This window comes from Coregonus lavaretus, assembly GCF_964263955.1.
Source record: "Coregonus lavaretus genome assembly, chromosome: 40".
NCBI classification, from domain to species: Eukaryota; Metazoa; Chordata; class Actinopteri; order Salmoniformes; family Salmonidae; genus Coregonus; species Coregonus lavaretus.
In genome coordinates, this window is record NC_140027.1 from 14091893 (window position 1) to 14197946 (window position 106054).

General features: G+C 42.8%; 1 protein-coding gene across 2 annotated transcripts; it reads left to right on the forward strand.

The window, feature by feature from the left end:
• Positions 1–7538: 7538 nt before the first annotated feature.
• LOC311113768 (plectin-like) lies at positions 7539–103177 on the forward strand. 2 transcript variants are annotated; one of them, XM_084157078.1, is made up of 32 exons: positions 7539–7549; positions 37177–37238; positions 45247–45336; positions 50426–50503; positions 50952–51044; positions 53059–53225; positions 63053–63168; positions 63301–63407; positions 63913–64032; positions 64384–64479; positions 64646–64773; positions 65880–65973; positions 66233–66387; positions 69622–69949; positions 70100–70177; positions 70290–70451; positions 70722–70826; positions 71405–71500; positions 71589–71714; positions 71848–72000; positions 72257–72411; positions 72797–72923; positions 73255–73438; positions 74164–74321; positions 80416–80594; positions 80732–80870; positions 81145–81501; positions 83322–83405; positions 83504–83608; positions 84332–84430; positions 89920–93270; positions 95288–103177. In XM_084157078.1, exons 2-32 carry the CDS (start codon positions 37233–37235, stop codon positions 101651–101653), a joined length of 13602 nt encoding a protein of 4533 aa, XP_084013204.1. In that variant the 5' UTR covers positions 7539–7549; positions 37177–37232; the 3' UTR covers positions 101654–103177. The 2 variants fall into 2 exon arrangements, with proteins under 2 accessions (XP_084013204.1, XP_084013203.1); XM_084157077.1 differs by lacking the exon at positions 7539–7549 and adding an exon at positions 32276–32498.
• Positions 103178–106054: the final 2877 nt, after the last annotated feature.

Here is a 106054-nt window from a genome sequence, read left to right on the forward strand (position 1 = left end):
TACACAAAACACAGTTTTTGAATGCACTGGGCTTTTAAATAAATCTCTAATCTCAACTGAGATCTGCTCAGCAAGCGAAAAATGATTTTTCATAATTAGCAAAAGCAAGATTCACAAAATGAGGAAACAGGACAATATGAGCATTTTTTTCATAGAAAATAAACAATAGGCTAATTTGTCTTTGAGTTATTAGATGTTTGTTTCTTACAACCACAGTTCCTTCTCACCACCAGTCACCATTTTAACCTCCATCAAAACACATGAAACCACATGGCCTTTTTCAGACCCCCCCCCCCCCCCCCCCCCCCCTCAATTCTACATGATCGAGCTCAGATGAGAACATGTGACAGTTGCCACCTTAAATCTGGCCTTTACTCCCTGTTTCAGCTCAGGCTGTTGCTGCTGGAAATATTAAAATAGAGTAAATGCATACAGAGACTAGATTCTAGTAGCTAGTGGTAGTGGCTACATTTTTTCTATTATGCGGTATTGTGAATAGGGTAAAAAAAAAAAATGAAATTATGGAGGGTGATAATGGTAGATCCTTCATGGAAGATCTGATTCAACAGGGCCAAGGTAGGACATTTTAACTACTGGTACAGTACAGTGTTCTTACCAAGAGGTGGCAGCATTAGATTTGCATTGATAAAGCTGGGATCTAATGCTGCCAGTGTATCAGATAACAGCAGTGACATTCCATCTCTATGTGATAAACCTGTGACATATGGTTCACATTGATAATGATTATGTGGTAAACTAGTGGTCACTGGTGGAAGTTCTGCTTTATGGTCAATAAATTGTTAGCCAACAATCCATAGCCTACATTCTATCTATTTGGATTTGCTGATTTATCTTGACAATAAGACTGTGAAGCAGAGTTGTAGCTCAAACTTTATAGTCAAGACCAATAGTTGTAGGGCAGGCTCCCTCCAACTCACACAGTCAGGTCCTGCCTGGGATCAGGTTCCCCAGAGCTAGGCTAAATCCAGGGGGTGTGAGCCGGGTGAACTCCTCTGAGTGGCTGCTCCCCGACCCCTCTCTTCCAATGGGAGTCAGCGGCTCTACAGTGTTATGGGACAGTGTACTGTACAATGTACAGTGTTCTTGTATGACAAACACTTGCAGTACATTGTCATTTGCTTTTGTTGACATATGAATATTGTCACAGAGTTGTATTGTACAAGAGATCCATTGTGCTGGTGATAATTTATGAAGTACTGTATTTCGACGTGGGTTCATAATCATAGCATTGCTCGAGATTCCCACCTCCAACAGAGAGACCTTTGTTGGGGTAGCTGGCTGGCAAAAATTGTGTTTTCCATGCTTTGTTTCCCCAACCTTTAAGAAAATAAATGGCCAACGTCCCAGATCAACCGCCACACTAGGGATGCTGTGTTTCCACTGCGGAAAGCCACTCAAATTAAATAAAACTTGTGGCTCACTTGTTTTTTTTTATTTTTTTTATTGTTTCCCGCTATTCTTTTCCTTTTTGGGGCAAATGCAGCACATCCCTCTGGTTTTGATCAGCATACACTGACTTGGGGTCATAAAGTGCTACATTGCAGCAGGTGTTAGGCAGTATTCTGTCTAAAAGACGGGCCACAGTGAATTGAGATGAATCTATGGTGTCTGTGTGTTGGTCGATCTGACGGTAGGTTGGAAAATTATTTTGTAGAGTATGTTGAATGAAGGATGCTGATTGGTAGTGAAGCACTGGTAGCTCTTTTGAGAGGGATAAACTTTTACTCTAGGAATGTGTTATCCCATTCCCCTGGTGATGCATGATGCTATCTTTGGCCTTTGCCCTCCCAACTGTAAGAAGTAGTGATGATTTAGGTGATTAAAGGTAGCTGAAATATTTTGTTTAGTTGGTTAAGCAATTGTATGTTTTAGAAAGATGTCAAGTTCAATAAGGTATTGATATAGTCTAGGAAGTGACATATAAGCAGGTAGTCTATGTCAATATAAGCTAAAGTAACTATAACATGATATGATTTATGAGATTACTTTCTCACTTACTTTCATTGTTCTATTTGTGCTATAAATACAAAGTATAAGCAATAATATTTGAGGCCTGTTGTGCCATATTTCTTGCTAATCACTCTGGTCCATGCTGTTTAAATGTAATAATAAACAATAATTTATTAAACTTCTACTGCGCTTTTCATAACAGAAATACATCTCAAAGCGCTTCAAAAGCTAGCTAGGTCAACCAATATAGTCTTTGAGTGCATGCATCCTCCAAAGATGGAGAAGGTCAGTACATGGCTTGATCAGATGAAGGTGGTCAGGGAGATGGTGGATGGAAAGGGAGTCTGGTGATGATCTTGTAGAGGGCTACTCTGGGAACCAGCCTAAGTGATGGAGCCACTGGAGTTATCGTCTTTCACAATGTGTGGCACCCGCTTGGGTGATGCCTCAGCAGCTCTAGGCGCCAGAAAGCTCACCACACACAGTTCAGAGTAATAGCTAGTCAGTCGTCCTCACAACAAGCCCTCTGCCTGTGCACTGCATCTCCTCTCAAGCTTAAGATGACTCCTCAATTAATGTTTTCGAAAGATGAGGCACCAGCAGCAAAAAAGTTGGGTACAGTTTCCAGCTAGCTAGAGTAAATGTATTAAAGATGGGGGCAGACTCCACCCATATGGAGGAGTGGTGATGTGACATCAGAAAGCTAGACAGCTCTTTTGCTCTGTCAGATTCTAACCCTGTCATCATGACCGTATTGCCTATTCAGTGTCCACTTTTAACTGTAATGCATAAGCCTACTCCATATCCCCTTGACAATTGTTTTTACCAGCAGGGGTAAAATAGGCAGCCCTCAAAATAGCGTAAAAGGGACACCCCTCATAATAGAGCTATCAGACAGATATGAGAGAAACCACCTCTCTGTCTCTTCAGACCAGAGCTGTGTTCAAATACCCATACTAACATACTGTATACTACATATTTAATGAGTATATACTACATACTATATACTATTAGTTCATTTTAATATATTGTAAACGAACGGTATCCTTTCAGGCATACTAACGCTTCGCCTGTCTACCGGAAGTTAATGCTGTTGCTATGCAGCTTCTTGCTAGCCTGTTAGCATAACAAATTACTAGCTAGACATCTTACGACTTCATTAACAATGTCCATTAAGAACGCACAATGACTATACCACTTAGCTAAGCTAAGAATGACGTGTATAATCAAATCAATAGGTTGCATTCGTAAATTCACTCTGGCTATCTACTCCGATATCAGAGCACTCTCATCTGAGTGTGCCGGGGTGCAGAATAAGTGACGAATTTCCGAATGCTCAACACCCGTTGAATATGGCCGGTGTCAGTAAACATCAGCAAAAAAGCGTAATAAATGATTTGCCAGCAGCACAGTTACAGTCACCAATGCTCTGGATAACCTGAAATCAGCCTAACCAGCTCTGATAGGGCGAGTAAAATGGTCAGAGTGAGGTGTTCTCTTATTTGTGTCTGCAAGTAGCTAGCAAGCTAGCCAACGTTAGCCAGTTAGCTTGGGTGCTTGACTGTCGTTGTGAGGTCAGAACGCTCGGATCAACCCTACTCCTTGTCCAGAGTGCCCAGTGTGCGGTCTGAACGCTCAGAGAGTGAAACGCTCTGAATTTACGAATGGACAATCTGACAACGCTCTTAATTTACGAACGCCCAGCGTGCACTCTAGCACTCCAGATTTAATTTACGAACAAACAGTTGGGTAGTTAGTTAGATAGCATATAATATACTGGCAAGTTCAACGTATTAGGAGCCAACTAACTTTAGGTAGCTAGCTAACATACGGTACATAATGCTGTAATGATATGCTATGCGGTTCATAAGGGTAGCGTAGCAAACAAACTGTCAGCCAATATAACATGTAACGTAACTTATTTAAAAGTAATTTCTTTATTAAATTGCTCAACATTTTCTTAACATTTGTCATAATTAGTTAAAGCAATGAATTTGTATCTGCTCGTCGGATTTCGGCTGCATATTTTTCGCCATTGTCTTCAAATCTGAAAACGTTGTGAAGCCACGCCAATTTTCTGAAGAATTGCATTATGGGCCCTAAAAGCACAGAAATAGTGTCCACTGCTTGTATACTTTGTATTTTGGCAAATGTACATTTTAGTCATTTAGCAGACGCTCTTATCCAGAGCGACTTACAGTTATTTTTCATACTGGCACCCCGTGGGAATCGAACCCACAACCCTGGCGTTGCAAACACCACGCTCTAGCAACTGAGCTACATCCCTGCCGGCCATTCCCTCCCCTACCCTGGGCCAATTGTGCTCCGCCCCATGGGTCTCCCGGTCACGTCCGGCTACGACAGAGCCTGGATTTGAACCAGGATCTCTAGTGGCACAGCTAGCACTGCGATGCAGTGCCTCAGACCACTGCACCACTCGGGAGTGACATCCGGGAACTTTTTGCATACTAACTATATTCATACTATGACCAATAAACATACTACATACTCAATTTACATCACAAATAGTACGGTTAGAGCGGTTAGTATGAGTATTCGAATACAGCTTTAGTCCCTTCTTTGCCATCCTGAAGATCTTCTTCTCTTAGAATAAATATCCCTCTTACAATCTTCTATAGATGAAGATCATACCTGGTAGGTTGATAGAAGTGTGTCTGTGTGTTGCTTCGTTCCTGTGGCAGCGGCTACTTGGCAACTGACCGGAAGGCTTACTAATTCGGTTAGAGCATACTGTATGTAGTTCAGCTTGTAGTCTACATACCACTGTAGATTCTCTACCATATATAAATTGTCATTGACTGTGCCATAGGACATACTGTAGGCGACTTCGAGTCTGTCTCAATGTCTATTTTGGTCTCTTCTTTATGGGCCGGTGCGTTTGGCATGGTCCTTCTTCCTCTATGGGAGCAGTGCCATTGGTCATGGTGTTGGGTTACCATGTGGCATTTGAGTTGTAAGTGAAACTCTCTGCCCCATCTAAAGGTCACCACACTGCGTTTTGCTTACAGAAAGCACTGGAAGCAACACTCGCGCCTGTTTTGGCCACAGGACAAAGCTTTTTGGTGCGTGTCTGTATGTTTCATGTGTGTTTTGTGGCTTTGGGAAGTGTGACGAGTCATGGTATGTTTAGTGATGGGGGATACACACTGATGTCAAGGACTTATGCATTGTGGGGCTCTGCAAATACAGCATCATCACATGATCTGAACTTTCAATGTGTGCAAACGTAAAGGAGCATCAACTAAATCCCAAAATGGAGGAAAAGTTATACTTATTGCATATCAGAGAGAGACTGCTGTTTGACATCCATGAAAACTGGATCCGTGTTTAAGTAACATTCCCACTCTAGGCGTTCCTTATCTCTACAATACACTACATGACAAAATATATGTGGACACCTGCTCATCGAACATCTCTTTCCAAAATCATGGGCATTAATATGGAGTTGGTCCCTCTTTTGCTGCTATAAACAGCATCCACTCTTCTGGGAAGACTTTCCACTAGATGTTGGAACATTGCTGCGTGGACATGCTTCCATTCAGCCACAAGAGCGTTAGTGAGGTTGAGCACTGATGTGGGCGATTAGGTCAGGGCTCTGTGCAGACCAGTCAAATTCTTCCACACCGATCTCGACAAACCATCTCTGTATGGACCTCGCTTTGTTCATGGGGGCATTGTCATGCTGAAACAGGAAAGGACCTTCCCCAAACTGTTGCCACAAAGTTGGAAGCACAGAATTGTCTAGAATGTCATTGTGTGCTGTAACATTAAGATTTCCCTTCACTGGAACTAAGGGGCCTAGCCTGAACCATGAAAAACAGCCCCAGACCATTATTCCTTAACAGTTGGCACTATGCATTCGGGCAGGTAGTGTTCTCCTGGCATCCGCCAAACCCAGATTCGTCTTTTGGACTGCCAGATGGTGAAGCGTGATTTATCACTCCAGAGAACGTGTTTCCACTGCTCCAGAGTCCAATGGCGGCGAGCTTTACACCACTCCCGCCGACGCTTGGCATTGCGCATGGTGATCTTAGGCTTGTGTGCGGCTGCTTGGCCATGGAAACCCATTTCATGAAGCTCCCGACAAACAGTTATTGTGCTGACGTTGCTTCCAGAGGCAGTTTGGAACTCTGTAGGGACTGTTGCAACCGAGGATAGACGATTTTGCGCGCTTCAGCACTCGGCGGTCCCGTTCTGTGAGCTTGTGTGGCTTACTACTTCACGGCTGAGCTGTTGTTACTCCCAGACGTTTCCACTTCACAATAACAGCACGTACAGTTGACCGGGGCATCCTATGACGGTGCCACGTTGAAAGTCACTGAGCTCTTCAGTAAGGCCATTCTACTGCCAATGTTTGTCTATGAAGATTGCGTGTGCTCGATTTTATACACCTGTCAGCAACATGTCTCGCTGAAATAGCCGAATCCACTCAATTGAAGAGGTGTCCACATACTTTTGTATGTATAGTGTATTTCATCTACAGGTGATTTTGCAAGTTATTTTAATGACAGGGTGTGTCCAGAGAAGAATGGGGTGGGTGTTCAGATTTACAGGCAGAAGGTTTAAACAGACTTTCGGTATTTGGAGGTTGGAAGGGTTTTATTGGTTTATTGGTCAAACAATACCCAGTTCTACAGGTGTTCTGGAAGGCCTATGGGCATGAGTATGGAGTTTGGACATCAGGAAACAATGAGCATTTCGAGAAACGCAGTCAAGTTACATGAGGCGGTGGCCAAAAAAGCTTCTAGGAAAATGAAATGGGAAGCTTGGTGAATAGGAACGTAAATATTTGTAGAACATTTTGTAGAAAATGTGTAGAAAATGTTTATGACTCATGGGGAGGGTGGGAAATAATGAGTAGCTTACTACTAGAGGTTTGTGAGGAAAAACCTGTATTGAATGTATATGAGCGTTTCCTTATCAGGGCTGGCCTAAGTGTGTGCGTTACAAAAAAAGGTCTCATGTATTATTAACTGCTGCTAGATAGGCTGTGGTGAGCCTGCCAATGACTGGAAATGAAGCTTTTCCGTATGGAGCAAACCAGCTGGTGTATCAACAGCAAACAGAAGATGAGGAAACTACACTAACTATATTAGGAGTTTTTACTTTGTTTCCTGAAAGCTAAAGTGAGTAGACTTAAATGAACCAGGCTAAATGAAGAAGAGAAGAATGCAGGAATGAGAAGCGGAGAGAGAGAGAGATTGTGAAGGAAGGAATGGCGTGAGGGAAAGAGCGAGAGAGAGAGGGAGCTCACTTTTGCCAGCAGTCTGAATCAGACAAAAAAAAGGTGGGAGGGGTGCTCTCTCGTAAATTGGCTACCTCTTTGGTTTAAAGTCTGTAACGGCGGCACCACACCCCTCACTGGCCACCCCTTCCTACACTCCCCCATCACATTTTACCCACTTGGCTCTGGAGACTTTGATTCCCCACTCTGTCCCAGGCCTGATGCCGGCAAGCGCCCCTGGAAACGTATTCCCAACCCTGGTGGTTGTAGGACATATTGTCAATTTGATCATTGTTTGGCAGTGGAGGCAACATAGGAGGCAGTTAAGAGAAGGTAAGACCAGCTGGGAAACAATCTTGTTATGAGGCTTACTGTCTTTCAGGAAAGGTGATGCTACTGTACGTCTTTAGGGCACATGAGGAGAGATCAGAAGTTTGCTGCTGTGTGAACGGGTCGGGTCTCTAGTCTTCACCATTCGTCTTAAATGGTTTGCTCTCTCTTCCCTCCGTGCTTTTGTGTTGCACACTGCTCACTCTTTTTTTGCCCTCTCCAGCTAGATTTCCTGATGTGTTGAGAAGGTGGGGTTAACCCTGTAAATGCTGGTTCGAATATGACGTAGGAGCTGTGGTGTTCACATACACGTGTTTAGCAGATGTTATTGCGGGTGTAGCGAAATGCTTGTGCTTCTAGCCCCGACAGTGCAGTAATATCTAACAAATAATATCTAACAATTTCACAACATATAGCCAATACACACAAATCTCAGTAAGGAATGGAATTTAAGAATATATACATATATGGACAAGCAATGACAGAGCGGCATGAACTAAATACAGTATATACATATGAGATGAGTAGTGCAAGATATGTAAACATTATTAAAGTGACTAGTGTTCCATTTCTTAAAGTGGCCAGTGATTTCAATAGGCAGCAGCAGCCTCTAATGTGCTAGTGATGGCTATTTAACAGTCTGATGTCCTTGAGATAGAAGCTGTTTTTCATTCTCTCGATCCCAGCTTTGATGCACCTGTACTTCGCCTTCTGGATAATAGCGGGGTGAACAGGCAGTGGCTCGGGTGGTTGATGTCCTTGATGATCTTTTTGGCCTTCCTGTGACCTCAGGTGCTGTAGGTGTCCTGGTAGTTTGCCCCCCGGTAATGCGTTTGGCAAACCACACCACCCTCTGGATAGTCCTGCGGTTGTGGGTGGTGCAGTTGCCGTACCAGGCAGTGATACAGCCCGACAGGATGCTCTCAATTGTTCATGTGTAAAAGTTTGTGAGGGTTTTAGGTGCCAATACAAATTTCTTCAGCCTCCTGAGGTTGAAGAGGCTCTGTTGCGCCTTCTTCACCACACTGTCTGCGTCGGTATAACATTTCAGTTTGTCAGTGATGTGTATGTCAAGGAACTTGAAGCTTTCCACCTTCTCCACTGTGGTCCCGTCGATGTGGATAGGGGGGTGCACCCTCTGCTGTTTCCTGAAGTCCACGATCATCTCCTTTGTTTTGTTGATGTTGAGTGAGAGGTTATTTTCCTGGCACCACACTCCCAGAGCCCTCACCTCCTCCCTGTAGGCTGTCTCATCATTGTTGGTAATCAAGCCTACTACTGTTGTGTCGTCTGCAAACTTGATGATTGAGTTGGAGGCATGCTTGGCCACGCAGTCATGGGTGAACAGGGAGTACAGGAGTGGGCTAAGCACGTGTTGAGGATCAGCGAAGTGGAGATGTTGTTTTCTACCTTCACCACCTGGGGGCGGCCCGTCAGGAAGACCAGGACCCAGTTGCACAGGGCGGGGTTCAGGCCCAGGGCCTCGAGCTTAATGATGAGCTTGGAGGGTCCTATGGTGTTGAATGCTGAGCTACAGTGAGGGAAAAAAGTATTTGATCCCCTGCTGATTTTGTACGTTTGCCCACTGACAAAGACATGATCAGTCTATACATTTAATGGTAGGTTTATTTGAACAGTGAGAGACAGAATAACAAAAAAAAAATCCAGAAAGACGCATGTCAAAAATGTTATAAATTGATTTGCATTTTAATGAGGGAAATAAGTATTTGACCCCTCTGCAAAACATGACTTAGTACTTGGTGGCAAAACCCTTGTTGGCAATCACAGAGGTCAGACGTTTCTTGTAGTTGCCCACCAGGTTTGCACACATCTCAGGAGGGATTTTGTTCCACTCCGATTTGCAGATCTTCTCCAAGTCATTAAGGTTTCGAGGCTGACGTTTGGCAACTCAAACCTTCAGCTCCCTCCACAGATTTTCTATGGGATTAAGGTCTAGAGACTGGCTAGGCCACTCCAGGACCTTAATGTGCTTCTTCTTGAGCCACTCCTTTGTTGCCTTGGCCATGTGTTTTGGGTCATTGTCATGCTGGAATACCCATCCGCGACCCATTTTTAATGCCCTGGCTGAGGGAAGGAGGTTCTCACCCAAGATTTGACGGTACATGGCCCTGTCCATCGTCTCTTTGATGCGGTGAAGTTGTCCTGTCCCCTTAGCAGAAAAACACCCCCAAAGCATAATGTTTCCACCTCCATGTTTGACGGTGGGGATGGTGTTCTTGGGGTCATAGGCAGCATTCCTCCTCCTCCAAACATGGCGAGTTGAGTTGATGCCAAAGAGCTCGATTTTGGTCTCATCTGACCACAACACTTTCACCCAGTTCTCCTCTGAATCATTCAGATGTTCATTGACAAACTTCAGACGGCCTGTATATGTGCTTTCTTGAGCAGGGGGACCTTGCGGGTGCTGCAGGATTTCAGTCCTTCACGGCGTAGTGTGTTACCAATTGTTTTCTTGGTGACTATGGTCCCAGCTGCCTTGAGATCATTGACAAGATGCTCCCGTGTAGTTCTGGGCTGATTCCTCACCATTCTCATGATCATTGCAACTCCACGAGGTGAGATCTTGCATGGAGCCCCAGGCCGAGGGAGATTGACAGTTATTTTGTGTTTCTTCTATTTGCGAATAATCGCACCAACTGTTGTCACCTTCTCACCAAGCTGCTTGGCGAAGGTCTTGTAGCCCATTCCAGCCTTGTGTAGGTTTACAATCTTGTCCCTGACATCCTTGGAGAGCTCTTTGGTCTTGGCCATGGTGGAGAGTTTGGAATCTGATTGATTGATTGCTTCTGTGGACGGGTGTCTTTTATACAGGTAACACGCTGAGATTAGGAGCATTCCCTTTAAGAGTGTGCTCCTAATCTCAGCTCGTTACCTGTATAAAAGACACCTGGGAGCCAGAAATCATTCTGATTGAGAGGGGGTCAAATACTTATTTCCCTCATTAAAATGCAAATCAATTTATAACATTTTTGACATGCATTTTCTGGATTTGTTTGTTGTTATTCTGTCTCTCACTGTTCAAATAAACCTACCATTACAATTATAGACTGATCATTTCTTTGTCAGTGGGCAAACGTACAAAATCAGCAGGGGATCAAATACTTTTTTCCCACACTGTATAATCAATTAACATAATTCTTACATGGGTATTTCTCTTGTCCAGATGGGATAGGGCAGTGTGCAATGTGATGGTGATTGCATTGTCTGTGGATCTATTGGGGCGGTAAGCAAATTGAAGTGGGTCTAGGGTGACAGGTAAGGTAGAGGTGATATGATCCTTGACTAGTCTCTCAAAGTACTTCATGATGACAGAGGTGAGTGCTACGGGGCGATAGTCATTTAGTTCCGTTACCTTTGCTTTCTTGGGTACAGGAACAGTGCCACGTTGAAAGTCACTGAGCTCTTCAGTAAGGCCAGTCTACTGCCATTGTTTATTTATGGAGATTACATGGCTGTGTGCTCGATTTGATACACCTTTCAGCAATGGGTGTGGCTGAAATAGCAGAATCCACTAATTTAAAGGGGTGTCCACATACTTTTGTATATATAGTGTATCAGGAGTCTATATAAAGGCATCACCATGCGGTAAATTGGTTAATAGACCAATAACAAAGAGAGTTCCAAACCTCTCTGCTAATAACAGTTAGTTTTCCGCTTTCCCCTCCCCACAGACCACTACCAGACAGGTCTAGCAAAACTCTTGCTTGAGAAATAGCTATTTTTGCCAATTGTAGCCCATTCCACTCACAGCCCCTGTCATCCTATATACAGGTTGAAAATGGCAGCTTATATCATGGATAAGCACCTAAATTGGTGCAATATATAATTGAACGTTTTTGGATCGCGTAAACAACAACAGTAATTGTGTTATGGTGGGAACACAGGGCTGTGTTCCAAACAAAAAACTACAAGTGTGCTTGCTTTAGTTCCTCAATGGCAAAGCTAGGAGAGAAACAAAAGCACCTTGTGGTTAATGGCTCTTTCTTTGAGTCATAAAATTACTTTGAAACTGTGCACAGTTTGGAGAGATGTATGGCCACTTGGAGACCCCAGTTAGACCTCTCACTCAAACCCTTGTAATCATTTTTTCTTATCTTGCACCTACTCCCAAATTTTAATGAATGTTATTATTATGTTAGTGAATGAATCCAGAGTATTTTCAGATTTCGTTATTGACAAATGCTGTGAAAAGTACAGTAAATGTAAAATGCACATAAAATCAACAGTGTAATGTTTGGATTCAACTGTTGTGTTCTCACCTTTTGTCTGATAATTTCCCCATAATCTCCAAAGTGTTCTCTTTCAATTGCTACCATGGTCATACATATGCTTTTTATAGTTATTCTGTTAGAAACATTTCAATTTGTCCCTAGCCATATACAGTGCATTTGGAAAGTATTCAGACCCCTTGACTTTTTCCACATATTGTTACGTTACAGCCTTATTCTAAAATTGATGAAATTGTGTTTTTTACACACAATACCCCATAATGACAAAGCAAAAACAGGTTGTTAGACATTTTTGCAAGTTTATACATTTAAAAAATGCAAAATATAACATTTACATAAGTATTCAGACCCTTTACTCAGAACTTTGTTGAAACACATTTGGCAGAGATTACAGCCTCGAGTCTTCTTGGGTATAAAGCTACAAGCTTGGTACACCTGTATTTGGGGAGTTTGTCAGGCTGGATGGGGAGCGTCGCTGCACAGCTATTTTCAGGTCTCTCCAGAGATGTTCGATCAGGCTGGGCCACACAAGGACATTCAGAGACTTGTCCAGAAGCCACTCCTGCGTTGTGTTGGCTGTGTGCTTAGGGTCGTTCTCCTGTTGGAAGGTGAACCTTCGCCCCAGTCTGAGGTCCTGAGCGCTCTGGAGCAGGTTTTCATCAAGGTTCTCTCTGTACTTTGCTCCGTTCATCTTTCCCTCGATCCTGACTAGTCTCCCAGTCCCTGCCAATGAAAAACATCCCCACAGCATGATGCTGCCACCACCATGCTTCACCATAGGGATGGTGCCAGGTTTACTCCAGACGTGACGCTTGGCATTCAGGCCAAAGAGTTCAATCTTGATTTCATCAGACCAGAGAATCTTGTTTCTCATGGTTAGGTGCCTTTTGGCAAACTCCAAGCAGGCTGTCATGTGCCTTTTACTGAAGAGTGGCTTCCGTCTGGCCACTCTACCATAAAGGCCTGATTGGTGGAGTGCTGCAGAGATGGTTGTACTTCTGGAAGGTTCTTCCATCTCCACAGAGGAACTCTGGAGCTCTTTCAGACTGATCAAGGCCTTTATCCCCCGATTGCTCAGTTTGGCCGGGCGGCCAGCTCTAGGAAGAGTCTTGCTTGTTCCAAACTTCTTTCATTTAAGAAGGAGGCCACTGTGTTCTTGGGGAACTTCAATGCTGCAGAAATGTTTTGGTACCCTTCCCCAGATCTGTGCCTCGACACAATCCTGTCTCGGAGATCTATGGACAATTCCTTCGACCTCATGGCTTGGTTTTTGCTCTGACATGCACTGTCAACTGTGGGACCTTATAAGACAGGTGTGTGCCTTTCCAAATCATGTCCAATCAATTGAATTTACCACAGGTGGACTCCAATCAAGTTGTAGAAACATCTCAAGGATGATCAATGGAAACTGGATGCACCTGAGCTTAATTTCGAGTCTAATAGCAAAGGGTCTGAATACAAATGTTTTGGTTCACTTTGTCATTATGGGGTATTGTGTGTAGATTGTTGAGGACATTTCTTTCTTTAATCAATTTCCACGAGTGTAAGGGGTTAATGGAAATCTATTACAGTAAGGTACTTAATTGTTACCCAGAAATGATTTAATATTGATATAAAAGCAACTGCATTGGACCTTAAGACAGATATTATCATTTTGATTCATGTGAAGATCTTTTTTTTTTTGTGATAGTGGAGCAGTTGTGAGTTTTAGTGGGTAGTGGGTTAGAGAACTCTGTGATAATATAATAACGTTTAATCTATAACATGGTAAATCAGAATTATCTTGTGTAGTATAGACTTGCATACAAGGTGAACACAAAAAAATGGTGGAAAATCCTCCTTAGATTTTTTCCCCCTTCTTGGCTTTCTCCTTCTAAACATAACCGAGTTGCAACAAGTCTCCTATTGTTTATGAGCCTGTTCAATAGGCTTTCACAGTGCTCCTACAGTTGAAGTCGAAGGTTTACATACACCTTAGCCAAATACATTTATGCTCCGTTTTTGACAATTCCTGACATTTAATCCTAGTAAAAATTCCCTGTCTTAGGTCAGTTAGGATCACCACTTTATTTTAAGAATGTGAAATGTCAGAATAATAGTATAGAGAATTATTTATTTAAGCTTTTATTTATTTCATCACATTCCCAGTGGGTCAGATGTTGACATACACTCATTTAGTATTTGGTAGAATTGCCTTTAAATTGTTTAACTTGGGTCAAATGTTTTGGGTAGCCTTCCACAAGCTTCCCACAATAAGTTGGGTAAATTTTGGCCCATCCCTCCTGACAGAGCTGGTGTAACTGAGTCAGGTTTGTAGGCCTCTTTGCTCGCACATACTCTTTCAGTTCTGCCCACATATTTTCAATAGGATTGAGGTCAGGGCTTTGTGATGGCCACTCCAATACCTTGACATTGTTGTCCTTAAGCCATTTTGCCACAACTTTGGAAGTATGCTTGGGGTCATTGTCCATTTGGAAAACCCATTTGTGACCAAGCTTTAACTTCCTGACTGATGTTTTGAGATGTTGCTTCAATATATCCACATAATTTTCCTTCGTCATGATGCCATCTATTTTGTGAAGTGCACCAGTCCCTCCTGCAGCAAAACACCCCCACAGCATGATGCTGCCACCCCTGTGCTTCACGGTTGGGATGGTGTTCTTCGGCGATCAAGCATCCCCCTTTTTCCTCCAAACATAACGATGGTCATTATGGCCAAACAGTTCTATTTTTGTTTCATCAGACCAGAGGACATTTCTCCAAAAAGTACGATCTTTGTCCCCATGTGCAGTTGCAAACCGTAGTCTGGCTTTTTTTATGGCAGTTTTGGAGCAGTGGCTTCTTCCTTGCTGAGTGGCCTTTCAGGTTATGTACTGTGGATATAGATACTTTTGTACCTGTTTTCTCCAGCATCTTCACAAGGTCCTTTGCTGTTGTTCTGGGATTGATTTGCACTTTTCGCACCAAAATACGTTAATCTCTAGGAGACAGAACGCGTCTCCTTCCTGAGCGGTATGATGGCTGCGTGGTCCCATGGTGTTTATACTTGCGTACTATTGTTTGTACAGATGAACGTGTTCAGGCGTTTGGAAATTTCTCCCATGGATGAACCAGACTTGTGGAGGTCTACAATTTTCTTTCTGAGGTCTTGGCTTGATTTTCCCATGATGTCAAGCAAAGAGGCACTGAGTTTGAAGGAAGGCATTGAAATACATCCACAGGTACACCTCGAATTGACTCAAATTATGTCAATTATCTTATCAGAAGCTTCTAAAGCCATGACATCATTTTCTGGAATTTTCCAAGCTTTTTAAAGGCACAGTCAACTTAGTGTATGTAAACTTCTGACCCACTGGAATTGTGATACAGTGAATTATAAGTGAAAAAATCTGTCTGTAAACAATTGTTGGAAAAATTGCTTGTGTCTTGCTCAAAGTAGATGTCCTAACCGACTTGCCAAAACTATATTTTGTTAACAAGAAATTTGAGGAGTGGTTGAAAAACAAGTTTTAATGACTCCAACCTAAGTGTATGTAAACTTCCAACTTCAACTGTATATGGAATGTTCACAATGTTAATAGTTATACATGGGCTATACTCAGGCCTTCTGGTTTCTGGAGAATAGATCACACACTATTCTACTCTGTTAACCTCATAAAGGTTAGCTAGCTTCCGCTCTATAGATGTGGCTCTTACTCTGACACACCTCTTTGTTTCAAATGTAATTTCCTGTTGACACAGCGTGTTACAGTGAACCTGTCAGGCTGTCCTCTGCAGACAGTGGGACAGCCACACTCCGAGGCAAATTACAGGATGCCTGAGTGAAAGGCTGCAGGTGTGAAGAGAGAGAGAGGGGGGATTATATTATTTTACCTTTTAGCCTTGCTCACTCACCCATATGACCCCCTACTTTAAATCAATGAGTCTGATGGACAGGACAATGATAAAGTAAAGCTGTAATGCATCCAGCTAGCCATAATAGGATGACACCTTGGTTAAAATCGCAGCCAGTCTGAGTAGCTCCTTATCTGATATGCATGCTTTTTTTAAAATAGATTATCGAGTCGAATTAGTTGTTTTCCTGAACGTTGGCCAGATACCGTACCGTACCATGGTCGGTAATGACTCTTGGTTCTTAGCGGCTCTCTGTCCAGACTGATGAAAGGTCTATCCATATCTCTCCCAGTGTTCTCGCTGATAGACTGCAGACTGGGTCAGTCTCACAGGAAGTCACCAGAAGAACCGCCTATTCAGATAAGGGGATTTCTAAAGCTTTCTACTGTATTTATTCTTTATTTAACCAGGGAAGTCACATTGACATTGATATCCCTTTTTCAAGTGAGCCCTACTTGTTTTGTTAAGTAATATCCTTACTGCATGAACCAAATCTTTATTTAAGATGACACATATGCTACTGTATTTGATTGAATCCACCACTAGACATACTAACCGATAATGTTGGTTTGACTTTGAAATGGCAAACATTGCTTTGAAAAACTAGGCAGTGGGTTATCGCTACCTCTGCGTGTTAATATTCAGCTGCTTTGCATTTTACCTGGTCTCCTTTCAGCACTGCAGATGTTGCACTACAAACAATACATAAGGAAGGGCAGAAGTCTATCACGCTTGTGGTTTCATGGCCAATGTTACCTTATGTTAGTGCACTGTTTTCACTGTTGTCATAGCGTATTGGACTTCTTTTAGCAGAGTATTGGATGGCTTTTATGTTTGATTAACATATATTACACATTCAAAGAAAATACTTATATAGGTCACATGTTGGATGACGAGGTGAGGTACAACCATGGCCTGGCAGAGAGCACTTGTATAAGGCAGTACTTTGATTGACAAGGAGATCTTTGACCTAGTTCAGTTATAGGGGAGGTTTCCCCCCCGAACAGTTTAAATAAAGAACTGACTACCACACACACACGCGGAGGTTGGGCGATGATGGTTTACTTTACCCTGTGCACATGGTGTGACGTGTGTGTATCCTAGATACCACCATAACATACTGGAAGTTCCCCTTGACTTCTCCTCAGGGTCCCATACTGGCTCAGTGGATTTGAAGGCATGTGTGCTATTCATTGGTTGCATCCCAAATGGCACCCTATTCACTTCATAGGGCACTACTTTTGACCAGAGCCCTATTGGCCCTGGTCAAAAGTAGTGTACAATATAGGGAATAGGATGCCATTTGGTGTGCACATCAATAATCAAAGAACCATTAGCACAGCGCAAGGTTTTAATGTCTCTGTGTGTATTTGTATAGCTTTTATGCTACGTTGCCCAGGCCAGAAATTAAAAACAAATTAAGAGCTTTGGCATGTGCTTTAAGTTGATGTTGGCAATGGCTTCTCCTAATAGCAATAGTGGGTAATAAAGCAATCCGTTCATGCAGCCAAAACAGTTTCTGTCTCATAGACTGTCTATGTTATGTCTGAGTTTCATTGAGAAGTGAGGAGAAACACTTCCTGTTGTGTTCTATTATTTAACGACACGTTTAACCTTGAGATTACTGTCCACATATTTTTATGATTGCTCTCTGAAGTCTTAAGACATCAGCAGATAGTAATGTGCTTTTATATGTTGCAGTTCTTGATTGTATCTTTATCTAATCCAATTCATGACACACGCTGACAATATTTAATGCTATTAGAGGACACTGGGTCAATAAGAATACACACAATTCTACCAATACACAGTACTCCACCAATTCACCACACTCCAATTCCAATTCTAATATGCCCTCCAGAGTTTCATATGTCTACATATTTATTCCTCTCCAGTATCTTGGCATGTCCTCGACCTCTTTCATTTGACGCATGTCTTCGTCGATGGGACTGTTTCATGTCCAAGTGACTGAAACCTCTTCTCTGAGCACTGTACAATTATGTTTCGTAGGATGAAGATCCAGCCGCGCGTCCACCACGGCCCTTTCCGAACAAAACTGTCTCTCTCTTTTCAGGGAAATTACATCAAGCACCTCTGCTAAACGCTGGACTTACATCTTCCAACAACTTACATCTTCCAAAAAAGTTTAGAAAGATGTAAAGGGAGTATGCCAAATAAATTGATTAATACATTTGTAGCCAGCATTGACAATGAATGTCTACATTAGGAATTAGGATTTCTTTGACATGTGAAACGTATTATATCATAGCCCTAAACATAGTTTGTAGTTTCTATTAAAGTTAGTGTGCTATAAAATTGTATTCAATCTCTTAATCATATTAGACATCCATACCTAGCACAATCAGATACAGTTGAAGTCAGAAGTTTACATACACCTTAGCAAAATACATTTAAACTCAGTTTTTCACAATTCCTGACATTTAATCCTAGTAACGATTCCGTCTTAGGTCAGTTAGGATCACCACTTTATTTTAAGAATGTGAAATGTGAGAATAATAGTAGAGAGAATGATTTATTTAAGCTTTTATTTATTTCCTCACATTCCCAGTGGGTCAGAAGTTTACATACACTCAATTAGTATTTGGTAGCATTGCCTTTAAATTGTTTAACTTGGGTCAAACGTTTCGGGTAGCCTTCCACAAGCTTCCCACAATAAGTTTGGTGAATTTTGGCCCATTCCTCCTGACAGTACTGAGTCAGGATTGTAGGCCTCTTTGCTCGCACACGCTTTTTCAGTTCTGCCCACACATTTTCTATAGGATTGAGGTCAGGGCTTTGTGATGGCCACTCCAATACCTTGACTTTGTTGTCCTTAAGCCATTTTGCTACAACTTTGGAAGTATGCTTGGGGTCATTGTCTATTTGGAAGACCCATTTGCGACCAAGCTTTAACTTCCTGACTGATATCTTGAGATGTTGCTTCAATATATCCACATAATTTTCCTTCCTCATGATGCCATCTATTTTGTGAAGTGAACCAGTCCCTCCTGCAGCAAAGCACCCCCACAGCATGATGCTGCCACCCCCGTGCTTCACGGTTGGGATGGTGTTCTTCGGCTTGCAAACCCCCCTTTTTCCTCCAAACATAATGATGGTCATTATGGCCAAACAGTTCTATTTTTGTTTCATCAGACCAGAGGACATTTCTCCAAAAAGTACGATCTTTGTCCCCATGTGCAGTTGCAAACCGTAGTCTGGCTTTTTACATTTACATTTTAGTCATTTAGCAGACGCTCTTATCCAGAGCGACTTACAGTTAGTGAGTGCATACATTTTTTATTTTTTTATTTTTCATACTGCCCCCCCGTGGGAATCAAACCCACAACCCTGGCGTTGCAAACGCCATGTTCTACCAAATGAGCTACATCCCTGCCGGCCATTCCCTCCCCTACCCTGGACGACGCTGGGCCAATTGTGCGCCGCCCCATGGGTCTCCCGATCGCGGCCGGCTACGACAGAGCCTGGATTCGAACCAGGATCTCTAGTGGCACAGCTAGCACTGTGATGCAGTGCCTTAGACCACTGAGCCACTCGGGCGGTTTTGGAGCAGTGGCTTCTTCCTTGCTGAGCGGCCTCTCAAGTTATGTTGATACATGACTCGTTTTACTGTAGATATAGATACTTTTGTACCTGTTTTCTCCAGCATCTTCACAAGGTTCTTTGCAGTTGTTCTGGGATTGATTTGCACTTTTCGCACCAAAGTACGTTCATCTCTAGGAGACAGAACGCGTCCTTCCTGAGCGGTATGACGGCTGCATGGTCCCATGGTGTTTATACTTGCATACTATTGTTTGTACAGATGAACGTGGTAACTTCAGGCATTTGGAAATTGCTCCCAAGGATAAACCAGACTTGTGGAGGTCTACAATGTTTTTTCTGAGGTCTTGGCTGATTCTTTTGATTTTTCCATGATGTCAAGCAAAGAGGCACTGAGCTTGAAGGTAGGCCCTGAAATACATCCACAGGTACACCTCCAATTGACTCAAATGATGTCAATTAGCCTATCAGAAGCTTCTAAAGCCATGACATCATTTTCTGCAATTTTCCAAGCTGTTTAAAGGCACAGTCAACTTAGTGTATGTACATTTCTGACCCACTGGAATTGTTATACAGTGAATTATAAGTGAAATAATCTGTCTGTAAACAATTGTTGGAAAAATGACTTGTGTCATGCACAAAGTAGATGTCTTAACCGACTTGCCAAAACTATAGTTTGTTAACAAGAAATTTGTGGAATGGTTGAAAAACAAGTTTTAATGACTCCAACCTAAGTGTATGTTAACTTCCGACTTCAACTGTAAGTTCAAGGGAGGTGACCTGAAAGGGTAGATTCTTATCAATCTTCCAACATCCTTTACTTCCTTCTCTCTATGCGTAAATGGTTTAGTGTTATTATTTTCATAATTGAATGCAGCCGAAAACATTATTCATGGCTCAAAATGTGTTTATTTTTCTCGAACTGAAATGTGCAATTTGTTATCACCCTTTCCTTTCTTTTTCATGTTCTCTGTTAGTTCATTTATTAGTTAAAAAAGCTATTAAATAGTTTTATGACATGGATGATGAAACTATAAAAGGGAAAAAGAGCCAAAAAACCTACATGTATTGAAAATGTAGTGCAACCATAATCTAATCCTGGCTGATTTAGCTGCTGAGTCTAAAACCAACCACCAACTCACAATGCAGCTGTAGGCCTATGTACACTACCGGTCAAAAGTTTTAGAACACCTACTCATTCAAGGGTTTTTCTTTATTTTGTACTATTTTCTATATTGTAGAATAATAAAAACTATGAAATAACACATATGGAATCATGTATACCAAAAAAGTGTTAAACAAATTCTTCAAATAGCCACCCTTTGCCTTGATGACAGCTTTGCACACTCTTGGCATTCTCTCAACCAGCTTCACCTGGAATGCTTTTCCAATAGTCTTGGAGGAGTTCCCACATATGCTGAGCACTTGTCTGCTAAATGACTAAAAATGTAAAAAAAATGTAAATGTTGGGGGATTGTGGAGGCAAGGTCATCTGATGCAGCACTCCATCACTCTCCTTCTTCGTAAAATAGCCCTTACACAGCCTGGAGGTGTGTTGTGTCATTGTCCTGTTGAAAAACAAATGATAGTCCCACATTCAACATCATAGCGCTTCATGGTTTTTGCGACTGCACTTGAAAAACCTTTCAAAGTTCTTCAAATTTTCCGTGTTGACTGACCTGCATGTCTTAAAGTAATGATGGGCTGTCGTTTCGCTTTGCTTATTTGAGTTGTTCTTGCCATAATATGGACTTGGTCTTTTACCAAATAGCGCTATCTTCTGATTACCCCCACTACCATGTCACAAATCAACTGATTGGCTCAAACGCATTAAGAAGGAAAGAAATTCCACAAATTAACTTTTAAGAAGTCACATGAATTCCAGGTGACTACCTCATGAAGCTGGTTGAGAGAATACCAAGAGTGTGAAAAGCTGTCATCAAGGCAAAGGGTGGCTATTTGAAGAATCTCAAATATATAATATATTTTGATTTGTTTAACACTTTTTTGGTTACTACATGATTCCATATGTGTTATTTCATAGGTTTGATGCCTTCAGTATTATTCTACATTGTAAAAAATAGAAAAATAAAGAAAAACCCTTGAATGAGTAGGTGGTCTAAAACTTTTGACCGGTACTGTATGTACACCCAATGCGTCATTTAGGGAATATTACATTGAATGCATTGAGGCACTAATTAAGCATAAGCAAGTTTGGAAAAATTTACTGAATCCTAATGCATTTTATCCTTATCATCCATTTAAAATGGTTTTGAATGATTTACCGGTGTTTGGGAATGGCTTCTTCTCACAGGAAATGTACCCCTTTGTTCATCTTATTTTTAACAACATTAAAAGACACTTTGGAGAATAAAAACGTACGACTGTTTTCCTTTGAATAACCAACCAGGCAAGGCAGAAATGGATACATCTCACCTTTTATTAACTGTCAAAAAATGTCAACATGAGATGAAAATCTGGTGGAGAGTAATATTGTACATGAAAGACACTCCTGCCAGTGGAAGCTACCGATATGTAGAGGTATAATATTATATGTGACCAGTAATGAACACTGAATTGACTCTGATCATTTTAAGAATATGAAAGAGAAAACAATTTTGTGTGGTAACTGTCGATCACTTGAGGATTCCGTGCCATGGCAATGAAAACCAGTTGGTTATGTTCAAATAATTTATGACTAACAGATGGAATAGCCTATAATGCATGGGTAAAGGATATCATCAGAACTCCCAACAACTCCTCAGAACTCTGAATAGAAACTTCAGTGTCATTCTCAATCTATCTCAGAAGTGGAAGCCTGTCTAATAATATATAATTAGATAATATAAGTGAAAAAGGTGCTGTGTGGCTCAACTGGTAGAGCTTGGCCCTTGCAATGCCAGGGTTGTGGGTTCGATTCCCACGGGGGACCAGAATGAAAAGGTACAAAGATGAATGCACTCATTACTGGATAAATGACTCAAATGTAAACATTGATATAGTAAATAAAAAAAGTGCCAAAGGGCAGTTTAAAATGTGAGACCTTTAACACATCTCACCTGTAACACCTTTGTTATGTGCGTCTCTTATAACCAAAAAGAGCTTCTGGATATCAGGACAGCGATTACTCACCTCGTATTGGACGAAGATTTTTTCTTCAACGAGGCGGCCGTGAAGGATATCCTACAGACACCCGACAAGGCCCAAATCCCCGTCATTCGCGTGAGGAAGAGACTGAGATATCGTGGACGTAGGTCGGGGTGCCTTGTAAGGATCCGAAGGCGAGCGAGTAAACTGCTTCTTCCATCAATCCTATTAGCCAATCTTCAATCATTGGATAACAAATTGGATGACCTAAGATTACGGTTATCCTACCAACGGGACATTAGAAACTGTAATATCTTATGTTTCACCGAGTCGTGGCTGAACGACGACATGGATAACATACAGCTAGCGGGCTACACGCTACATCGGCAGGATAGAACGGCTGACTCCGGTAAGACAAGGGGTGGCGGTCTGTGTATATTTGTAAACAACAGCTGGTGCACAAAATCAAATACTAAGGAAGTCTCGAGGTTTTGCTCGCCTGAGGTAGAGTATCTTATGATAAGCTGTAGACCACACTATTTACCAAGAGAGTTTTCATCTATATTTTTCATAGCTGTCTATTTACCACCACAAACCAATGCTGGCATTAAGATTGCATTGAATGAGCTGTACAAGGCCATAAATCAACAGGAAAACGCTCATCCAGATGCAGCGCTCCTAGTGGCCGGGGACATTAATGCAGGGAAACTTAAATCCGTTCTACCTAATTTCTACCAGCATGTTAAATGTGCAACCAGAGGAAAAAAAACTCTAGACCACCTTTACTCCACACACAGAGACGCATACAAAGCTCTCCCTCACCCTCCATTTGGCAAATCTGACCATAACTCTATCCTCCTGATTCCCGCTTATAAGCAAAAACTAAAGCAGGAAGCACCAGTGACTCGGTTAATAAAAAAGTGGTCAGATGACACAGATGCTAAGCTACAGGACTGTTTTGCTAGCACAGACTGGAACATGTTCCGGGATTCTTCAGATAGCATTGAGGAGTACACCACATCAGTCACTGGCTTCATCAATAAGTGCATCGATGATGTCGTCCCCACAGTGACCGTACTTACATACCCCAACCAGAAGCCATGGATTACAGGAAACATCCGCACTGAGCTAAAGGGTAGAGCTGCCGCTTTCAAGGAGTGGGACTCTAACCCGGACACTTATATGAAATCCCGCTATGCCCTCCGACGAACCATCAAACAGGCAAAGAGTCAATACAGGACTAAGATTGAATCATACTACACTGGCTCTGACGCTCGTCGGATGTGGCAGGGCTTGAAAACTATTACAGACTACAAAGGGAAGCACAGCCGCGAGCTGCCCAGTGACACAAGACTTCCAGACGAGCTAAACCACTTCTATGCTTGCTTCGAGGCAAGCAACACTGAAGCATGCATGAGAGCACCAGCTGTTCCGGATGACTATGTGATCACGCTCTCCGTAGCTGATGTGAGTAAGACTTTTAAGCAGGTCAACATTCACAAGGCCGCAGGGCCAGACGGATTACCAGGACGTGTACTCCGAGCATGTGCTGACCAACTGGCAAGTGTCTTCACTGATATTTTCAACATGTCCCTGACTGAGTCTGTAATACCAACATGTTTCAAGCAGACCACCATAGTCCCCGTGCCCAAGGACTCTAAGATAACCTGCCTAAATGACTACCGACCCGTAGCACTGACGTCTGTAGCCATGAAGTGCTTCGAAAGGCTGTTCATGGCTCACATCAACAGCATTATCCCAGAAACCCTAGACTCACTCCAATTTGCATACCGCACCAACAGATCCACAGATGATGCAATCTCTATTGCAATCCACACTGCCCTTTCCCACCTGGACAAGAGGAACACCTACGTGAGAATGCTATTCATTGACTACAGCTCAGCATTCAACACCATAGTGCCCTCAAAGCTCATCACTAAGCTAAGGATCCTGGGACTAAACACCTCCCTCTGCAACTGGATCCTGGACTTCCTGACAGGCCGCCCCCAAGTGGTAAGGGTAGGTAACAACACATCTGCCACACTGATCCTCAACACGGGTGAACCTCAGGGGTGCGTGCTCAGTCCCCTCCTGTACTCCCTGTTCACCCATGACTGCATGGCCAGGCACGACTCCAACACCATCATTAAGTTTGCCGACGACACAACAGTGGTAGGCCTGATCACCGACAACGATGAGACAGCCTATAGGGAGGAGGTCAGAGACCTGGCCGTGTGGTGCCAGGACAACAACCTCTCCCTCAACGTGACCAAGACAAAGGAGATGATTGTGGACTACAGGAAAATAAAGAGGACTGAGCACGCCCCCATTCTCATCGAAGGGGCTGTAGTGGAACAGGTTGAGAGCTTCAAGTTCCTTGGTGTCCACATCACCAACGAACTATCATGGTCCAAACACACCAAGACAGTCATGAAGAGGGCACGACAAAGCCTATTCCCCCTCAGGAGACTGAAAAGATTTGGCATGGGTCCTCAGATCCTCAAAAAATTCTACAGCTGCACCATCGAGAGCATCCTGACTGGTTGCATCACCGCCTGGTATGGCAACTGCTTGGCCTCCGACCGCAAGGCACTACAGAGGGTAGTGCGTACGGCCCAGTACATCACTGGGGCCAAGCTTCCTGCCATCCAGGACCTCTATACCAGGCGGTGTCAGAGGAAAGCCCTCAAAATTGTCAAAGACTCCAGCCACCCTAGTCATAGACTGTTCTCTCTGCTACCGCACGGCAAGCGGTACCGGAGTGCCAAGTCTAGGTCCAAAATACTTCTCAACAGCTTCTACTCCCAAGCCATAAGACTCCTGAACAGCTAATCATGGCTACCCGGACTATTTGCACTGCCCCCCCCACCCCATCCTTTTACGCTGCTGCTACTCTGTTAATTATTTATGCATAGTCACTTTAACTCTGCCCACATGTACATATTACTTCAACTACCTCAACTAGCCGGTGCCCCCGCACATTGACTCTGCACCAGTACCCCCCTGTATATATAGCCTCCCTACTGTTATTTTATTTTACTTCTGCTCTTTCTTTCTCAACACTTTTTTTGTTGTTGTTTTATTTTTACTTTTTTGTTAAAAATAAATGCACTGTTGGTTAAGGGTTGTAAGTAAGCATTTCACTGTAATGTCTGCACCTGTTGTATTCTGCGCGTGTGGCCAATAAAATTTGATTTGATTTGATTTGGTGACTAGTGCTGTTGACACATTCCAAGGTGCATTATGTAGCCTAATGGTTGGAAGAAACACAGTACACATTAGGCCTTCACCCTCTAGCAAAAAAACGAGACATCACCTGTTGTGCTGAAACAGTCCAGACAGACTGCTATATTGGGGATGTCCTTTAGAATTGCATTTCAATAAGAACGCAATGTCCCGCTGCTGCGGGGCATGTAGAATGCAGCTACGGAAGACTGCGCTCGCCAGGCAATTTCCCTGAACAAAATAATGTGTGAGCTGGGCTTGAGAACGTGAAGATTGGACTCCTTGAAACTTGATACGACAGCCACTTGTTTTTTGATAGTCTGTTAGAGATAGAGAAGAAAGGGAACTTTTGTTTCGAGTGCCGTGCCCTCTCGACAAAGAGGAGTTCGAGCGGAACAACTTTGTGCATTGGGGACTCTGTTTGGGTATGGCAGACGCTACAGATATTCCCGCCGCTTATATGTCTTCCCGGTATGGCGGCTCCGAACAGGAAATTATTTATGGACGTGCAAATTACATCCATGAAATGAGCTGCGGAAAGGTGGGGTCCCATTTGTACAACAGAATGTGTTGCGCAGGTAAGCACTGCAGTGTCCAACACTCCGTCCATATAACACTGCTGGACTGGAGAGGATGAGTTCTCGCAGGGAGGCAGGCGTTGGTGTGGGCAGATAACATTAACGTATTCCATGCCAGCACTAGTAAACAAGACTGTAAAGAACTGTTGGTTCATGGTAGCAAAACTGTAAAATGAGACATCTCAGAATAACCTTTTATAAGTAACTTGTAAGTGATCTCTGCAGTAATATTAAAATACAAGTGATATAGAGTGTACTGTTATCATTGTGGTGTTAGCATACTATGGTTAAGAATGTGTGCTATATTATTTTGAGAACAACAAAAAAAACTGTCAACCTCTTATCAAGACCTACTGTGTGTGTGTGGTTTATTGTATGTGACTTTCACTAGTGTGTCTGAAATAGTAGGTTGATTATTTGATTTCCATCCAAGTAGACCAACGCATAACAGTACTGTAATTGTAGCCAAACACGGCGTGATGGATGTAGTGGATCCTGTGGAAATACTGGGCAGCCCTAGCTGACAGAACTGCTCCACTTCCCAGAAATTCTTCAGGATGTCAATGAACATTTCTAATCAACAGTGGCATATTTCTGTAGTGCCTTGTTTTCAAGAGAAGAGGGAGACAACGACTAACTTATGCCTGGGATACATTTGGCCCAATCTTCAGTGTTCAAATATACTGTACCTCTTCCAAACCAATGTACAGGTATTTGAGATCTGTTCCTTGCAGTATTATTTGAGAAGGTAGTGATTGCATTTTGAAAGTGTGCAGTTTTTACACTTGTTTATGATTAAACATTAAGAGATGCAATATGCATCCCATCTGATTTATGTATACAGCATACAACCATGGTATATGTGTGTGGGCTAATCAATGTCATATGTGGCTTTTTTGAGTCACAGGATTGTGTGGTAATTTTGGATGCAACAACACATGCATAATATATGACATGAGATTATAATTTGGGCCTCTGGAAAAACCAGGGGCACATACACTGCCTTTAGAAAGTATACACACCCCTTGACTTTTTCCACATTTTGTTGTGTTACAGCCTACATTTAAAATTGATTAAATATAGATTTTTTTTGTCACCATAATGTCAAAGTGGAATTATGTTTTTCGAAATTGTTACAAATTAATAAAAAATGAAAAGCTGAAATGTCTTGAGTCAATAAGTATTCAACCCCTTTGTTATGGCAAGCCTAAATAACTTACTAAGATTTTTCAGAATAAATAACTTCCCGTGGCTATGGACCATTGGTGACTTTAAAACAGTTACAGAGTTTAATGGCTGTGATGAAAACTGAGGATGGACCTAATTGACAGAGTGAAAAGAAGGAAGCCTGTACAGAATAAAAAATATTCCAAAACATGGAATAAACTAAAGTAAAACTTCCAAGATATGTGGCAAAGAAATATACTTTATGTCCTGAATACAAACTATTATGTTTGGGGCAAATCCAACACAATACATCACTGAGTACCACTCTTCATATTTTCAAGCATGGTGGTGGCAGCATCATGCTGTGGGGATGTTTTTCATCGGCAAGGACTGGGAAACTGGTCAGAATTGAAGGAATGATGGATGGCGCTAAATACAGGGAAATTCTTGAGGGAAACCTGTTTCAGTCTTCCAGAGATTTGAGACTTGGACGGAGGTTCACCTTCCAGCAGGACAAGGACCCTAAGCATACTGCTAAAGCAACACTCGAGTGGTTTAGTCAAAGCCCAGACCTCAATCCAATTGAGAATCTGTGGTATGACTTAAAGATTGCTGTACACCAGTGGAACCCATCCAACTTGAAGGAGCTGGAGCAGTTTTGCCTTGAAGAATGGGCAAAAATCCCAGTGGCTAGATGTGCCAAGCTTATAGAGACATACCCCAAGAGACTTGCAGCTGTAATTGCTGCAAAAGGTGGCTCTACAAAGTATTGACTTTGGGGCGGGTGAATATTTATGTACGCTCAAGTTTTCTGTTTTTTTGTCTTATTTCTTGTTTGTTTCACAATAACAAATATTTTGCATCTTCAAAGTGGTAGGCATGTTGTGTAAATCAAATGATACAAACCCCCCACAAATCCATTTTAATTCCAGGTTGTAAGGGAACAAAATAGGAAAAATGCCAAGGGGGGTGAATACTTTCACAAGCCACAGTATTTGTCAATGATTGACAGTGGTTGTTGTTAATTGACTTAGTGCCTCCAAGCACAGATTTCTCTATCAGTTCTGCATAAGGTTACATTTCCTCTTTGAATTATCATATATATGGCCTTTTCATGCTCTCTAAGTTTACCTGCCTTGCCGAGATACAGGGCCTGGCAGAAGAGCAGTGTCATCCCCCACTGCTCAAGCCCAAACAAGCCCTAAGCAGGCATCCAAAGTATTCTTTCTGCTCTTCTTCATGATCATATGTGAATGTCCGCTTTGAAAGTGAAAGATGTATGATCTCGAGGGTTAAAGGTGTAAGAGGTATTTGGGTGCTATGTAACACACCTGTGGAGACCTTTGAAGGGACTTGTGCTATGACCTTGACCCCCCCCCCACATTTTTTTATGGACATATGGAATGTTTTTTACCAAGTGAGACACACTCACAGCACCATATCAGTCTTGTTTTGTTGTCCTCCATTAAGTTCAGACACAATGGATTCCCTGTTTTTTTACAACAGTGTGGTTAGTTTGGCAAGCCAAATTATTTTGGCCTCTGTCTCTCTCTCTTCTTCATCCTTTCATAGACCAGGCTCTGCAACACCAAACAAAGCTCTTCTAAATGTACTAGATGTGAAATCATTTTGGAAAAACATATCAAAACAATAACCACTCCAATTGATATCCAATTGATATCCACGAGTTCATCTGACTCTGGGGAAGTAGATCATCCCGAAGTATCCCTTTAAAGTGGAACTGACAGCATTTTAGCATATAAACCCCCAGGAAGAATGACACTTAAAAAAAAAAAGTGAGCACTTAGATATGGTAATTTTCACGTTTTCATAAATTAATAGAATGTTTGGGAATGATGTACAGTATAGTAAGGCATTTGTGAAAATTCTATAGTAATATAGAGTGGGAAAGCGGCCATGCGTTTGGATAATTAATAGACACTGCAGCAAATAAAACCTAAATAAACATCTTTCTTGTCCAAGACCGGAGTCTATGCAGACCGGTGCTCCATAGCCAATCAGAGCTGCATTAGGCCTATATGCAAATAAGCCATTTGCCACATGGGCATTCCATCATTCGCTTTGAACTGGACTGTGTGTTTACAGGCAGTAGCTACAGTGCGACTTTAGATCGTTAGAACTCATTCGCCAAAAGCCACAAAATACACCTGAATGGATTTCTGCAAATATTTAAATACCACGGGAGTCCTCTTACATTTGGGAACTTCACAGTCCTATTATAATATAATATGCCATTTAGCAGACGCTTTTATCCAAAGCGACTTACAATCATGCGTGCATACATTTTTACGTTGATCAAACAACCATGAAAAGGTAGGCTATCTTTTCCTCGGTTGCCTATGCACATCAACAACAACAAGATCAATAACTAATGCTAGCACGAGATGAGCTCAAATCTAACGAGGGAACATTAGAATAACGAACATGGAGAGTTACAAAACAAGAGAAGCGTCTGGAAATGAAAACAGAACCAATACTGCCTGATGACTGAGATTGGTGAGGGCTATATGAAGGTAGAGTAATCAGGGTGGTGATGAAGTCCAGGTGTGCTTAACGATGGGCAGCAGGTGTGTGCAATGATGGTTGCCATGTGTGCGCAATGTGGGTTGCCAGGACCAGTGGTTAGTAGACCGGCGACGGCGAGCGCCGGAGGGAGCAGGAGTAGGGCAGGGCAGGCAGAACGGGAGGTTCCTGGTGGAAGGCCAGACGGGATCACCAGGATGGAACATGTGAGCCTCACTGCGGTGGCGGTCCGCCTGATCCTTCTGATGGAGGACGGTGCGCTGGAGCCTCACGTAGGCAACAATCCACACCTCCTCTGCGCGCCGGACCGCTCGTCAACTGCAGGGGCCTCGGTCTGGCACAGAGTCCAGGGAGCCAAGGCCGGTTGATATCCCAGGACGCATTGGAAGGGAGTCAGCCCGGTGGAGGAGTGACGAAGTGAGTTCTGAGCATATTCTGTCCAGGGAAGGAACCGGGCCCACTCCCCCTGCCGGTCCAGGCAGTGACTCCTTAGGAACCTCCCCAGCTCTTGGTCCTCTCCACCAGCCCGTTGGACTGAGGCCGGTACCCGGATGTGAAGCTGACCGTGGCCCCCAGCTTCTCCATAAATGTTTTCCAGACCTGACGTGAATTGGGGACCACGGTCGGAAACGATGTCCTCCGGAAGGCCATAGTGCCTGGAAGACCTGCTGGAATAGTGCCTCAGCAACCTGGAGAGCGGTAGATAGACCAGAGAGAGGAATAAAACAGCAGGATTTTGAGAATCTGTCAACAACCAGAATAGTGGTAAAACCATCAGAAAGGGGGAGATCCGTTACAAAGTCTATGGACAGATGTGACCAAGGCTGCTGAGGCATGGGAAGGGGAAGTAGTTTACCTGCTGGAGCGTGCCGGGGAGATTTGGATTGAGTACATACCGAACATGAGTTGACATAGTGGGCGACGTCCTTCGCCAAGGTGGGCCACCAGTATTTATCGGAGAGGGATTAGATGGTGCGGGTGATACCTGGGTGTCCAGCGGCGAGGGGATGTGTACCCAGGTCAACAGCCGATCTCTCACCCCCGTGGGGACTTAGATGTCCACATCTACGTCCCAAAACACCGGGCCAACGAGGACCGCTTGATGGGCTAGAGGACACTCACAGGACCCTCCACCGACGTGGAACAACAGGGAGTCAGGAAGCAGGCGCAGATGGTGAGTTTAATAATAACAAACATGGCACGTTACAAAACAAGCGATGCATCTGGAAATGAAAACAGAACCAATACTGCCTGATGACTGAGGTTGGTGAGGGCTATATGAAGGGAGAGTAATCAGGGTGGTGATGAAGTCCAGGTGTGCTTAACGATGGGAACAGGTGTGGGCAATCATGTTTGCCAGGTGTGCACAATGTGGGTTGCCAGGACCGGGGGTTAGTAGACTGGCGACGTCGAGCGCCGGAGGGAGGAAGCAGGAGTAGGCGTGACACACTTTTTCTCATGAAAATTGTGTATGGATACGAAACCTTTTCAATTATTTCTATGGCACTTTTAATAACAACATTTCTTCCAAGGTAAAACCTTCTGTGGTTCTGTATTTTTCCCTAGTAAACCTGTCTAGCTGTCAGCCTCCTTATCTGTTCCACCATCTCTCCCCCTCAGGAAGGGGCTAGGCTGAGGTTTGGCCAGGGTGGGCTTGGCTGGAAGGAGATGGGATGTTCACTTGCGGTGCACACAACACAGAGCAGTAAATGACAGGCCCTGACATTGTAGCCTGCAGCAGTGGTGTAAAGTACTTAAGTAAAACATTCTTTAAAGTACTAATTAAGTAGTTTTTTGTAGTATCTGTACTTGACTTTACTATTTATATTTTTGAAAACTTTTATTTTACTTCATTACATTCCTAAAGAAAATAATGTACTTTTTACTCCATACATTTTCCCTGACACCCAAAAGTACTCATTACATTTTGAATGCTTAGCAGGACAGGAAAATGGTCAAATTCACACACTTATCAAGAGAACATCCCTGGTCATCCCTACTGCCTCTGATCTGGTGGATTCACTAAACACAAATGCTTCATTTGTAAATTATATCTGTGTTGGAGTGTGCCCCTGGCTATCCATAAATAAAAAAACAAGAACATTGTGCCGTCTGGTTTTGATACTTAAGTATATTTGAGCAATTACATTTACTTTTGATACTTAAGTATATTTAAAACCAAATACTTATACACTTTTACTCAAGTAGTATTTTACTGGGTGACTTTCACTTTTACTTAGGTCATTTTCTATTAAGGTATCTTTACTTTTATTGGGTACTTTTTCCACCACTGGCCTGCAGGCAGGCATTTTGCAAGAGCAAGAGAGGGAAAAAGGGGAGAGAAGGCTTGTGCAGTAATAGCATCACAGACTTGATCGGAAACACACCCACTTGACTACATGCTCTCGCTGCGCTCTTCATGAAGCAGTGTTTTGAGCAATAAGGAGAAGCAGAAGTCTTAGAGACTAGGCAGACTAACCTTACAAACTGCATCGGTTACTGTTATTTCTCTGCGTTAACTGCACCTAACTGACAGTGGGATGTCAATGGAGCCAGTGTACAGAACCTACTCCAATGACATTGTGGGAAGTGACTTCACTGAGGGATACTACTACCAGGGGATGCTCAAGGCCACCGATGGAAGGAAAGGTAGAGTTATCATGGTGTCCTATGGTTTTCACTAGTCTAGTTGGAGTTTTCAATGTTCTCAAAAAGAGTCTGATAGAAAGACCTTTGCTTGGTTTCATCTGTCTAACTTTTATTTAGCTTTTATTTGATTGAGTAACTGATGTATTTTCCATAGTTATGATTTCCTCTATAAAGTATGACTCAATATTTAGCTTCCTCTTGTTAGTTTGAATTTGCAAGCGATTACCTACGATAACTGTCGGTGGATATGACCGTTTATGTCTATGTAATTATGAACAACTTGGCCAAGTTAGTTTGTTTCATGTAATTCAAATATACAAACCAGACATGGTCCATTACTGTCACAGCACTGCCATGCTATGGCTAGCAAAGGGCCACACCCCTTCATGCTTCACTGGTTTTGTCCAGCCTTATTGGCTCAAGTTTACTTTAGCTCAGGGATGGGCAACTGAAGGCCCTCGGATAAAAAAAAATTGGAGGGGGGATGGGACTCAGTCGGGGTCTCAACTTACTGTTGAGAGTTAGAATAGTAGACTACACAAGGTGCAACCAGCCGGCGGCCCCCATTAATTCTGTTAGTCAGTCTCCCTAAGATATCATATTAAAAATTGCAAACATTTCTCTCGACCCCATTGCAAAATGAGTAGAATTGCATGAAATTAGTTATAAAATGGCAAAATCCTCTCTAAGCCCCATGTCAAAATGTGTAGAATTGCAGCAAACTTTCTTTAAAACTGCAACATTTGCACTACACCCCATGGCAAAATGTGTATAACTTCATGAAATTAACTTTGAAACGTTAAATGTTTTTATCTCCGCTGTTAAGAGGGGGGCCACTAAGATGTTTTGCTCGCAATGTGGGGTATGGATGTGGGTATGCTGACCCGCGTGCAACTGCGTCCCCTCATGATGAGTTCAGATTTTTTGTGGCCCCCACCCCATCAAAGTTGCCCATCCCTGCTTTTGCAGATTACTTTAGGACAGCCAATTAAAACATAAGGTTGTGGACCATAACTAAATACATGTTTGCTGAGAGAATAGACCAGTAAAAAACAGTCTTTCTGTCTTTGAGAGCCCTATATATATATATTACTGTGGGAGTAGACTATGAAGGTTTTTGTAGGAGACCGGATACCTTGAGAGAAGCTGCTTTTAGTTTTTTTGCGCCCTTTATGTGGAACAATTTACAGAGCTCTCTGAAATTAGATGTTCTGGTCCCCTTAGGTCAGTTCAGAGTAATGATCGGAGACCTCTATGTTGATAAATATGTCTGTTTTTCTTAATATGTTTTGTCATTTTGTATATTGTATGTGTTTGATGTATTTATGCAGGGCTCATCAGTAAAAGACACCCTAGTCTCAGTATGACTTCCATGTCAAAATAAAGAAAAACATTCCAATTCACCTCAACCTCTGTCTCAGTATCTCAGACTATGAAAGGCTAACCCTTAACTCTAACCCTTATCTCAGTATCTCAGACTATGAAAGGCTAACCCTTAACTCTAGCCCTTGTCTCAGTATCTCAGACTATGAAAGGCTAACCCTTAACTCTAATCCTTGTCTCAGTATCTCAGCCGATGAAAGGCTAACCCTTAACTCTAATCCTTGTCTCAGTATCTCAGCCTATGAAAGGCTAACCCTTAACTCTAATCATTGTCTCAGTATCTCAGACTATGAAAGGCTAACCCTTAACTCTAACCCTTGTCTCAGTATCTCAGACTATGAAAGGCTAACCCTTAACTCTAATCCTTGTCTCAGTATCTCAGACTATGAAAGGCTAACCCTTAACTCTAATCCTTGTCTCAGTATCTCAGCCGATGAAAGGCTAACCCTTAACTCTAACCCTTGTCTCAGTATCTCAGACTATGAAAGGCTAACCCTTAACTCTAATCATTGTCTCAGTATCTCAGACTATGAAAGGCTAACCCTTAACTCTAATCATTGTCTCAGTATCTCAGCCGATGAAAGGCTAACCCTTAACTCTAATCCTTGTCTCAGTATCTCAGACTATGAAAGGCTAACCCTTAACTCTAATCCTTGTCTCAGTATCTCAGCCGATGAAAGGCTATAGCCATGGCTTGGAGTAAAGTGTTCCAGACTGTATAGCTTAACAACCAAAAAAAACACAATCAGGATAAATGGATTTAAGTTCCCATTATGATGTTTTGAACTGGAACGTCTTTGGGGTTTGAATGTTAAGTGTTTGTCTCAGGTACCCCTTGACTTTTGCTTCTGTAGATCATGGTCAGTGACACAGCAGGGGGACTGTTAGGCTCTGTCGCAAATGGCACCCTATTCCCTATATAGTGCACTATACAGTCCTATGGGGTCCTGGTCAAAAGTAGTGCACTATAGGGAATAGAGTGCCATTTGGGATGCATCCTTACTGTTGAAAACATATCTGAGGGGGATTTGACTCAGCTGCCTACCATGAGGTTGCTGCATTGGCACGACAGGAAAGGTTGTGTGTGGCACCACACATTGCCACTTCTGCGTTGGTACAGTTTTTCAGACACCATGCGTGTGTGAGTCACAGGCAGTACCAGTAAAGGGATTTGGCACATCCTCTCCTCTGTTGCCCTGCCCCATTACTCCCCTGACATTGTTCTGTTCTTTCTCATTGTCGCACGAGATCTGCTTTGATCTAAGAGCTTCTCCTGAGGATGAAATCAAACTCTATTTCTCAAGTCACAGACGGCTTATTAATTAATCACAGCTTCAACTCCCATGCTAGGCTTTGCTTTGATACAGATTAACTGTACTCAATTCTCACTCTCTTAAACCGTCTCTATATTTCAAGCTTTGATAATACAGTAGCCGGCTATATGTTGTTATCTTAATGCTTCGTTAAACTACTGTACAGAATGAGACTGAATAGGGAAGTGAGAATTGGGTTGCCTTGGTGTTGGTCTTGCCAGGCTTGGATCAGGTTCCTGGTTGTTAGACTGTGTGGAAAACATTGCACAACTCACACCTGCTGCTGGTAGATGTGGAGTGTGATAGCAGGACAGTTTTCACTGTTCCCCATAATCAGACATGCGTTGACAGACCTCTAGACTTAGTAGTCACACGGTGGAATCAAAAACAGACCTGAGAACAGTATTACAAGGTGGAACATGTTCATTTATGCTGATTGCTCTTCCCCAGTTGAGCAACAAATGGTAACACTGTAAGGTACTCCCCCTCACTCCTCATACATTACATGACCAAAAGTATGTGGAAACCTGCTCGTCAAACATATAATTTCAGAATTATAGGCATTAAAATGGAGTTGGTCCCCCCTTTGCTGCTATAACTGTAGCTCAGTTGGCCTCCTGTAGCTCAGTTGGTAGAGCATGGTGCTTGCAACGCCAGGGTTTTGGGTTCGATTCCCACGGGGGGCCAGTATGAAAAATGTATGCACTCACTAAAACTGTAAGTCGCTCTGGATAAGAGCGTCTGCTAAATGACTAAAATGTAAATGTAAATAACATCCTCCACTCTTCTGGGAAGGCTTTCCACTAGATGTTGGAACGTTGCTATGGGGACTTGCTTCCATTCAGCCACAAGCGCATTAGTGAGATCGGGCAGTGATGTTGGGCGATTAGGCCTGGCTCGCAATCGGTGTTCCAATTAATCCCAATGGTGTCGAAGGGGTTGAGGTCAGGGCTCTGTGCATGCCAGTCAAGTTCTTCTACACCGATCTCGACAAACCATTTCTGTATGGACCTCGCTTTGTGCACGGGGGCATTGTCATGCTGAAACAGAAAAGGGCCTTCCCCAAACTGTTGCCACAAAGTTGGAAGCACAGAATCGTCTAGAATGTCATTGTATGCTGTAGAGTTAAGATTTCCCTTCACTGAAAGGGGCCTAGCCCGAACCATGAAAAACAGCCCCAGACCATTATTCCTCCTCCACCAAACTTTACAGTTGGCACTATGCATTGGGGTAGGTAGCGTTCTCCTGGCATCCGCCAAACCCAGATTCGTCCATCGGACTGCCAGATGATGAAGCGTGATTCATCACTCCAGATAACACGTTTCCATTGCTCCAGAGTCCAATGGCGGCAAGCTTTACACTACTCCAGCCGACGCTTAGCATTGCGCATGGTGATCTTAGGCTTGCGCTTCAGCACTCGGCGGCCCGTTCTGTGAGCTTGTGTGGCCTACCACTTCGCGGCTGAGCCGTTGTTGCTCCTAAACGTTTCCACTTTACAATAACAGCACTTACAGTTGGACAGAAATTTGATGAACTGACTTGTTGGAATGGTGGCGTCCTATGACGGTGCCACGTTGAAAGTCACTGAGCTCTTCAGTAAGGCCATTCTACTGCCAATGTTTGTCTAAGGAGATTGCATGGCCGTGTGCTAAATATTATACACCTGTCAGCAACAGGTGTGGCTGAAATAGCCAAATCCACTAATTTGAAGGGGTATCCACAAACTTTTGTATATACAGTGTGTGTGTTGCCAAGGCACTGTCAGATTAAAAAAATAACAAAATAACATTATTACCCTCTCTGATCCAGCACTTGGGACAAATGTTTTATGGACTGTATGAACTATTCACACGTTTGTGATCCCCATAGACATTACCTCAAACACCCCAGAATTCTATATCTATATAACTCTTGGTCTCTTAGTTGAAGTTGAGTGTCTGCATGCTGTTGATATTGACCATCACTTTCTCTCTATCCCATAGATGAACGGGACCGGGTACAGAAAAAGACCTTCACAAAATGGGTCAACAAACACTTGATGAAGGTAAGATGAGGGCATATACCTTGAGCTCATCCCTCAGCTCCTCTGAACCACTCAATGTGATCATCTCATCCGTGTATTTTATAGGGGTCCACAATTCACCTAGTTTTACAGAAAAGCAGCTGCAAGGAAGTTATAACATTGCAGTACACATACTGTACATATCTATGTGATTCACAGGACAATGTACCAGTTTAGAGTCTCATTGAGGAAACAACTCAGAATTAAGCCATTATCTGTGCTCTATGGGTCTGATCTGGATAGATACATTAGATGGTCAACTGGAATTGGTTATACTGATAAAACATTAGAGAAGGTTTATTCATTACATGGTAAAGATAGTGGGTGCATCCCAAACGGCACCCTATTCCCTATATAGTGGAATAGGGCCCTGGTTAAAAGTAGTGCACTATGTAGGAAATAGGGTGCCACTTGAGGGCATGTGGTGCAAAGATTCTTGATGATGCATGCTCTCTGCCTCTTGGCAAACTGTTGACCAAAAGCTTTTAAAAAGGCTTCAATTGATCATGTGAGCAGTAAATAGGTTTTTTATTTCATTACTGCAATTACAGCATGTTTCTTGGGTCATCTTGGTTCACTCAACCCAGAACAGACAGTACCATAATGATATAACGATGCCAATGGCCTAATTGCTGCAGCCATTTCTCTGTGGTACTGCCTGTTGTTGAAGTTCAAGTGTCAATGGTAAGAAAAGGAAAACACAGGCCTGTGGTGTTGCCTTAGTAGTATGAATCATCTGATATTACTCAACGGAAGCTTGGTTTGCATAAAAAGGACTTGGAAAACCACTGTACTTTTACTGGCAAATATGGATTTGCACCGTATAGTTCCATTGTGACTCACATAGTCTCCCAAATATGATTACGACTACTTGTGCTGAAAACATATATTTTTATACCAGTTTTGATTTCATTCTCAGCACAATGGCAGTACACACATGCTATTTCTGTGCTTTGTGTGAGAGTAAGTCACAAGCATCTGGTCTCGCTTTAGTTTTATAAAGGAGAGCGAGGAGGGCTGGAGTTTTGGGCAATGGTCATGTTCCACAGACACCTGGCCCACAGACAGTCTGGCTTTCTGGGGCTCTAATGTAAGATTTGCAGTGTTGGGTAGTAATTTAACTACATTTGGCAGTAGCTTGGTGGTAGTTGAACTAAATTCAAATCAAGGTAGTGTTTTCAGTAGCTGATTACTTTTTTTCCCCATGTAGCGGGGTAGCCTATGGAGCGATTTCAGTGCCAACAGAAATTGTATTTGAATTCCATAATTATACATTTTGTATTAGGATATTGAAATGAAATTGAATCTTTTTGAATTTGTAATGCACAAATTGAATAATTTAATTCATAAATTGAACTTGTATTTCATGATTTGAAACTGAATTGAGTGAATATTGCATTACGTTTTAATATTCAATTTCAAATTATTTGAATATTAAAATGCAATATTTATACAGTATATTCAATTTCAATATGGTAGATCACAATTGATCACAATTGCCACAGTAAAGGGAAACGTTGATAGTGTTAACTAACAGGAAAAACTCTAGAAGTTGAGTGAAGTTCAATCTCATGTTTTTCTCTGTGGGCTGATATTTATTCTGCGCTCGATGCAGTAGTCCCGGGGAGCTGCTTGGCAGTCTTGGGCTAATGCGCTTGCAGTTTAGAGGGAACATTGGTTCTAACCCAGGTGTCCTGTATACCGGTCTGCCAGACAATGCAACTTTTCAGGTCTCAGACAAGTTTCTCATCACACGAGCATGGTTACCGAACCACCTGTGTTACACTTCACCCCCCTTTGACCTCCTCCTTGAAGAGACCCATCCAAGTCACAGGACCAATGCCTAGGCTTTAGCTCAACAGGCTAACACAGTCTTAAACCTGTCAGACACATGTTAACCTTATAATGACTACCCTTCCCAGAGACTAATACGTCTAACACACGTGTGTTTTCGAGGCAGAAGTCCTGAGTTTGAGTCTCAATATGAGCTGAATCAGGGTGAAGCAGTACTTGCTAAGCAGGCAGCGTGACATCCTTTACAATGGTGCCACTGGACTCCGATCTACAGTTGCGCTGGTTCAACAATTGCCTGAATTGATGCGATAACAATAAATATGACGATAAGTTAATAACATTCATGTGCACCACTGTTTTATTTATTATCCTTTAAACTACTACTACTAGTTTGATGGCTGTAGCCATCAATTGTCCCATTAACAATCAGCCATATTAGAAAACTGATTTCATTTCAAACTAAACATTTCTCTAGTATAGGCTACTTATCGTAATGAAGATATCAGCAAAATGCCTGCGATAAGTGAACAATATGGTCTGTGTCAATAATCTTCCCAGCTCTACTAACACATTCTTGTGACAGGAATCAGATATCTACTTCGAACCCAGTCAGTCACAAGAGCAATATTAAATAGAGAGTGGAATGGCTAACCTTAGAAGGGCTATGACAAGGCTATTTGTGACACTCCATTCTAACGTGGCCTGTGATCATCGTAGTGGGGAACAGAATGCACAACCATATTCCAGAGCGTCTTAGCTTTCAGGAATGGGGTCATAATAGCTTATAGCCAAAACGGTTCAAATGCTAAAGCCAAATTCATAAGAAGAAAATAAATTAAACATGCCACATTGGCTTCAGAAACCGCCATAAGCTTCTCTTGACAAAAGTGATTCTATCTGTTCTCATCTACCGTTTTGTCTGGCTGGCAAAGTATCATGATGTTGTCTCTGGTTTTGAATCTGAATTTAGAGAACTGAATTTGAAAACTGATTCTGGATGCATCTGAGAAGTTGAATATATGAAACTTTGATAAACTTGAAATTATAGTTTGTAAACTTGATACACAGACAATGTATGCAATATCTACCATATTGAAACTGAATATATAAATATTGAACTTGAATATTCAATTCAATTCAATTAGAAAATTGAATGCAAAATTCACTCAATTCAGTTTCAAATCATGAAATACAAGTTAAGTTTATGAATTCAATGATTAAATGTGTGCATTACAAATTCAAAAATATTATATTCAAATTCAATATCCTAATAGAAATTTAAAATTGTGGAATTCAAATACAATTTCTGTTGGCACTGAAATCGCTCCATTCCTAGCTAACTACTGGAACTACACACAACTTTTTTAGCAAAAAGAAGAAAAAGCTGACATATGGAATTGTTTAAAGATGGTCATACTATGGATCATTTAGCTATTTGATTTAGAATTATAGGAAGAAAAAAAAAGAATATATATTTGATAAAATATTGAATTTGACATTTAATACTGAAGCCCAGAGAAACACACTAAATAACACATTCATAAATGGCAAAAAAAAAGACAGTCAAAAAATAAATCATAAGAAACAAGGTTTTTAAGTGTTTGTCCTACATTTATGAGATATAAGAAAGCTCAGGAAATATATAGTATTTTTTGTACACATATTTAACCCCTTTTTTGGGTAGGCACAAATCTACCTTCATACTTCCATTCATTTTTTAAAACCGGTACCGGTTACCTTCAGACAAGTCACGTGACACTTGTGGGGGTCGTAGAGCAAAGCGGAGAACACCATCGTGTTCCATCTCCTCTTTCCACATTGGGGTCATATTAGTTTGTAGGTCAAACATTCGGACGCTACAGACGTTTTCATGAGAAGACCGATTTTCATGATATCTCATGGTCTGACAAACACCGCTCTAGCTCTGCCACTTTTCACCGCAGATGTTGAAGTGCGACATCGGCGGATGCGGTGGATTAAGATGGATCCAATGCAAAAAGATATCTCTAGCTTAAACTGATGGATTTTGTTTGGGCTTTTTTTATTATGTTACTTAGATTGAGGCACCGGTGCGTCAATAAACTCTATGGGGTTAAGTAAACTATATTTTTCATAGAGGTAGCTTTAGTGTAGCTTAACTTCTTCCAGTGTGAAGTAATTGGTATATTTTCAGAGTAGCTTCCCTAACACTGGCCATTTGGGACCTAGCCCTGGAGTGGCCAGACTGAGAGAGAGAGCACCAGGGTGAAGGTGATGACCAAGAAAGTCGTGAAGAGGGCACGACAATGCCTTTTCCCCCTCAGGAGACTGAAAAGATTTGGCATGAGTCCCCAGATCCTCAAAAAGTTATACAGCTGCACCATCGAGGGCATCCAGACTGGTTGTCACACCGCCTGGTATGGTAACTGCTCGGCATCCAACCGTAAGGCGCTACAGAGGGTAATGCGTACAGCCCAGTACATCACTGGGGCCAAACTTCCTGCCATCCAGGACCTACAGTACCAGTCAAAAGTTTGGACACACCAACTCATTCAAGGGTTTTTCTTTATTTTTACTATTTTCTGCATTGTAGAATGATAGTGAAGACATCAAAACTATGAAATAACACATATGGAATCATGTAGTAACCAAAAAAGTGTGTGACTCAGGTTTTGTCTTGAGTTGGTACTCCATTGTAAAGGAAATCCCTCACATGTGGATCTAGTGGGCATGTGTGGGTCAGGGCTTTGTATTTGTATTTATTATGGATCCCCATTAGCTGCTGCCAAGGCAGCAGCTACTCTTCCTGGGGTCCAGCAAAATCCAGTGGGACATTTCACTGCTCCTATGGTCTTTTTCACTATGGAGAAGTATAGATGTACTGTTTGTTCAGTACATTAATTTAAATCTGACAAAGCATTCAGCAATGCAAGACAGTGATGTTTATTTTACCCAAACAGTCTCACAGTCTTTTTTACAAACTGTCAGTCAAATAAATGCCCACCTTTTTGTTTTTCTGTCCTTTCTCTTGCTTCACCCCTCACAAAAAGGCATAGGGGTGTATGTACTTATCATGCTCGTTCTTCTTTCCTCTCTGCCATTCCTCATCCTGTCTTTCCATCCTTCCATCAGCATTGGAGAGCAGAGGTAGGTGCAGACAGTCTGTGAGCAGGCCTGTGCAGAGTGCTGAGTGGACACGCATTCATTTCTGCATGGGTTTCTTTTGCTGCTCCTCTCCTCAGGCGTTCTAGCCGGGCACCTACATTTCTAACCTCTGTCCTGTCTGAGTCTCTTTGTCATGCCCTGACTCTGGGGAATCTTATTTATTGAGTCAGGGTGTGATTTTCTATGTTGTGATTGTCCATGTTGTATATTCTAGTTTGTCTAGATCTATGTTGGCCGGTGTGGTTCCCAATCAGAGGCAGCTGTCGCTCGTTGTCTCTGATTGGGGACCATACTTAGGCAGCCTATTGGCACTAGTGGGTTGTGGGATCTTGTTCCGTGTTAGGTATGTTGTTTGTGTACCTTGGACTTCACGTTTCGTTTCTTGTTTTGTTGTTGTGTTTATAAGTCTAATGAACATGTATGCATATCACGCTGCGCCTTGGTCTGACCCGTTCATGAACGAACGTGACAGAAGATCCCACCAAACAAGGACCAAGCAGCGTGCCCAGGAAGAGCGAATTGCCATGTCACAGATGGGCAAATTGTGGTCATGGGAGGAGATATTCGCGGGGAAAGGGCCATGGGCGAAGGTAGATGCCCAGGCAGGAGAGGAGCAACGGCAACACAGAGGACGCCGGTCGAGGAGGAAGCCCGAGAGACAGCACCAATCATTATTTTTGGGGGGGCTAAAAGGGTGGTTGGCGGAGCCTAGCGTTAGAGCAGAGCCATCTCCCCGTACTCCTGTGCTAGCACCACGTGCCGTGCGAAGATGGGCATCCAGCCAGGATTGGGTGTGCCGGCTCAATGCTCCTGGTCTCCAGTACGCCTCCTCGGTCCCGCATATCCTACGCCGGTTTACGTACTGTATCGCCAGTACGCGTATACAGCCCAGTGTGTCCTGTGCCACCGCCCCGCACGTGTAGTGCGAATGTGGGTAGCCAGCCAGGACGGGTTGTGCCAGCTCTCCGCTCCAGACCTCCAGTCCGCCTTCGCAGTCCGGTCCGGCCCGTTCCTGCTCCTTGCACCAAGCCAGTGGTGCGCGTCGCCAGCCCGGCCCGGCCTGTTCCTGCCCCTCGCACCAAGCCAGTGGTGCGCGTTGCCAGCCCGGTCCGGCCTGTTCCTGTCCCTCGCACCAAGCCAGTGGTGCGCGTCGCCATCCCGGCCCGTTCCTGCCCCTCGCACCAAGCCAGTGGTGCGAGTCGCCAGCCCGGCCCGGCCTGTTCCTGCCCCTCGCACCAAGCCAGTGGTGCGCGTCGCCAGCCCGGTCCGGCCTGTTCCTGTCCCTCGCAGCAAGCCAGTGGTGCGTGTCGCCAGTCCGGCCTGGCCTGTTCCTGCTCCTCGCACCAAGCCAGTGGTGCATGTTCCTAGTCCGGTTCGGCCCGTGCCTGCTCCTCGCACCAGACCAGTGGTGAGTGTGTCCAGTCCGGCACGGCCCATGCCCGTTCCACCGGTGCCTGGTCCGGCACCAGTCAGCAGCTCCAGTCCGGAGCCAGAGCAGTCCGCTCCACCAGTGCCTGATCCAGCTCCGGTAAGCTGCTCCAGTCCGGAGCCAGAGCAGTCCGCTCCACCGGTGCCCGGTCCAGCTCCGGTCAGCGGCTCCAGTCCAGACCCAGACGTCAGCCCCTTTCCAGGTTCGGGGTCTCCCACACCAGGGTCCAGACAGGGCTTGGAGTATAGTGGGAGGAAGGAGAGGGGAAGCAGAGCGCCGAGGTCCAGACCAGACCAGGGGCGCAACAGGGAGGCGGAGAATAGGTGGTGGAACCGCCCAGAGCCGGAATGCCCACTCGGCCCCTACCCTGTTAAGTAAAGGTTGTGCGGTCGGAGTCCGCACCTTTGGGGGGGGTACTGTCACGCCCTGACACTGGGGACTCTTATTTGTTGAGTCAGGGTGTGATTTTCTATGTTGTGATTGTCTATGTTGTATATTCTAGTTTGTCTAGATCTATGTTGGCCGGTGTGGTTCCCAATCAGAGGCAGCTGTCGCTCGTTGTCTCTGATTGGGGACAATACTTGGGCAGCCTATTGGCACTAGTGGGTTGTGGGATCTTGTTCCGTGTTAGGTATGTTGTTTGTGTACCTTGGACTTCACGTTTCTTTTCTTGTTTTGTCGTTGTGTTTATAAGTCTAATAAACATGTATGCATATCACGCTGCGCCTTGGTCTGACCCGTTCATGAACGAACGTGACACTCTTTCCATCCTCTCTTAATGTTCTAAGGTAATCGCTGCTTCAGCCTCTCTGCAGAGAAAAGTGTCCGATCAGAGCATGTCCCATCAAACCAATCTGTAAATTGCTTAGGCTATTTAATTTGGAGCCATATGAAATATATCCTATTATCAAATTAACTCTCAAGAGACATTGAAACGTTTGACGTTGAACAAAGTCACTGTAATTGCTACTGCAGGAGGCATGGGACAGTCATATATCACTCATTGTGTGACCCTTTTTATAAATTGCTTTGCTATTGTTTTATATCAAAGTGGGATAAGAGGATCGACTTTGTGTACAAGTAGTTTTACAAATCTGTAATTCAAAATTATTGAAGTAAACCATTCAGGTCACTCATCTAAGCAATGCATCTTAAGATTCTCAGACAAACACTTTGTTGTTTGGTTTTTTGGTTTGATGATTTTGCTGTGTGTGAGTAGTGAAGTATGAATACAATCAAGAGATACTGACAGAGATACTATTGCATTAGAGGTTTCTTTAGTTTCAAATACAATGGTGACTCCAGTCTGTCAAAATAGTGATTGCAAGGGTGATTTAGCCAGAAGGATTGTTAGAAATAGCAAAAGGCTTGTTATTATCAAAAATTGACCCCTAATCCCAGATTATATTGTCAAGAACAGTGTTGTTCCTTCACAAACATAGCTTTTCTAAGCACTGGTCTTGTTAGATCATGAGTATTTACAGTACATAAATATAATTCATTCCTCACAGCTGATCAGTTTATAGAAAACAGAGAAAACACCTTAACTTCAAGTGCATTGAGTCATAATGAATCCATTGTGTATCTCTGTGAATCATCTCTCTTGACCTCTCCCCTCCCCAGGCCCAGCGGCATATCACTGACCTGTACGAGGACCTCCGAGATGGACACAACCTCATCTCCCTGCTGGAAGTGCTCTCTGGAGAGACACTGGTGAGTCCCTATGACCTTTGCCCTCTGACTGGAAGGAGAAGGACCTCTGCTTCTGCTACAACCTATCCAACCTTCCTTCCCGACCTCTCCTTTCCTTCTGTCCCTTTTCCCATCCTAATTTTCAGTCCATTATACTATCATCATTTATCAGTCATGATGATGTATATAAAAACATTATGATGCATTAAATATTTTATAATCTTTCCTATACTTGAAGTCACATGTAATACACAACCTGGGCTGATAGGTTTTGTTTTTACCACCTTCTTGCATGTGTTGAAACCTGCGGAGATACAGTATGTGGTCCACAAACAATACACTACATGCTTAAGAATGTCTCACGATTTGACTTAACCTATCCATAGCACTGATTTGAAGCTGTTTTTGGAAATAATGCACTTTCTAAGTAATATCTTGTAGCATTAATTTAACACTAATTTCATAATTTGCTTCTCTTTCTCTCTCTCTCTCTCTCTCTCTCTCTCTCTCTCTCTCTCTCTCTCTCTCTCTCTCTCTCTCTCTCTTTCGCTCTCTCTCTCTATTTCTCTCTCTTTGCACTTGTTTGACCCCTATTTTTCCTTTTCTAATTCCTGTCTTGCCCTGACCTTTGCCCCCTTTGCCTATGCCTCTTCTCGTGCGATGCTCTTGCTGTGATAGCCGAGGGAGCGTGGCGTTGTCAGGAACTCGCGGTTGGTGAGTGGGCCTGGACTGTGTAGTGCCTCCTCAGGCGTGGCATGTGTCACTCCCCCAGGTGGCTGCTGGGTTGTGCATGTTGATGTCACCTCCTTGTCTTGTCGTCTCTGTGTCCGCAACGTCGTCCTCCTCTTCCATTGGTCGAAGAGCTTCTAGAGACTAGGGCCCAAATGGCGTCCTATTCCCTACATACAGTGCATTTGGAAAGTATTCAGAGCCCTTTACCTTTTCCACATTGTGTTATGTTAGAGCCTTATTCTAAAAAGGAATACATTGTTTTTTCCCCCCTCATCAATCTACACACAATACCCCATAATGACAAAGCAAAAACAGGTTTTTAGACATTTTTGCAAAAATAATACTCAGTACTTTGTTGAAGCACCTTTGGCAGCGATTACAGCCTTGAGTCTTCTTGGATATGATGCTACAAGCTTGGCACACCTGTATTTGGGGAGTTTCTCTCATTCTTCTCTGCAGATCCTCTCAAGCTCTGTCATGTTGGATGGGGAGAGTTGCTGCACAGTTATTTTCATGTTCGATGTTCAGGCTCTGGCTTAGCCACTCAAGGACATTCAGAGACTTGTCCCGAAGCCACTCCTGCATTGTCTTGGCTGTGTGCTTAGGGTCGTTGTCCTGTTGGAAGGTGACATTTTGCCCCAGTCTAAGTTCCTGAGCACTCCAGAGCAGGTTTTCATCAAAGATCCCTCGATCCTGGCTTGTCTCCCAGTCCCTGCCGCTGAAAAACATCCCCACAGCATGATGCTGCCACCACCATGCTTCACCTAAGGGATGGTGCCAGGTTTCCTACAGAAGTGACGCTTGGCATTCAGGCAAAATAGTTCAATCTTGGTTTTATCAGACCAGAGAATCTTGTTTCTTGTGGTCTAAGAGTCCTTTATGTGTATTTTGGCAAACTCCAAGCAGGCTCTCATGTGCCTTTTACTAAGGAGTGTCTTCCATCTGGACACTCTACCATAAAGGCCTGATTGGTGGAGTGCTGCAGAGATGGTTGTCCTTCTGGAAGGTTCTTCCATCTCCACAGAGGAACTCTGGAGCTCTGTTAGAGTGACCATCGGCCTTCTCCCCCAATTGTTCAGTTTGGCTGGGCGGCCAGCTCTAGGAAGAGTTGGTGGTTCCAAACTACTTCCATTTAAGAACGATGGAGGCCATTGTGTTCTTGGGGACCTTCAAATCTGCAGAAATGTTTTGGTACCCTTCCCCAGATCTGTGCCTCGACACAACCTTGTCTCAGAGCTCTAAGGACAATTCTAAAACAGTTTTTGCTCTGACATGCACTGTCAACTTTGGGACCTTGTATAGACAGGTGTGTGCCTTTCCAAATCATGTCCAATCAATTAAATTTACCACAGGCGGACTCCAATCAAGTTGTAGAAACATCTCAAGGATGATCAATGGAAAAAGGATGCACCTGAGCTCAATTTTGAGTATCATAGCAAAGGGTCTGAATACTTATGTAAATAAGGTATTTTTGTTTCTCATTTGTGTTAAATTTGTAAAAATTTGTAAAAACCTATTTTCGCTTTGTCATTATGGGGTATTGTGTGTAGATTGATGAGGAACATTTTTTATTTAATTCCTTTTAGAATAGGCTGTTATGTAACAAAATGTGGAAAAAGTCAAGGGGTCTGAATACTTTCCAAATGCACTGCAATGCACTAGATTTAACCAGAGCCTTATGGCCCTTGTTTAAAGTAGTACACTATGTAGGGAATAGGGTTGCATTTGGGATGTAGCATAGAAACCCAACTCTACAAGAATAAACCCAACCCATCTCTGCAAGAACCTTGAGCTGAGGGTCATTGAGTAGGGAATGAAGATGTAAAATTATCCTTTTTGTGTTGGATTTGGGGATATTGTGTGGTAAATGACTGGTAGTCCCTAGTCATTGTGCTGTGATAAGCTATGTGGGTGTAGTAGGTCCCTTTGTTACTTATTTAAGTAATAATGCCCAAGAAGGGTGTTGTTAGGCCCGAGACGAAGTCAATATATCCTCCAAACACCAGCTTCGAGGAAATTATCACTTTTATACAACAGGATACCAATATATTCAAATAATGATTGATATATTTTCATTAAAAACGTTATTTAGATTAATTTATCCATACTATTTCATCCTTCCACTAGATATAGTCCCGACACAAATCTAGGGTTGCTACCCAAGCCAGCTGGTTGTTCGTTCTATCGGTTCAGTTGCCAGAGACGCGACCCAGTCGTTCAGTCTTTTTGTTCTGTATCTATGTCGTTTGTTCTACATTTAAATTTAAATTTACGTCATTTAGCAGACGCTCTTATCCAGAGCGACTTACAAATAGGTGCATTCACCTTATAGCCACCTTATAGCCTTTTTTTTTTGGGGGGGGGGGGGGGGTAGAAGGATTACTTTATCCTATCCCAGGTATTCCTTAAAGAGGTGGGGTTTCAAATGTCTTCTAAATGTTCCATTGCTATACTGGCTGGCAACGTTCTTATCCCTAGCCAACTACGGCTAACTTACAGTCAAGTCAAAAAGTGCAGCCAGAACAACAGCAAAGTAGTTTCATTTGCATAAGCTGTTTTCTAGTGACATTTATTTGGATACATCCATAACAATGAGCTAATGAGGTGTGATTTCACCTGGCATAGAAAATGTGCTCTCTCGTCAGGACACTGTTGTTCAGAGGAGCTAGCCAACAATTCAGCTAACACAATCACTTCAAACGGAAGCTGGAAAGACTGCAAACTAGCTGCACTTCGTTTAGTTTGACCTTTTTCAATTTACATTTCTTTGTATATATCCATAAAAATGATGCCAGCTGATTAATGATTTAGACTGGATGAGAACGCTGCCTGCCTGTCTGCCTTGACCCTACTCCTGACACGTTCATTACTATGCGACAGCTGAAGATCGAATTTGAATATTGAAACAATGTTGCAAATTTCTGAGAGACATACAGCAAGGTTTATACAAATCTCCGCTGTTGAAAACTAAATGTTAGTCTACAAGAAATGTGAGATAATGTCTAGATGCTTTTTATAGTGGAGATCAAGTTTATAAATTGCCTGGCTGGGCTGATGAGACAGTGAATTGCGCAGTCAGATGGAACAGAGTAAATAGGCAATTTAAGATTTAGCCGGTGGTAACTTGTGGAATAGACACCGTCTGGAATGCGTTTTTCACCAATCAGCATTCAGGATTAGACCCACCCATTGTATAAAAAAACATAATGAATAAAGCTGGGATTTTTCCTTCACTTTCAGCCCTAGATCATTTCATGTTCAGTCTGCTAGTTCCATCTGTGCCCTCCCTCCAAGTCATAGCATATTAGTCTGAGTTCTGAGAAAGAGATACAGGCATCCGTTCATTTGACCCAAATTACTGTAAACAGAAGCCAGAGTGATACTGCAAGCCAATAAGAGATCGACCTGCACGCTAGTTGAGCTTGTGGTTCACTGAGAGCTTGTGACTTGCTGCACCGATGCATGAAATGGTGGACCAGATATGCAGGTCTCCTGCACACTTGACCATTATCTAGAGATTGAGAAGCATAAAGTCTCTAAGCACTGCTGCTTGGCTTCATGTACAGTGGGGAGAACAAGTATTTGATACACTGCCGATTTTGCAGGTTTTCCTACTTACAAAGCATGTAGAGGTCTGTAATTTTTATCATAGGTACACTTCAACTGTGAGAGACGGAATCTAAAACAAAAATCCAGAAAATCACATTGTATGATTTTAAAGTAATTCATTTGCATTTTATTGCATATGTAATGTTTAGATCGATGCATTGAACATGGATGTAGTTAGTTTCTTAGAGCAAGCAATGGAAGTGATTGATGATTGGAAGAATCCAGTAGCTAGTGGTCCAGGTTTAACATTCTCACCTTCACCCATTATCCTTAGAATGTTCATGCCTCTGGATCTCATTCCAATGCTTTTCAATAGGGCCATGCAAAATGAATGGGGTGACTGGACAGTCATGAGATACTGTGTTCAGCTCTGACCACAACTCAACCAAATTTGGAGTCAAATCTCAAATTCAATGTCCATCACAGGAAGTTGGTGGTACCTTAATTGGGAAGAACGGGCTTGTGGTGATGACTGGAGCGGAGTAGGTGGAATGGTATCAAACACATGGTTTCCAGGTGTTTGATGCCATTCCATTTGCTCCGTTCCAGCCATTATTATGTGCTGTTCTCCCCTCAGCAGCCTCCTGTGATGTCCATTCAATGTGGTTGATTATATAGGACTATGACTGCTGCTTGTAATCCAATAAAATGTGTTCTCAATCTGAAATACTTTGCCTGCAGTCATGGGGCCTGCTCTTCCCTGTCATATTGTTACTGTATGTGTGTTCTCCTCTCCCTCTAAAGTTCAATCTCTTCTCACATCTCACAGCCCAGGGAGAAGGGGCGTATGCGCTTCCACAAACTGCAGAATGTACAGATCGCACTGGACTTCCTCAAACATAGACAGGTACAGTGTGATGATTCATTGAGTCTAAAAAACACTAGGAACACCTTCCTAACACTGAGTTGCACCCCATTTTGCCCCCAGAACAGCCTCTGTTCTTCAGGGCATGGACTCTACAAGGTGTCGACAGTGTTCCTTCTTTAACCTGTGTCCTTCCCTTCATCGACACTGATTGAAGTGGATTTAACAGGTGACATAGCTTTGACCTGAATTGACCTGGTCAGTCTATGTCATGGAAAGAGTAGGTATTCCTAATGTTTTGTACATTCAGTGTGTCTATGTTTTTTAAGTAACATATTTTTCTCAGTTTGAACTGACACTCATGTACACTAATGCAATCTAACAGTCCCAATACCTTATAATTCATTAGATAACCATTTAGATATAGCTGAATCTAGAGGGCCAATTTTCTTTAAGATGGTTGTACATACTTGTGTCCCCTTTGTGACAGGTCAAACTGGTCAACATCAGGAATGATGACATCGCCGATGGAAACCCCAAGCTGACCCTGGGCCTGATATGGACCATCATCCTTCACTTCCAGGTATGTCATGCTACACTCATAGCATAACAACAACCAATATGTTTATTATCATTCAAATGATAAGCCTAGGCCAGGGTGATGGGATCCAGGTACAACATCCTATAACCTGTTTGGTATATTTCACCTGGAAGGATAATTTTCTATTGTTGCCTGTAGCAGTAGGGAAAGCTACAGTAGTACAGTAGGACTTGTCTGGGCCAACTAATCAATTCCAAGCCCACCGCTTCTGTTGACAGAGCAGATATGAGTCCAATTCAATTATTCCAAATCGGCCTCTTTTAGTATTTGGCACCCACTGTCTATACACAACTCTACTACTCATGATTCCCATATGTCTGAGGGATTTCAGACTGAACATTAAGAAAAACATATTGAAACACTAATTTGAAGACCATGTGAGGTTTCCATCCTCAATATAACTCAGTGAATGATGGAACTTATTTCTCCCCAAAATGGAAGATGCCAGGAGCGTTTAGTTATTCGTTTAGCAGTTGAGCATATTTAGAAATATGGAAAAAGAAGGGCACAAGGAGATTTTTTGATGCTATGAATGGGCATACTGGTTATACTGAGATTAACGTAATGTGGGATTCCGTCCACTCCAGGGTGACTCAGGGTTTCCCGTGGACAGGCAGGAAAGTGAGGTGGGTGTGGCAGGTCATTGCTCTAAACATTTCAACGAGTCCCACCATTGGCCATACTTATTTTTTGATGAGAGGACCCCATAGGGCTCTGATCAAAAGTAATGCACCCTATAGGGAACAGGGGGCTATTTGAGATGCAGACTCTATGTTCTTTTAGCCCTTTGAGTGCTCTCATCAAAACATGATGCCTTGATGAAGTGGAAGGAAGCAGGAAGCTCTCTAGATTCTCATAAAGGCGAACTGAGAGGGCGGAGGGCCTCTTTCCATGTGGTGTGTGTGAGTCACATCGTGAGTACATACATAGCAGTGGGGATCCCACACTACAGAGAAGATGGGATGGTAAGTCCTAAATATTTCCTCTCTCCACCCTTACCTTAAATAAAAGCCTGAAAGTAACATTAGAACCCCTGACAGTGTGCCACATTGAAAATGTCACATTGGTCATAAAGCAATCTTTCTTGTTCCAATAAGGCTCTATAAAGTATCTTGTTATGACTAAAAACAACCACTGCTCCATGGATCATCTAGTTTTTCTTTGGTTATTGTTTTATGTTTTGTTGGTTGATAGGGGTTTGAGTTATGCATAGTATTCTAGCAAGGCAATACATTAATTATTTAAGAATCTATTGAGCACAGTATGCAATGCACACATAGTATTGAGCGTTGAGCATCAGCAACAAAACACTAAGGTAAACACAGCTCCATCATTTAACTTAAGCTACCTGAGTTGTTGAAGCTTCCTGTAGATGCAGTAGTTATCCCTCTCTCACCAGAGGGAAATAGACTGCTGAGAGATTCACAAGGCTGTGCCTGTGACTCATAGTCACCACTCACCTTTTGAAATTCTGTGCCCCATGGATGTTTTTACTTTCACAAGTTGGATTCTGCACCAGGGAACATCAAGCTGTTTGAGAGGGTTTCACAGCAGCAAGCTGCAATGGATTTCATGTGCTTTTTACATCTGACAGTTGGTTATTGAGGTTGAAAATGTGTCATCTTAAGCCTGGATCAAGTCAAGTTGCTTTGAACTTTAAAACCATGCATAATGATTATACCAAAGCATGCGTAGTTCTCTTCCAGTATGTGCCCTTTGTCCACAGTCCCCTTTCTTCCAGCCTTTTTGCCAACCCACCACACCTTGAACCATCTATGACAGTGTTATTCAGTCCTGGGGACCTACAAGGTGTGCAGGTTTTTGTTTAAGCCCAGTACTAACACACCTGATTCAAATAATTAACTAATCATCAAACTAGTTGAATCAGATGTGTTAGTACTACTGGGATTGAACAAAAGCCTGCATACCTTATGGATCCTCAGGACCATGATTAAAGTATACTCTATAGCCTGCCTTACCAATACCCCCCCCCCAGATATCAGACATCCAGGTGAATGGCCAGTCAGACGACATGACGGCCAAGGAGAAGCTGCTGCTGTGGTCCCAGCGCATGGTGGAGGGATACCACGGCATGCGCTGCGACAACTTCACCACCAGCTGGAGGGACGGCAAGCTCTTCAACACAATCATACACAAACACAGGTGAGATGCAGCCTTGAACAAGTAATAATAAGGTGATCTGACTGGGGCTTGAGGAAATCATGGGGGTCATGGATTTTCTTTTTAAGCTATGCCTAATCATTTCGTGATTACATGTGCTTGCCTTGGACCTGCTATTATTTAAACTACCAGTCAAAAGTTTGGACACACCTACTCATTGAAGGGAATTTTTTACATTGTAGAAAAAAAGTGAAGACATTTAAAACTATGAAATAACACATATAGAATCATGCAGTAACCAAAAAAGTATTAAACTAATCAAAATACCGTATATTGTATATTTGAGATTCTTCAAATAGCCACCCTTTGCCTTGATGACAGCTTTGCACATTCTTGGCATTCTCTCAACCAGCTTCATGAGGTAGTCACCTGGATTGAATTTCAATTAACAGTTGTGCCTTCTTAAAAGTTAATTTGTGGAATTTCTTTCCTTCTTAATGCGTTTAAGCCAATCAGTTGTGTTGTGACAAGGTAGGGGGGGGGGGGGCGTATACAGAAGATAGCCCTATTTGGTAAAAGACCAAGTCATATTATGGCAAGAACAGCTCAAATAAGACACATCTCAACATCAACTGTTCAGTGGGGACTGTGTGAATCAGGCCTTCATGGTCGAATTGCTGCAAAGAAACCACTACTAAAGGACACCAATAATAAGAAGAGACCTGCTTGGGCCAAGAAACACGAGCAATAGACATTAGGCTGGTGGAAATGTGTCCTTTGGTCTGGAGTCCAAATTGGAGATTTTTGGATCCAAACGCCGTGTCTTTGTGAGACGCGGTGTGGGTGAACGGATGTGTAGTTCCCACCATAAAGCATGGAGGAGGCGGTGTTAGGGGTGCTTTGCTGGTGACACTGTCTGCGATTTATTTAGAATTCAAGGCACACTTAACCAGCATGGCTACCACAGCATTTTGCAGCGATATGCCATCCCATCTGGTTGTCGCTTAGTGGGACTATCATTTGTTTTTCAATAGGACAATGACCCAACACACCTCCAGGCTGTGTAAGGGCTATTTTACCAAGAAGGAGAGTGATGGAGTGCTGCATCAGATGACCTGGCCTCCACAATCCCCCGACCTCAACCCAATTGAGATGGTTTGGGATGAGTCAGACGGCAGAGTGAAGGAAAAGCATCCAACAAGTGCTCAGCATATGTGGGAACTCCTTCAAGACTGTTGGAAAAGCATTCCAGGTGATGCTGGTTGAGAGAATGCCAAGAGTGTGCAAAGCTGTCATCAAGGCAAAGGGTGGTTATTTGAAGAATCTCAAATAATATATATTTTGATTTGTTTAACACTTTTTTGGTTACTTCATGATTCCGTATGTGTTGTTTCATAGTTCTGATGTCTTCTACAATGTAGAAAATAGTAAAAATAAAGAAAAACCCTTGAATGAGTAGGTGTGTCCAAACTTTGACTTGTACTGTACATCCTTGGGCCATAGTGAACCCCTGTGCTCCACATGCATGTTAAATGTTTGATTTATTACTGTTCATACAAAGAGAGGAATGTGAAATTCATATTTACTGTCGCACTGCATAAAGGCTGACTTGTACAGGTAGTGATGTAGGGGTGTAGAAATCCCCATCAACTGAGGAGGGGTCACTATTTATAGTTGGATGGAAATTATCCAACCATTATGTAGAAATTATGTTGAACTACATTTATCAATCTGACTCCAATATTTTGTGAAGAAATGCAAAAGGCCCTCTGCGTCTCTAAAGGATCTAGTCAAGGTAGTGAGCCTTGCCTCACCACTTAGTATGACTATAATGAACATGTCTAACTTACACCGTTATGCAGTTATTAAGAGACTAGACACAAATAGGTCATCCTGCGACCAATGTTCTGGCATTAATTTATTGAGGCAAGCAGATCAAGGTTGTCAAGGTGGTACCCAAGCATATGCTTTGTGTATAGTGTTTATAACAACTACCAATAGACCTACTAAATTATAAGCGTATAGTCCATCAGATAATTACTCTGTAAAACGAGGAATGCATTTACTCAATTCAACTATTATAATTTATTAGTCACAAAATAATTAACACTCAAACAATTACAGTGTACATGAAATACATTATACAGTGAGGGAATAAAATATTTGATCCCCTGCTGATTTTGTACGTTTGCCCACTGACAAAGACGTGATCAGTCTATAATTTTAATGGTAGGTTTGTTTGAACAGTGAGAGACAGAATAACAATAACAAAATCCAGAAAAACGCATGTCAAAAATGTTATAAATTGATTTGCATTTTAATTAGGGAAATAAGTATTTGACCCCTCTGCAAAACCTGACTTAGTACTTGGTGGCAAAACCCTTGTTGGCAATCATAGAGGTCAGACGTTTCTTGTAGTTGGCCACCAGGTTTGCACACATCTCAGGAGGGATTTTGTTCCACTCCTCTTTGCAGATCTTCTCCAAGTCATTAAGGTTTCGAGGCTGACGTTTGGCAACTCGAACCTTCAGCTCCCTCCACAGATTTTCTATGGGATTAAGGTCTGGAGACTGGCTAGGCCACTCCAGGACCTTAATGTGCTTCTTCTTGTTGCCTTGGCCATGTGTTTTGGGTCATTGTCATGCTGGAATACCCATCCACAACCCATTTTCAATGCCCTGGCTGAGGGAAGGAGGTTCTCACCCAAGATTTGACGGTACATGGCCCCGTCCATCGTCCCTTTGATGCGGTGAAGTTGTCCTGTCCCCTTAGCAGAAAAACACCCCCAAAGCATAATGTTTCCACATCCATGTTTGACGGTGGGGATGGTGTTCCTGGGGTCATAGGCAGCATTCCTCCTCCACCAAACACGGGAAGTTGAGTTGATGCCAAAGAGCTCCATTTTGGTCTCATCTGACCACAACACTTTCACCCAGTTCTCCTCTGAATCATTCAGATGTTCATTGGCAAACTTCAGATGGCCCTGTATATGTGCTTTCTTGAGCAGGGGGACCTTGCGGGTGCTGCAGGATTTCAGTCCTTCACGGCGTAGTGTGTTACCAATTGTTTTCTTGGTGACTATGGTCCCAGCTGCCTTGAGATCATTGACAAGATCCTCCTGTGTAGTTCTGGGCTGATTCCTCACCGTTCTAATGATCATTGCAACTCCACGAGGTATGGAGCCCCAGGCCGAGGGAGATTGACAGTTATTTTGTGTTCCATTTGCGAATAATCGCACCAACTGTTGTCACCTTCTCACCAAGCTGCTTGGCGATGGTCTTGTAGCCCATTCCAGCCTTGTGTAGGTCTACAATCTTGTCCCTGACATCCTTGGAGAGCTCTTTGGTCTTGGCCATGGTGGAGAGTTTGGAATCTGATTGATTGATTGCTTCTGTGGATAGGTGTCTTTTATACAGGTAACAAACTGAGATTAGGAACACTCCTTTTAAGAGTGTGCTCCTAATCTCAGCTCGTTACCTGTATAAAAGACACCTGGGAGCCAGAAATCTTTCTGATTGAGAGGGGGTCAAATACTTATTTCCCTCATTAAAATGCAAATCAATTTATAACATTTTTGACATGCGTTTTTCTGGATTTTTTTGTTGTTATTCTGTCTCTCACTGTTCAAATAAACCTACCATTAAAATTATAGACTGATCATTTCTTTGTCAGTGGGCAAACGTACAAAATCAGCAGAGGATCAAATACTTATTTCCCTCACTGTACATTACAGAATAACTTAGAGTCAATTACTATCGCTAAGACCTAAGGTGGTTAATTAAGCATAATTAACCTTTCTTTGCACTTTGCTAGAAAAATAATAGACAGGAACAACACTCCCAGATCCTAATCGAATCAACTAAATCTAAATAATAGGAGCACACCCCTGTGTCACTCCTCTTTGAACTATCCTCTGTCTATTACAGTTTCCCTGTAACAATAAATCCCTAGCACTTACAGTACAATAAAACATGTACAAATTCGTAGTTCTTCATGAAATCTTGAAACAATCCAAACATGACAATGTAATTCACAGGAACATTAATTTAGTAGATTTCACGTTTTCATCTGTCTTCACACCTCCAACGGTGTCCGTGCTCCCAGGGTTCTGTGGGAATGTCCCTCCCCAGAGAAAGCCACAGATAAGGTGTGTTTGACCCCTGTGATAGCCCACAAATGGTCAACCATCCAAACAATGGCATAAATCATGATGGAGTCATCACACTTGGCCTCAGTGCCTGCAAGTCGCAAGTATCACCTTCTCTCATTCTTCCGCTACAGTTATGCAATCAGTTGAAAGTACTTCTCATTATTTGATTTGGAAGCAGTTTCATTGCTGAAAACATTTGATCATGCATGCCCAGGTATGCAATCCAGCACATAGCAATAATAAATAATAATAATAATAATATATTTAATTTGTAGAGCGCTTCTCTTTACAGCAATAATCTCAAAGATGCTCTTAAAACAACAACACCCAACATTTCAGTTAAGCCTATTGACAGTTCTGGGTGAAAGATCTTCCACGGTCATCCACAGAGGCAGGTGCAAGTCCAACAGGTCACATAGCAGTAACATTCAATCAACAATGAAAAAGTTGGCTAAAAAATACGCATAACAACTACCATAAGGGGTCAGGATAGATTTTGACAAGAGACGTTTCATGTTTGCACATACTGTACAAACACACACCCTGTATGCTCACACACCCAGGAGAAAGGCACAGGAGGTGGCGAGGCGAGGCAGCTTTGAGGTATTATTTAGTTGCATGAAAAGAGAGAGGATTGTGACTGAGGTCCCATGAATTTGAAAATAAGATGCCCACAGGGGCTGTGCTTTTAAGTCTCAGCAAGTAGCAGCACAGCTCAGGTATGCCCAGGTGTCTCAGGTGTGTCTGCCATACAAACTCCACACAGACCAAGAGCAAGACAGAAACAGACTGCAGAACGACAAATCAACAAAGCAGTCTGGGCTCACATACAACTCATTGAATGAAGAAATGCATGAGAAAGTCATCTCTCAATTCTATGACCGTCAACGCTCAAGGCTTGCACATTCTCTAGCTATGGAAAGGGGATGCTACGTCAAAGGCAATGCAGATACATGAGCCACTGAACTGAAAAGGGACTGGAAAGCTCGAATGATAGTTGTGTTTTGGGGGAGTGTCTGCCGCTACAGTATTCTCATATCTGGAGGGTGAGAATGCAACATGAACCTTGTAAAATCTGAAAAACATCAGTCACAGTCTCATACATGGATGGATTTGTAAGACTGAAAGGAAAAACTGCAAGAGGAGAGTTTGGACACTGTTTGGACGCCGTTGCAGTTGAGGACACCCACACACACCGTCACCATGATGCACAGTCTGAAGAAGAAGTTCCGCTCCTCCAAGAGACGGTTGAACAGCACCTCCAGCAGCACCCAGGGCTCTGTCAGTGATCTGGAGGACCGGGTTGTCATGCTGTGTGAGGACATCCCAGCTGAGACCAGCACCTTTGTCTCGAGTCGGGGGTTCCAGAGCCCGGGGGAGTCCTCCTCCAGCCGAGGTTCGCAGAGCGGGGAGCAGGAGGCAGGGTCTGGGTCAGGGTCAGACCCACGCATAGTGCACCTGAGCAGGGACAGACACTCCTACAGACAGGTCATCTACTCTGATATGGAGCACTACCCCAGGGGCCATGGAGACTATTATGTGCAGAGAGTTGTGCAAGGGTACGCAGGGTTTATGTCATTGTTTCATTAAGGCTGTGGTTGGGATTAATTTTGATAGCCGTTTCCTTTTTTTTGCTACTTCTAGACATTAGATATTTTCTAATAGGGAATATAATAAGTTTTGCATTTTATGCCTATGGTTTACAAAGCCCCTGTATTTTGTTTAACCACGCCAGGCTAAATCCATTGGCAAATATGAGATGCCCTGTGCTCATCCAAGCAGTCAAATCTTGTATCTGCACGCTATTTGACTGCAATTACCTTTATTGGCAGTGTACATGAAACAACTTGTACATGGAATTTCTAACTAACTGGTTGGTAGAAGGAGCTCTTGTTTTTGCCTGCCCCTGTCTGTATTCACATTCCTCTGAGAGAGGCATGTCGATCAGGATCTAATGTAGGCAGTCCATCATGATTAAACTGCCTACAGCAGGGTTCCCCAACTGGCGGTTATTTTATGGGGAATTTTCATTGTTAGACATAAAAGACTGTAAAAACACCAGGAAATCATCTCCAAGTGATTTTCATTTTGTAAATCTTTTCCCATGTATTCATACGCATAACAGAGAGATGTGATCATATACAGAATTACAGTGGCTTGCGAAAGTATTCACCCCCTTGGCATTTTTCCTATTTTGTTGCCTTACAACCTGGAATTAAAATGGATTTTTTGGGGGGGTTTGTATCATTTGATTTACACATTCCTACCACTTTGAAGATGCAAAATATTTTTTTTTTTTTTTTTTTCAAACAAACAACAAATAAGACAAACAAATACAGAACTTGAGCATACATAACTATTCACCCCCCCCCCCCCCCCCCCCCACCTTTTGCAGCAATTACAGCTGCAAGTTTCTTGGAATAGGTCTCCATAAGCTTGGCACATTTAGCCACTGGGATTCTTGCCCATTCTTCAAGGCAAAACTGCTCCAGCTCCTTCAAGTTGAATGGGTTCCGCTGGTGTACAGCAGTCTTTAAGTCATACCAGATTCTCAATTGGATTGAGGTCTGGGCTTTGACTAGGCCATTCCAAGACATTTCAATGTTTCCCCTTAAACCACTCAAGTGTTGCTTTAGCAGTATGCTTAGGGTCATTGTCCTGCTGGAAGGTGAACCTCCGTCCTAGTCTCCAATCTCTGGACGACTGAAACAGGTTTCCCTCAAGAATTTCCCTGTATTTAGCGCCATCCATCATTCCTTCAATTTTGACCAGTTTCCCAGTCCCTGCCAATGAAAAACATCCCCAAAGCATGATGCTCTCACCACCATGCTTCACTCGGGGAGATGAGAGGTGTTGGGTTTGTGCCAGACATAGTGTTTTCCTTGATGGCCAAAAAGCTCAATTTTAGTCTCATCTGACCAGAGTACCTCCTTCCATATGTTTGGTGAGTCTCCCACATGCCTTTTGACGAACACCAAACGTGTATGCTTATTTTTTTCTTTAAGCAATGGCTTTTTCTGGCCACTCTTCCATAAAGCCCAGCTCTGTGGAGTGTACGGCTTAAAGTGGTCCTATGGACAGATACTCCAATCTCCGCTGTGGAGCTTTGCAGCTCCTTCAGGGTTATCTTTGGTCTCTTTGTTGCCTCTCTGATTAATGCCCTCCTTGCCTGTTCCGTGAGTTTTGGTGGGCAGCCCTCTCTTTGCAGGTTTGTTGTGGTGCCATATTCTTTCCATTTTTTCATAATGGATTTAATGGTGCTCCGTGGGATGTTCAACGTTTCGGATTTCTTTTTATAACTCAACCCTGATCTGTACTTTTCCACAACTTTGTCCCTGACCTGTTTGGAGAGCTACTTGGTCTTCATGGACCGCTTGCTTGGTGGTGCCCCTTGCTTAGTGGTGTTGCAGACTCTGGGGCCTTTCAGAACAGGTGTATATATACTGAGATCATGTGACATATCATGTGACACTTAGATTGCACACAGGTGGACTTTATTTAACTAATTATGTGACTTCTGAAGGTAATTGGTTGCACCAGATCTTATTTATGGGCTTCATAGCGAAGGGGGTGAATACATATGCACGCACCACTTTTCCGTTATTTATTTTTTTGAATATTTTAAAACAAGTTATTTTTTACATTTCACTTCACCAATTTGGACAATTTTGTGTATGTCCATTACATGAAATCCATTTTTTTTTTTTATTACAGGTTGTAATGCAACAAAATAGGAAAAACGCCAAGGGGGATGAATAGTTTTGCAAAGTACTGAATGTAGGCCATAACAATATTATCTGTATGCTTATGTTTTGTTTTATCAATATGTTTTTAGGAAATAACCTCTATTTAATGGTTTGACCTGAATGTTTTGAGGTTGCAAAGATGAATATAATACATACAGTGGGGAGAACAAGTATTTGATACACTGCCGATTTTGCAGGTTTTCCTACTTACAAAGCATGTAGAGGTCTGTAATTTTTATCATAGGTACACTTAAACTGTGAGAGACGGAATCTAAAATCCAGAACATCACATTGTATGATCTTTAAGTAATTAATTTGCATTTTATTGCATGACATAAGTATTTGATACATCAGACAAGCAGAACTTAATATTTGGTAGAGAAACCTCGTGCTTCTACACCTGCATTACTAGCTGTTTGGGGTTTTAGGCTGGGTTTCTGTACAGCACTTCGAGATATCAGCTGATGTACGAAGGGCTATATAAAATAAAATTGATTGATTGATTGATGGTTTGCAATTACAGAGATCATACGTTTCCTGTAGGTCTTGACCAGGTTTGCACACACTGTAGCAAGGGATTTTGGCCCACTCCTCCATACAGACCTTCTCCAGATCCTTCAGGTTTCGGGGCTGTCGCTGGGCAATACAGACTTTCAGCTCCCTCCAAAGATTTTCTATTGGGTTCAGGTCTGGAGACTGGCTAGACCGGCTAGACCACTCCAGGACATTGAGATGCTTCTTACGGAGCCACTCCTTAGTTGCCCTGGCTGTATGTTTCGGGTCGTTGTCATGCTGGAAGACCCAGCCACGACCCATCTTCAATGCTCTTACTGAGGGAAGGAGGTTGTTGGCCAAGATCTTGCGATACATGCCCCCTCCATCCTCCCCTCAATACGGTGCAGTTGTCCTGTCCCCTTTGCAGAAAAGCATCCCCAAAGAATGATGTTTCCACCTCCATTCTTCACGGTTGGGATCGTGTTCTTGGGGTTGTACTCATCCTTCTTCTTCCTCCAAACACGGCGAGTGGAGTTTAGACCAAAAAGCTCTGTGTTTTTCTCATCAGACCACATGTCCTTCTCCCATTCCTCCTCTGGATCATCCAGATGGTCATTGGCAAACTTCAGACGGGCCTGGACATGCACTGGCTTGAGCAGGGGGACCTTGCGTGCGCTGCAGGATTTTAATCCATGACGGCGTAGTGTGTTACTAATGGTTTTCTTTGAGACTGTGGTCCCAGCTCTCTTCAGGTCATTGACCAGGTCCTGCCGTGTAGTTCTGGGCTGATCCCTCACCTTCCTCATGATCATTGATGCCCCACGAGGTGAGATCTTGCATGGAGCCCCAGACCGAGGGTGATTGACCGTCATCTTGAACTTCTTCCATTTTCTAATAATTGCGGCAACAGTTGTTGCCTTCTCACCAAGCTGCTTGCCTATTGTCCTGTAGCCCATCCCAGCCTTGTGCAGGTCTACAATTTTATCCCTGATGTCCTTACAAAGCTCTCTGGTCTTGGCCATTGTGGAGAGGTTGGAGTCTGTTTGATTGAGTGTGTGGACAGGTGTCTTTTATACAGGTAACGAGTTCAAACAGGTGCAGTTAATACAGGTAATGAGTGGAGAACAGGCAGGCTTCTTAAATAAAAACTAACAGGTTTGTGAGAGCCAGAATTCTTACTGGTTGGTAGGTGATCAAATACTTATGTCATGCAATAAAATGTAAATGAATTACTTAAAAATCATACAATGTGATTTTCTGGATTTTTGTTTTAGATTCTGTCTCTCACAGTTGAAGTGTACCAATGATAAAAAATTATAGACCTCTACATGCTTTGTAAGTAGGAAAACCTGCAAAAATGGCAGTGTATCAAATACTTGTTCTCCCCACTGTACATTTGCACTATATCCTATAAGAAAATACGGTGTCTGAGATGCAATTTTATAGTTTTAACAGCCTTCTCTATGTTTTGTCCCCAGGCCTAGTCTGATTGACATGAGTAAGGTGTACCGACAGACCCATGTAGAAAACCTGGAGCAGGCCTTCAGTGTGGCAGAGAGAGACCTGGGTGTCACTCGGCTGCTCGACCCAGAAGGTAAGGGGACTCACTTGTATTGTATTCTCAATTACTCTCAATACTATTAGCGGCATATTTGTATGAATTCTTGCATTTAGCTTTTTCTAAAATCAGTTTTTAACTGATGTTCATTGTCTCCCCTCTATTAAGATGTGGATGTACCACACCCAGATGAGAAGTCCATCATCACATACGTGTCCTCCCTGTATGATGTCATGCCCCGGGTACCTGACGTCCAGGATGGGGTGAAAGCCAATGTAAGTGTCGTCTTCTTGGAACCATATAGGTCATCACCACTAGGGGGATTCCTCCTGGTCTCACCTTTGAGATCACATAATATAATAATAATAATAATAATAATAATATGCCATTTAGCAGACGCTTTTATCCAAAGCGACTTACAGTCATGTGCGCATATATTTTTTCGTATGGGTGGTCCCGGGGAACGAACCCACTACCCTGGCGTTACAAGCGCCATGCTCTACCAATTGAGCTACAGAGGATGTCTTTGACACTATGAGGTGAATTTTCCCTTAGGTACTGGTATAGGATCAGCTTCCCTTCCCCCAATCCTAACATTAACCATTAGAGGGGGAAATGCAAAACTGACCCAAGATCAGCATCTACAGGAAACTTCACCCTACACCATGTTTAACCAGTGGAGTGATGTTTAATGCAGTGATATGGTGACTACCGTAATTGATTTAGTTTCATTCAACCTTTCTCTAATGAACCCTCTCCTGTCTCCTGTGTGTCCCCCAGGAGCTGGAGCTGCGCTGGCAGGAGTACTATGAGCTGGTGACCCTGCTGCTGCAGTGGATCAGACACCACATCATCGTGTTTGAGGAGAGGAAGTTCCCTACCAGCTATGAGGAGATTGAGGTAAGTCTCCTCACCTATTGGGGAAATCTCTTGATACATGTAAGTGAATATTCTGTCTGTTTCAGATTTTTTATAATCATCTTAGAGACTTGATGTATGACAAAGGCTATGTTCAGTTGAAACAGTGAATGAATTTAGCATGATTCTTTCCTATTGGTGCCAGTGGGGAAGCAGTTATGGAAGTGGTCTGCAATGAGAAAATAAGTCACTGGTAAAGGGTACTAGCCTTCATAATAACTTATGACTGTTTGTCTCTGATTTCTGAAAATTGTCTGAGGGATGTGATGAAACAAGAGCTATGTATGTTTAATTGTCATGTTGAATTAATTCAGCAATATTTTAAATCCACAGGTGCTTTGGCGCCAGTTTCTGATGTTCAAGGAGACAGAGCTGCCTGCAAAGGAAGCAGACAAGAATCGATCCAAACACATCTACAAGTCTTTTGAGGTTAGCAAATAAACCACTAAAAAGAGAAGAAGGTGCAAGCCAAAATGCCCAGAGTGAATGTTTGGACACATATAAAGAATAGTTCAATCAACTAACTGCATCAAGTAAATGCTGGCCCTTTTTTGAAAATGTTCCTGCCTGTGCCTGTCATTGTCTGTCCTTGCAGGGTGCAGTTCAGGCGGGTCATGTCAAGGTGCCCCCTGGGTACCAGCCTATCGATGTGGAGAAGGAGTGGGGTCATCTCCATGTAGCCATACTGGAGAGAGAGCGTCTTCTAAGGACAGAATTTGAGAGGTGAGACAGCCATTATATGTACGTACAAAACTGTGGTATGAGGGTCAATGGGGTTTGAGATTATACCTTCATCTTAGAGATGATGCTGAAATCCGTTACAGGCGTTTTTGTTAGATGCAGTTCTGAGGAGAAATTTTTGATTTAGGGACTCTGTCACGTGGTGTTTCTGTTGTGTTTCAGTTGTTAAAGCAAACTCAATGTTTATTAGAAGTAATAAATTAAACAGGACATAAAACATTGTAAAAAGAGCATTCACACCCAAAGGCTTCTGTAACTATGTGGCTACTGTAACTATGTGGATTATAACCAGTTTGGTGGATGTGAGCAGACATTGTGAGATGAAGATAGCTGGACAACCACATGATGACTCACTGAAAGATCCAGACACTGCTGTTGCCATGGCAAAGATTTCAAAACCTTTCAATAATGTGATTATTTGCGTCATAATTAAGTTATTATAGGACAGTCCTTACCAAATCACAAGAAAACAGGGTGTATGTTGTTTTTGTTAAGGGTTGGTCCCTCATCACAAGACTTCAGTCTTAAAGTAAACAGTCAGGGCAGCAGTCAGGGAAGCTACTGTGGGCTGTGAGTCACAGCACAGCTAACCATCATAGCAACTGGGGAGGACTAGCTGTCAGAGAATCCATCATGGCCTTTGCCAGTCAGATCTACGGTTTAGAGTATTTACTTCGCAAGAAGAAGGAGAAGAAGGAGTGAGTGTTTTACCCTGCCTGCATAATGTTTCTGAGAAGATTGTGGAATGTTTGCTCTAATTTGTAGAATGTTTTTTTTTCTCCAGATATTTGTATTGATGCTCTTGAAATGTATTGAAATGCATGTCCATTGGATTTAAATTTAGACCAACATTATTATTTATTTCATCTTTATTTAACCAGGTTGTCCCATTGAGGTCAAAATGCTTATTTCACAAAATCTGCGCAAAGGGCCCGTGTTGTCTTTGAGTAAAGTATTGCCAGTCATGATTTACAGTACCATCATTAAGTTATTTAGTTACCTCATTAGACGATACCCCAGCCTCAGAGCTGATTTATGAGAGACTGGAGAACATGTCTCAACTGATGTGTTTGACCTTTGAACCTCAGGCTGGAGCGGCTGCAGAGGATTGTCAGTAAGGTCCAGATGGAGTCTGGGGTGTGTGAGGAGCAGCTCAACCAGGTTGAGGGCTTGCTACAGATGGTGAGTCTCACACCCTGCCGGGGCAGACAGTCACTAGCCAATATAGACTGTTTAATGTACAATCTGTGGCCCTACAGATTTGTCACCACAAACCCATGCTAGACTGAGTCTAGTTAATGATACAGTGAATGAATACCCCACAGTTATGTGAGATTGGATGTGTTCAGATGTTCAAAAGCATTCTCAGGCTCATGGGCTAATGCTATATTCAAGATGGAACACATGGTGTTATAGAGTTTATACTGTATCTATGTTCTAGGATGTTCGTTTGCTGAGCTCAGGAAAGCCTGCTATGCACACAGCAGAGGTAGAGACAGACCTGGACAAGGCTGAGGACATGATCCGGTACCTCTTCAACGACGTGCAGCTGCTGAAGGACGGACGCCATCTACAAGCTGAACAGATGTACCGCAGGTCAGAACAACCACTGAGTAAAACCATTTTAGCGCCACGTCAAAATAAAATCACATCCGCCGAATACAACTGGTGTAGACTTTACCGTGAAATGCTTGCTTACGAGCCCTTCCCAACGATGCAGAGTTTAAAAAATAAATAAAATAGTAACACAAGTGGAATAAAATAAAAGACAGGGATATATACAGGAAGTACCAGTACCAGATCAATGTGCAGAGGTACGAGGTATTTGAGGTAGATATGTACATGAAGGCAGGGTAAAGTGACTAGGCATCAGAATAGATAATAATAATAATAGCAGCAGCAACTCATAACTGTAAAAGTGTGTGTGTTGGTAATGTGTATGTACAGTGGGGAAAAAAAATATTTAGTCAGCCACCAATTGTGCAATTTCTCCCACTTAAAAAGATGAGAGAGGCCTGTAATTTTCATCATAGGTACACGTCAACTATGACAGACAAATTGAGAAGAAAAAAATCCAGAAAATCACGTTGTAGGATTTTTTATGAATTTATTTGCAAATTATGGTGGAAAATAAGTATTTGGTCACCTACAAACAAGCAAGATTTCTGGCTCTCACAGACCTGTAACTTCTTCTTTAAGAGGCTCCTCTGTCCTCCACTCGTTACCTGTATTAATGGCACCTGTTTGAACTTGTTATCAGTATAAAAGACACCTGTCCACAACCTCAAACAGTCACACTCCAAACTCCACTATGGCCAAGACCAAAGAGCTGTCAAAGGACACCAGAAACAAAATTGTAGACCTGCACCAGGCTGGGAAGACTGAATATGCAATAGGTAAGCAGCTTGGTTTGAAGAAATCAACTGTGGGAGCAATTATTAGGAAATGGAAGACATACAAGACCACTGATAATCTCCCTCGATCTGGGGCTCCACGCAAGATCTCACCCCGTGGGGTCAAAATGATCACAAGAACGGTGAGCAAAAATCCCAGAACCACACGGGGGGACCTAGTGAATGACCTGCAGAGAGCTGGGACCAAAGTAACAAAGCCTACCATCAGTAACACACTAAGCCGCCAGGGACTCAAATCCTGCAGTACCAGACGTGTCCCCCTGCTTAAGCCAGTACATGTCCAGGCCCGTCTGAAGTTTGCTAGAGTGCATTTGGATGATCCAGAAGAGGATTGGGAGAATGTCATATGGTCAGATGAAACCAAAATATAACTTTTTGGTAAAAACTCAACTCGTCGTGTTTGGAGGACAAAGAATGCTGATTTGCATCCAAAGAACACCATACCTACTGTGAAGCATGGAGGTGGAAACATCATGCTTTGGGGCTGTTTTTCTGCAAAGGGACCAGGACAACTGATCCGTGTAAAGGAAAGAATGAATGGGGCCATGTATAGTGAGATTTTGAGTGAAAACCTCCTTCCATCAGCAAGGGCATTGAAGATGAAACGTGGCTGGGTCTTTCAGCATGACAATGATCCCAAACACACCGCCCGGGCAACGAAGGAGTGGCTTCGTAAGAAGCATTTCAAGGTCCTGGAGTGGCCTAGCCAGTCTCCAGATCTCAACCCCATAGAAAATCTTTGGAGGGAGTTGAAAGTCCGTGTTGCCCAGCGACAGCCCCAAAACATCACTGCTCTAGAGGAGATCTGCATGGAGGAATGGGCCAAAATACCAGCAACAGTGTGTGAAAACCTTGTGAAGACTTACAGAAAACGTTTGACCTGTGTCATTGCCAACACAGGGTATATAACAAAGTATTGAGAAACTTTGGTTATTGACCAAATACTTATTTTCCACCATAATTTGCAAATAAATTCATTAAAAATCCTACAATGTGATTTTCTGGATTTTTTTTCCTCATTTTGTCTGTCATAGTTGACGTGTACCTATGATGAAAATTACAGGCCTCTCTCATCTTTTTAAGTGGGAGAACTTGCACAATTGGTGGCTGTTCACCCATGACTGCATGGCCCATGACTGCCATGACTGCATGGCCCATGACTGCATGGCTCTCTGTTCACCCATGACTGCATGGCCAGGCACGACTCCAACACCATCATTAAGTTTGCCGACGACACAACAGTGGTAGGCCTGATCACCGACAACGATGAGACAGCCTATAGGGAGGAGGTCAGAGATCTGGCCGTGTGGTGCCAGGACAACAACCTCTCCCTCAACGTGACCAAGACAAAGGAGATGATTGTGGACTACAGGAAAAAAAAGAGGACTGAGCACGCCCCCATTCTCATCGACGGGGCTGTAGTGGAACAGGTTGAGAGCTTCAAGTTCCTTGGTGTCCACATCACCAACGAACTATCATGGTCCAAACACACCAAGACAGTCGTGAAGAGGGCACGACAAAGCCTATTCCCCCTCAGGAGACTAAAAAGATTTGGCATGGGTCCTCAGATCCTCAAAAAATTCTACAGCTGCACCATCGAGAGCATCCTGACTGGTTGCATCACCGCCTGGTATGGCAACTGCTTGGCCTCTGACCGCAAGGCACTACAGAGGGTAGTGCGTACGGCCCAGTACATCACTGGGGCAAAGCTCCCTGCCATCCAGGACCTCTATACCAGGCGGTGTCAGAGGAAGGCCCTCAAAATTGTCAAAGACTCCAGTCACCCTAGTCATAGACTGTTCTCTCTGCTACCGCACGGCAAGCGGTACCGGAGTGCCAAGTCTAGGTCCAAAAGACTTCTCAACAGCTTCTACCCCCAAGCCATAAGACTCCTGAACAGCTAATCATGGCTACCCGGACTATTTGCACTGCCCCCCCACCCCATCCTTTTTACGCTGCTGCTACTCTGTTAAGTATTTATGCATAGTCACTTTAACTCTACCCACATGTACATATTACCTCAACTAGCCGGTGCCCCCGCACATTGACTATGCAACGGTACCCCCCTGTATATATAGCCTCCCTACTGTCACTTTATTCTATTGTATATATAGCCTCCCTACTGTCACTTTATTTTTTACTTCTGCTCTTTTTTTCTCAACACTTTTTTGTTGTTGTTTTATTCTTACTTTTTTGTTTAAAATAAATGCACTGTTGGTTAAGGGCTGTAAGTAAGCATTTCACTGTAATGTCTGCACCTGTTGTATTCGGCGCATGTGACCAATAAAATTTGATTTGATTTGATTTGATTTGATTTGACTAAATACTTTTTTCCCCACTGTAAATCCAATTGATTGAAATACCTGTTTTGTTGTCATTGAGCGATTCGTCATTGTTCCTCCTGTTTAACCTCCAGAGTGTACCGTCTCCACGAGCGGCTGGTGAACCAGCGCAGTGAGTACAACCTGAGCCTGAAGTCCGGAGTGACTACCACCCAGATACCCATGTCCCAGATGCAGACCTTTCAGCAGGTACCCATGAGGGTGTGTCCCGAGCGTGATGAGGTGACCCTGCGCTACATCCAGGACCTGCTGGCTTGGGTGGAGGAGAACCAGAGGTGGGTGGACCAGGGGGAATGGGGCTCGGACCTGCCCACCGTGGAGTCCCAACTGGGCTGTCACCGCGGCCTGCACCAGTCAGTGGAGGAGTTCCATGCTAAGATCAACAGGGCAAAAGCAGACGAGGTACAGTGGGAAAAACTGGGGAAAGTTAGACTGATTCAGTCATACCATCATTGATCCTCTTATGGTTAATGGCAAAATGTAGTCTGACTGCTTCTTTTTTTAGCCATGCTTCTTCTCTAATCTTTTGTGTCCTTTTCTATTCCCCTTCAGAGTCAGCTCTCCCCTATCAGCAAAGGTGCCTACATAGACTACTTATCCAAGCTGGAGTTGCATTATGGCAAGCTTCTGGTAAGTTCTGTACTCAAAATATGAATGTACAACTGCAACTTTTCAACAATCTGCTATTTATCTAATGCGTCTTCTCCAATCTCCAATCTCATTGTTATTCTTTTCTCCTCAGAGTTCTTCCAAAGCTCGCCTGTGCAGCCTGGACGGGCTTCATGCCTTTGTCACTGCAGCCACCAAGGAGTTGATGTGGCTGAATGAGAAGGAGGAGGAGGAGGTTAACTATGACTGGAGCGAACGCAACACCAACATGAATGCCAAGAAAGACAACTACTCGGTATGGCTGTTCTCATCCTCACCCAACCTGGAAAGTTCAACATTAGCTAAATAGAGTTAGGCATAATACGGATCTTGTAGGGTAAAAGTAAAAGGTACTGCACTGTACAGAACAGTAGTACTCCCATCTTTAATTAGCTTTTGATCAGATTACATTTAATTATTATCTTGACAATGAAATGTAATTTATTATGATTAGGGATGCACTTGCATATCTAGTAATATCCCCCTTAATGCCATAACACTGACTGTTTTCTTTGGTTTGTTTCAGTGGTTGATGAAAGAGCTGGAGCACAGGGAGAAGAGGGTCAACAGTGTCCAGGTCCAAGGAGAGAAACTGTTGAAGGAGGGACACCCTGCCAAGAAGACTGTAGAGGTGAGAACACAATCACTAGAGTTTATAAGTTGTTGTAATTTCCTGAATAGTATACGAACACACACATTACAGCAGGGGTCGGTAACAGGCGGCCCATAGGCCAAAACTGTCCCGCAAGTGATTTAATTTGGCACCGTAAAGTTTTTAGGATTTTCATTTTTGGTCAAAAAAGACTAAAATCACCAGGAATTCAGCTTAAAAAATTATAATTTAGAAAAGATGTTCCCATGAATAAAAATAAAGATTTGTGATTGTGTCTCAATGTAATCAAGGTATGAAATAATCATGTTATTTTCAAATACAATCTCTTTTTGGGCTTACTTGTGGTGAATTTGCAGTGTTCAAATTGTATCATTATGTTCCGTGCCCCCTAACTATCCGCTCGCACAAAAATCATCCCGCTGCTAAATCTAGTTGCCTACCCCTGCATTACAGTATATATTTAACATGGATTTGTCTTTTACTTTGTATTTTATGTCTAAGAGCAAAGGATATGAGAATAGCTGTTTTTTTAAAGCTATTTTTTAAAAAGGCCAATGGTTGTGTCTCACACCCATTTCTCTCTCTCCCCACCAAAGGCCTTCACTGCAGCCTTGCAGACCCAGTGGAGCTGGATCCTGCAGCTTTGCTGTTGCATTGAGTCCCACCTGAAAGAGAACACCTCCTACTTCCAAGTATGTCCAATGAACATAAAAAACGCTTCTTAAAATACATTGTCCTATCTCTAAAACGGTTTGCGCTCCTCTTTTTCTACCCTTGTAGTTTTTCTCTGACGTGAAAGAGGCAGAGGAGAAGATGAACAAGATGCAGGAGACAATGAAGAAGAAATACACGTGCGACCGTAACGTCACTGTCACACGACTCGAGGACTTGTTACAGGACGCAGTTGTAGGTTGACTTATTCTACTTTCTTGAAGAAGTGAAGAGAAAATTCAGCAACTCTGCTTCAGTGACATTACTAAAGCAACAGCACCTGTCATTGTCTGTTTTGTTAAATAACCCTGTGGTGGTTCATATTTAGGATGAGAAGGAGCAACTGAAAGAGTTTAAGACCCACTTGAATGGTCTGAACCGGAGGGCCAAGACCATTGTCCAGCTGAAGCCACGTAACCCTGCTACACCAGTCAAGGGCAAAGTGCCTGTCCAGGCCGTCTGCGACTTCAAACAGATGGAGGTGAGAAGATATTAATGTTCATGTGACCAGCTTTCCAGTGGAGGAGCAAACACTCTTAGGCTACTACTTAGTATAAGCGCATGCGATCAGAATCTGTGGAAATTTAGTGTTTATTCAAAACATAGATTAGTGACACTTAAAAGTAGATCTGTTGATTTTATTTCTCTATTTATCTTATTAGTCATGCTCGAAGGCCTGTCATTAGAACTTGTCAGATATAGTACAACATGGGTGATCATTTTGTGCCTCTTTCCAGATCACAGTCCACAGAGGGGATGAGTGTGCACTGATAGACAACTCTCAGCCATACAAGTGGAAAGTGCAGAACCCCAAAGGCAGCGAGGCCACTGTGCCTTCCATCTGTTTCCTGGTTCCACCCACCAATAAGGTCGCAGTGAGCTGCGTCTCAGGGTGAGGCAAGCAATCATCTCCTGGCCTTAAAACAATATGGCTAAAACCTTTGATTTAGCCTTACCATAAACAACATGCATAAAACCTTTGATTTAGCCTTACCATGAAACAAAATGGCCAAAACCTTTGATTTAGCCTTACCATTAACTACATTAGCCTGGTCCCAGATCTGTTTGGGCTCTTGCCCACTCCATTGTTGTTTGGCATGACAATTCCTTAAGGAGTTGGCAAGAGAGCAGATACAGACTGGCTACCAGGCTAAAATAACATGGATAAAACTTCTGATTCAGCCCTTTGATTTAACCTTTGTCAGACCTTTGATGCCTCGTTAAGACGTTTGACCCCAGCACCTGTATGGTTCACTAACCTCAAATCTCCCCCACAGTCTGGACGCAAGTCACCAGAACCTGCTGGTCCTGTGGCAGATGCTGCACGTGGACATGAAGAGCCTCATGTCCTGGCAGTACCTGATGAGAGACATCCACCTCATCAGCTTATGGAACATCACCACGGTGAGCTCATAGTTTCACACATCGTGTGTCTCAAATGGCACCCTATTCTCTATGTAGAGCACTACGGGCCCTGGTCAAAGGTAGTGCACTACATAGGGATTAGGGTGCCATTTGAGACATACAAACAGACCTTTTTGGAGATAGTAGATCAGTGAATAAAGGACATGTTTTTAGTCATTAGATGGTGTCTCTTGGTTGTAGAATTGAATAGCTATACAATTCCAAAGGTCCTGGAATGGGGCGGATTTCCGGATGGAATTCAGGCAAAGAGAATATAACACTCTTCCAAACCACGCTCACCCCTCCCTATCATTCTTCCCCATCACTACAGTTTAAGACCCTGAGGGTGGAGGAGTACAGGCTAGCTTTGAGGAACCTGGAGCTCCACTACCAAGACTTTCTAAGAGACAGCCAGGACTCCCAGCTCTTTGGGGCAGATGACCGCATGCAGGTGGAGAGTGGCTACAAAAAGGCCAGCCAGCACTACGAAGGACTGCTGCACTCTGTGGAGAAAGGTGAGTGTCAGACATCCGGGCAGGGAGAGGGCCTGTATAGTACGAGAAGAAGCGTCCAAAGTTATTTTTGATGCACTTCGTTATGCACACTTTGTTGCACACTTTGTTGCACACTTTGTTGCACACCTTATGAGTTGTCGTTGCATTTTCCGTTCATGAGCATCATGATTTCAATATTTGTTGTTGGAAATGTTGAAATTCATCACAGCCATTTGTCTACAAATAGTGGTTAACTGACACACTCAGTGTAGATCTTGGCTTGCATTTTGACTCCCGAAAGTGATCTTGACTCAGAAAAGGTTGGTGACATCTGGTCTATGTCATGGAAAGAGCAGGTGTCCTTAATGTTTTACACACTCAGTGTATAGTTCGTTATATACTGAGAAAATAACAATAATTGTGTGGGCATAAATAATTAATTCATGATCGAAATAACCAAGATCAAAATCTGACTTTGTGCTATTGTACCATTACCGTGGTTGCATCTCAAATGGCACTCTGTTCCCTACATAGTGCACTACTTTTGACCAGAGCCCTATGAACCCTGGTCCAAAGTAGTGCCCTATATAAGGAATAGGGTGCCATTTGTGATGCAGTCCATGTAAGCAGATAATTGTAAGCCAATATATGCTCTTTGTATCATTCAATATTAATCAGCGAAAGAGCACTATTTTATGATCTGGGATTCTGAGCTGTAAATTCATCTTCTTATACATTCTGTTCAGGTGAGGAAGAAGAATCTGAGTGCCGGAGCTACCTGACCAAGGTCAAGGACCTGCGTCTGAAGCTGGAGGGCTGTGAGACTCGCATCGTCACACGTCTCCGACAGCCCGTGGACAAGAACCCGCTCATGGCTTGCACCCAGAGGACCACTGAGCAGAAGGTACTGCAGTGACGTCACCCCTCTGTGACATTGTTTTGTTTTGTTTATTAGGATCTCCATTAGCTGTTGCACATACAGCAGCTAGTCTTCCTGGGGTCGACACAAAACACAAAATACAGTTCCTTCAGAAAGTGTTCATATCCCTTGACTTATTCCACATTTTGTTGTGTTACAGTCTGAATTCAAAATAGATTAAATATATGTTTTTCTCACACATCTACACAATACCCCATATTGACAAGGTGAAAACATGTTTTCATACATTTTTGCAAATTTCTTGAAAATGAAATATATAAATATCTCATTTACGTAAGTATTCACACCCCTGAGTCAATACTTTGTAGAAGCACCTTTGGCGGTGATTACAGCTGTGAGTCTTTTTGCGTAAGTCTCTAAGAGCTTTGCACACCTGGATTGTACAATATTTGCACATTAGTTGTTGATCATTGCTAGACAACCATTTTCAAGTCTTGCCATAGATTTTCAAGCCGATTTAAGTCAAAACGGTAACTAGGCCACTCAGGGACATTCAATGTCGTCTTGGTAAGCAATTCCAGTGTAGATTTGGCCTTGTGTTTTAGGATATTATCCTGCTGAAAAGTGAATTTGTCTGTTGGAAACCAGACTGAATCAGGTTTTCCTCTAGGATTTTGCCTGTGTTTATAGCTGTATTCTGTTTCTTTTTATCCTAAAAAACTCCCTAGTCCTGGCTGATGACAAGCATACCCATAACATAATGCAGCCACCACCATGCTTGAAAATATGAAGAGTGGTGCTCAGTGATGTGTTGTGTTGGATTTGCCTCAAACATAGCACTTTATATTCAGGACAAAAAGTTAATTTCTTTGCCACATTTTTTGCAGTATTACTAAAGTGCCTTGTTGCAAACAGGATGCATATATGCATATATTCTGGACAAGCTTCTTTCTTTTCACTCTTTTTAATTATGTTAGTATTGTGGAGTAAATACAATGTTGATCCATCCTCAGTTTTCTGATATCACAACCATTACATTCTGTAACTGTTTTAAAATCACCATTGGCCTCATGGTGAAATCCCTGAACAGTTTCCTCTCCGGCAACTGAGTTAGGAAGGACACCTGTATCTTTGTAGTGACTGGGTGTGCTGATACGCCATCCAAAGTGTAATTAATAACTTCACCATGCTCAAAGGGATATTCAGCGTCTGTGTTTGTTTAGTTTTTTTACACATCTACCAATCAGTGCCCTTCTTTGCGAGGCATTGAAAAACCTTGTTCGTCTTTGTGGTCGAATCTGTGCTTGAAAGTCACTACTCGATTGAGAGACATTACAGATAATTGTATGTGTGGGGTACAGAGATGGGGTAGTACTTCAAAAATCATGTTAACCACTATTATTGAACTCGGAATGAGTCCATGCAATTTATTATGCAATTTGTTAAGCAAATTTAACTCCTGAACTTATTTAGGCTTGCCAATTACAAAGGGGTTGAATACTTATTGACTCAAGACATTTCAGCTTAAAAAATGGTATTCATTTCAAAAATGTAATACAAACAAAATTCCACTTTGACATTATGAGTTTTAGGGCATTTCACTATGGGTCTAACGGCAATGGAGGAAGAGACATTTGCTGGTTTGGCTGTTTCTCAACCAAGACTCAAACAAATCAGTATCTACTGAAAGAGTAAGTACACCCCCTGGAAAGTTGTCTCTTTTTTTTGTACATATTTGGACAGATGGATATGTAATCTTCACTTCAACACTATTGACAGATAAAGGTGACTTAATTTAACAAATTACACTGAAATATTGTACTTTGCAATCATTTATTCATCAGAAATCAACAGAAATGCAATTCCATAGTGCGGAAAAAATCTCCAATAGCTGGTGTTGCCCCCTTTGGCTGAAATAACTTAATGTAGCTGTCTATCAGTCTCTTACATTGACTGGGAGGAATTTTTGCCCAATCTTCTTTACAGTACTGCTTCAACTGTGTCATGTTCGAGGGCCTTCTTGCATTCAAGTCCCCCCACAGCATTTCGACAGGATTGAGATCTGGGCTTTGACTCGGCCATTCCATAACCCTCCATTTCTTCTTTTTGAGCCATTCTGTTGTAGCTTTGCTTGTGTGTTTTGGATCATTGTCCTGTTGCAAGAGCCATCTTCGGTTCAGCTTCAGCTTTTTGACAGATGGCCTCACGTTCTCCTCAAGAATTCTCTGGTACAATATGGAATTCATGGTTGACTCAATGATGGCAAGTTGTCCCTGAGGCAGCAAAGCAGCCCCAAACCATAATACCACCGCCTCCATGCTTTACAGTTAGTATGAGGTTCTTCTGTTCAAAGGCAGTGTTTCGTGTTCGCCAAACATGGCATCTGGCATTGCGGCCAAACAACTCCACCTTTGACTCATCTGTCCAGAGCACATTGTTCCAGTAGTTTTGGTCTTTACCCAGGTGTTGTCTGGCAAACGTCAGTCATATCTTGATATTATTCAATGAGAGCAGAGGCTACTTCCTTCCTGACCTCCCATGTAGGCCAAGTTTGTGCAGTCTCTTTCTGACAGTTGACTCATGCACTTTGACATAGATTGTGGCAAGAGGGCCTGTAAATCCCTTGATGTTACCCTGTGGTTCTTAGAAACTTATATGAGCATCTTTCGGTCAGCTCTTGGGCTGAATTTAGTGGGACTGCCTGTCCTAGGTAGATTGCCAGTGGTCTGGAATTTTCTCCATTTATAGATGATCCGTAGGACAGTGGAATTATGTACTTCGAATTGCTTGGAAATTGATTTGTAACCCCTCCCAGACTCATGGGCATCAATAATCTTTCTTCTGAGGGCCTCAGGAAGGTATTTTGATCTTGGCATGATGTGTTACCACACACCCATATGGTTAAGACCTAACCAGACCAAGTTTCTAATCTTTATGGAAGGCTGGATCCTCGCAAGTTACTCTCTAATGATTTTCTAATCATTTGCACCTGTTTTGGTGCACCTGATTCAAATGTTTGCCATTTTATGTAATGGTAAAGGTAGGGGTGTACTAACATTGTTTGCGTAAGGAAATTGCATTTTTGTTTATTTTATTTGCATAACATTTTCAAAGTAAAAACATGTTTTGTGTGATTTGTTAAATTGGGTTACTTTTATCAATGAATGTGCTTGGAATTTCGCTCAAATATCCATGTGTCCAAATATGTAAAATAAAAAAATAAAAAATATGTCACACCCTGGCTCTGGGGACTCTATATTTTGAGCCAGGGTGTGTAGTTTCTATGTGTTTGTGTTTCTATGTCGTGTTCTAGTATTGTATTTCTATGTTGGCCAGTGTGGTTCTCAATCAGAGGCAACGAGTGTCAGCTGTGGCTGGTTGTCTCTGATTGGGAACCATATTTAAACAGTCTGTTTTCCATTCGTGTTTGTGGGATCTTGTTTCCGTTTGGTTTGTTCCTTGTTGGTTATGTTAAACCGTAGGACTGCACGTTTCGTTTTGTTGTTTTGTTGTTCTTATTATCACTGAAGATAATAAAGATTAAATATGTTCGTTCATCACGCTGCGCCTTGGTCTACTCCATACGACGATCGTGACAGAAGATCCCACCACTCCAGGACCAAGCAGCGTGTCCAGGAGCAGGCAGACTGGATATGGGAGGAAGCGCCGGGAAAGGAGCTGGAGAGGTTGGCGATGGCCCAGGTGGGCAAAGTATGGTCCTGGGAGGACATGCTCGGGGGGAAAAGGGCCATGGGCTAGGATTAAGGCCCTGGCGAGAGAGGAGCAACGGCGTCAACAGTGGCAAAAAAATTTTAGGGGGGGGGCACACGGCATGGGCGGCTGGGCAGCAGGAGGCTGCCACAGGGCGATTTGGGAGATTTGGAGAGGAGGCCACCGGGTTTGGGGGGCCAGAAGGCAGGTTGGCGGAGCCTGGATGGAGAGCAGAGCCAACTCCCCGTACTCAGGCATGGCAGCATGGGACTGGGCAGGTTCCGCGGTATGCGGAGCTGCGTACTGTGCCACGAGTGGTCCGGCATAGTCCGGTACGTCCTGTGCGAGCACCCAGCACGTGTCGTGCGAAGGTGGGCATGCAGCCAGGACGGAGTGTGCCGGCTCAGCGCTCGTGGTCTCCAGTGCCTCTCCTCAGTCCCGGATATCCTGCGCCAGTGTCACGTGCTGTTATGCCAGTACGGGTACACAGCCCTGTACGTCCTGTGCGGATGCCTCACACAGAGTGTGTGAAGGTAGGCATTCAGCCAGGACGGATTGTGGCAGCTCTTCACTCCAGGTCTCCTATCCGTCTCCACAGCCCGGCCTGTTCCTGCTCCTCGCACCAAGCCTCCGGTGCGCATCGCCAGCCCAGCCCGGCCTGTTCCTGCCCCTCGCACCAAGCCTACGGTGCGCATCGCCAGCCCAGCCCGGCCTGTTCCTGCCCCTCGCACCAAGCCTACGGTGCGCATCGCCAGCCCGGCCCGGCCTGTTCCTGCCACTCGCACCAAGCCTACGGTGCGCGTCTCCAGCCCGGCCCGGCCTGTTCCTGCCACTCGCACCAAGCCTACGGTGCGCATCTCCAGCCCGGCCCGGCCTGTTCCTGCTACTCGCACCAAGCCTACGGTGCGCGTCGCCAGCCCGGCCCGGCCTGTTCCTGCTACTCGCACCAAGCCTACGGTGCGCGTCGCCAGCCTGGCCCGGCCTGTTCCTGCCACTCGCACCAAGCCAGGGGTGCGAGTCGTCAGCCTGGTAAGGCCCGTTCCTGCTCCACGCACCAAGCCAGGGGTGCGTATCGTCAGCCCGGTCCGGCCCGTTGCTGCTCCACGCACCAAGCCAGGGGTGCGCATCGTCAGCCCGGTCCGGTCCGTTCCTGCTCCACGCACCAAGCCAGGGGTGCGTATCGTCAGCCCGGTCCGGCCCGTTGCTGCTCCACGCACCAAGCCAGGGGTGCGCATCGTCAGCCCGGTCCGGTCCGTTCCTGCTCCACGCACCAAGCCAGGGGTGCGCGTCGTCAGTCCGGCACAACCCGTGCCTGGGTCACCGGTGCCTGATCAGGTACCGGTCAGCGGCTCCACAACGGAGCTTAAGCAATCCGCTCCATCGATGTCCAGTCCAGCTCCAGCCAGCGGGGCCAGACCGGACCAGGGGCGCTACGGGGGGATTATTGAAGGGTGGTGGTCAAGCCCGGAGCCGGAACCGCCTCCGAGGAGGAATGCCCACCCAGCCCTCCCCTGTTTGGGTTTTGTTGAGGCGCGGTCGCAGTCCGCGCCTTTGGGGGGGGGGTACTGTCACACCCTGGCTCTGGGGACTCTATATTTTGAGCCAGGGTGTGTAGTTTCTATGTGTTTGTGTTTCTATGTCGTGTTCTAGTATTGTATTTCTATGTTGGCCAGTGTGGTTCTCAATCAGAGGCAACGAGTGTCAGCTGTGGCTGGTTGTCTCTGATTGGGAACCATATTTAAACAGTCTGTTTTCCATTCGTGTTTGTGGGATCTTGTTTCTGTTTGGTTTGTTCCTTGTTGGTTATGTTAAACCGTAGGACTGCACGTTTCGTTTTGTTGTTCTTATTATCACTGAAGATAATAAAGATTAAATATGTTCGTTCATCACGCTGCGCCTTGGTCTACTCCATACGACGATCGTGACAAAATACCACTTTCCAGGGGGTGTACTTACTTACTTTTTCACAACTGTATGTAATTTAGACTCAGGGGTCACCAGGCCACTGCAATGGTTACCGTAAATCACACATCCAATCTCAAAATAAACAGACTGAAGTTAATGGTAGATCTGTAATGAATTGTCAGCCCAAAATAGATAACATGCTTATTTGAAACAGAGCCGGGCCACATTCAGCAAGGGGTTATTGTTTAGGAAACTATTTAAAGTTCCCTTGTGTCAAGTAAATTAAGTTAGACAGTAGAAGGGCAAACTAACGTTTTTAGATCAGATATGCTGTTTAGTATGTTCCGTCTGCTCGTTTCTCATCGTAAGAAGTTTCAGAAGACCTTTGTATTCCTATTTCACTTCACGGTATGCTGCTGGTTGGCTTGTTAGCAACTCCATGAAAAAAAGACTGCAGGTGGAATGTCTAGTTATGGTTCATTATTCCCTTTTCTCCTCATAGAAAGTCCAGTCAGAGTTGGAGGGCTTGAAGAAAGACCTGACCGTTGTGGCTGAGAAGACAGAGGAGGTGCTGACATCCCCTCAGCAGTCCAGCTCTGCCCCAGTACTGTGCTCTGAGCTGGACATTACGCTGAAGAAGATGGAGCACATCTACAGCCTGTCCTCCGTGTACCTGGACAAGTGAGTCCCTCGCTGACTCTGATTGTTACGACATGCATATCAAAACCATACGACCAATAAGTAACATCTTCAATCTAAATAGTATATCTGAATCATAATACACACACAGCTAACACTATACACCACTCCTTGTTTAGACTGAAGACCATCGACATAGTCATACGCAGCACAAAGGGAGCAGAGGACACTCTCAAAAAGTACGAAGCCCGTTTACGTGATGTCAACAAGATGCCAACAGACGAAAAAGAGGTGGAGAACTACTGCACCCAGCTAAAGGTACAGTATCTCTGTTAGAATTCACTGTATTCTATCCGTTGGTGGGTAGACAATGCTTTCATATGGACTGGTTATCAGACAGTGACTTAATGATTTCTATGCATTTGTAGCGATGTTTCTTGCTCTCTCTCTCCCTCTCTCTCTATATCTCTCTTTCTCTCTTTCTACTCTCCCTCTTGCTCTTTTTCTCTAACTCTCTATCACTCGCTCTCGCTTGCTCTCCCTCTCTCTTTTTCTCTCTCTCTCTTTCTCTCCCTCTCTCTCTCTCTGGTAGAGAATGCGTGGCGAGGCCGAGGATGACCAGAAGACGTTCGACACTCTCCAGGAGGAACTGCAGAAGGCGATGGCCATAAACGAGCGGATGACGCAGGTACACAGCGAGCACGACGCCGAGCTGGAGCACTACCGGCAAGTAGTGGCCGTGCTGGAGGAGCGCTGGCAGGCCGCGTTCGCCCAGATAGACCTGCGCCAATGCGAGCTGGACTTGGTGGGGAGGCAGATGAGCTCCTACCGCGAGAGCTATGACTGGCTCATCAGATGGCTCAGTGATGCCAAGCAGAGGCAGGAGAAAATCCAGGCCGTGCCCATCGGTGACAGCAAGGCCCTCAAGCAGCAATTGGCACAAGAGAAGGTACTATACAACTAATAATAAGAATAATTGAATGGATTTACAGTGGGGGAAAAAAGTATTTAGTCAGCCACCAATTGTGCAAGTTCTCCCACTTAAAAAGATGAGAGAGGTCTGTAATTTTCATCATAGGTACACGTCAACTATGACAGACAAATTGAGAAGAAAAAAATCCAGAAAATCACATTGTAGGATTTTTAATGAATTTATTTGCAAATTATGGTGGAAAATAAGTATTTGGTCACCTACAAACAAGCAAGATTTCTGGCTCTCACAGACCTGTAACTTCTTCTTTAAGAGGCTCCTCTGTCCTCCACTCGTTACCTGTATTAATGGCACCTGTTTGAACTTGTTATCAGTATAAAAGACACCTGTCCACAACCTCAAACAGTCACACTCCAAACTCCACTATGGCCAAGACCAAAGAGTTGTCAAAGGACACCAGAAACACAATTGTAGACCTGCACCAGGCTGGGAAGACTGAATCTGCAATAGGTAAGCAGCTTGGTTTGAAGAAATCAACTGTGGGAGCAATTATTAGGAAATGGAAGACATACAAGACCACTGATAATCTCCCTCGATCTGGGGCTCCATGCAAGATCTCACCCCGTGGGGTCAAAATGATCACAAGAACAGTGAGCAAAAATCCCAGAACCACACGGGGGGACCTAGTGAATGACCTGCAGAGAGCTGGGACCAAAGTAACAAAGCCTACCATCAGTAACACACTACGCCGCCAGGGACTCAAATCCTGCAGTGCAAGACGTGTCCCCCTGCTTAAGCAAGTACATGTCCAGGCCCGTCTGAAGTTTGCTAGAGTGCATTTGGATGATCCAGAAGAGGATTGAAACCAAAATATAACTTTTTGGTAAAAACTCAACTCGTCGTGTTTGGAGGACAAAGAATGCTGAGTTGCATCCAAAGAACACCATACCTACTGTGAAGCATGGAGGTGGAAACATCATGCTTTGGGGCTGTTTTTCTGCAAAGGGACCAGGACGACTGATCCGTGTAAAGGAAAGAATGAATGGGGCCATGTATCGTGAGATTTTGAGTGAAAACCTCCTTCCATCAGCAAGGGCATTGAAGATGAAACGTGGCTGGGTCTTTCAGCATGACAATGATCCCAAACACAGCGCCCGGGCAAGGAAGGAGTGGCTTCGTAAGAAGCATTTCAAGGTCCTGGAGTGGCCTAGCCAGTCTCCAGATCTCAACCCCATAGAAAATCTTTGGAGGGAGTTGAAAGTCCGTGTTGCCCAGCGACAGCCCCAAAACATCACTGCTCTAGAGGAGATCTGCATGGAGGAATGGGCCAAAATACCAGCAACAGTGTGTGAAAACCTTGTGAAGACTTACAGAAAACGTTTGACCTGTGTCATTGCCAACAAAGGGTATATAACAAAGTATTGAGAAACTTTTGTTATTGACCAAATACTTATTTTCCACCATAATTTGCAAATAAATTCATTAAAAATCCTACAATGTGATTTTCTGGAATTTTTTCCCTCATTTTGTCTGTCATAGTTGACGTGTACCTATGATGAAAATTACAGGCCTCTCTCATCTTTTTAAGTGGGAGAACTTGCACAATTGGTGGCTGACTAAATAAATTTTTTCCCCACTGTATATAGTGCTTTTCTACCTAGGTGCTCAAAGCATTTGACATAGTAACAGGGAAAACACCTAATCCACCACCGATGTGAGGCACCCAGGACTAGGTATCAGGAGGCTTCCATTACAAATAGGGGAGATGAAGCTTCTTAGCTTGATGATGGAGTGTAATGTTACAGTTTTGTCAGTGTTACAATCTTTTATCATTGCAGAAACTCCTAGAAGAGATCGAGAAGAACAAAGACAAGGTTGAGGAGTGTCAAAAACATGCAAGGGCATATATTGATGCGGTCAAGGTGCGTATGCAGATCGAATGTCACTTAAAACAAGATGATGCATATGGAGATTTATTGCATTGATAATATTTTATATTATGTCCATGTGTTTTCCCCAGGACTATGAGCTTCAGGTAGTGACGTACAAAGCTCTGATTGAGCCCCTGGCTTCGCCCTTAAAGAAAACCAAAATGGAGTGTGCATCTGACAATATCATCCAAGAGGTAGGTCATATAGACATGATGGGGAATGTATTTAATACTATTTTACAGCTGCAGTAGCTTTAAAGTTGTTTACAATTACAGTGAGCTCCAAAAGTATTGGTACAGTGATACATTTTTAGAAATTATACAATGACTATGAGATACAGGTGCAGACTGACAGCTTTAAAATTAGGGTATTTTCATCCATATCGGGTGAACCGTTTAGAAATGACAGCACTTTCTGTACATAGTCCCCCCATTTTAGGGAACCAACGGTATTGGGACAAATTATATGTGCATTAAAGTAATCCAAAATGTAGTATTTGGCCCCATATTCCTAGCACGCAATGATTACATCAAGCTTGTGACACTACAAATTGTTGGATGCATTCGCTGTTTGTTTTGGTTGTGTTTCGGATGTAAATAATGTATTGTGTCATTTTGGAGTCACTTTTATTGTAAATAAGAAAAATAATGTTTCTAAACACTTCTACATTAATGTGGATGCTACCATGATTATGGATAATCCTGAATGAATCGTGAATAATGATGAGTGAGAAAGTTACAGAGGCATAAATATCATACACCCCAAAAATGCTAACTTCCCCTGTTATTGTTATGGTGAGAGGCTAGCAAGTCTTGGGGGTATGATATTTGTGCGTCTGTAACTTTCTCACTCATCATTATTCACGATTCATTGTCTTTCAGTATGTGACTCTGAGAACCCGATTCATTGTCTTTCAGTATGTGACTCTGAGAACCCGCTACAGTGAATTGATGACTCTGACCAGCCAGTACATCAAGTTTATTACGGAGACACAGCGCCGGCTTGAGGACGAGGAGGTAATTGAGGGACACATTGAAGACAGGCAGCAGCTCCCTGCTCAGCCACTAACCATAACAACAATATCCTGGTCCAAGATCTGTTTGTGCTATCATTTCAACACTTTCCATGCCAAACATTTTGTTTGGCATGTCAAGGAGTGGTATGATGGCACAAACAGACTTGCATACCCAGGCTATAACAACATTGACTATAAACACTCTTTATGGAAAATCATATATATCCTTGTCAGTATACAGTGCCTTGCAAAAGTATTCATCCCCCTTGGCGTTTTTCCTATTTTGTTGCATTACAACCTGTAATTTAAATTTATTTTTATTTGGATTTCGTGTAATGGACATACACAAAATTGTCCAAATTGGTGAAGTGAAATGAAAAAAATAACTTGTTTCAAATCATTCTAAAAAATGAATAACGGAAAAGTGGTGCGTGCATATGTATTCACCCCCTTTGCTATGAAGTCCCTAAATAAGATCTGTTGCAACCAATTACCTTCAGAAGTCACATAATTATTTAAATAAAATCCACCTGTGTGCAATCTAAGTGTCACATGATCTGTCACATGATTTCAGTATATATATACACCTGTTCTGAAAGGCCCCAGAGTCTGCAACATCACTAAACAAGCGGCACCACCAAGCAAGCGGCACTATGAAGACCAAGTAGCTCTCCAAACAGGTCAGGGACAAAGTTGTGGAGAAGTACAGATCAGGATTGGATAATTAAAACAATCTGAAACTTTGAACATCCCACAGAGCACCATTTAAATCCATTATTTAAAAAAAGGAAAGAATATGGCACCACAACAAACCTGCCAAGAGAGGGCCGCCCACCAAAACTCACGGACCAGGCAAGGAGGGCATTAATCAGAGAGGCAACAAAGAGACTAAAGATAACCCTGAAGGAGCTGCAAATCTCCACAGCGGAGATTGGAGTATCTGTCCATAGGACCACTTTAAGCCGTACACTCCACAGAGCTGGGCTTTACAGAAGAGTGGCCAGAAAAAAGCCATTGCTTAAAGAAAAAAATAAGCAAACACATTTGGTGTTCGCCAAAAGGCATGTGGGAGACTCCCCAAACATATGGAAGAAGGTACTCTGGTCAGATGAGAATAAAATTGAGCTTTTTGGCCATCAAGGAAAATGCTATGTCTGGCGCAAACCCAACACCTCTCATCACCACGAGAACACCATCCCCACAGTGAAGCATGGTGGTGGCAGCATCATGCTGTGGGGATGTTTTTAATCGGCAGGAACTGGAAACTGGTCAGAATTGAAGGAATGATGGATGGCGCTAAATACAGGGAAATTCTTGAAGGAAACCTGTTTCAGTCTTCCAGAGATTTGAGACTGTGTCGGAGGTTCACCTTCCAGCAGGACAATGACCCTAAGCATGCTGTTAAAGCAACACTCAAGTGGTTTAAGGGGAAACATTTAAATGTCTTGGAATGGACTAATCAAAGCCCATACCTCAATCTAGTTGAGAATCTGTGGTATGACTTAAAGATTGCTGTACACCAGCGGAACCCATCCAACTTGAAGGAGCTGGAGCAGTTTTGCCTTGAAGAATGGGCAAAAATCCCAGTGGCTAGATGTGCCAAACTTATAGAGACATACCCCAAGAGACCTGCAGCTGTAAGTTTTTTTTTTTTTTTTTGTCTTATTTCTTGTTTGTTTCACAAGGAAAAATATTTTGCATCTTCAAAGTGGTAGGCATGTTGTGTAAATCAAATGATACAAACCCCCCAAAAATCAATTTTAATTCCAGGTTGTAAGGCAACAAAATAGGAAAAATGCTAAGGGGGTTGAATACTTTCGCAAGCCACTGTATATGAAACGGTTTCAGAATGTTGGCATTTCTAAAAGAGTCTGGGACTTTTTTAAAGGATCAACATATTTTTTGCTGTTGGGGTCTATGAGGAAATTAATTACATTAATACAGTAATTTAAATGCTGGTGCCGCATCACCTCCCATTTCCCAACAGTATCTGTCTCTCATTCCCCATATACTGTGGTGCATGGATGTATAATCAGTCTCTAAATTACACTTGCAAGTTACTTTTGCTACAGTTTCCCCTCAAGTCTATAGCAAACATAAGGTTCCCATTGAAACCCAGTCTTTTTCTTCTGCAATTTAATTTGTTATTTCACCCTTCAAACAAAATATTTCTGCACACTCCTTTTCCTCTGATATGGTGATTAGGACGCTGCAGTCTGACTAACGACCACTTCAGAATTATCCTATCAAATGACCAGTTTTGTTTTCCCCTTTCTTTTCTAACCTTGCCAGTGCTTTGTCATGATGAATATTAATCATGTTTAGGCACTTAAAATGTGAATAATCCACAAAGCACCAGGTATTTGAATAAATCCCCTCTCAACATATCACTCCACTTACATCATTAGTCTTCTACAGTAAGTCCCTGTTATCATTAGGCATCTATGTTTCATTCACACCAGTGAACCAACATGACATGAACATTCAACGATACTTCCCAAATATACATCCCCATGTTTGGACCTTGTCTAAGTGTAAAATGTCCCTCTTATAATTGAAAGAATATATCTTACACAATATCTTGCATAAAAGTAGGATTAGATTCTGCACGTATTTATTTATTTATTTTGTCTCATAGGGTAAATGACAGTAATCGGAATTGGCTTGCTTACATACAGTAGCTTTGACATTTTACGAACTTCTGTACATGGCTGTATAGGTGCTCAGAAGTTTGCCTAAAAATAGAAAAGTACTGATCAACTCAACTCTATGGGTAATACACTTTGCATGGTCTTTGCACATTATTATTTCTCTGCTTCTGTCCTTTCAAGTTTATTTCCAATTTTAAAACATGGTGGATTGAATTTGTAGAAGGTAAAAGATAATACAATCTTAGTCCAAGGTAAAGTTGAAGAGTAGTAGCCAAGTTAGTACATTGAAAAGTGTTCTTTGATTCTTATTTGATCTTAGTAAAGAAAGATGAAATGGTTACTTCAAAAGACATCAAGGAAAAATACCCCCACTGCATTATGTCATTCAAGATCCCAATAGTGTTGTGTTGCAATGTTAAGTCGAATTATGTGTGCCATACATTAAGTAAATGTGAAAATACATTAGGTTATTTTCCCGAAGCAATTAACAAACATTTCTCTCCCTAGATAACACATATTTATTCATTTGAAATAACTTTTTGTTATTTCACATCTACAGTGGGGTCCGTATTGACAACAATGATAAAGATTAGCAAAAATGACTGTATAAAATACATGTCTATATTGTATGCTCAAAAACATTGGAACTTTTCTAGCATGCATTCGGAAAGTATTCAGACCCCTTCACTTTTTCCACATTTTGTTAAGTTACAGCCTTATTCTAAAATTGATTAAATTGTTTGTTTTCCTCATCAATTTACACACAATACCCCATAATGACAAAGTTTAAACAGGTTTTCAGAAATGTTTGCGAATGTATACAAATAAAAATATATCACATTTACATAAGTATTCAGACCCTTTACTCAGTACTTTGTTGAAGCACCTTTGGCAGCGATTACAGCCTTGAGTCTTATTGGTTATGATGCTACAAGCTTGGCACACCTGTATTTGGGGAGTTTATCCCATTCTTCTCTGCAGATCCTCTCAAGCTCTGTCAGGTTGGATGGGGAGCGTCGCTGCACAGCTATTTTTAGGTCTCTTCAGAGATGTCCGATTGGGTTCAATTCCGGGCTCTGGCTGGGCCACTCAAGGACATTCAAAGACTTGTCCCGAAGCCACTCCTGCATTGTCTTGGCTGTGTGCTTAGGGTTGTTGTCCTGTTGGAAGGTGAACCTTTTCCCTAGTCTGAGGTCCTGAGCGCTCTGGAGCAGGTTTTCATCAAGGATCTCTCTGTACTTTGCTCTGTTCATCTTTCCCTTGATCCTGACTAGTCTCCCAGTCCCTGCCACTGAAAAACTTCCCCACAGCATGATGCTGCCACCACCATGCTTCACCGTAGGGATGAAATTGGCCAGGTGATAAGCTGTGCCTGGTTTCCTCCAAACGTGAAGGTTGGCATTCAGGCCAAAGAGTTCAATCTTGGTTTCATCACACCAGAGAATCTTGTTTCTCATGGTCTAAGAGTCATTTAGGTGTGTTATGACTTCCGCCGAGGCTGCCTTGCCTCCTTGTTCGGGCAGGTTTCGGCGTTCGGCGTCACCGCCTTACTAGCTACTGCCGATCCATTTATCATCATTCCATTTGTCTTCAATCACACACACCTGGTCCTTATTCCCTCATTAGTCATTGTATAAGTGTTCCCTCTGCTTCCTTGTCTGTGTGGGTGATTGTTATTTGTGGAGGTTAGTGAAGCTCGTTGGAGCTCGTCTATTTTGTGTCGACGGGAGATTTCCCGAGTGCCTTGTATTTTCCAGTGCATTTCTGCGTAAACCTGTATTTTTGCGGATTAAAGCCTTTGTTTCTGTGATTTACCCTCCTGCGCCTGACTCCTTCCACACCACCTCATCACAAGGTGCCTTTTGTCAAACTCCAAGCAGGCTGTCATGTGCCTTTTACTGAGGAGTGGCTTCCATCTGTCCACTCTACCATAAAGGCCTGATTGGGGAGTGCTGCAGAGATGGTTGTCCTTCTGGAAGGTTCTCCCATCTCCACAGAGGAACTCTGGAGCTCTGTCAGAGTGCCTATCGGGTTCTTGGTCACCTCCCTGACCAAGGCCCTTCTCCCCTGTTTGCTCAGTTTGGCCAGGCGGCCAGCCTTAGGAAGAGTCTTGGTGGTTCCAAACTTCTTCCATTTAAGAATGATGGCCACTGTGTTTTGGTACCCTTCCCCAGATCTGTGCCTCGACACAATCCTGTCTCGGAGCTCTACGGACAATTCCTTTGACCTAATGACTTGGTTTTTGTTCTGACATGCACTGTCAACTGTGGGACCGTATATAGACATGTGTGTTCCTTTCCAAATCATGTCCATTCAATTGAATTTACTACAGGTGGACTCCAATCAAGTTGTAGAAACATCTCAAGGATGATCAATGGAAACAGGATGCACCTGTGCTCAATTTCGAGTCTTATAGCAAAGGGTCTGAACATGTATGTAAATATGGTATTTCTGTTTTTTTTTATTTGTAATAGATTCGCAAACATTTCTAAAAACCTGTTTTCACTTTGTCATTATGGGGTATTGTGTGTAGATTTATAGTTTTTTCATTTATTTAATCAACTTTAGAATAAGGCTGTAACGTAACAATGTTGAAAATGTCAACAGGTATGAATACTTTCCGAATGCACTGTAACTATCAGTTTTTTAATTATTTATTTTATTCAGTCATTTTTGCTCATGTTTATCAAGGTTGTCAATCATTTTGGACCCAACTGTATGTGTACCTACATGTACTTTTTTTAAAAACTTTTTTGAGTACTTCAAACAACTCAAACATTTATATTCTAACACTGTAATACATTGTTTTCCCCTTTTCTGTTTGCTTCCACTAATACAGACAGCTACTGAAATACTAAAGAAGGAGGAGAGAAAAAAGTTGTCTGAGATGCAGGCTGAATTAGACAAACAAAGGCAGTTAGCTGAGGCACACGCCAAAGCTATCGCTAAAGCGGAACAAGAAGCCCAAGAGCTCAAGTTGAAAATGAAAGAAGAGGTCAGCAGGAGGGAGGTTGTGAAAGTAGATTCTGAGAAACAGAAGCACAACATACAGCAGGAGCTGCACGAACTCAAGAACCTGTCAGAGCAGGAGATCCAAACAAAGAGCCAGCAGGTTGAGGAGGCACTGTATAGTCGTACCAAGATGGAGGAGGAGATCCATATCATCAGAATCCAATTAGAGACTACCATAAAGCAGAAGGCCACAGCTGAGGCCCAACTTCAGCAGCTCAGGGACATAGCTGCCAATGCTGAGAGACTGAGGAAAGTTACTCAGGAGGAGGCAGAGAAGCTTCGCAAGCAGGTGAATGAAGAGACTCAGAAAAAGCGCAATGCAGAGGAGGAGCTGAAACGCAAAACAGAGGCAGAACAAGAAGCTGCCAAGCAAAAGCAGAAGGCCCTGGATGAGTTGCAGAAGTTCAAGATGCAAGCTGAAGAGGCGGAGAGACGCATGAAACAGGCAGAAGAGGAGAAGCAGAGGCAGGTTATGGTTGCAGAGGAGGTGGCACAGAAGAGTGCCGCCACCGAGCTGCAAACCAAACGCATGTCCTTTAACGAGAAGGCTGTAAAGCTCGAGGCATCTCTGAAACAAGAACAGGGCACTGTTATTCAGTTGCAGGAAGAGGCACAGTGTCTCAAGAAGCAACAAGAGGAAGCCAACAAAGCCAGGGAGGAAGCAGAGAAGGAGCTTGAGAAGTGGAGGCAGAAAGCCAATGAGGCACTCCGTTTGAGGCTCCAGGCTGAGGAAGAAGCCCACAAGAAGAGCCAGGCTCAGGAGGAAGCAGAGAAACAGAAAGAGGAAGCTGAGCAAGAGGCAAAGAAAAGGGCTAAGGCTGAAAAGGCTGCACTTAAGCAAAAGGAAATGGCAGAGAAGGAGCTGGATAAACAGAGGAAATTGGCAGAGGGAACAGCCCAGCAGAAACTCTCTGCAGAGCAAGAGTTAATTCGCCTAAGGGCTGACTTTGACCATGGTAAGCAACAGAGGTCTTTATTGGATGAAGAGCTCCAGCGCCTGAAAAAAGAGGTGAATGCTGCAGTAAAACAAAGGAAGCAGCTAGAAGATGAACTGGCCAAAGTGAGAAGTGAAATGGAAGTTCTTCTTCAGATGAAGTTGAAAGCTGAGAAGGAGACCATGTCTACAACAGAGAAAAGCAGAAATCTCCTTGAGTCTGAGGCATTGAAAATGAGGCAACTAGCTGAAGAGGCGACTAAGCTGAGATCAATCGCTGAAGAGGCAAAGAAGCAGAGGCAGGCAGCGGAGGATGAGGCGGCTCGGCAAAGAGGAGAGGCTGAGAATATACTCAAGGAAAAACTGGCAGCCATTAATGAAGCAACTGGCCTGAAAACTGAAGCTGAGATTGCCCTGAAGGATAAAGAGGCAGAGAATGAGAGACTTAGGAGAAAAGCCGAAGATGAGGCTTATCAGAGAAAGGTCTTAGAAGACCAAGCAAAACAGCACAAGCAAGACATTGATGAAAAGATCTTCCAGCTTAAGAAGACTTCTGATTCTGAATTGGAGAGGCAGAAGAAGATTGTAGAGGAAACTCTTAAGCAGAGGAGGGTGGTCGAGGAGGAGATTCGCATCCTAAAACTAAACTTTGAGAAGGCATCAACAGGCAAGTTGGATCTTGAGTTGGAGTTGAACAAGCTTAAAGGCATTGCAGATGAGACTAATAGGAACAGAATCAAGGCTGAAGAAGAAGCAGAGAAACTCAGAAAGCTTGCTTTAGAGGAGGAGAACAAAAGGAAGCAAGCTGAAGAGAAAGTTAAAAAGATCACTGCTGCAGAGGAAGAGGCAGCGCGACAATGCCATGCAGCTCAGAAAGAAGTTGAGCGCCTCAAAAAGATTGCTGCTGATGCTAACAAGCAGAAGGACAATGCTGACAAAGAAACAGAGAAACAGATTATTCTTGCCAAAGAGGCTGCACAGAAATGTAGTAATGCAGAAAAGCGAGCACGGGACGTTCTGGTCAAGCAGAAAGAGGAGAATCTTTCCCAGGGCAAGCTCAAAGAGGAGTTTGACAAGGCTAAGAAACTTGCACAAGAAGCTGAGAAGGCCAGGGAGAAAGCTGAGAAGGAGGCTGCTTTACTCCGTCAAAAAGCAGAGGATGCTGAGAAACAGAAGAAAGCAGCTGAAGCTGAGGCTGCCAAACAGGCCAAGGCTCAGGGGGATGCTGAGAGACTGAAGAAGGAAGCAGAGCAGGAGGCTGCAAAGCGAGCAGAAGCTGAGGCTTCTGCTCTGAAACAGAAGCAGCAGGCAGACGCAGAGATGGCCAAGCACAAAAAGCTAGCTCAACAAACATTGAAGCAGAAGACACAAGTTGAGCAGGAGCTAGCAAAGGTGAAACTGCGACTGGATGAGACCGATAAGCAGAAATCTGTTTTGGATGAGGAGCTTCAGCGCCAGAAGGATGAAGTTAGCAATGCTGTCAAGCAGAAAGCTCAAGTGGAGGATGAGCTATTTAAGGTCAAGGTCCAGATGGAGGAGCTGGTCAAACTTAAGCTTAGAATTGAGAATGAGAATCAGCGTCTGATGAGTAAAGACAAAGATAATGCTCAGAAATTCCTGGAAGAGGAAGCTGAGAACATGAAGAAGCTAGCAGAGGATGCTGCCAGGCTAAGCTTAGAAGCTCAAGAGGCAGCCCAAGAGAGACAGATTGCAGAGTCCGAGCTTGCCGAACAGAGGGTTCTTGCTGACAAAATGCTGAAGGAGAAAATGCAAGCTATCCAAGAAGCAACTAAACTGAAAGCTGAGGCAGAGAAGCTCCAGAAACAAAAGGACAAGGCTCAGGAGCAGGCCCAAAAACTGCTGGAGGACAAGCAGCAAATGCAGCAGCGTCTTGATGAGGAGACCGAGGGCTTCCAAAAATCTCTAGAGGCTGAGCGCAAGAGGCAGCTTGAAGCAACTGCAGAGGCAGAGAAATTGAAGCTCAGGGTGACACAGCTCAGTGATGCTCAGTCCAAAGCAGAGGAGGAGGCCATGAAATTCAAGAAACAAGCTGATGAGATCAGAGTTCGTCTCCAAGAGAAAGAGCAACACGCTTCAGAAAAAGTCATTGTAGAGAAACTGGAGGGGCAGAGATTACAGAGCTTCAAAGAGTCTGATGACTTGTGCAAAACCATAGCTGACCTTGAGAAAGAAAAGGAGAAATTACAAAAAGAGGCTGCAGATCTACAGAATAAGTCTAAAGAGGTATTGTGCAATGTGAAATAATCTTGTGAAATAATAAGTGCAAATCTCTTTGCAAATAACCATAACCTTCTCAAAAACACTAACACATAAAGGAGGTCCACATTTACTATTCATGTGAATTGCAGAGACTGTCATCAATACTAAGTGTTCAGCAATTACTCATGAACCAAATTTTGCCGCATTTTGTAAACACAATTATATTTTCTAGCATATGCTTATAATTGCTTTTCAAATGAAACCGATTTCGAATACATTTCAGAAATTACATGTCGTATACACTACCAGTCAAAAGTTTGGACACACCTACTCATTCAAGGGTTTTTCTTTATTTTAAAAAAATTTTACATTGTAGAATAATGGTGAAGACATCAACATTATGAAATAACACATATGGAATCATGTAGTAACCAAAAAAGTTTTAAACAAATTAAAATATATGTTATATTTGAGATTCTTCAAATAGCCACCCCTTTGCCTTGATGACAGCTTTGCACAAGTTTGGCATTCTCTCAACCAGCTTCATGAGGTAGTCACCTGGAATGCATTTCAATTAACAGGTGTGTCTTCTTAAAATATCATTTGTTGAATTTCTTTCCTTCTAAATGTGTTTGAGCCAATCTGTATATCCCCCCTGACAAGGTAGGGGTGGGTATACAGAAGAGAGCCCTATTTGGTAAAATACCAAGTCCATATTATGGCAAGAACAGCTCAAATAAGCAAAGAGAAACAACAGTCCGTCATTATTTTAAGACATGAAGGTCAGTCAATACGAAACATTTCAAGAACTTTGAAAGTTTCTTCAAGTGCAGTCGCAAAAACCATCAAGCGCTATGATGAAACTGGCACTCATGAGGACCGCAACAGGAATGGAAGACCCAGAGTTACCTCTGCTGCAGAGGATAAGTTCATTAGCGTTAACTGCACCTCAGATTGCAGCCCAAATAAATGCTTCACAGAGTTCAAGTCACAGACACATCTCAACATCAACTGTTACGAGGGGACTGTGTGAATCAGGCCTTCATGGTCGAATTGCTGCAAAGAAACCACTACCAAAGGACACCAATAATAAGAAGAGGCCTGCTTGGGCCAAGAAACATGAGCAATGGACATTAGACCGGTGGAAATTTGTCCTTTGGTCTGGAGTCCAAATTGGAGATTATTGGTTCCAACCACCATGTCTTTGTGAGACACGGTGTGGGTGAACGGATTATCTCCACATGTGTATTTCCCACCGTAAAGCATGGAGGAGGAGGTGTTATGGTGTGGGGGTGCTTTACTGGTGACACTGTCTGTGATTTATTTAGAATTCAAGGCACACTTAACCAGCATGGCTACCACAGCATTCTGCAGAGATACGCCATCCCATCTGGTTTGGGCTTAGTGGGACTATCATTTGTTTTTCAATAGGACAATGACCCAACACACCTCCAGGCTGTGTAAGGACTATTTTACCAAGAAGGAGAGTGATGGAATGCTGCATCAGATTACCTGGCCTCCACAATCCCCCGACCTCAACCCGATTTGAGATGGTTTGGGATGAGTCGGACGGCAGAGTGAAGGAAAAGCTGCCAACAAGTGCTCAGCATATGTGGGAACTCCTTCAAGATTGTTGGAAAAGCATTCCAGGTGATGCTGGTTGAGAGAATGCCAAGAGTGTGCAAAGCTGTCATCAAGGCAAAGAGTGGCTATTTGAAGAATCTCAAATCTCAAATATATTTTGATTTGTTTAACACTTTTTTGTTTACTACATGATTCCATATGTGTTATTTCATAGTTTTGATGTCTTCACTATTATTCTACAATGTAGAAAATAATTTTAAAAAAAGAAAAAAACCTGAATTAGTAGGTGTGTCCAAACTTTTGACTGGTACTGTATAACATATCATTTTTATATATGAATATATTGATTATATTATTCAGCAGTTAAGTATAATCAGTGTAATATAATGTTAAGACCATTTGCAAAATGTTTGTTTGGAGTTGTATTAATTTTTTCTTTATTTTTTTTCCAAATTAGATGGCCAATGCCCAACAAAAACAAATTAAACAGGAAAAGACCGTTCTTGAGCAGACTTTCCTGACAGAAAAACAAATGTTGCTGAAAAAAGAAAAGCTCATTGAGAAAGAGAGAAATAAACTTGAGAAACAGTTTGAGGATGAGGTTAAGAAGGCCAAAGCCCTCAAAGATGAGCAGGATCATCAAAGGGAGCAGATGGAACAGGAGAAGAAAAAACTCCAGGCTATCATGGATGCCGCTGTGAAAAAGCAGAAGGATGCTGAGGAGGAGATGTGCAACAAGCAGAAAGAGATGCAGGATCTTGAAAAGAAAAGGCTTGAACAAGAGAAATTGCTGGGTGAGGAGAATAAAAAGCTTCGCGAGAAGCTGCAGCAACTTTCTACACCTAAAAAGTTAGCAACACCCCACACTAAAGAAACGGAGATTCAAACTGATGAGGTCCCTGAAGATGAGCTAATTGCAATGACAATGGTGGGAACTACAAATAAAGTATTCAATGGTTCTGCAGTAGTAGACGGTGCGAAGAAAAACAAAGAATCACCATTTGCTTTTGATGGGATTAGGGAGAAGGTTCCTGCCAGCAGGCTCTATGACATTGGTATACTGAACAAAAAGGACTTTGACATGCTGAAAACAGGGAAAACCACTGTGCAAGACCTGAGCGAGACAGAGAAAGTGAAAACATGTCTCAAAGGCAAGAATAGTGTTGGCGGAGTCTTGACCCCGGCCAAGCAAAAAATGAGTGTGTATCAGGCCATGAAAGAGAATCAACTTTCTCCTGGCGCTGCCACAATGCTTCTTGAAGCTCAGGCAGCATCTGGGTACATCATTGATCCAGTGAAAAACAGAATGCTCTCTGTGGATGAAGCTGTAAAGGGGGAATTAATAGGTCCAGAACTCCATAACAAAATGCTTTCTGCAGAAAAAGCAGCTACTGGTTACAAAGATCCTTATACTGGAGACAAAATCTCACTCTTTGAGGCAATGAAAAAGGGGCTGATTGATAAAGACCAGGCCGTTAGACTTCTGGATGCTCAGATTGCAACTGGTGGAATAATTGACCCTGTCAATAGTCACCGTGTACCACTCCAGACAGCCTATAAGCAGGGCCAATTGGATGCTGAGATGAACAGAACTTTATCAAACCCTTCTGATGACTCAAAGTTATTCATTGACCCAAGCACTCAGGAGAGCCTCACTTATCAGCAACTATTGGAGAGGTGCACCCCAGATGCAGAGACAGGCCTACTTGTGTTACCAATCACAGAGAACGCTGCACAAAGTGACAAGACCTATACAACTGAAGAGACTAAAGATGTATTCACTAAAGCAAATATCTCTGTTCCATTTGGAAGATTCCAAGGCAAGACTGTGACCACTTGGGAAATCATTAACTCAGAGTATTTTACTGAGCCACAGAGGAAGGATCTGATTAGTCAGTACAAGACCAGAAAAATCACAGTGGAAAAATGTATCAAACGTGTCATTAGTGTCGTGGAAGGCAAAGAGAAGAAGAATGAAATTGTGTTTGACGGTCTGAGGACTCCTGTCACTGCAGCTGAACTTCTAGAATCTAAGATCATTAATAAAGACTTGTTCAACAAATTGTATAATGGCAAAACAACTGTCAAAGAAATCTCTGAGATGGAGCGTGTTAAGAAAGCTTTAAGAGGAACTCATAGCATTGCTGGAGTGATCGTTGAGTCAACAAAGGAAAAAATACCATTCTATCAGGCTGTAAAGAAACAGATGCTCTCTCCCGAGACTGCATTGACTCTTCTTGAGGCTCAAGCTGGGACTGGATTTGTAATTGATCCTGTCAAAAATCAGAAGCTCACTGTGGATGAGGCTGTTAAATCAGGTCTTGTTGGCCCAGAGATGCATGAAAAACTTCTGTCTGCAGAGAGAGCTGTTAATGGGTACAAAGATCCCTACACTGGAAATAATGTATCCCTATTTCAGGCAATGTTGAAAGACCTTATTAAGAATGACCAGGGTATCCGTCTGCTAGAGGCTCAGCTTGCAACTGGAGGTATAATTGATCCAGTCAAAAGTTATCGCATCCCACATGATGTTGCCTGCAAACGTGGATATTTTGACGATAAAATGTACAAGACCTTGAGCAACAACACTGATGAAACTAAAGTATTCTTTGATCCTAACATGTGGGAAAATGCATCGTATGTACAACTCATGAACAAATGTGTCACTGACAAAGAGACTGGTTTTCCATTTCTTCCACTCTCAGAGAAAGCAATTCAAAAGTCAAAAGAGGAGCATTACAAGTCAGAAGAGGATCATCAATACACTGAGGTCCAGATCAAAGATGCCCTGAATCAGGCAACTATGGAGCTGCAGTATGGACCTTTCAAAGGAAGGAAAGTCACTATTTGGGAGATCATAAACTCTGAATATATTACAGAGGAACAAAGAATCGAGTTGATTCGACAGTACAGAACTAGAACAGTGACTATTGAAAGAATTATTACAATCCTTGTCACAATGGTTGATAAAAAGGAGACCAAGAAACAGGAAAAAGAACAGGCCAGCTTTGAAGGGCTTAGATCAACTGTCACTGCCAGCTCATTGTTTGAATCCAAAATAATTGATAAAGCTACATATGATCAACTCCAACAGGGCAAAAAGAAACCCAAAGAAATCAGTGACATGGACATAGTCAGGAAGTACTTGCAAGGAACAGATGGACAGATTGCAGGCATCTATATGGGTGACTCAAAGGAAAAGGTTAGCATTTATCAAGCAATGAAGAATAATATATTGAGACAAACTACAGGTATTGCATTGCTCGAGGTACAAGCAGCAACTGGTTTCATTATCGATCCTGTCAAAAACCAGAGGTACACTGTGGATGATGCTGTGAAAGCAGGAGTTGTTGGTCCTGAGGTTCATGAGAAACTTCTTTCAGCTGAGAAAGCAGTGACTGGTTACAGAGATCCATACACAGGCAACCAGATTTCACTCTTCCAAGCCATGAAGAAGGAGCTTGTGCTACGAGAACATGCCATTCCCCTGTTGGAAGCTCAAGTGGCCACAGGAGGAATTATTGACCCAGTCAGCAGCCACCGTGTTCCAAATGATGTGGCCTTCCAACGTGGCTATTTCAATAAGCAGATGGCTAAGACCTTTACTGACCCCTCAGGGGATATCAAAGCCTTCGTTGATCCTAACACTAATGAAAGTTACACCTATAAACAACTGCAAGAGAAATGCATAAGAGATCCAGATACCGGTCTGTGCTTCCTGACACTATCAAAGGCTGAAGCTCAAACTCCAGTGGAAAAGTCCTACGTATACACAGAAGAACAGGCACAGACAGACTTGACTAACACTCAAGTGGATATCCCTCTTGGGACCTATGCAGGGAAGGTAATGACCCTATGGGATGTCATTGGGTCAAACCTGCTCCCTGAGGAGGAAAAGCTAAGGCTCCTGGAACAGTATCGCCGTGGGCAAATCACAAAGGACAGAATGATCATCATCGTCATTGAAATCATTGAACAAAGGGAGATACTGAAAGTAGAGCAGAGCATGTCCTGTGATGTAATCAGACGAAGAGTCACTATTGAGGAGCTCTACAGTTCTCGCATTATCGACCTTCAAACATACAATCTGTTGAAGCAAGAGAAGAAAACTATCCGTGAGGTTATGGAAATACCATCTGTAAAGCAGTATCTTTTTGGCACTGGCAGTATTGCTGGAATCCTCTCAGACTCCCCCTCTAAGGTCAGTATTTACCAGGCCATTAAGAGAGGTCTCATTAAGCCTGATTTTGGTATCAGTCTCCTGGAGGCACAAGCAGCAACAGGATTCATCATTGACCCTGTCAAAGATGAATTGCTAACAGTTGACGAGGCTGTGCGCAAAGGGATAGTCGGCCCTGAAATCCACAACAAACTTCTTTCTGCCGAGAGGGCAGTCACTGGCTACAAGGATCCTTACAGTGGAAAAGTAATCTCTCTCTTCCAAGCGATGAAAAAATGCCTTGTTCCTGAGGACTATGCCCTAAGGCTCCTTGAAGCCCAGGCTTCCACTGGAGGCCTTATGGATCCAGAATACTACTTCCACCTTCCCACAGATGTTGCCATGCAACGCGGGTACATCAATAAGGAAACATATGACAGGATCACTGATCCAAACGGTGATGTACAAGGTTATGTTGATCCAACCACAGAGGAGAGACAGACCTATGCCCAGCTGCTGAAGAGATGCAAAGTTGATAAAGAGAGTGGTCTGCAATTACTTTCACTGGCAGACAGAAGGCTGCTTTTCAAGGGTCTCAGAAAGCAAATCACCTTGGATGAGCTGCTTCGTTCGCAGATTATTGACCAAAAGACATACAATGATCTCATTGAAGGCCTTATCTCAGTAGAAGAGGTCAGCAGAGAAGTGAAGAAGTACCTTGAGGGCACAAGCTGCATTGCCGGAGTATATGTAGAATCCAGCAAAGACCGCCTGTCCATCTACCAAGCAATGAAAAAGAACATGATAAGACCCGGGACAGCCTTTGAACTTCTTGAGGCTCAAGCAGCAACAGGATATATAATTGACCCAATAAAAAACCTGAAGCTCAATGTCGGTGAAGCTGTTAAAATGGGAGTCGTTGGTCCAGAGTTCAAAGACAAGCTCATCTCTGCTGAGCGTGCCGTTACAGGCTACAGGGATCCGTACTCTGGCAAGACCATCTCTCTATTTCAGGCCATGAAAAAGGGTCTCATTCTGAAAGACCACGGCATTCGTCTATTGGAAGCCCAAATTGCCACTGGTGGGATCATTGATCCAGAAGAGAGTCACCGCTTGCCAGTCGAGATGGCCTACACACGTGGTCTGTTTGATGAGGAGATGAATGGCATTCTTACAGACCCATCTGATGACACTAAAGGCTTCTTTGACCCTAACACTGAGGAGAATCTCACTTACCTGCAGCTGATGGCGCGATGCCTGATTGACCCGGAAACTGGACTTGCACTTTTGCTGTTAAAAGAAAAGAAACGTGAGAGGAAGACATCCTCCAAATCATCTGTGCGTAAACGTAGAGTAGTCATTGTTGACCCAGAGACAGGCAAAGAGATGTCTGTGTATGAGGCATATCGTAAAGGACTTATTGATCACCAGACCTACATGGAGCTTGCAGAGCAGGAGTGTGAGTGGGAGGAGATTACTATCTCCTCATCTGATGGTGTTGTGAAGTCCATGATCATTGATAGAAGGTCTGGCCGAAAGTATGATATTGATGATGCCACCACAAAGGGCCTCATTGACCAGTCTGCTCTGGATCAGTACCGTGCTGGCACTCTGTCCATCACAGAGTTTGCAGACATGCTGTCCGGAAACATAAGTGGCACGAGATCTAGGTCATCCTCCTTTGGGTCCACATCATCTCACTCCAATAGCCCAGCCCCCTCTATCAAACTCCCAGCAACAATATGGAATGACCCAACAGAAGAAACTGGCCCTGTGGCTGGAATACTGGACACTGACACATTGGAGAAGGTGTCAGTCACAGAAGCCATGCACAGAAGTCTTGTGGACAATATCACAGGTCAAAGATTGCTGGAGGCTCAGGCTTCCACTGGTGGCATCATTGATCCAAACACTGGAGAAAAGTTCTCAGTTGCAGATGCAATGAACATGGGACTTGTGGATAAGATCATGGTTGACCGAATCAACCTGGCACAGAAGGCCTTCAATGGATTTGAGGATCCCAGAACCAAAACAAAAATGTCTGCTGCACAAGCATTAAAAAAGGGGTGGTTGTACTACGAGGCGGGTCAGAGATTCCTGGAAGTACAATATCTAACTGGTGGTTTGATCGAACCAGAGGTCACTGGCAGAGTTCCACTGGATGTTGCTGTCAACAAGGGCACCCTAGATGCACGTACTGCACAGAAGCTACGAGATGTCAGTGGATACTCCAAATACCTCACCTGCCCCAAGACAAAGCTTAAGATCTCATACAAGGATGCCATGGATAGAAGCATGATTGAGGAGGGTTCTGGTCTGCGTCTGTTGGAAGCCTCTTCTCAGTCAAGTAAAGGTCTTTACAGTCCTTACAGTGTTAGCGGTTCTGGGTCAGCATCCGGTTCCCGACCCGACTCAAGAACTGGCTCCAGGTCAGGCTCCAGACGAGGGAGCTTTGATGCCACAGGCTCTAGTTTCTCCACTAATTTATCTTCCTCATCCTTCAGCTCCACAAGCTATGGGCGCAGATATGATGCAGGATCACACAGCGGACTTAGCATGGATGAGCTAGCACAGGCCCTGACATCATTAGCAACGGGCAGGAACTGCAGTTCTGAACAGAGAAAATTCACCATAATACAGACCAATTACTCGCCAGTTGCCTAATTCTTATTAGAAAAATAGACTACCTTTATTCTGCTCAGCATGTAGTTATTATGGGGCTTTTCAGCAATATATTATAATTATTTTTGCTGGCTTTAAGTTAATTTTGTCAATATTTTATTCAGTTGTACATTTTCAAAGTACATTTTCAGTTGCTCTGTTTTGTATTGTGTCTGAGAAGTTTATTTTTATTTACTTTAACTGCAAAGTTGCATTGTTTATATGCTTACGTACAGAAGAGCTGTCTGTAGTTAAACTATATTTTTATTTTTAGCAACTACAATGAAATTCATAATAAAGTTTTCAGTTTTAGACAAATTGACATTTTTCTATTTTTAAGTCAGCTTGTTATTAATTTTCATTATTCTTCATAGTTACATTTTCTGACTTTTGAGTTAAAATTATATTTTGATTTAAAATAAATTATTCTGTTAAATTCCATTTATCAATTTTTATGGCAAACCAAATTGAAAGTATCTAGGTTAAAGTATCCATTTTTATGGCAAACCAAATTAGATGTAAAAGCTGTTAAACTGACGTCTGTACATGTGTATATTTGGTAGGAGAAGGTAATTTAAAATATGTAGAAATAGAGAGGAAATCTTCCAATCTGCAGAGCAGAATAAGGAGTCACAGAACAATGAATTATTATAACACTGGAAGAAATGCTTCAAGAAAACCAAGCTTCAAGATCTTTTCTCATCTCAACTACTTTTTATTTTTCAGCCATTTATTAACAAATAACTCTGAAAAGGCAGATGTTGATGTTTATTAAGCAAAACATAATGAATCACTGTACTGCCTGTACCTTTGACCCTACACCTGCTTACTAATATATCAGATCTCAAACAGTAACAGCCCTAACCACCACCACACAAACCACAATTGCTGTATTCAAATGTTGTTGTTAGTGCCTGCATATTCAATGCATGAAAGGGTTGCATAGACTACAAGGTGTGAATAATACTGTAAATTGAGTGTTTCACAACTGGAAAAATATGGTTATTATCAGGTATTTCCCAAGTTGACAGTCATACAGTATTCATAACCCATCAATACCCTTTTATTTCAATAGAATAAACTAAGAACATTTGTACAAGGCTAAGATTTAAATAAATGTTTATCACAAAAATAATTCTAAGTTTTGAAGTGTATAAGACAAAAATCTTTACTGACTGTATTCTATGTATTTGAAAAATATCTTTAAGCTTTGTCACTTGTTGCCTCCTGAACCAGTGTTCATTTTCCCAACACAATTGCTTGTTTTGTTCTTCCTTAGAAGTACTTTCCTTTGTAAATCATCATGTTCTATCGCAATATCCATTATATTTTCATATGAGATATTTTATTTTTGCTTTGCATGTTGTACTAACTTGGTTGAAAATATGCAATACAAATAGAAGCCTTTAAAATGGTTTGAAGGATGTACTTTAAAGTTGGGTTATCAGGCTAAATGGTATATTGAAAGGGTGACATTGTATTTTAATGTTAACACATTACAGAATGTGAATAAACTTATGAGGTATCAATACGAAATGCAATGCCTTTTGAGTATTAATTTTTTTCCTAATGCAAATATTTTTGAGATGCACTATGCATAAATCGCGCATCCATTTCCTGGTTGTTAAAATTCATAATGGTTTGCCTAATTTCAGTTTATTTGACAAAACAAGCAGGTATAGAGTAGAAAACATTGTACCATCTAAACCGCTGCGAAATATATTTTCCATAACCAACAATATTGTATTTTCAGCTGTTTGAAGCTGGTGTACAAAACCGAAAGTAAAAGATGCAAAAACAAAACTTTTGAACAGGAAGCATAGAAATATCACACGCTGAACAGATCTACCGCTTCTTATAATTGCTTTCAATGAGAATGACAGATCTATAACTCACATTTCTATGTGAATTTTGTCAGCTCGCCCAATAAGTTACATTGCAGCTTTAATTCAGTGGAATTCAACACAAGAATAAGGGCTTTATGGATGAAGGTGTAATAGGAGATACAGTATTTTAAGGTTTGAATCCATTTCTCTTACACAGTTGTCACCTCCAGTAATGTATTGTACTCATAAAACACTATACATGCTAGTAACTCAGTTACCCTTGCTCTTAATAGCTTTCCAATTCTTCTGAAATGTTTATGGTTACAGACAATAATACAATACAAAGTTGTGGAACTCTTCTCTCTTTACATCAGCACAAGTGAAATTGAGCCACATAGTTCACATCTTATCTAATCCTTTTGTCAGTTACTGATGTTACTGTTCACAGCATAAAATGAGGTGTTAGAAAAGGGGATATTATTCTGTGTCATTGGCTAGATTTCCATCCAATTGGCGACAGATTCTCATGTGAATATTCAAAAATCCGCATTAAGAGAATATGTGCATTTCCCACCAGTTGTGTTCCCACCAAACTGACTTGTTGCAGATAAGAATCAGTGCATGGTGACATAGTGCACACAAAATGTACTTTTTCGCTGAAGTTTTCATGTACCGAATAAATATCTAAAGTTCAATCTATTTTCATTGCATGTTTGACTCTAGTTTCGTTTTTTTTAAACGTTGCGTTAAATAGCAAATTTGCCTACTCTGGTCTTGGCAACAGCTCGCAGATACCGTGTGAGTAGGCTGTATGGTTAGGCTAGTCTACATTATGAGATTGTTATGAATAAGAGCGAGAATATGTTAATTTGTCAAACGGCAGTCAAGCATCGATCATCATGTCACCAGAATAAGACCATCAATATTTATTGGAAAGGAGCATCAAACTCATCACTGTGCACTTTCACCACCCTGTGAAGTTCATCATAATGATTTAATCTGTAGCCTAATAAACTGCATGGTTTCTTGAGTTGTAGTGGGAGGACCACACGCCATATCATCGCAGCTCCAAATTGACCTTCATATAATGGTTATTATATTCATATTTGATCATAAAGGTGCATATAAGAATTTTACCGACACAAAAAGATCGCACCATGTCAAATGAACAAATGATCTGTCGGCATTTATAAAATTGTACTGAAACTTCCTGTTTCCGTCACAGATTTCGTGATTTTTTTTTTACAGTATGACTTTACTCGCATAAAAACTTTGGATGGAAACATGGTTAGAGTTAGAATTTAGTCTTGCTACAAGTCATTATTTTAGGAAGTGTATGCTCATGTGTGTTAGCACTGCATATATTTGTCACGGTTTCGGCCGAGGCTGCTCCTCCTCCTTGTTCGGGCAGGCTTCGGCGGTCGTCGTCCCCGGAGTACTAGCTACCACCGTTCGATGTTTCATGTTTGTTTGGTTTTGTCTGTTTGTACACCTGTCCCTTGTTAGTGTTTGATTTTGTTTCCTATTTAGTTATCGTGTGTTGGGTCAGGTGTTATGTGTGATTGTTATGTCAGCTGTTAGCTGTTGGTGGGTTTTCCTCTCATGTTGTTTGTTTTTTGAGAGTCCGCACTGCGTGCGCGTTTCTACTATTTTACGCACTGTTGTGTGTGTGCGTAATTGTTCATGCCTCCCGGTTGGGTTGGCCAGTTACCTGTTTGGAGTTATATTTTTGGATCACTAAAGTCTGTTGACGAACGCCCTTGTTCCTGCGCTTGATTTCTCGCACCACATCCACACTCAGCATTCTTGACAATATTTTCTCTTTGTATTTTTGACTTTATGTTTTGTTTACCCCATATGTAACTCTGTGTTGTTGTTTTTATCGCACTGCTTAGCTTTATCTTGGCCAGGTCGCAGTTGTAAATGAGAACTTGTTCTCAACTGGCTTACCTGGTTAAATAAAGGTGAAATAAAAAAACGAAATAAAAAATATATATATCATTTTTTTCTTATTATGATTTAAAGACAGAGAAACAGAATCTCTAGCAGAGAAACACAAACACACTGGATGATACACCGACATCAGGTCATGGACTGGATCATGAATACTGGCACAGTGGATACATTTGGGTTGCCCAATATCAATTGGACTGGTCCCAGTCCATCCCTGTAGTATGCTAATCAAGTTGAAAGTGTAGTGTCTGAAGGTCTATTGATTTTGCTGATGTTTGCAAATGGTGTAATAGATTAACTTTACTCTGCTTTGCTGAAGCATTTGGAAAAGCATTGCTACATAGGTTTCTTGGAATAGAGGACATTTGGAGATATGTGAAAGCCGGGGATTGGTTTATTAAAATCACGCCATACTATGTCACATAGGATATAAATACCGTGTCTTAAACAAAGGACGGGGAGAGAGACAACATATTGGATCAACAGATTGGCCGTTTCTCTCCAGATATCTGCAGATGTCTGTAAATTGATACTGTGATCTTTGATACAATAAACCTTTATAATCAAAGTACAGTGTAAGCGGACTTCTTATCATCACGGCATTATCAGCAACGTTGTCTTGGAC

Excerpts from the sequence above, each read along its gene's own strand:
- LOC311113768 (XM_084157077.1), top strand. The coding sequence starts at position 32,390 with ATGTCAATGGAGCCAGTGTACAGAACCTACTCCAATGACATTGTGGGA. Across the intron at positions 65,974-66,232 it reads TTGAGGGCTTGCTACAGATG|GATGTTCGTTTGCTGAGCTC; the intron begins GTGAGTCTCACA and ends TCTATGTTCTAG. Across the intron at positions 71,501-71,588 it reads AGAACACCTCCTACTTCCAA|TTTTTCTCTGACGTGAAAGA; the intron begins GTATGTCCAATG and ends CTACCCTTGTAG.